The 144,179-nt window shown below is 42.9% G+C and overlaps 3 protein-coding genes across 3 annotated transcripts; all 3 read right to left on the reverse strand.

Annotated features, from left to right (window-relative positions):
- Positions 1-2,206: 2,206 nt before the first annotated feature.
- Positions 2,207-2,671, reverse strand: LOC142368136 (elongation factor 1-alpha 1-like). Its single transcript, XM_075450210.1, has 2 exons — positions 2,482-2,671; positions 2,207-2,396 (listed from the first exon to the last, which is right to left on the reverse strand). The coding sequence occupies exons 1-2, from the start codon at positions 2,638-2,640 to the stop codon at positions 2,259-2,261; spliced, it is 297 nt and encodes a 98-aa protein (XP_075306325.1). The 5' UTR covers positions 2,641-2,671; the 3' UTR covers positions 2,207-2,258.
- Positions 2,672-12,203: 9,532 nt separating this feature from the next.
- On the reverse strand, positions 12,204-81,955 carry atp9b (ATPase phospholipid transporting 9B). Its single transcript, XM_075450489.1, has 29 exons — positions 81,850-81,955; positions 67,271-67,444; positions 62,095-62,245; positions 59,574-59,687; positions 57,885-57,993; positions 57,606-57,664; positions 55,810-55,861; positions 53,849-53,943; positions 53,054-53,134; positions 51,104-51,179; positions 46,390-46,466; positions 40,527-40,687; positions 40,284-40,426; positions 38,390-38,502; positions 34,438-34,689; positions 28,239-28,400; positions 26,044-26,136; positions 23,230-23,313; positions 22,721-22,891; positions 22,523-22,621; positions 20,919-21,008; positions 20,536-20,680; positions 20,110-20,174; positions 18,980-19,135; positions 18,796-18,860; positions 17,228-17,336; positions 16,669-16,726; positions 14,493-14,696; positions 12,204-13,557 (listed from the first exon to the last, which is right to left on the reverse strand). Exons 1-29 carry the CDS (start codon positions 81,927-81,929, stop codon positions 13,421-13,423), a joined length of 3,375 nt encoding a protein of 1,124 aa, XP_075306604.1. The 5' UTR covers positions 81,930-81,955; the 3' UTR covers positions 12,204-13,420.
- Positions 81,956-84,731: 2,776 nt separating this feature from the next.
- sall3b (spalt-like transcription factor 3b) lies at positions 84,732-104,462 on the reverse strand. Its single transcript, XM_075449513.1, has 4 exons — positions 103,523-104,462; positions 94,695-97,448; positions 92,022-92,335; positions 84,732-85,526 (listed from the first exon to the last, which is right to left on the reverse strand). Exons 1-4 carry the CDS (start codon positions 103,605-103,607, stop codon positions 85,131-85,133), a joined length of 3,549 nt encoding a protein of 1,182 aa, XP_075305628.1. The 5' UTR covers positions 103,608-104,462; the 3' UTR covers positions 84,732-85,130.
- Between the last annotated feature and the right edge of the window lie 39,717 nt (positions 104,463-144,179).

The following is a 144,179-nucleotide window of genomic DNA, read 5'->3' on the forward strand; positions in this document are numbered from 1 at the left end:
TTCCTGCTCTGTGGGGAGAAATTGATAACACATTACTTTCTGAATGGTGCCCTTTGATTACACAGCAGCACATCTTTTCTGTGAGAAATCTGTTAAAGTTCCCATAAGATCTGATGCTAAACTGCTTCTATGTACGGATGCCCGGAGCGGACGTGGTACGTACAAACTTTTTTTTATGGTTTTCTCGAGATAACGAGTTATTTTACCGATGGTTTTCGAGGCCACTTTTTCTCCCCAGTCCGCCCCAATACAATATCAAGATTCAAGAAAGTTTTATTTGTCACATACACTATCATACACAGTACAATGTGCAGTGAAATTCTTCCTTGTCCTGCTACCAATAAAAAGAGAATTACAATTATATATGAAATATGTATATAAATGAATAAAAAATATAAAATAAGAATAAAAGATAATGTATAAGGTATCTGAAATATACAGTATTAACAGTATTAACAGATAGAAGTGGAGTCCAGTTTAACGTTTAGTGTTCAGCAGACAGATGGCCTGGGGAAAGAAGCTTTTCCTCATCCTCTCAGGGCTGGTTCTCAGGCTGCAGAACCGACGGCCTGAAGGCAGCAGGGAGAGGAGTGAGGGTCCGGGGTGGTGGGGCTGCCTGAGGATCTCGACCTGCATCGTTTAACATAAATGTGTTGCAGGTCGGGTTGTTCCGACTTTCCTACCGGCCAAGAGGTCCTGTTTTTTGCAGCTGCCCATCCCACTTTTTTTTATTATTTATTTAAAAAAAATAATAATTATTTAGTCATTTATTATTATTATTATTAGTTAGTAGTAGTATTTTTTATTAGAATTGGTATTATTATTGTTGTTGTTAATATACAATCATTGTAAATATTAATAATTTTTTTGAGCTACTTGACTAATTTGAATTTCCCCCATTGGGGGATGAATAAAGTATTTTTCTATTCTATTTCTATTTCCAAGATGCTCTTAATGGTGCAGGTGTAAAAGTTCCTGAGCACCCTGAGGGGGAGCCTGAAGTCTGAGGTGGAACAGATGCTGTCTGGCCTTTTTAAAAGGTCCTGTTAACGTGCAGTGACCAGGACAGCTCCTGTGTGATGGTCACACCAAGGTATTTGAAGCTGTGCACCCCCTCCACCTCAGAGTGAACGGATGTCTCACTGCTGCTTCCTTCTGTCGTCCACAATCAGCTCCTTAGTTCTGCTGGCGTTTTTCTCCCGGCACCAGCTCTCCAGGTGGATGACCTCCATCCTGTAGGCCTCCTCCTTATTATGGGAGATAAACCCCACGATGGATGAGGGGGGATGAGTTATGGGATCCCAGGTGTACCACCTGTTGTCTGCCGGTTAGGAAGCTGTGGACCCACCTACACAGAGAGGAGTTCAGTCCATCACTACATCACCCAAGTAGGCTGCCGAAAACATGATTCATAAGTCTGTGAAAGGTAGCTGCTGCCCCCTGGAGACCAAACGGCATCACTTTAAACTGGTACATACCAAATGGTGCCTTAAAAGCAGCCAACTCTGGGCCCCTGGTGCCAGTAGCCCTGAGACAGATCCAAGGTAGTGATGTACTTTGCTCTTCCCACCTTCTCCAGCAGGTCATCAATTCTGGGTATTAGAACATGGATCAAACTGAGACACATTTATCCTGTAGCTTCTAGAATCTTGCAACTCTTCTGGCACACTGGGGCATCTTCTGCTGGATCCGGTCTGTAAAGCCTGGAGGCTCTTTGAACAACTCTTTGTCCAGAAAAGGGACAATATCTCCCTGCTGGGAAGGTCCAGCTGAAGAGGGGGCCATGAAAACATCTCCATTTCCAATAAAACATCAATCTTTTCTTACCTCACTGTACACAATCTGTCATAGAGCAGATATTATGCTACATGTACGGAAGCCCAGAGCGGACGTGCTACGTATAAACTTCTTTTTGATGGTTTTCTCGATATAACGTGATAATTATGTCGTTATCTAGAGACAACGATCAGAAAAAAGTTTATACGTACCACGTCTGCTCTGGGCTTCCGTAGACCTTCATTACAAAGAACAAAGAAACATAGAATTCAAAGTGGAAATTTTATTCGATTCGCTCAATTTACAACATGTAGTAAACAGCATTGCATTTCCAGTTTCCCAGAAACACTATCAAATTGACATTAAAAAAGAAATAAAAAAAAAATATATATATATTTTTTAAAAATAAATAAAAATAATAAAACCTGCGTCAATGCGCGCCAAAATATTTATCGGCGTTAAATAATTAGCCCTAATATTTTTCATTTCTCGAAGAAAGTAATTGCCTTCCTAAGGCAACGGACGATGAACTTCTTTCCTCCAGAGGTGGGCGCAGGCAGGGTGCGCTCCGCTTTCTTTCCACTCTTGGAGATTCCAGCCTTGAACTCACCAACACCCGCCTGGACAGGGAGAATTTCATTTGACACTTATTTCCAACAACCAAAAATATTGTGATAAAATACCACAAAAGCTATAAAATTTTACCTGAGAGGTGCCAGTGTTCATGTTCTCCATGGAGTCCCTGTGTGCAGGAGAATCACTGGTGGTGGTCGTGTAGTAGTTGTTGTTGTAGATGTAGTTGTTGGTCACATACTTGAACAGACTGAAGTCCAAGGTGACGCCACGCTCACACTCAGCCTTCATTCTGTCCAGCAGCCTGGTGCAGGTGGAGGTGGAGGTGGTGGTGGAGGTGGAGGAGCCCTGAGCCATCTGTAGAAATAGATCAATATATTAGTGGTTTTGAATATTTTGAAGCCTGAGGTTTTCACTGTACAGAACCTGTGTGATTATCAAATTAACACTTATTAAATGAAAAAAAAAAGAAAAAAGCTACTTAGTAGCTACACATCAGTGGCTTGTGCATCCAAGCATTTCTCATCCATGCACTGTGTGGGTTGTGAGGTCAGCGAACTAGTAGAGCAGTTCTTGTCTTGTCTGGTAATCTCCATTTTTGTGCAACATTTCATGATTCAAGGTAAACACAAGAAACTTGTGCTAAAGAAAAAAATAATAAAAAAATGGACCAGACTCAGTGAATAATTCCCCATAATCCCTATAATATAGATCAGTGAGCATTGCTGACCAACATGTCATTGGGGTCATCAGGTGGAAACCTCCTTTCATCATTGTTTCATCTAGTTGGGCCCACGACACCTCCAGGCGGCTAGAGAGTGATCACTGGCGTCCCAGAGTCACCCCCCTAATGCCAGCCATCACTGCTCCTCACACCACCACAACCATCTTTTCTTCCACAACCACAAGCTGCCCCAGCCTCTCACCAACTGCACACCAGTCACAGAGCGGGGTGGGGATTCAAACCCTGGTTCGGGTAGGGGGTAATGAAAATATAGAGGGTGCCAGAGGTGGAGGCAGGACAAGACACACTACCAGATTCAGCAGACAAACTCACCTAAACAGTCCTATAATCACTAAAAATGCCAGCAAAAACAAAGTCATACAACTCACTCAAAGCCAACTCACCCAAAATGGCCGCCTGGTTTCAATAGGCTCACATGGGCTACATCCTCCACTTAAATATCTTGAACTTCTTTACTTCTTCCAAGAGTCTGTTTACCCTAAGTGCTGCCCCTGCTGGGCCCTCAGCTACTATTACGTCTTCTAATCCAAATCCACTTACTGGACTTTACTGCCTCAGCTGACATTTCCTTCACTATTTTCCTCACACTCTGTCCACTTACACCCTGCTCCCTCAGCGATGAGACAACAGACTTTGCAACAAATCCCCTACATCCTATTTCCACTGGACAGATCCTGACCTTCCATCCTCGTTGCTCTGCTTCTGCCCCCAACTCCACATACCAAAGCTTTTTCCTTTCATATGCTTCTGCTACTAATTCCTCCCAAGGAACAGTCAGCTCTATGAAATAGATTCTCATTCTACGCCTAGACCACAAGACTATATCAGGCCTTAGATTTGTAGAGGCTATCTCCTGGGGAACAACAAGCTTATTTCCTAAATCTACCTGCATCTCCCAATCACAAGCATCCTCCAAGCTGCCGTGCCTCCTTATCATCTTCTCCTTGGGACCTGCTCTACTCCACACAGGTTTGCCAGGGCCAAGCCCCAAGCCTCCCCGGCCTATTTGCACATTACCCACAATCTCTGTATGTCTAACAGTTGCTTCCGCCTCCTGAGCTGTCATTCTTGGTTTCCACTTCCTCCCCTTGGTTGGGTTTGGAACCACCTTACTAACTACCACATCTTTACTCCCAGCTAACAGGAGCTCTGTCCTAACCTTAGTACATTTAAACTCCTCTACTAGACTAGATACTGGGAGCTGGAGTATGCCGTTCCCATACAGTGCCACAGTACTTAAGCATCTAGGAAGACCTAGCCACTTCCTAATATAAAAAATAACTATCTTTCCATTTTTTCAACAACAGATAATGGAATCTCATACAGAGACAGTGGCCACATCAACCTAGGAAACAATCCAAACTGCAGAAACTACAGCATCAACTTTCCTGGAAGCTCTGATTTATCTATTCTATCCAGTCCCTCAGCAACATCTTTCCCAAACTGCCCTGCCTGCTCTCCATCATTCATGTCTGCCTGATACCACCTGCCTAAACTCTTTACTGCCTTTTCCCTAATTATTGGAATGTTTTCTTCATCTATTACAAACTTTCTAGCACTTAATTTCCCTCTACTTATTGAGATACTTCTAGACTTAGTAGGTTTGATTTTCATTCCAGCCAACTTTAGATTTTTATTAAGTCTTTCAAGTATTCTCTTCATACATGGCACTGTTGTAGTCACTAACATCATATCATCCATGTAGGCTCTAATTGGTGTAAGACGCATGCCATCCTGACGTCTCTCTCCACCTACAACCCACTTGGAAGCTCTAATAATTATCTCCATTGTAAATGCTAATTTACTTTGCACGCCTGACTACCTCCTCAACCTCCTTCCACCTAGGTGGTCTAATATCCATCTCATGAGCTATCTCTCCTAATGGTGGCATGTCAGGTGGAAGGCCTACTACTCTACGCTGCTCAAGATTTGAAAATGTATTTCTTAGATACTCATCCACCTCTGACTTTGTTGCTTTAAGCTGCCCTCCCTTTTCCTGGTTAAACAATCCTTTAACAAACTTGAACAGGTCCCTGTAAAATGCAGTCCGTACATATTCTTTCTTCTTTCTCCTTTTCCTAAGACATTCAGCCCTTCTGAGTATTGCTAGCCTGCCTCTCAATTCTTCCTGCAAAACATTAATTCCCTCTCTCTCTTCTTCTGTAGCTCTTTTCGACTGCTTTCTTAAATTCCTTCTTTCCTTAACCAATTTCTCCATCTCTTTTTGCCGTCTAGACTTAACTAAATGTACTCTTTCAACCCTCTTTCTATCTTGCACCCCAAATCTTTCTACACCATAGGAATAAATTATATCTCCCATCTTCTCTAGCCTATCTCTTGCATTTCCTCCTATCCTACCTAATATTATTGACAAATCTTTATTGACTGCCTCCCATTCTTTGTTACTACTTGCCCTAGGCCAATTAACTCTAGCTTTCTGCTCCATATTTCTCTCTTTAACTGGCCTATTCACCTCAGTATCAGCTGCATCCCTTCTTAGAACCTCCTCCTCCCCCTCCGTAGCTGTGTTATTGATATCCTTCGGACTGTGGTTTTCTACCTGCCGCTGGACTTCATCCGACTTACTCGATTGACTTTTTAAAAAGTACTGATCGATACGGCCACACTGCCCTTCTTTTACCACACATCTCTTTCTTCCCTGATGCATTTTAAGGCCTCTAACTGATGTTACTTTCTGACAGCCACAAGGACAAACCTTGAGCTTACTTCCCTCTAGTCTACCACTTTTATTTTGTCCAACTACGCTCTCTTTCCTCTGAGAACTATTCTGGCAAGTTCTAGCCCTAGAGAATAGGTCCGTGCCCCTATCCTTCACTGAGTCGCGTATTAAACTAAAGAGAAAAAGAGTAAGCAAACTAAATTATGTTGATTTTGCCAATAAAGACATTAAGTTTTATTAAGACATTAAGTGTGTAAGTGCTGTATGTGTCTTCCAGGCATATAACATTTTTTTTTATAATCAGTAAAAACACGTTTCAACAAGCCTGGGTGTAATTGTGCACTTTAAAGACAGTTATGTCTGCACTTGTGCACCACACTTTTCAGGACTGCTAAGATATTAGCCAAAAGTTATAACCGCGGGCATTAAATTCCAGAAAATGGCTTCTACTGTATTTCATCATGTCACAAGTTAATTTAATCAGTCGGCATGAGCGCACCTGTTGTCAGAGAAACTGTTAGTTTCTGATTTTAAAAGTAAACGTTGGATTTTAACGTTCCAGAACAACGTATTTCATCTTAAGAAAAATAAATTTAAAGTAGGACTAGAAAGTCAGATATTCAAGATGTAGTCTTTTTTTTCTTGATGTTAACAACGTTAGCTTCAAGTTGCTAAGGTAAAAAAAAAAAAACTACGTAAAAGTTACAAACTTGTAAAAAACAAAAATGGGGAGTAGATAAACCAGCCGTTTTATGTTACGAAACATTAGGTACAGAGTTGCAGGCTCGAGCCTCACTTTTTAATTTGCCTAATGAATCAGAGGTGAACTTACTAGTATTTCTGGATTTCACGGCCAACGCTACGATGCCAAGCCAAATTGCAGTGTTGAAAGAAAGACGAATGGCGGCAAGCAATTTTTATACTGGTCTGTAACCCGGAAGCCGGAAATACGTCAGCACGCATCGGCGTGAACCGTCACACAAACAAATCTGGTTTCATGAGCAGAGATTGGAGTTCATGTCAGCCCTGAGCCATACAAAACATATACAAATATTGGCATTAAATATATAATAATAAATTATAAAACAATAAATAATAAAAAGTAATAAATAATAAAATAATAAATAATAAAATAAAACTTAATAAAACCTATTTTTGTTGTTCAGTCACAGTCTGTGTGGTAATTGTGAGTTTTAAACACAGACTAATGAACTTGACTTCTTTATTTGATCAAATAGAATAGAAAAATATTTTATTCATCCCCCAATGGGGGAAATTCAAATAAGTCAAGTAGCTCAAAAAATTATTAATATTTACAATGATTGTATATTAACAACAATAATAATACCAATTCTAATAAAAATACTACTACTAACTAATAATAATAATAATAATAATAATAATAATAAATGACTAAATAAATAAATTAATTAATTAATTAAAAAAAGCTTGATGGCGCTGTGCCAAACCAAAAAGTTTTCCAGCTGAGAGAGTGGTTTCAACCGGACCGCGAGCTAGTGTGGCATTAAGCTGAAGAAGCTTCGGAGAGATTACCGGCGGATCAAGGACCACAACAGCAGGAGCGGCGTGGACCGAAAACACTGGAGGTGGACCGAAATTATGGATGCTATTTACGCTTCGGCACGCACTCCACCCACCCGAGGGTCCCCTTTGTACAGTGGGAACGCAAGCTGACCCCAAAGCGACCCGACCCGTACCGATACGAAGTGACCCGAACCGTACTGACAGTGGAGATGAGGCTTTTGTCCCCGCAGAAGCTCTGGATGTGGCCCTCTCTAGACGTGGTTCGTCTGAAGGCATTTAGGAGACTTGTCTGGACGGCTGTAAAACGTGATTTACGTTCAAGTCGTTCAAGTCATACACCACATCCCTGCAGTTTGGGGGAAGCTTGGTGAGTAATCTACATTACTCACCAAGCCCGACCAGACCGGAGACCCAGCTCTAACAGGGGTGCAGTTTAGTAAAACATTGAGTTCACTTTAGACCAACTGACTTGGCTGCCCATACCTCTGTTCCAGAGCCCTCATTGCACTTGTGTAGGGAGTGCGGTCGTGAAGTTAGCGCCTGGCACATGGATGCTCCAGATCAGTGGTCCCCAAACTTTTTGTGCCCAAGGCAAACCAAAGGACAAGTAAAAATCTCAAGGCACACCTATTGTTCCAAATAGCCCTTATACACGTGTTATCACTCATATCATGTAAAATATCTGTAAAAGTGCAGAATTATTTACTAATGCCAAATAAATTGTGAAAAAGACAACTATATTACTCATGAAATATTTATTAAGGAAATACATCCATCATCCATCTATCTGTCTGTCTCTCCGGGGGTCGGGTCGCGGGGGCAGCAGCCTAAGCAGAGAAACCCAGACGTCCCTGTCCCCGGCCACTTCCTCCAGCTCTTCTGGGGGGACCCCGAGGCGTTCCCAGGCCAGCCCAGAAACATAAGCTGTTTTGGCACTGAGATCCGCTACCATCATGGGTCCAAATTGCCACTTCAGCCAGCGTCGAGCAATGTGAAAGCTTGGCGTATTAGGTGATCCGTGCCGCCTGGAGCCGAGTACCGGGGGCGTTGCCTAGTGGCAGAGCGTCACACGAAACGCATAAAATGCTGGTCGTGTACTATGACGTAGGCACAACCCATGCGTCGGAGGTAGGCCTAAATACACCTGTCTGCATCAAATATTTCAAACCAACGATGGCGGGACACCTTGAGGACTTTTTTTTTTTGCTGGCTGTTTGTTCGGTCACGCAAGTGTATATGCAGTTCATAGAGATGTTATTTTACGGGGTGTGGATGGTTACAACGTGGCCGTTTCGTTTGCATCTTCGATCTCGGCGGAGCTGACAGATGCTGTGCTGGGGACAGGAGACGGTGGAGTGGGTGCGAGCTCCATGCTGCCCTGAATGGCAATGGGGTTGGCAGAGTGGCTTCCTCCGCAGATGGCGTGGCACATGTCGAAATATGGCCAGTCCAATCGCCCTCTGCCACTCCTGCCGTTGTGGTCATTAACCGCATGGAACTTCTTTCTCATGGCTTTCAGTTTGTTGGTCACCTGCGTCTTGCTGCGTGGGAAAGCGCGCTCTCCCATCTTTCTCACCAGCCCTTCCAGCAGAGGGCCATCTTTCACCGTCCCCGACATGTGGCGGTAAATAACGTCCTCTGCTCGGAGGCTGAGGAGCTCGCGGACCTCCTTGTCTCCCCAGTTGGCCATCTTGCAAAATGTCTTGAACTTGCAGAGTAGAACTTGAAGTGAAACTTGTCCTCACCTGTCGCTGTTGTTCTGATCAGCGGTCCATTCTGTCTTTTAAACTCCTCACGTCACGCCACGCCCACATCCATCCCGCGTCAATTGCTTTCACATCAAACTCGGCAAAAAGACTAGGGTCCGACGCGGGTCGAATGGCGAATCGAGTTGACGCGGCAGCCCGGGTCGGCAGTGTGAAAGGAACAGCGGACACGCTAAATTTGCGAATTAAACGCGGGTTATTCCTCAGTGTGAAAGGGGCTACAGTCTCTCCAAAGTGTCCTGGGTCTCCCCCGGGGTCTCCCCCGGGGTCTCCATCCGGTGGGACGGGCCCGGAACACCTCACCAGGGAGGCGTCCAGGAGGCATCCTAACCGGATGCCCCAGGAGGCGTCCTAACCGGATGCCCCAGGAGGCGTCCTAACCGGATGCCCCAGGAGGCGTCCTAACCAGATGCCCCAGGATGCATCCTAACCAGATGCCCCAGGAGGCATCCTAACCAGATGCCCGAGCCACCTCATCTGACTCCTCTCGATGCGGAGGAGCAGCGGTTCTACTCCGAGCCCCTCCCGGATGACCGAGCTTCTCACCCTATCTCTAAGGGAGAGCCCAGACACCCTGCGGAGGAAACTCATTTTGGCCGCTTATATTCGCGATCTCGTTCTTTCGGTCACTACCCACAGCTCGTGACCATAGGTGAGGGTAGGAACATAGACTGACTGGTAAATCGAGAGCTTCGCCTTCTGGCTCAGCTCCTTCTTCACCACGACAGACCGGTGCAGAGCCCGCATCACTGCAGACGCCGCACCGATCCGCCTGTCAATCTCCTGCTCCATTCGTCCCTCACTCGTGAACAAGACCCCGAGATACTTGAACTCCTCCACTTGGGGAAGAATCTCATTCCCGACCCGGAGAGAGCATTCCACCCTTTTCCGGCCGAAGACCATGGTCTCAGATTTGGAGGTGCTGATTCTCATCCCAGCCGCTTATTATTAACGAAATATTTCAAAAATTTATTTGAAACTTTATCAAATCAGGCTACATTGTGACAGTTTTCAAAAGTATTTAATAAAAAAATAAATAAAAAAAAGAGAAAACAATACAACAAAAATTCTGGGGTGGCAGTCAGGTATCCCCCCTGACAAATAGGATCATTTAATTTAAATACTTTCGTATACGATACAGTCACATAAGGACTGGACACACAAAGGTGTCAACCCTTAATTGGTTAAATGACAAACAGATATTTTCTTTTCGAGCAACAGCACATTAAAGGGAAAAAACAAAAACTCAACAACAACAACATCTCTACTTTTCTGGCTTTGAAAGCTCAAGTGTCCATAAAGAGGAAATGAACAATCAAGCCCTTAAAAAAAAAAAAAACATCTTTATGTGTCCTTTCCAAGGAGGTACAGGCTCCCGTACAAATGTTCTTTTGCTCCACAGCAAGAGAGTGTAGAATTCAGACGACAGATATGGAAACACAAGATAGGTTCCTCCGTTTCGGAGTTTCAGTGGTGAGGGATTGAACAGCCTCAGCGCTGTGCCTAAAACAAGAGTTCCAATCTGGAATGCACGCTTGTGACGGTTTGTAAATACATGTGTCCGCCTCTAGCGTCAAAAGGTAAACAGCCATTTTAAACAAATGAGGTACTGGCGTCAACTTGAACACGGACCACTCAGGTGAGTACACAGCCATGTTTGGGGCGTGTTCGTAAGTATGGAGAGACAAAAACTGTGCAACACAGCTCCAGAAATGAGCGGGTTGTCACAACATTAAAAGCAGCAACACGCTCATTTAAACCAGACGGGTCACAAAATTGAAAATGAGGCAAAAGGAAACTCAGCAATGGAAAAAAAAATGGAAACCGTCTTTAGCCGCATTCGGACAGAGCAGTTCTAAGAACGGTCCTCCTCGAATTCCGTTCTAATAGCTGTCCTTCCTCAGGGGAACTGTTTCAGTTTGCATTCCCACATGAGTCGGGACCTTGATTGGGACTGATACGGCGCAGCCGTCTGCGACAGCGACGTGTTACTTTAGCGCCACATTCAACAACAAAACAGAACAAAACAAAACCCGGTAAAAGTAAGGAGAGAAGAAAACATCACCAAGAAGCTGATATGGAGAGCGGGGAGGCCACCGTGTTCATGGTCTGCATGATGGTTCACGTGTCAGAATATTAATGAAAAGGTGACTTATCACCTTCTATTGGAATGTGGACAAAAGAACTGATGTCCTGTCTCGCTTTGGAGAGAATAACATATTGTAAAAAAGAAAAAGAATTTTGCTCACTTATGGAGACCTTGTATGGATTTCTGGAAACTCACAACCTTGAATTGTGATTAACTGCACAAGTTCTGCAATTTGTTCACTGCTGTGACCCTATTGGAATGTAATTTTGTTTTATTAATTATTATTTATCTACATTAGTATCATTTTGTTTGTTTTATTCTATGTTTATCTGTTTATTTATTTTGATTCTATTTTATTTATTTATTTTTTTTATTATTATTAATGCTAGATGGGGATATAATGTTCATGTTTAAATGTCAATGTTTAAATCAATGAAAAATCAGAATAAAAATATGTTTAAAAAAAAAAAAATGAAAAGGTGACTTACGTGACACGACTCCGGACAACGGAGGAGGCGTGTGATGACACATCTGCAGACAGCTGCGTGACCCGGGGGGGGGGAACTCTGCAGGATGAGGACAACCAGGCCGGATGCTGAGTGATGCTTCACGTCTCTTTGCCTCGCAGCAACAGATTTTGGTTTCTCACATATGAAATATAAACCACATACGGTTTTGCTGTAACATAAATGTGTTTAAACTTGATTTCACGAAGCCAGAACATGCAGAAGTCTTGGTGTTTTGGTGGAAGGAATCAGCTTCATTCAGCCGGAGATTTGTGAAGCTTTGACAAAGTTAGAGTTTCTGGAAACGTTTGGGGGGAAAACTGCAAAAGAAAGTCAAGGAAAACGTAAGAATTTGCACATTAACCCAAACTTCTCCGGTTCAGGGTGGCGACAGAGCAGAATAAATGTAGAAACCATCCTTTGCTTTGAGCCTCCACCTGCTATTCTGTGTCTCCACCTAGTGGACATCGTAGATTTCACATTTAATTCAACCTTAAACACAAAATGGGAACTTTTCATCAGTTTCTTTTTTTATTGAGCATCAACAGTTCTATAAATAACAGTTCCTGTTCGAAACTTCAGTGTAAGACGTTAAAGCAACAACAACAACAGGACAGAAAACACAGGAATCAACTTTTTAAGAATGGGGAAAAAAAAAAAAAAAAAAAAAAAAAAAAATCACAAATTTAAACCAATTTGCATTAGTGTCACCAGCTCTCCCCTAAAAAAAAATAAAAAAATAAACTACATCCACTTTGTCCTTTTTGGTCTTTAAACAGAGAATATTACAGAATAAAACTCATTTTAGGACCATCAGGCTAAAAATCCCAGCTAAACTACATCCTCATCTGTACATTTCAGGGTTCAGTTCAACCCTCCGTTATCGTTTCCCAACACTTACTGTAATGAAGTGAATGATAAAACTCATTCCTCCTTAAAAAGAGCTCCAGGGCAGCCAGAGTCGCACTCTGCCAGCAGCGTCTCAGCCCCTGAAATGTGACTTTTTAAGTAGTTTTTCCATCAGAAACATGTTTTTCAAACGAAAGCAGCAGGATTCAAGTCCAGCAGACGTGATGTTTAGGCACAAAGCTGCTGACAGACATGCAGAATTAGTCTTACTCAAGGCCAAAGATGAAAACATTTAACACTTCCAAGCAGTCCTGATTTATGTATTTTGTATTGAAACGTTAGGGACATTTAACAGCATCTTCCTGTGAATGTCATGGTAGATGTTTTTGGTTAAACACGGCGAGGTGCACGTTGACAGTGGTATCAATCAGAGCTGCATGGTAAGGCTTTATTTACAGAAACCCACAGGATTAACCTCAAAGTAAGTTGTTCGGCCCATAAATACCCTTAATAAAAAGTAACACTTAAAAAACATCACGTATAAAAACCTAAACATTGAAAGTGACGCGTTCCAAACTGTATAAAATAACACTTGGAGCAGATTGGTTTGATGCTTTGAAACGAAAGAAGGCGGATTGACCCTTTACGGAGAAAACGGGGTCAATTGTTTCAGGCCTTCGACGGAGAGTCGCTTCTTCTGAGGGACGTTTTCCGTCCTCCGACAGTTTTTTCAAGTAAACCCAAGTTCCAGCGACACAAACCCAAAGAGCTTTGATTGTCCCGGCGGTTCCTCGGTCTGCACAGGTCCGCCGTCCCGTCACCGACCATCAGCGAGAGAGAAACAGAAAGAATCATAGAAGCACGGAGTCGCAAAGCCAACCACAGCCTGGCTCATGAGGACAGTTTGGAGTAGCTCGGTGGTGAAAACTTGCGCTTCAGGTATTTGATTATGTAGAGAGGAAGACAGCTGACGAGTGTGATGGCGGAAACTTTCCAGAGGAAAGGCCAAGTCGTGATGTAGGAGAAGTCTGGAAGAAAAGGAAAAAAACAGGCGTCAAAGTGGAGCCACAACTGGAGAGGATGACGGACGAGTTCAGCAGTCAGCGGCAGAATGACAGTGGCAGCATGAGAGTTAGCATGAGCGGCAGAATGAGCGGCCGAGAAATAACCAGGAAGTGGTTTCAGAGAGGGGAGTGATTGAGTCCTGATGGCCCAACCGAGGCTGAGCGACATCATTAACAACAACATGAGCGTTAGTATGAGCAACAACATGAGCGGCAACATGAGCGTTAACATGAGCGGCCAAGAGTTAACCAGGAAGTGGTTTCAGAAAGGGGAGTGACAGCCCCTGATTACTCTGATTGATTTCTGATGGCCCAATCGAGGCTACTAGACAACGGGTTTTACCCACGAATGGGTTTGTCACTTGCTCAACAGCAGACATTTATTCTAGCAAAGAAACTCAGAAAAACTCACACCAGATTCTATCCGTACAGTTCCGACTCTTTCAGTGTGCTGTAGTGTTTTTTAATTTTTTTTATTCCTGCAGTTCCTACCTAAAAGTGCGTTGCTCACTGATGCTAGCTTTAGTAGCACCGAATTCGTGGGAACAAAATTGTAAATAGCCGGTACTGTGTCAGGTTTTCAACACGTTGGGGATCTAAACGACTACTTTCTCGCCTGAAAATGTTTCAAATGTTGCTAAAGTTTACAGAGTTTAGAGCTTAAGCGAAATCAGCTTCAGGCCGGCTGATTTCGGCTCGGGCAGGAGCGAAATGCATTGTGGGTTAACGCTCTGCATACTGTCTGATTGATGAGTATGCAGTATGTAGTATGCAGTATGCATTATGTAAGTATGCAGTATGCGGTTTCGAACACAGCCCAACTTAACTTCCTTTACATTAAGCAGTTTGGATAGCCTTCAATCCACCACAGGAAGTAAAGATAAAAGCACGACGCCTACCAAAATACTCGTTGAGGAAGGCGAGCGAGGCGAGGTAGCATCCCAGGCTGAAGAACTCCGCCACCACCATGAGCCAATGCCACGTCCGGACGGTCAGCGCCACCATCAGCAGCTCCGTCAGGATGAGTGCCGTGAAGGAGATGGCCACCACGTGCACGAACTCCGACTCAAAGAGCACCAGCGCACCGTACATCAGGATGCCTCCTGATGGCGACAAAAAGGAGACAAAATGACATGATAGAACCACATCCAATTCCAATTTTATTCAATAGTGGTTTCACAGAATAAGCGTCTTTCTTTTTCAGTGGGACATAAATCTGGCTGTCATCCGCATATCAGTGGAAGTAGATACCACGCTTTCTTAGTATGGAACCAAGTGGTAGCAGGTAAAGAGATAAGAGAAGAGGGCCTAAAACTGAGCCCTGGGGGACCCCACATGAGAGATGAGCAGAGGAGGACACAGAGTCACCAATGCTGACACAGAACCTGAACCACTCCAGTGCTACACCACTGATGCCCACCCACTGTTTCAAACGGGAAACTAAAAGTTCATGTAGCAGTTAAATCTAAAAGCACCAGAATGGCACAGTCACCACAGTCAGTAGCTAAAATAATATCATTGAAAACTCTTAAAATAGCCGATTCTGTGCTGTGCAAGGTTTTAAAATTTGGAAGACCTCAAGAATTATAATTGGTTGCAAACTGGGGCAAATTAAATTAAGCTGATGAGAACAACAGCATTAAATATCTTTGGTTCATTCTGTCACTAATGTCATGGGTCTACCCTATCGGTCCATGCACACAGATTCATATCCCAGCACATCCAACACGATTTCATGATTTCTTCATTCTTACAGAACAACTTTTCTGCTCCGCAGGATCTTTCTCAACACATCAGTCACAGAATAGATTTTAAAAGCCTGCTGATGGTTTACAATCTGTGATCTGTTCAGAGAATATAAAGCCAGCAGAGCTCTGAGATCCAAGGACTCAGGTCAGCTGGTCCAGTCCAGAGTCCAGACTAAACATGGAGAAGCAGCATTTAGCTGTTATGCTGCAAACAAGTGGAACAAACTGCCAGTGGAGATCAAACTTTCACCAAATGGAGACATTTTTAAATCCAGGTTAAAAACATTTCTTTTCTCATGTGTCTATGCATGAAATCTGCACGATATCTCTGAACTTATCTGGACTGTTGCTTGTTTTTAATCATTTAAATTATTTTATTTGTTTCTCTTTATATTATTTTATGTATTTTTAATGCTTCTTCCTTCTCCCTGCTGCAATGCTTTTATTTTATGTGAAGCACTTTGAATTGTTTGTACATGAAATGTGCTACAAATAAATTTGATTTGATTTGACATTGTTGCTGCTTCTTTTCACACAGGGAGCCTAACTCAGAGGCATCATTCAAAGCGTTTTATCTCCACTCATCCACGCAGTTACAGTCGTGCACCAAAGCAGGCAGAAATAATTCCCATTAAGTACTTTTTAAAGTATAACCTGGCCCTGCTGCTCAGGCTAGTTCAGCCTGGTAGGCACACTGATTAAGGAGGATGTGTCTGGAGATAAGGACCAATTCAGTCACTATTTATGAGGTTTAAAAGACGGACAAAGTCTTCTAGTATCCTCCGTATCCAGACTCACTCATCTTTGGGCGCCTACTGTATCTTGATAGCCTTCTGTTTTATCATAACACCACATAAATTGAGCTTAATAGCCTATAACCGATCACATAATTGCTTCTTCATACAGTCTTCATCCAGAGAAATTCCAGCGACTCAAAGTCTGTAATAAATAAAGCCTAAATTTTTCCTCCCATATCGTCTTAATGTTTCTTCTTCTTCTTCTTCTTCTTCTTCTTTCCCCCGCAGACCTCCTTCTGGCTTTTAATTAAAAAGCCGGGGCTGTCAGGAAGTCACGCTTGAGCAGAAACATGGATCTTTCTCACACGCTGCATGGCTTAGCGATTACAGAAATATCGATTTACTGGACAGACAAAAGGCTGCATGTAAAAGTGGAAACCCAAGATACTGAGAAACGGGACTGTCTGAGAATTTAAGGGGCCCCGGGAACGTGGCGTTACACAGAGCACAAATGATGAAATGAAGGTTCGAGAGCGGCTTTGACAGTTGACCATCTCAGACGGGTTCAGAGGAAAAATCGGCCGCCGTACCTTGATAGATGCTGATCAAAACCCAAATCAGGAAAGTCTTGAAAGACAGCGAGCGGCCCTGAAAAGGAGAAACATCATCCGTGAGTGCAACATACTGTAAAAACAGCATGAAGGCCTTAGCTTCACTGGAAAAAAATGCCCCTCCAAAAATAAGTAAAAAAAACAACAAATAAAAGACGTTTCTGCTTGAAATAAGCAAAAAAATCTGCCAATGGAACTAGTGAAAATCAGCTTGTCAAAATTTCTTGAAATAAGATGTGATATTTGGGACTTTTGTGATAAGAGTGATCTTGAAATTAGCTTAAAAACCTCTTCAAATATATATAAAAAAGCTTGTTTCATGTGAAATATGACTCAAAACAATTTGTTTTCAAGACTTTTTCATTTAACAAGATATTCCAGATGGATTGTCTTCAAACAAGTCCCTATATCTGGCTGAAATAGAACTTGTTAGGCAGTTGTGTCTTATATTAAGTGTAATGAGATATTTTAACTAGAAATAAGATAAATATACTTGGTAAGACTTTGATTTTTTCCAGTGTTAAAAGGAGCACCGAACCTTGGTGAGGTCTTTATAAAGCTCCGGGTAGAGCAGGGCCATCTCTGGCTTCACATCTTGGTCCAGAACTAAAGAAAACACAGGAAACATGGTGTAGATGGTGGCGTACCTGCAAACAGAGGAACCAGTTAATGAAGCCAGTGATGCTCTGATGCCGCTGAGCTGATTTTATTTGGTTAAAATCCACCTAAACAACCACAGAATGTGCTTTTGGAAAGCAGGAACCTTTTCGGTTCTCATCACAGGAACCTTTAAAGGAAGTTTTCTTCCTTTGGTGGGTCTACAGCTGCTTGAACTTTACTCTTCAGAGCCGTCTTCCCTTCCACAATTAGCATTAGCATAATTTCTGTGGCATAACTGTTACAATCATCTGTGCACAGATGAATTAGAGTTAGATGAATTATTAAAAAATAACAGAAAAATATGATAACAGCAGTTATTTGTATGAAGAAAACAGAAAAGGAGAAAATATCTGTCAGTGTGCCATTAGAGAGGAAAGGCCATCAAATCTCCCTAAAGTAAACAGCACTTAAAGGGATAGTTCGCCTCTTTTGACATGAAGCTGTATGACATCCCATATCAGCAACATCATTTATGAACATTTTCTTACCCCCTGCTGCGTCCTGTGAGCAGAGTTCCAGCCTCGTTTTGGTGTTGATGAAGGTAGTCCGGCTAGTTGGCTGGGGTTTAAAAAATAAAGCGTTTTGCTTCTCAAAACAATATGCGTTCAACAGAGTAATACATTTGCATCACAAAATCGTTCTCCAGGAAAAAGTCTGACCTCATAATCGCTTGGTCCTATTTTCTCTCCCTTCGTATCACTGCCTGCTGCCGCCTGCCGACAGCCGCGCCTGTGACGATGTTTGCTGCTCGGTCTGCACAGTCTACACAGCAGGCAATGATACGAATTTAATTTATTATCTTATAAATTATTTATTGTTTATTTATTATTATTTATTCTAATTTAATAAATAATATTAAATTATTATTTAATAAAATAATAATTATCATGATGATATTTTATTAAAATAAATATTTTTAAATAATTTTGATATATTAAAATAATATAATACTTTATAAAATATAAAAAATATATAATATTTTATAAAATATATTTTAAAATATTATATTTTAATATATTGAAATAATATAATATTTCATAAAAATATCATAAAAATATAGTATTTTTATAAAATATATTTTATACATGGCGCAAGCCGGAAAGAAAATAGGGCCAAGCGATTGTGAGGTCTGACTTTTTCCTGGAGAACCATTTTGTGACGCAAATGTATTACTCTTTTGAACGCATATTGTTTTGAGAAGCAAAACGCTTTATTTTTTAAACCCCAGCCAACTAGCCGGACTACCTTCATCAACACCAAAACGAGGCTGGAACTCGGCTCACAGGACGCAGCAGGGGGTAAGAAAATGTTCATAAATGATGTTGCTGATATGGGATGTCATACAGCTTCATGTCAAAAGAGGCAAACTGTCCCTTTAATGAACATTCAGATTGGGTCTAAAGGTAACAACAACATTACTCTGATAAAAACCAGCGGTTTACGTACCCGACCATGAGGAAACCCTGGTACAGGGGGACCGAGGCGAAGTAGAACACGGAGGAGAAAACAGCCTGAAAGTTCAGGAACACAGTCCGAGTTTTATTCTGTATTCTGCAACAACACAACTTTAAAAAGGTAAAAGATGTGTAACAAACAAGACTCACAGCGGGACGCTGTGTACGCTGTGTACCTGCATGGTGGAGATGATCATGCCTCTGTGCATGACGAACTGGCCGAGCGCCGCAGAGCGCTTGTAGCTGTTCCGCCCGTGAACCATGAGCAGGCGGCCGATGTGCTTAAACTGAGTGATGGAGAAGTCTGCAGCCAGCGACGCCTGCTTCCCCTCCTGTTGGACAGGACGCAGCGAGGACGCCACATCAGAAAACAGCATCAGTGCAGATACGGTGATCTGACCGCGGTGGTCACAGCTCTCTGGGAACTGGACGTGTGTTCGCTTTACAGCTCAAACAAACGGCTTCTGAACAGGTTTAGGTTAAAATCCAGTTTATTAAAGTTTATTTATAGATAGAGGGATAGAAAGAAAGAAAGACAAAAAGAAAGATAGATATATATATAGAAGGAGGGATAGATAGATAGATAGAAAGACAAAAAAAAGATAGATAGATATATAGAGGGATAGATAGATAGAAAGACAAAAAGGGATATATAGAAAGAAAGAAAAAAAGAAAGCTAGATAGATAGATAGATGAATATAGGGATAGAAAGATAGACAGATAGATAGATAGATAGATAGATAGATAGATAGATAGATAGACAGATAGACAGATAGATAGATAGATGGAAAGAAAGACAAAAAGGATATATAGAAAGAAAGACAAAAAGAAAGCTAGATAGATAGATGAATATAGGGATAGACAGACAGACAGACAGACAGACAGACAGACAGACAGACAGACAGACAGATAGATAGATAGATAGATAGATAGATAGATAGATAGATAGATAGATAGATAGATAGATAGATAGATAGATAGATAGATAGATAGATAGACAGACAGACAGACAGACAGACAGACAGATAGATAGATAGATAGATAGATAGATAGATACTTTATTGATCCCCAAGGAAATTCAAGTATCCAGTAGCAGACATAATAAAGCAATAAAAATGTTTATACAACACTTTAGAAACAGTTTAAAAATCTAAAAAACAATTTAAAAATGTAAAAAACAATCTAAAAAACAGTTTGAAAATATAAAGTGACCCGTGAAATTCAGAAGTGCCATCCCTGAGAGCTGTTGTTGGCCTGAGGAACTAAAGAGTTTTTGACTCAGACATCATTTATCGAGGGTTTTTACCTTTCCTTCGATCCCGATTCCACAGTCTGCTGCCTGGATCATGCTGACGTCATTTCCCCCGTCACCTGTAACCACACAGAGACGCGTTAAAGCGACCACGTCGTGTGCATCCCAGGGAGGTTTTACCACCATCTTGTGGACGCATGCAGGAAGTGATCCTCCAGTTAAATGAATAAACATCCAAAGTGACACAGAATACATTTATTCTGCATCAAATAACCGCAGTCAAACATGCGAGATGTCTGAAAGCAAACTGCTTATTTAATCAGTTTGTCAGAGGTGCCGTTTTACACGTGCTCTCATGTTTCCTCCCTGAATGCACGCAGACACCCCTCCCGCTGACAGGTTTTCCCAGGCTGTCGGTGGACGGCGGCCAGCGGCCCTCCAGGCCTGTGAGCCTGCCGCTCGCCGTCTGTCGACACTCACCGATGGCGCAGGTTCTGTTGGCCGTGTGCTGCTGCAGGAGCGTGACGATCTGGGCCTTCTGCGTTGGCGAGCAGCGACAGCAGACCACCGCCGGGCACTGACACGCCAGCTCCACAAACTCGTGCTCGTAGTACCTCAAACACACCTGATTCACCACAAAGAAGCAGAAGTTACCGGACGCGTTTCACACCAAAAAACAGCCATTTTCCTGCTTCGCAAGTTTCTGCCAAACAGTTCCAGTTTTTGTTGTGATTTCATCCCAACTCTCAAGCCCCCGTGAGAACATTTGCTTTGGCAGAGGAGCACTTTCTGCTCTTTTTCTCCGGTCTGCTGCATCCTCAGCATCATCTGCTGTGAAAGAAGATGTCCTTGTGTTGGAGTACCTCTAAGGAGTCTCCGGAGATGACCAGAGCGCAGTCATGCTTCCTTCTGAAGGCGTTGAGCTCCAGATGGGCCTCTCCTCGGTTTGAGACCTGCTCGAGAGCCACAAAACACAATTAGCCACGAGAACGCTCAGTCTGCATGTTATCTTCCCTTAAAGGGATAGTTCGCCTCTTTTGACATGAAGCTGTATGAAATCCCATATCAGTAACATTATTTATGAACATGTTCTTACCCCCTGCTGCGTCCTGTGAGCCGAGTTCCAGCCTCGTTTTGGCGTTGCTGAAGGTAGTCCGGCTAGTTGGCTGGGGTTTAAAAAATAAAGCATTCGACAAATATCTTTTAAAAATATTATTAGCAGCCAGCAAGAAAGCTGTAACCCGGAAATGGCTGCAGGCTTCACCCCCAACAGAGACAGACTGGATAGATGTTATGACAAATATTCTAAATATGGAAAGGATGACCTTTTCGCTAAGTCTACGGAGCGATAAGTAATCGCAATACTGGGAAAAATGGATTGTGTTTGTGGCCACGAGAGATGCTCACTGAGCCATTACTGTATGAACCGACTTGTATCATCAGCTAAATGTCTGTATGAATGTGTAGGTGACCAACTGTTTGTTCTATGTTTTTCTGTATATTGTATGATGTTTCTTTCTATAAAAATAAAGTTTAAAAAAAACCCCAATATGCGTTCAACAGAGTAATACATTTGCATCACAAAATCGTTCTCCAGGAAAAAGTCAGACCTCACAATCGCTTGGCCCTATTTTCTCTCCCTGCGTATCACTGCCTGCTGTGTAAACTGTGCAGACCGAAGCGCAGACCGAGCACTCCCCTGCTTCCGAGCAGCAAACACCGTAACAGGCGCGGCTGTCGGCAGGCGGCAGCAGGCAGTGATACGAAGGGAGAGAAAATAGTGCATTGTGGCCATTTCTGTTTGTAAATCATAAGTTCTATCAATTTAGTTTTCTTTGGGCAGTTAGAATATACTTTAGTTAGTTTGGAATCAAAATCTTTAATTAATATTTATATTTGAAGTTGTTTAGATTATTTTGGTAACTTTCAGACCCTCCCATTAATCAGAGAGATTAAGAACACACCGGGGGGGCGTGTTGGAGGAGCTTTTTGTTGGTCAGATGTCCGCTGTGAAGACGGGAGGTTTTGGTAAAATGAGTTTTTGATCAATTTTTAGTTATTGTTTTGTTCATATTTTTCAAAAAAAAATCAAACCACCTGTTGCCCCCCACGGCATTTCTTAGAAAATGTAGTTTGGAAACTTAGAAGGCCGCGACACAGCGCCAAGAGATTGTGAGGTCTGACTTTTTCCTGGAGAACGATTTTGTGATGCAAATGTATTACTCTGTTGAACGCATATTGTTTTGAGAAGCAAAACGCTTTATCTTTTAAACCCCAGCCAACTAGCCGGACTACCTTCATCAACACCAAAACGAGGCTGGAACTCTGCTCACAGGGCGCAGCAGGGGGTAAGAAAATGTTCAGAAATTATATTGCTGATATGGGATGTCATACAGCTTCATGTCAAAAGAGGCGAACTGTCCCTTTAAGTGTGTGCATTATGCTAACAGCGGCTCAGCCAGCGCACCGGTTTGAAGACGTGGATGTCCTGGTTCCTGGAGACCAAGTGGGAGCTTTTCGCGATGCATGTGGCCGTCTCAAGCTTGTCGCCAGTCAACATCCAGATCTAAGAGGGAAAACAGGATAAAAAAAACAGATAATTACAAGTTAATTAAAAAAAAAAGATGAGCTGAGCCCATCGGGCTGGTGAAAGGTTCTCAGCCACCTTAATGCCAGCGTTCCTCAGAAGCTCCAGCGTGGGCCTGACGTCGGCTTGGAGCTGGTCCTCCACACCGGTCAGACACAGAAGCTCCATCTCCCTCTCAAGACTCTCCATCACTGCTGCCACCTTCAACGCCCGGTCGTGGATACTCAGCTTGGCCTGGTTGTAGCGATTCTGCACAAAGACGGAGGAGAAAGGGCGAGATGATGATGTAAAAACAAAGGCCTAGCAAGGTCACCCCAAGGTCAGAAACCCAAGAGCTACATCTCAGACTCTGCAGGCCTCAGTTAGCATGTTAAAGGTTAAAGGTCACCCCAAGGTCAGAAACCCAAGAGCTACATCTCAGACTCCGCAGGCCTCAGTTAGCATGTTAAAGGTTAAAGGTCACCCCAAGGTCAGAAACCCATATTTATTCGCTGGAACAGAAAGCTGTAAAACATTTTGGATATTTCTTTTATTGATCCTGAGGGACCAGAGAGAAAATAAAAAGAGCACAAACAGTCCATCCATACCTCAAAGTCCTGATACTGCTCCTCAGACAGAGACTTCTTGGCCACCACCAAAGTCCTCAGGCCTTCTCTGGCCATGTTCCCACACTGATGGAGAGCAGAGGAAACAGGCTCAGGTAACACACACACATTTATAAAGCCTTATTTCTTAAGTACCAGAGACCTTGGGCCTTCTCTGGCCATGTTCCCACACTCAGTGGGGTCACATGGCACTGAAAGGATTGGATAATTGGCTAAATTACAATCAGACTGAGTTGAGCAAGGGTAATTCTCCTTGGATATATGGCGGTGAATGAATGGGATCAGAGGCACAAAGCGTGTCATACCCCGGTATGATAGGTGGCGCTGTACCCATTCCAACTGTTGCTAATAGAGCCACTTCCTGTTGACCTCTTCACCACCAACAACAACAACAAACTCAGGCATTGGAGAAAGATGGAGAACGCAGAGCAAGATGAAGCTACGCCCCTCTACATTTGGTCTGTGATGAGCTGCTTGTTGCACGAACGCGATGCCCAACGGAGCATTCTCCATCGCGTTGTTTCATTCTTTCTGACGGCGACAACAACAGGAATATCGTCTCCTTTGACTTCCGGGTCACGACCCCGGGAAAAAAATCTGGAGCATGCGCAGAACGCAAAGTCTAATTCACCACGTGCTTCAGCGTCTACAAGCAGGTTTAGAGTGACTTTCAACCCAGTTATCTCGGGGTCTTAATCCGATCCAATTCTTAGTCAGATTAAGGTGTCTACATGCACTTAATAACTCAATCTGATTGTAATTTAGCCAATAATCTGATCCTTTCAGTGCCGTGTGACCCCACTGGGTGATGGAGAGCAGAGGAAACAGGCTCAGGTAACACACTCACACTTTTAGTCTTATTTCTTGGCTAAATCTCAAGGCGTGTCTTTGAAATGAATATAAATATTGGACAAATGAAACAACAACGGAGCAGCTGCTGGATAAGTACATTGTATGCAGCGATGTCAGTAACAGCATATTGTTGCAAACACCAAAAAACCCCAAAAGAAATCAATAACAGAATAACATAGCCTCTGGTGAGGTTCAGAGGACACAGTAAAACAAAGAGTTGGACGGCGGTTTATTTTTCATATGAAACACCGATAGAGCTGATCGGTCCTGTTGATTGGTTATTGACAGGCAGAGTAAGAGCTGCCAGCTGATCCGACAGCAGGATATTACAGCCAACAGCACATCGTTAGCACCATTGTTCAGGATTATGACATACTGTAATTACTTCAACTTTATCTAGGTCACTAATTAAATCAAAAACTGCCTCCGGTGCCAAATGATTCAATAATGCCAATATGATTATGAACATATGCACGAGAGGCTTTCAGCCAATGAGAGGCTTGCAGATGACCTGCTCGCCTAGTGATGAAATGTCCTCGTACTCATTCAGCTTTGAGCAGCCGTGTCATATTTATCTGTTGTTTCAGCCAACTGTCCCACACGTTTCCTGTAAAAATGGCTCGTTTTGATGTCTGGTGGGACGGTGCTCTTCAAAATATCGTCTCACACTTAAACAACTCAAGGTACTATTCAGAGTTCATCTTTCCAAAACTCTACTGTCACAATTCTATCCTAATATCGCCGACAACTGTGACAAATGTCAAGCTTCATCCTGCAATCTAACACACATGTTCTACTCTTCATTACTTTCTCGCTTCTGGCAGAACTATTTTCAGACCATGTCAAAAATACTTTTGAAGATCATAAAGGTTTCTCCCCGTGTCGCTATATTTGGGCTCCCGGAAGAACCGGTTTACCTCCAAGCAGCTAGATATCACAGCCTTCACTTCATTCATAGCTGAAGACGCCATCTTCTTCTTCACTGGAACTTCAACTAAAGCTCCCTCCAGCTCTCAGTGGCTCAACGATGCTATGGCTGTGTTCGAAACCGCATACTTCTACTACTTCTCTTACTACGCATACTGACTTTTTTCCCGGATGCATACTAGATCATTAAGGCTTAATGGTGTTTCATAAAGGGGGCTCTGTTAAACCTGGCAACGCAGCCCACTTAAACCACCTCACACTTGACCGCAGAGCACACTAGCTCCTTTAGCCAGCGCGAGATGCAGGCAAAATGGATGGTTTTTAATTTAAAAAAAGGCAAAAACCAGCACAAAAACCAGCACAAAAACCAAACGAAAATCAGCATGAAGACGCCAGAGAGGGGACGAGCAGACAAACGTCGGGTGTACCGCGAGATGCAGGCACATTGGATTGGTTTTTAATTAAAAAAAAAGGGCAAAAACCAGCACAAAAACCATGCTCATCTTGAATGTCTCACTATGTTTACAACAACAAACTACAAATACAACATGAAGAAAGTCGAGGACATGCACGCCAGCTTCCGCTCATCCCAGCATTAAGGTAATTATGGTCTTAATTGAAAATGTTTTGGCTGTGTTGTTTCTTTTTTTGTGGGATGTTTCATATGTAGAAATGCATATTTGCAAAAGCGGACTTTAGTATGTTGTGGTAAAAGTGGCTCTTCCCTTGATTTTCCTCGGCCAATGTGGCTCTTGTGAAAAAAATAGTGAGTATCACTGTCCTAAAGCTTTCTCTATGGTGAAAATGCAGATGATCTTTGTGGCCACAGGCATCAAACATTTCACACCAAGTTTCTACCAATTAGAAACTATTTTTTCTTCCTACAAATTTACTGAGAACAGTTCATAGAATTTATAGAAATAATAAGTAGTAACACAGAAGTGATAAATGTGACGTTTTCCTGCTGGAATGGAGTTAAACTCCCTCTTAGGGAACAACAAAGACTTGAGTTTTTACCTCCTCTTCCAGCCAGTCGTTATACTGGACGATGCTCGCCATGGCAACGTCAGCCCCCTTCATGTAGAAGGTGATTTCTCCCGTTGACTCCTCCTACAATAAAACCAAATTAAAGTTAATAAAAAACTGGGAAAATCCATTTTAAAACTCTGCATTTACAGATTTTTCAGTAGATTTTTTAGACTTTTAGTTGTTGAAATCCAATGAAGAACATTTATGTTATATTTTGACAACGTTTGCTCTCATGTTGCAAAGTATTTCCTTAAATACGAGAGTAAACTATCATGTTTGGACCCGAATATTCCACTCTTAGGATACATATTTATGGGGTAGATCATCGGTTTTCAAACGCTGGCTTCAGATGATCCTTTTTTGGACCCGTTAGCTCGTTCCAGCAGCTGTAGGGGTTTGCATGATGTCCACAGGGACCAGCTGAGCTTTCAGAAGTGACACAATGATGGCTCCATCCATCGGTTCCTCAGCTGTTATGTGTTCAAACATTTTCTTTAGCTGATGCTGATTTTATACATTCTTTTAAGTCTGATCTGCTTATTCCAATTTCTTTCTAAAACTACAATCAACAGCATGCTAAATCATTATTTATATGTTTGTTTTCATTGAATATTCAACCGTAGAAACCTTCGACTATGGGACTTTCTCTCCTAAACTGCATCAGGCTACAGATTCCTGGATATCCTTACAGTACACCCCCCTTTATGCACCAGGTCATAGGTCCTGAACAGGTTTCTCTTTTTAACTCATCTCAAAATATATAAAAGTTACACTGGAGAACAGGACATTTTTAATAGTTAAAAATAATGTTTGTTCCTCTGCATTGAAAACGGACAACATGAGAAACAAATGCAGTTCCATTTTAATCACTTAAACATTAAAGGTTGCTGCCTGTCACTGATGGGGAGGGGAGAAAGAAAAAGGGGGATAATTCATTGGATTAATTAATATTTTTCCACATTGTGTCATAGCAAGCGACTCCCCGAGGATCTTTGAGCTGATCCAAAATGCAGTGACCAGAGTACCGACTGGTTTTACTAAGAGAGACCCCATCATCTCTCCAGTTTGGCCTCTCTACACTGGCTCCCTGTTAAGTTTAGACCTTCACTTAAATTCCTTCTTATTGTTCTCCATCACCCTACAAGACGTTGCTGTAAGTCTGCTGGTTTACTGGAACCAGCTGCCCTGCTCTGTGAGGACCTTTGGCTCACCAACCAAACTGAATGAGTGTAAAAAGGTTTCTTCACTCATTACATGCAACAATGAGTCAATGCAATGTCCCTACAGACTAGAACATTTCTGAAGAAATTTTGATGGGTGCCAATCTACTGCCCGCCCTATCAACAAACCCTTCAGTTCGGTTAAAGTTGAGAGTCTCAGCCATATGGCTGAGTTATGAGGCCTCAAAAATAGGGCAGTTTTTGGCATTTTTGGCTTGTTAATTGCTTTTCAATCGATTTTCCCATTGAATTTTGGGCCTCAGAGAAGCAGAAGACATTTATGTAATTTTTAATCAAGGTCCTGTTTAAAATACAGCTTTTATGGCATTTTTAAAATGCGTTTTGGGGCTCGTTAAAGTGCTTTTCAATCGATTTTCCCATTGCATTTTGGGCCTCACAGAGGCTGTATTTTACACAGGACCCTGATTTAAATGCGACCCTGTGTTGACCCTACCAACAAACCCTTTAGTTGAGTTGAAGTTGAGAGTCTCCTGTCACATATAAACTTTGAATGAGGTCTCTGATGTCGCATGGCTGAGTTATGAGGCCTCAAAATGAAGGCATCTCATTTAGTGCTTTTCAATGCATTTTCCCCTTTGACAATTTTCCCAAAAGGGTACAAAAATACCTACGTTTTGAGGTAGAATTCATCCAGGTGTAAGACGTAGACATTGTAGATGTTAGAGAGGTTTGTTAATTGTGTCATTAATGTGAGTGGTTTCTGTGGATTTCCCTGGATTTCTAATGGAGGGACTATGCTGTTTCCAGAGCCATTTTCTCAAAAACCTTTTAAGTAATGAGATTACTTAATTACTTAAAATTAATGAGAGTAATTTTTTATGTCTGGTAGGGACACACCGATCCGATATTTGTATCAGCCGATACTTAACCTCAGATATCGGTATCGGAGCTGAAAAAAAGGCGGATCAGTGACCATTACGCACAACAACAGCGTCGTCTCACCCGGACAATGATGCCCATCCTTTTGCTCTCAGAGGTGAAAGGGAAGATCTGCAGGATGTGGAAGGAAAGGATCTGTCCCGCTGGGGTCTTCAGCTGCAGGGAGGTCAGGTCTCTGTTCACCAGGGTCAGGCCGACGCTCTCCGTCCATCGCACCAAAGCGACCTGAGAGACGCAATCAGAAACGGACGTTGAGCTCGGACACAAAGAGAAACTTTTACGAAAATAAACAATTTAAATACGTTCATGAGATCCGAGGTGATTGACGTGCAGCTGAAGGACAGCAGATAACTTCTCACTGAGCGTCAGATAAGCATTTTTCTGTCCCTCTTCTTCTCCTCAGCAGGAACTGCGGCACCCGAAATGCATTTTGGGGCTCGTTAAGTGCTTTTCAATAAATCTTCCCATTGAATTTTGGGCCTCACAGAGGCAGAAGACATTTATGTCATTTTTATCAAGGTCCTGTTTAAAATACAGCGTTTATGGCATTTTCAAAATGCATTTTGGGGCTCGTTAAAGCTGCCGTTGGCAGGTTTTCAAAATTCCGAGTCTAAAGTCAGAAAATTCGAACTGATACAACTTTCAGGTCCCTCCCCCAACCTCTACCAAGCTCCAAACCGCCCCCCAAACCCCTCCTCCTCTGTGGACGAGGTTGTGCACGTGAGTTCACACCAGTGTGCGCGCACACAAGCTGGGGGCAGACTCAGGCTTAGCATGGAAGACGTGGTTGGTGACTGTTCTGCTCAGATAATAGATAAATAATAAACCTAATGTAATTGGTTAAAAACAGCCGGGAGCGCTCGATTTTTGCAAGCACGATTACAGGCTTTAGAGGGAGCTACAGAATTCGGGATTTTTCTTAAACAGCCTATTTAATATTCTACTTCCAGAATCCCATGACAGTTCAAGCTAATATGACTAAAAAAAAGTTGCCGACGGCAGCTTTAAGTGCTTTTCAATCGATTTTCCCATTGAATTTTGGGCCTCACAGAGGCAGAAGACATTTATGTCATTTTTATCAAGGTTTTATCGAGCTTCTCACTGAGCGTCAGATAAGCATTTTTTCTGTCTCTCTTCGTCTTCTCCTCAGCAGGAACTGCGGCCCCCGAAATGCATTTTGGGACTCGTTAAGTGCTTTTCAATCGATTTTCCCATTGAATTTTGGGCCTTATGTCATTTTTATCAAGGTCCTGTTTAAAATACAGATTTTATGGCATTTTCAAAATGCATTTTGGGGCTCATTAAGTGCTTTTCAATCGATTTTCCCATTGAATTTTGGGCCTCACAGAGGCAGAAGACATTAATGTCATTTTTATCAAGGTCCCGTTTAAAATAAAGCGTTTATGGCATTTTCAAAATGCATTTTGGGGCTCGTTAAGTGCTTTTCAATCGATTTTCCCATTGAATTTTGGGCCTCACAGAGGCAGAAGACATTTATGTCATTTTTATCAAGGTCCTGTTTAAAATACAGCGTTTCAGGTCTCTGTTCACCAGGGTCAGGCCGACGCTCTCCGTCCATCGCACCAAAGCGACCTGAGAGACGCAATCAGAAACGGATCTTGAGCTCGGACACGAAGAGAAACTTTTTACGGGAATAAACAATTTAATTACGTTCATGAGATCCGAGGTGATTGACGTGCAGCTGAAGGACAGCAGAGAGCTTCTCGCTGAGCGTCAGATAAGCGTTTTTCTGTCCCTCGTCTTCTCCTCAGCAGGAACTGCGGCCCCCCGAGCGAGCGTTCAGCTGCACACGACTCAATTCTCAATGGGTTCATTTTCAATTTGCTCACTCAAAGGTTGTTATTATACTCTGACCTACAAATTGGAACTTCCTGTTAATACCCCGTCATTTTTCCCGCTCCCCCCTTTTTAGCTCCATAAAAGGACTGCCTATATTTACTCAACACACATCTGTGTCCCATTACCCCGGCGAGTGTGAGAGTGTGTGCAGCTACACACCAGGTCACACATGAATTGACAAACACAACATGTGTTCAGGGCTCTAAACTCGGCTCTTAAATCCAGTTTATCAGCCCGACAGAACCCATTTAGAGCGTGGTCAACTTTAACACAACCTACATGCGAGTCCCAGCAGAAGATCATCCAAACGGGTCCGTAACGGTTCAATTCTGAACAATTTGGGATAATTTTACACAATTAAACGTTAGAAAAGAGGAATATTCTCCACATTTAAGAGTAATTTATTCCGATTGTGCCATAAACGCACCTTTAAAGTTCGCTGTCAAACCAAGAAACAATTCAATACGTGTAATTCCTTAAGGCTTCCTCCGCTTTGGATGTAAACACACTCGTATTACAGCTCAGTATCAGGAAACAATGCGAGCTAAACCATTAACCGCTTTCAGAGATAGAATCTCACTTCCTCTTTGGCTGCTCAGAGACCGATTCCAACAAAGAAGCCTTGAAAAATCCTCAAAAAGTTGGACTCCAAGTCCTTTTTAAGGGATTTGAAAATGTTCCCCGTGTGCAAAAATTTAATAACATTTGCAAAAATTTCCAATTTCATCATTTTTTAAAATAATTTAGAGTGAAATACCTTGAAAAGGAGCACAGGTGAACACCCAGCTTTAATGGGTGACACTTTCAGACAAAGCACTCCTTTTTTTTTGTAATTCACTTTTTTATTGCTTTTCAACAGTACGACAAAAGGAACAACATATATGAACAATGACAAGAATAAAACAACATAACATGAGAAAAAAAAACAAAAAAAAAAACAAAAAAAACAACAACCCACACACAAAACATTACTCGCTAAAAAATGCTTACATAAACTAAACTAATCCAAACATAAAAATAATTACATACATCTACATACAAAGCACTCCTTTTTAAAGTGGGCCCACGGAAGCTGAGGTCGACTGTTTTAAATAAGACTAGCGTACTAGCTATTGTTACCCAGGTTGGTTGGATAAGCTGCTAGCCTGCTGGCTTCATGTTGAAAGAGCTGCAGCAGAAAGATCATCCAAACGGGTCTATAACGGTTCACTTCTGAACAATTTGGGATGATTTCACACAATTACACGTTAGAAAAGAGGAATATTCTCCACATTTAGAGTATTATATTCCGATTGTGCCATACACGCACCTTTAAAGTTCGCTGTCAAACCAAGAAAAAATTCAATACGTCATATTCAAATGGTCTATTAAGACCTATTACCACTGTATCAACCTTAATATTTCCTCTCAGATGAAAGTCTTTTAAAGATTTGTTATCATTCATTATATCAACCGTTCTGTTATTAGCTATATTTTTAAATGCCTCCTCTTAGAGGAAAGTTTATCCATGTTTGTTAGCTTTTGTTAGTTTACTCAAATTACCTGTTATAGCAAAATGCATTATGGGTAAACGCTCTGCATACTGTCTGATCGATCAGTATGTAGTATGCAAGTATGTAGTATGTTAGTGTGTAGTATGTAGTGTGTAGTGTGTAGTATGTAGTGTGTAGTGTGCAAGTATGTAGTATGTTAGTGTGTAGTATGTTAGTGTGTAGTATGAAGTATGCAAGTATGTAGTATGTTAGTGTGAAGTATGTAGTATGTAGTGTGTAGTATGCATTATGCAGTATGTAGTGTGTAGTGGGTAGTATGTAGTGTGTAGTATGCAGTATGCAATATGCAGTATGTAGTATGTAGTATGCAGTATGTAGTACGCAGTATGTAGTATGTAGTACGCAGTATGTAGTATGCGGTTTCTAACACAGCCTGAGACCGTCAGCGATGGTCCGTTCACACATGACATAGCAGCCGTGCTGGTGAGCATGCTGAGTCAAATGATCTTGGGTGACATCATGAGGTTCAGAGAACGGACAGGAAGTCTCTGTTCAGAGCACAGCTGACCAGCAGTACCAATGACCCACGTTCTGAACTCAGCAGCCTGTCTGCCTCGTCTCCGTAACCATCGGTGACCGCGGGACGGCGGCGGCGGCTGAGATCTGCTGCCGCTGTCAGTGAGACCGAGGAGAGAAATTAAAGGACAGAGAGAGAACAAAGCATGGAGTGAAAGGGAAGTGCGAGTTCCACTGACAATCACAGAATTCCACCTCTCACCGTCTCTGAGAGAAAATTAAATATTGATCTATCCCAGCAGAGTGAGACAACAGAGAGAGGAGAGCGAGGAGGGATATAAATAAATACAAACATCAGCTCAGCGAGGACAGATGGCAAAGTGGAAAGCCGAGTTTCATCTTTCACTGCCTTTTTTTTTTCCATCTTTATTCTGATCGCTGCAGTCGACTGGAGGTTCAACACAAAGATTTTACAAGGCTCCACGTGTCAGGGCTGATAAACAGACTCCTTCAGTCAGCACTAAAACCTCTTCAATAAGGGAAGGGATGCTTGTATATGCTTACACATCGTAGAATCCTCTTTGGTTACGCAGAGAAACGAGCAGAGCGAGGGAAGGAAGGAGGCCGGGGGGGCATCGAGCTGCATTCCTCCTGCAGTCGGAGTAATAAATTCTCAGGAGGCAAACAGACAATTAAACGGCTTAACCTCTAAAAGGAGCTTGTGACCTCTGACTTTCAGGCGACAAAATGACTCTTATGACCAACCTGGGTCACTGAGGCAAACATGGAGACACAGAGGAAACTGAGGGGGGGGGGCTCAGAGAGCGTCATCTACTGATTATTTTTCAGATTTACTCACGAAACATCTGGATGTTCCACGTTTGGCTCAGCAGCTGTGGAGGCATCAGATATTCAGCCTGGTGTAAAAGCACATTTTTATTCCCTGGCTTTTAACCCAGCATGAGACGTTGGCTGTGTTCGAAACCGCATACTACATCCTGAATACTTCCATACTGCATACTTATCGATCAGACAGTATGCAGAGCGTTTACCCACAATGCATTTCGCTCCTGCCCGAGCCAAAATCAGCCGGCCTGAAGCTGATTTCGCTTAAGCTCTAAACTCTGTAAACTTTAGCAACATTTGAAACATTTTCAGGCGAGAAAGTAGTAGTTTAGATCCCCAACGTGTTGAAAACCTGACAAAATACCGGCTATTTACAATTTTGTTCAGACGAATTCTGCGCTACTAAAGCTAGCAGCAGTGAGCAACGCACTTCCGGTTATTTTCACAAAATAAAATACCCGTTGCCTTTTATCATAGGGAAAGCTGTTACGATACAATTGGTGCTTTTGTTTTGAAAACAGGAAGTGAAACTACCCTCGTTGTAGCTAGCTTGAAACTGCCGTTTTGACAGGAAATGACGATCGGCGACATCACGTTACATTGCATCTTGGGTAGTTTGAGTATGAGTAGTAACCTCATGATGCATACCCAACATTTCGGCGAATCTAATTATCATTCTGTTATTATTATTTATATTATTATTATTATCATCATCATAACTCATACTGAAAAAAGTCAGTATGAGTAGTAGGTGTAGTAGGAGAAGTATGCGGTTTCGAACACAGCCTCTGTTTCTGTTATTGTTTCATTGTTTTAATATTGTTATTGTTTATTATTGATTTTACATTGTTCTTATGTTTTATGCCTTATATTTCGTGCTGTTATTCATGTACAGCAGTTTGTTTCAGCCACGGCTGTTTTGAAGGGCTTTATAAATAAAGTTGAGATCGATACCACTGATCAGGTCATTCATTTCCTGCCAATCATCTGAGTTCGGCTCGAGGGGCAACAGTCTCAGTGGGGTCCTTTCATCCTCCCTCACACCAGCCCCCTCCTCCAGCTCTTCCGGAGGAAACCAAAGGGTTCTCGAGCCAGCTGAGAGATTAAGACTCTCCAGCTACTCCTGAGTCCTCTGAGGCCTCCTTCCTGTGGGGCATGTCTGAAACGCCTCCCCTGGGACATCCTAACCAGATGCCAGAACCCCCTTAACTGGCTCCTGTCAATGCTGAGCAGCAGTGACTCTAATCTGAGCACCTCCTGGATGATCCCATCACTCCAAAAAAAGAGTGAAAAAGATGATGATAAAATGGAAGTTTCACCCTCCGTTACCCGGGATAGACTTCCGAGTGAAGATTCTGTTACCTGCTTAGATTTTGGTCTAAGATCTGCAGCCAGACTGCTCCCCATGACCTTGCATCACTCTCAGATCACCACAGCTCTTACGTCACTACACCGGCTACCAATCACCTTTGAGGTGGACTTTTTATCCCCCCATAGACCCTCAGGGTTTAAGCTCTTCGTTCACTCAGACTGCATCTCAGTTTTACCTCATCTGGACTGGAGGCCTGGTACGTTCGGTTGTCGTCGCTGAAGTCCTGGTCGGCCTCCGCAGACTCCGTCTCTCCGTTCGCGCTGGCGTGCGACTCGTAGACGGGCGTGACATTGTGGCACAAGGCGATGGCCTTCACGGCTTCGTGGATGCGACTGCTGACGCTCTTCCGGACTTTTGGCCCCGATGTTTGGGTCTTCTGTGACGGCACGGCACCAACTGCACCGTCACCGGAGGGCTGGGACATCACCTGAAACAGCAACAGTGTGAGCACTCGGTCATGATTAACACTGTATTTTCCGGAGTATAAGTTGCACTAGCTTGGCTGGTCCTGCGATTTATTTATCAAAATATACATAATGAAACATGTTTTTAAATGTTAATTCATACTGGCTGACATGAACCAAGGAGTAAACATTGCTGTCTACAGCCATGAGAGGACACTCTAGGCTTGTGACAACTTTTTTTTATATATATATATATATATATATATATATGAGAGTCCACAGGTGGGTCCTGGAACAACGTGCTGCCGGGAGAGGCTCGTCAAATAAATGCGACTTAAAGTCCGGTGTGACTTATACTCGGAAAATACGGTACTTAACACCTAATTAATGCTTAATCACCCTTTGTGATGAATAAAGTATCAACCTATCTGGTTCTATAAAAGCTGTTTTGATTATTTCGGAAGGTATTTAGAGAAATTATGACAAGCAAGATAAGTTTCTAAAAACTGACAATGTTACATCAGCTCTTCAGAGCTCAAACTATATTACGAATATATTTCTATTCTAACTAAAGGTTCTCTGCACACAGGAACTATGTAATTTAATGTTTGCTTTGATGGCTTCTTAATTTTGATGTCAATCATCAGTTTAAGTCTTAAGGCTTAAGGCTGAAAACACAAGCTTTTGTCTTATAACTGTTCATTCATCCAGTCACAGAATGCAAGATGACAACATTAATATAACATGACTAAAAGATGGACAGAAAGGTTAATCCGTCAGAGAATATTTAGCTTCGATACAAAGTAGGAATAAGAAAGAACAGCCTGTGTCAAGTCTCAGGCTTTACGCATCGTCCCCACCAGGTCAGACACGACATATTACACCGTGTCATTATGTAACGAATAAAAACTGGGACAAAACACAGCAGCAGTGTGTTGTTGTTGGTCTGAGGTTGGATTTACATCCTTTTAACACCTGATAAGAAACAGGATTTTGGAGCTGAAAGTGTGTTTGTAGACATCTAAGCCATAAAAAGCAACAAGAAGTGAGAAATGATTTATTCTTTTCATGTCGCTGTGACAGAAGAGTTTAAAAACAACAGTGCGGCTGAGATCAGCTGCTCTGCCTGCCTTGGCTGCTCAGAGACTCGTCACTTTTCATTAGCTGAGATGACACATAAGGGTGTGGGGCAGATGGTTTCAGCTCCGACCAGCTGTTTGGAGCTGGCTGACAGCGAACAATATCATTCTGTCAAGAGTATACAGCCAGATCTGAGGAAAACACACGCTTACAGTACGGGGAGTCTCCCAGGAACACTGCGATGAATGAACAATACGGGCGTTTTTCCTGGAAAACGCATCCTCAGATAAATGTAAAAACTGACTGAGAGGAGACGGGAGGGAGTAAGCAGGAAGTGAAATATGGGACAAATTTGTACTTCAAGGCATTTGCTCCGATACTGGCTGCACGTTTCATAATGCAGGTTAAAAATGACCAGCTTTATACACCAGACAACCTGTGTTCGATGTGACTTCAGGGGATCATTTTATTAAGATAATACTGCAGGAATGACTGGGTTTACCTTTCTGTTTGCACTCACAGGTGTGTGTGTGTGTGTGTGTGTGTGGAGCCCACCAAGAGCTGACCAAGAGCCCACCAAGAGCCGACAAAGAGCCGACAAAGAGCCGACCAAGAGCCGACAAAGAGCCCACCAAGAGCCCACCAAGAGCCGACAAAAGCCCACCAAGAGCCCACCAAGAGCCGACCAAGAGCCGACAAAAGCCCACCAAGAGCCCACCAAGAGCCCAACAAGAGCCGACAAAGAGCCGACCAAGAGGCGACAAAAGCCCACCAAGAGCCCACCAAGAGCCCACCAAGAGCCCACCAAGAGCCCACCAAGAGCCCACCAAGAGCCCACCAAGAGCCGACCAAGAGCCGACCAAGAGCCGACCAAGAGCCGACAAAAGCCGACCAAGAGCCGACCAAGAGCCCACCAAGAGCCCAACAAGAGCCGAACAAGAGCCGACAAAGAGCCGACCAAGAGCCGACAAAAGCCCACCAAGAGCCGACCAAGAGCCCACCAAGAGCCCACCAAGAGCCCACCAAGAGCCCACCAAGAGCCCACCAAGAGCCCACCAAGAGCCTGGCTGCAAGTTTCATAATGCAGGTTAAAAATGACCAGCTTTATACACCAGACAACCTGTGTTCGATGTGACTTCAGGGGATCATTTTATTAAGATAATACTGCAGGAATGACTGGGTTTACCTTTCTGTTTGCACTCACAGGTGTGTGTGTGTGTGTGTGTGTGTGGAGCCCACCAAGAGCTGACCAAGAGCCCACCAAGAGCCGACAAAGAGCCGACAAAGAGCCGACCAAGAGCCGACAAAGAGCCCACCAAGAGCCCACCAAGAGCCGACAAAAGCCCACCAAGAGCCCACCAAGAGCCGACCAAGAGCCGACAAAAGCCCACCAAGAGCCCACCAAGAGCCCAACAAGAGCCGACAAAGAGCCGACCAAGAGGCGACAAAAGCCCACCAAGAGCCCACCAAGAGCCCACCAAGAGCCCACCAAGAGCCGACCAAGAGCCGACCAAGAGCCGACCAAGAGCCGACAAAAGCCGACCAAGAGCCGACCAAGAGCCCACCAAGAGCCCACCAAGAGCCCAACAAGAGCCGAACAAGAGCCGACAAAGAGCCGACCAAGAGCCGACAAAAGCCCACCAAGAGCCGACCAAGAGCCCACCAAGAGCCCACCAAGAGCCCACCAAGAGCCCACCAAGAGCCCACCAAGAGCCCACCAAGAGCCTGGCTGCAAGTTTCATAATGCAGGTTAAAAATGACCAGCTTTATACACCAGACAACCTGTGTTCGATGTGACTTCAGGGGATCATTTTATTAAGATAATACTGCACGAATGACTGGGTTTACCTTTCTGTTTGCACTCACAGGTGTGTGTGTGTGTGTGTGTGTGTGGAGCCCACCAAGAGCTGACCAAGAGCCCACCAAGAGCCGACAAAGAGCCGACAAAGAGCCGACCAAGAGCCGACAAAGAGCCCACCAAGAGCCCACCAAGAGCCGACAAAAGCCCACCAAGAGCCCACCAAGAGCCGACCAAGAGCCGACAAAAGCCCACCAAGAGCCCACCAAGAGCCCAACAAGAGCCGACAAAGAGCCGACCAAGAGGCGACAAAAGCCCACCAAGAGCCCACCAAGAGCCCACCAAGAGCCCACCAAGAGCCGACCAAGAGCCGACCAAGAGCCGACCAAGAGCCGACAAAAGCCGACCAAGAGCCCACCAAGAGCCCACCAAGAGCCCACCAAGAGCCCAACAAGAGCCGAACAAGAGCCGACAAAGAGCCGACCAAGAGCCGACAAAAGCCGACCAAGAGCCCACCAAGAGCCCACCAAGAGCCCACCAAGAGCCCACCAAGAGCCCACCAAGAGCCCACCAAGAGCCCACCAAGAGCCCACCAAGAGCCTGGCTGCAAGTTTCATAATGCAGGTTAAAAATGACCAGCTTTATACACCAGACAACCTGTGTTCGATGTGACTTCAGGGGATCATTTTATTAAGATAATACTGCAGGAATGACTGGGTTTACCTTTCTGTTTGCACTCACAGGTGTGTGTGTGTGTGTGTGTGTGTGTGTGTGTGTGTGTGTGTGTGTGTGTGTGTGTGTCTGTGTGTGTGTGTGTGTGTGTGTGTGTGTGTGTGGAGGCTCACCTGTGCGTACGACTGCACGATGTGGCTCTGGATGTCGTCCATGGTGTCCGTGCCGTAGGAAACCGTTCCTAGGTGCAGCCGCTTGAATATCATTTCATTTTGTGTCAGAGTGCCTACAGTTCAGAGTATAAAAAGAGTGATATTCATCTGATGTACAGGTGGAATAACGCAGTCAGGAGACCAACACGTCGGGCCTGGAGATGCTAACAACTTACATAAAACGACCAGAGGTGGGTAGTAACGAGTTACATTGACTTGAGTACGTTTTTGAAAACATTATACTTCTAGGAGTAGTTTTAAATCTCTATACTTTTTACTTTTACTTGAGTAGATCTGTGCAGCAGAAACTGTCCTCTTACTCCGCTACATTAGGCTACAATGAGCTGGTTACTTCTCTTCTTACCTCTCTGGTATTCTACGCCTCATTCTAATGTTTTATGCTGACAGAGAGACTTCCTCCAAAGGCTCTACCACCTGACTGTTTCACCAATCAGACGTAGCCGTGCAGTCTGGTCACGTGACCGTACTCAATCTCAGCGGCGGGACGGGTTAGCTTTACAGTTTACAGTCGTAGCAAACAAACAAAGAAACAGATGAAAAATGTCAGAATCAACGGTGGGAAATGAAGACACAGACGAGGCCTCATACTGAAAGCATGTTTACCTTACAAAGAGTGAGAAACAGCAGCTACATTATGTGTCTTCTGTGTCAACCAAAACAAACGCACATTTCAGCAGAAACTCAACATCTAACTTGAGGAAACATGTAGCGGTAAGTTTCCTAAATTCATTTTTTTCCATGGATAGATGAATGTTTGTTTTTTAGGTTACATATGGACTACATAGGTTTTAAACATTTCCTAAGTCTCTTATTTTTTATTGAAGTTCTTGAATTTACCTGGATTATTTTAAATTTAAGCTATTTTGTAATTAATTAATTAAAATTTATTTTATCAATTGGATGAATTCGAATTTGCCTAAAGATGATTATTTAGTATTTTTGTCTGTCTGATTGAATGCTTGTGTTAACAAATAAATCAGACGTTACTCAACAGTTACTCAGTACTTGAGTAGTTTTTTCACCAAGCACTTTTTTACTCTTACTCAAGTAATTATTTGGATGACTACTTTTTACTTTTACTTGAGTCATATTATTCTGATGTAGCTACTCTACCCACCTCTGTAAACGACTCATTTTAAGGGCGACATGTTCCCCGGCCGCTGGTCTCAGATAATAAACAAATCGTTGCGTCTTATTTACACGCCGACAGAAAAACACAGCGTTGTGTCCTGGAAGGTCAAACCGCCTCCTCATTGTTCCTAATCTGTACATCTTGCATGTCCTCTCCCACCGAGAACACTGCATGTATACAAAAAAACTTTATAAACGAGGGCGATGGCCTCGTTTAATGGATGTGTGCCGATAGAGCCCGAAGCCGATTAGAGGGCATCTAACTTCCAGAAACATTAAAGCCACAGGGTTCACCCATTTTAAAGGATTGATTGTTTCCATGTGCTTTAACTGCCAACACGGATAAACAGGCTCTAAAGCTAATCTATTGCTGCCCGAATCATCGGAGTAAAACAAAGACACATATTAGGGGTTAGTTTATCACTGAGACACACTGAAGAATCAGTGGTAAGACTATCAGGCCCCGATAATGAACTAAACCATCATTTAGTGTGATATTAGCATGCTTTATCATTAGATATACGACTAACATTTGAATAAAAATGAAGAAAAAGGCTGCTTTAACATTAAATAAATATATATATATGGTTCTGTTAGGACACATTAGCAGCTGTTCAGCTAAAAATGGTCCAAAATAATCAGTTCACAACATGAAAAATGGCTTGAAATGCTGCTGTTTCTGAGGACTTTCTGCAGGTCTTACCGGTCTTATCTGTGAGCAGATAAACCAGCCGGCCCAGTTCCTCTGGGATGGTGCTGGTTCTCACAACAGTTCCCGGGATGTTCTCGTCTTTGGTGATCATCCAGGCATAGGCCGACTTCCCCATGTCCAGGTTTACACGCAAGCTGCACATCGGGACAAAAAATAAGCACTTTAGTTTCCTTTTTTCTTTTCAGTTTCGAGCCCAAAAGTTGCTGTTTGTTCTACACAAAACAACCGAAGCACCTGATGGGGATGATGTAGGAGAAAAGCACGACGAATCGGAAAAGGTTGCGGAACCACGGACCCACGAAGCCCTGCAGCGCCACCATGACCACAGACAGCACCACCTGGGCCAGGAACAGGGCTTTGGTGAGGCGGTTCAGCTCCAGGTCCAACAGGCCAACCTGAGGACGACAGAAACTTAATTTCTGAAAAGCGACATTTTTGTCCCCTTTTAAAACGACCTAAAAACATCATATATTAATATTTTTTTCCACTTCTTTTTTTTCAGAAATCTTTTATTCGACTTCAGTTCTGATCATAACTAACAAGTTTTCAATTATTTTCAAAAAATTAACCCTTTAGATGCCAATTTGAACTTTTTAGCCAAAATTTTAAGCCTTTAGGTGCCACTATTTTCATAATATGGAATGCAAAGTGGAATTATTGAGTAGGGATAATTATGGTCTGGGATATGTCAATGATTAGCAACAACATTGATTTTTGGGGCTTTTTAATTTTTTTGTTATGCCTGACCAAATATGATGAGTATCACCATTTCCAGTGTGAAATTAGAGGAGAAAGTACACCCCGAGTGGACAAAAATGTCCCCTATCAGGGATTAGGGTTAAGCTTTTCTCATGCAAACTGTGTGTATGGCAGAAAAAAACTTTATTAGAGGTCAACTACAAGCTGCATCATTGTCATGCTGGAGTATTGTTAATCAATGCAACAGGAGGTCAAAAGGCCTGAAAAATGGAGAAAGTTCCCATATTGAGATGGCTCCCTGGAAAACAAGACCGGAGAAGAAGAGGAGGGGAGGGGGGGGTCAGAATTGTCTTTTATTTTTCAAGTGCATCTCCCAGCCAATGGAGCATGTGGGAAAAAGATGTCAAATAAAGAAGCGCCCGTCCCCTTTCTGGCAGCGCTGGCAGCACACAGAGGCCTTTCATCTGACGCACCACGCTTACAAAAACAGCCCAACACAACATCTCTCCTCCCTCAAATAAAAGGAGCTGCTCTGAAAAGGAGGGGAGGGGGGGCGAGCACGTATAAAAAAAAAAAAGCAGCTAAATTCCTCCACTGGCTAAACTAAACCCCCCCAACCAAAGCCATTCCCCTGAGAGGACTGGGCGAGCTGGGACACCAGTGTGACTGATTTATCAGTCGCTCTTAAACTCCCAGCAGCAGCAGCAGAGCAGGGAAGGGTGGAAGGAATAGGCGGGCGGGTACATCCCCACCCCACTGCCTCTCGCTACATGCTTCATGGTTGAGCAATTGAGAAAAATAGCGGGTTTGGGTGGATTAAAATGAAGAAAAATTAAGACTGAAAAGCCAAAGGATCCCCTTCTGCTGGAACAATGGCTGGGCGAAATGTTCCAAGCCCTGCCGGGGATCAGATGAAGTCATTATTCATTCAGTGAAGGGGGGGGGGGGGGAAGGACTCAATTACCTCAACCTAAAGATGCTATCAGTGAATAAAAAGTGCATATTTTACTCCATTCATCTCGCAGCCATTAAAAGTGAAAGGAACGATTCGATCTGCCCGTGCGGCTTGTGTCTCAACATGTGTGTGAAATCCGATGAAGAACTGCAGCCCCGGGGCATGAATATTCATCCAGTTCAAAGCAGAGACGATCCGGGCTCCGGTTGATTGGTGCAACGTTAAAGGGACAGTTCGCCTCTTTTGACGTGAAGCTGTATGACATCCCATATTAGCAATATCGTTTATGAACATTTTCTTGCCCCCTGCTGCGTCCTGTGAGCAGAGTTCCAGCCTCGTTTTGGTGTTGATGAAGGTAGTCCGGCTAGTTGGCTGGGGTTTAAAAAATAAAGCGTTTTGCTTCTAAAAACAATATGCATTCAACAGAGTAATACATTTGCATCACAAAATGGTTCTCCAGGAAAAAGTCAGACCTCACAATCTCTTGGCGCTGTGTCGCGGCCTACTAAGTTTCCAAACTACATTTTCTAAGAAAGGCCGTGGGGGGCAACAGGTGGTTGGATTCTTGCACTTCCGACTTGATTGTTTAAAAAATATATGGAGTTTATTTCCAACAAAAAATATGAACAAAACAATAACTAAAAATCTCTTACAACTTAGATGAAAAACGAAAGTTAACTTAATCTGATTTTACAAGCTCAAAAAGTGGTCAAAAAATAATTTTACCAAAACCTCCCGTCTTCACAGCGGACATCTGACCAACAAAAAGCTCCTCCAACACGCCCCCCCGGTGTGTTCTTAATCTCTGTGATTAATGGGAGGGTCTGAAAGTTACCAAAATAATCTAAACAACTTCAAATATAACTAGAAAGCTGCAAGCAGCTGTGAGCGGGGCCGAAGTGTGCGTACGTTGGATGTGCGCACGTTGTGGCATGCGCTGGACTCCGTAGTCGCGCAGCTCTGCCCACCCGCACGATACCCTCTGCGTACGTACGAGCATATAATAACCCCAATGCGGAGGGGTTTTTGGAAATTTTTAGGGGGCGCCACTGAGCCATTTTAACCCGCCCGCACACGATACCCTTTACATACGTAGGAGGACGTGTGTGCCAAGTTTCATGATCTTGCAATGGTGATAAGGCTTTCAAATCACAAACGCCATCACATGATTTTCACCGCCTGGCCACGCCCACACCGTTCAGAGTTTTAAAAAGTTTCTCCATGATTAATTTCCTCCATGTCTTAAGAGTATCCTGGCCAAGTTTGAAGCTTGTAGCATGAAATCTGTAGGAGGAGTTTGATCAAATGCGAGGTGTGAAAAAAAAAAAGAAATTTCCAACCACCAGCAGGTGGCGCTATAGGTGGATGTCACTATTTTACATGTGCGCGTTCAGGCTGGGTCCAGCAATCACCGGTTGAACTTTGGGAAAGATTGGATTATGTATGTGGAAGTTATAAGCGACTTAATTTTTCGTGGCGAGTGATGGCGAGTCATCAAACTTTGAGGCGTCGCCACGGCCTTTAAGTTTTGAAAAAGTTGGCCAATGAATTTTTCCCTCCATGTCTTAAGAGTAACCTGGCCAAGTTTCAAGTCTGTAGCATTAAATCTGTAGCACAAGTTCGATCTTATGCAAGGCGTGGAATCGGTCAAAAATGGCACGAAAACTCACTTTCCATCCAAAATGGCCGCCTTCCTGTGGACGTGGCACATTGGCGGCCTGAGACTTTTTTGTGCGTCTGGGCATGATGGATGAGTGTACCGAATTTCGTCGTCCCACGCGAAACTAATCCTATTAAGGGGACCATTTTTAAGCATTGTAGGGGGCGCTACAGAGTCAATGAGCGACTCCCAAAAATATAAAGTTTAGATTCTTTCATGTCGTCGACTGGCAGGTGGCGTTCGCAAAATTTCCTGAGTTTTCGCATACCTTTTGCAAAGAATAAGAATAACGGAGAAAAATAATAAACCTTGCAGATACAATAGGGTCCTTGCAGTTTCACTGCTCGGTCCCTAAAAATGAATTACAGATTTTGATTCCAAACTAACTAAAGTATATTCTAACTGCCCAAAGAAAACTAAATTGATAGAACTTATGATTTACAAACATAAATGGCCACAACGCACTATTTTCTCTCCCTTCGTATCACGGTCTGCACGGCCTGCACAGCAGGCAGTGATAGGAAGGGAGAGAAAATAGGGCCAAGAGATTATGAGGTCTGACTTTTTCCTGGAGAACCATTATGTGATGCAAATGTGCAAATGTGAAGCACAGGTAAGCCCGTAAAAAGGCATTGTGACCATTTCTGCTCATGACACGATGCTCAGATGTCGATCCTTTTAGATAAATAAAGTAATTTCTTTCAATACTACAGGGTGAACCTACATATTACTCAGTAACAAGTACTCATGGCACTGAATTTAATGACCAGCCAGTTTCTGGCATGTTCTGCTTGTCGTTTAAATGTATTTTAAGCATCTTGCATATCTTTTCATCCTGGTAAAGTGACACATCAAATAGGTAGGGTGTGGGTAAAAATACATTGATGTCATTCAGGCCAACTAGCCGGACTACCTTCATCAACACCAAAACGAGGCTGGAACTCTGCTCACAGGACGCAGCAGGGGGTAAGAAAATGTTCAGACAAGATGTTGCTGATATGGGATGTCATACAGCTTCATGTCAAAAGATGCGAACTATCCCTTTAACGTCGGAGGAGTAGAAGAAGTAAATGAGTGAAACTGATCTTTGACAGTAACTTCACTCTCGAGCCTTTATTGAACGGCGGCCTCTCGTCAGGTGACATCGCCGGCGTCCAACACTGCGACAAAGAGCGGATCCATGTTCCGACGTCCTGTCAGATTGATCCGGCGCAGCCGGCGTCCTCGTCCATGTCACAACAGCTTATTTCAGGCCAAAATGTTCCCCTGACTTTAGCTGCACTGTATCGACTTTCTCCCCCATGTCTCCAGTCTCCATATTGGCACTTCTGACATCATCTCCTTGAAATATTGAATTCTTCTCAGCTGTCGAGCACACACAAAAAACACCGGCCCGCCGTTCGACCGGCCGCATCAGCGTTCTTAATAAAAGTCACTGATGTCAGGGCGCTGCTGCAGCCGCCTCACAGAGCGTCGCAGGTGACAACAGCCATTAAAAATATCCCCTCCTGCTGAAAAGCTGCCGTCTTCCAGGCAAAATCTTACATTTAGCATCAAATTTTCATTAATCTCCTCCATCTGGGGACAAAAACGCTCGATGGGGACTCTGCCAGATCAACTTTCTGCTGAAAATGTCATTTAAATCCTCTGTTAGTTAATCTGCTTTTTGGTTAATTAGCACCTTGTTCTGACCTTTTGCACTGACAGGCCCAACTTAAAGGAAAAACTACCTCGCCGTGGTGATAGATTGGTGATAAAAGGTGAGAGGAAAAGAAGAAAAGTCTCAGGTGTTTCACCCTCTGCAGCTTTAAGGAAACATTTAAACTTACCCTGAAAAAAGTCCTTTTTAAAATCAAGGGTTTAAACCCAAATCCAGCTTTTAACATGTGATGAAGAGTAGCTGTCACAATATAAATTACATTTTAGTTTTGGAAGAGACTGAACAGCCTTTGATTAGGTTGGGACTGCGTTGATAATTTAAAATAAATGTAGAATCCACAGTTGTATTATATGAGATTGCTGCTGCTTGTGCTTTTTTTGTTTGTTTGTTTGTGTGTTTGTTCTCTGCTTGTCTGCCTACAGGTGCTCCTGGTGGCTCTAAGGCTGGATTCCCCAAAAAAGCCGTAGATTGTCTTCAGATTTTACAGGTGTGGCAGCTGGTTGTATGATTTTTCATTGTTTTTGTCTCTTCATATTTCTGTTCTTTTTTTCCCCCTTCTTCACTCTCCCTCTCGCGCTGTCCCCCGGTCCAGTTCGGCACTATCACATGTTAAGTATTGTAAATAAAATAAATAAATAAATAAATACATAAGGAGTTGATGGGCATCAAGGGGAGCTTTACATTCATAAAGCTTCCCTTGGCATAGCAAATGTGTTTGGCTTAAACGGTATTCAGATTACAATTCTGCTGCCATAATGATGGACAGATTTAAATAAATAAATAAAAAATAAATAAATAAATAAATGTAGAAAATGGCCTTTGTGTGTCAGCGATCAGCTGCTTTCTAAAGATCTGCATCAAAAAAATCCGCCAACCTACATAGAAAAGCTTCAGTTTGGCATGTTTTTAATATCGAGGTGATCATTTTAATTTGATTCCAACTGGCAACTGTCACCACAACATTCAATAATTAGTGTTTCATGGATGGGTTGAAGTAAAATTTGAATATTTATAGTATATCAAGTGTGCTCTCCCTCCAGTTACATCATCTGTTGTGCAGAAAATAGAAGAAAAACTAAGATTTCCGCTGCATCTGTAGCTAAAAACTCGAAAATGTCTTCACCTTGTTCTTGGCGTAGGACGTGTTCAGAACGCTCCGCGTCTCCTTCCCGGTGTAGATCACCACCCCGATCACGGTTCCTGCCAAACACGGAGACAAGGAAAAGTAATGCGGCTCATTAAGCGAAGCTCGGCAGCAGCACGAGCATGAGAGGAAACACAATAAGGCCGAGCTGCTGCCGCTCGAGCCGGCAGACGAGACTTTAATGTGCTTTGACTCTCAGGCCTTCAGCCATCATTTGGAAGCTCATAAACTCTGATCAATACTTCACCTCCTTTATTTGCCAATTCATTACGGTGGCCTTATTACCGAGGATTAATGAGTCATTAATATTAAATGAGCTTAACGGGAGAGCAAAGGCTGTGATAAACACTAAACATGGACCCTGAAATCCCCAAACTATAAAAACGGCAGAAAAGTTATAAATGGGAGAAGATCAAAAGAAGGAAAGTGGAGAGAAGGCGAGTAGAAAGAGAGAGGAGAGAGCTGTGGTAAGAGGACCGCAGGACAAAGGTGATGGATCACTTCTGTTGGTTTCTGTGTGAAAAATGATGCGAGGGGCTCAGCATGCAGAGGGGCTTCTGTGTGAATATGTGAGCAGCTAATTCTGCCATCACAGCTGGAACGGGAACACACAGATATCAAGGCCGACAAAGAGCCACCAAGAGCCGACCGAGAGCCGACCAAGAGCCGACCAAGAGCCCACCAAGAGCCCACCAAGAGCCGACCAAGAGCCGACAAAGAGCCGACAAAGAGCCGACAAAGAGCCGACAAAGAGCCGACAAAGAGCCGACAAAGAGCCCACCAAGAGCCCACCAAGAGCCGACAAAGAGCCGACCGAGAGCCGACCGAGAGCCGACCGAGAGCCGACCGAGTGCCTACCGAGAGCCGACCGAGAGCCTACCGAGAGCCTACCGAGAGCCTACCGAGAGCCTACCGAGAGCCGACCGAGAGCCGACCGAGAGCCAACAAAGAGCCGACCAAGAGCCGAACAAGAGGCGACAAAGAGCCCACCAAGAGGCGAACAAGAGCCAACAAAGAGCCGACCAAGAGGCGAACAAGAGCCGACCGAGAGCCGACCAAGAGCCGAACGAGAGGCGAACAAGAGCCAACAAAGAGCCGACCAAGAGCCGAGAAAGAGCCAACCAAGAGCCGACCAAGAGGCGAACAAGAGCCGACCGAGAGGCGAACAAGAGCCGACAAAGAGGCGAACAAGAGCCGAGAAAGAGCCAACCGAGAGCCGACCAAGAGGCGAACGAGAGCCGACCGAGAGCCGACCGAGAGCCGACCGAGAGCCGACCGAGAGCCGACCGAGAGCCGACCGAGAGCCGACCGAGAACCGACCGAGAACCGACCGAGTGCCTACCGAGAGCAGACAGAGAGCCGACAAAGAGCCAACCAAGAGGCGAACAAGAGCCAACAAAGAGCCCACCAAGAGCCGACCGAGAGCCGACCGAGAGCCGACCGAGAGCCGACAAAGAGCCAACCAAGAGGCGAACAAGAGCCAACAAAGAGCCCACCAAGAGCCGACCGAGAGCCGACCGAGAGCCGACCGAGAGCCGACCGAGAGCCGACCGAGAGCCGACCGAGAGCCTACCGAGTGCCTACCGAGAGCAGACAGAGAGCCGACAAAGAGCCGACAAAGAGCCAACCAAGAGGCGAACAAGAGCCAACAAAGAGCCGACCAAGAGCCGAGAAAGAGCCAACCAAGAGCCGACCAAGAGGCGAACAAGAGCCGACCGAGAGCCGACCGAGAGCCGACCGAGAGGCGACAAAGAGCCCACCAAGAGCCCACCAAGAGGCGAACAAGAGCCGACAAAGAGGCGACAGAGAGCCGACAAAGAGCCGACCAAGAGCCGACAAAGAGCCGACCGAGAGGCGACCGAGAGGCGACCGAGAGCCGACCGAGAGCCGACCGAGAGCCGACCGAGAGCCGACCGAGAGCCGACCGAGAGCCGACCGAGAGCCGACCGAGAGCCGACCAGGAGCCGACCAAGAGCCGACGAAGAACCGACAAAGAACCGACCAAGAGCCGACCAAGAGCCCACCAAGAGCCGGCCGAGAGCCGACAAAGAGCCGACCGAGAGCCGACCGAGAGCCGACCGAGAGCCGACCAAGAGGCGACCGAGAGCCAACCAAGAGGCGAACAAGAGCCGACCAAGAGGCGAACAAGAGCCGACAAAGAGCCGACAAAGAGCCGACAAAGAGCCGACAAAGAGCCGACAAAGAGCCGACAAAGAGCCGACAAAGAGCCGACAAAGAGCCGACCAAGAGCCGACAAAGAGCCGACAAAGAGCCGACAAAGAGCCGACAGAGAGCCGACAGAGAGCCGACCGAGAGCCGACCGAGAGCCGACCGAGAGCCGACCGAGAGCAGACAGAGAGCCGACAAAGAGCCGACAAAGAGCCAACCAAGAGCCGACAAAGAGCCGAACAAGAGCCGAACAAGAGCCGACGAACAGCCGATAAAGAACCGACAAAAGAGCCGACCGAGAGCCGACAAAGAGCCGACAAAGAGCCGAACAAGTGCCGACCAAGAGGCGTCAAAGAGCCCACCAAGAGCCCACCAAGAGCCCACCAAGAGCCCACCAAGAGCCCACCAAGAGCCCACCAAGAGGCGAACAAGAGCCGACCAAGAGGCGAACAAGAGCCAACCAAGAGGCGAACAAGAGCCCACCAAGAGCCCACCAAGAGGCGTCAAAGAGCCCACCAAGAGGCGTCAAAGAGCCCACCAAGAGGCGTCAAAGAGCCCACCAAGAGCCCACCAAGAGCCCACCAAGAGCCCACCAAGAGGCGAACAAGAGCCGACCAAGAGGCGAACAAGAGCCAACCAAGAGGCGAACAAGAGCCCACCAAGAGCCCACCAAGAGGCGTCAAAGAGCCCACCAAGAGGCGTCAAAGAGCCCACCAAGAGGCGTCAAAGAGCCCACCAAGAGCCCACCAAGAGCCCACCAAGAGCCCACCAAGAGGCGAACAAGAGCCGACCAAGAGGCGAACAAGAGCCAACCAAGAGGCGAACAAGAGCCGACAAAGAGCCGACAAAGAGCCGACAAAGAGCCGACAAAGAGCCGACAAAGAGCCCAACAAGAGCCCAACAAGAGCCCAACAAGAGCCCAACAAGAGCCCGTTGAGTTGGACCGCACGAGGAGGGATGACACTCTCGAGCAGAAGTGATGTGAGCGGTTTAAACTGGGCTTCCTGTGCGAGTTTGTGTTTGTTCTTCTGGTCAAGGTCAGGCCGGAGGGGGGAGGGCTGCACCGCAGATCAATGATGTGGCCATCACAGAGCGCATCGCAAACACTCAACTGACACAACTGATTCTGCGGGGAAGTCAGAGTGAGAGGAGCTGCAGCTTTTCTTAGAGCTCATCGAGCATCACAAAGCTGCATGAGGGGAAAGTCCTTCACACCGAAGCAGAATTACTTCAATCAATACAAACAGAGACGGGCATCTGTGTCCAAGTTTGTTTTAAAGATGAAGAAAAAAACTGAAAGATCAGCTGAAGGTCCAGATGCATCTCTCAGCTCCTGTGTCAGGTCTTTGCTGGATTTTTTCCTCTTTCTTAAGGACATCACTTTCAGATCCTGTTCATCTGCTGTAGATAGTTCTTTAGGCCTGACACTTCTTCTTCTGTCCTCCACTTGTCCAGTTTCCTCAAATGTTTTAAGGACACACTGCACACCATGCTGAGATATGCCAAGTTTTCAGCTAACAGCTCTTTGGGAATCACCTTGTTGCTGCAGAAATCCTGTTTTCTGTCTGTCAGACTGTGTTATCTTTGCTGTTTTTCACACATGCAGCTAAAGAAATGGGAACAAATCTTAATTCCAGTCTAAAACCCACAAAGAGCTTCTAGATTATTCATTTCAAATGGCATAAAACAGTTTAATCATTTCATTTATATTAATTGTTCCATAGTTAGTCATTAGATTATATCTTATATTCCTTTTTTAAGCTTTAAATTTAATCTTATTTACTTTTTCTTGATATTGAATAACATATAATTCTTATTATTGTCTGTTTTTTTCCTACTTTTAGACGTGATAACGTTCATTATTTTGGGATTAGGATTTTTTTTTAAACTTAATTTCTTATATTAATTTGACTCTTTTGGTAACTGAAAGCAGTTTTAACGTAAATGTAAAAAAAAGTTGAAACTATGAAGCTGTTTTTCACAGATTCAGCTAAAGAAATGGGAACAAATGATGCGTCTCTGTGACAGGCTGCTGGGAACAAAGTGCCTAAAGATCCAGTTTAAAATGGCTTCTTTGCTGAGTTGGACACAACACTGGTTCATCCCTTGAGTTAGGAGCCTTTTTCCTGCCTGAATGATTCATAGGTCAGAGTTAAGTGGTTAAACAAAGAAAAAACATATTAATCTGAAGATGCTCAGGAGCAAGAACTGGACTGAAGATGAGGGAAGAAGCAGAAAATGTCCAAAGAAAAGAAAAATTATAGACCAGGACAGCTTTAAAGATTACAGAAAGTCAGAAAGAAATGAGGCTGATCAGGACTTTTGCACATCTGTATCTTCTAATATATCCTGTTATGAGCCTCTGCAGAGGATTCAGGGGGAAATTCAACCATTGTTGTCCCATATCTGCTTTTTATTTTCTTTTTTAAGGTTTTTAAGGTTGAATATGTTTTCATTCTGGCACAAAACATCTTATTTTGTCAGTTTAAACTAAAAACAGATCATAATCCATTGGTTTACCCACCAGATGCAACAACTGTGCTGGCCCACAGAGTGTTTTCAATGCTCAGACTCTCGTTGATCTGTGGGTCTGCATCTTCCTGCAGGAGAAAGACATTAAAATCTGAATTATTTACAATTCTGATATGTAAACTAAATCATAGCAGTTGATATCTGACATTTCTCCTGGTTGTTTTACTTTGTTTTCGAGCAAAAATGACATAAATTCTGTGAATTAATTTCTGCATTAAACCACTTCAGTTAGTTCCGCTCTTCGTCTGCGTCGGAACAAACGAGAAAAAAACAAAAACTGGGACGTAAAATACGTCCGAGATCGAGTGATAAAGCAACACTTGCAAGATTCGCCACGGCGATAGAGGCTCCTATTAGGAAGCAGCACAGAGAGGGAAACTAAATGAGATTTTAGTGATAAATAAGCCGAACAAGAGCCGACCAAGAGCCCACCAAGAGCCCACCAAGAGCCCACCAAGAGCCGACCAAGAGCCCACCAAGAGCCGACCAAGAGCCGACCAAGAGCCGACCAAGAGCCGACCAAGAGCCGACCAAGAGCCGAACAAGGGCCGACCAAGAGCAGACCAAGAGCAGACCAAGGGCCGAACAAGAGCCGACCAAGGGCCGACCAAGAGCCCACCAAGAGCCCACCAAGAGCCGACCAAGAGCCCACCAAGAGCCCACCAAGAGCCCACCAAGAGCCGACCAAGAGCCGACCAAGAGCCGACCAAGAGCCCACCAAGGGCCGAACAATTCTGATATGTAAACTAAATCATAGCAGTTGATATCTGACATTTCTCCTGCTTGTTTTACTTTGTTTTCGAGCAAAAATGACATAAATTCTGTGAATTAACTTCTGCATTAAACCACTTCAGTTAGTTCCGCTCTTCGTCTGTGTCAGAACAAACGAGAAAAAAAACAAAACTGGGACGTAAAACACGTCCGTTACATTTAATCTAAATAACTTGATTTCAGCGGAACAGAAGTGACATTAAACGGTTGCCGCGGTGTCCAACCTGAGCTTCTCATCGACTGAAACAAGTGCCCGACACAGCTGTGCAGGCCGCTGCAACACAGACTCTCTGTTATCAACACTCACAAGATTCGGCACGGCGATAGAGGCTCCTTTTAGGAAGCGGTACAGAGAGTGAAACTAAATGAGATTTTAGTGATAAATAAGCCCCGGGAGAGCCTCTCCTTTCAGCCGGCTTCCTTAAATAAAGACAAATGCTGAAAATGGCTGGAGTCAGGAGCGCAGAGTCGAAGCTCCAGTTTCAGCTCGAATGTCCTGCCTGATATGATAATTATGATACCTAAGCAGCCACATCCTGTCAATCCACTCAAACATGGGAAGAGGTGCATGAAAAATAAATGCTTGACCGGTTTGACATTGGCATCGCGGCGCGGTGTTCATAACTACGCGGCCTCGCAAACAAAGACCGCGGTAACAAAGCCGCCGTATCCGTCTCGGAGAAAAGGGAGAGAAAGAAGAGACCCTCATAAATAGGTAAGTTCATTTGCTGCAGATCTGTGGGAACCCGAGTTTTTTTTCCCATCCTGCTCAGACTAAAAAGCACACGCTCTGCAAAGGAAGGCCGCGGAGGATGAATGAGCGCAGGAAGTGCTCGCTCACTAAGCCTGGTGTGTGGCCAAGAGTGAAGACGGACCACAAAGCCCCCCTTTGTGCTGCAGCTCTGCTCTCTGTGGGGGCCGCACTAATCTGCTATTAATAAAAAAAAAGAAAGAAAAATCACTGAGCAACAAGCAGGACGAGCCGCGGAGAGCCGAGACCGCCAGAACCTGCCTGTGATGTAAGCGGCGTGCCTGCCGGAGGAGACAACGGGCCCAGATGGACACACACCAACTCATTGTGGCCACTTGTCAACACATTACGGCGACACACATCCTCCATCAGCGTGCGTTTCAGATCCGTGTTACAGGTGATCAAAGTGTCAGCGCGTACCCGCGTGAAGTTCCCCTCAAAACTGTGGATGTCCAGCTGAGGCTTCTGGGCGTAGACGTAGGCGCTGATGGAGAAGAGGTCCTGAGACGGGAACACAAGAAGAAGAAGAAGAAGAAGAAGAAGAAGAAGCTCAGTTATTCCACATCTGACCACTTACACTCACCGTAGCTTTTCTTATTGATTAAACTCTGGATATCAGCTTATTAGCAGTTTCACTGCTCAGTCCCTATTGTATCTGTAGGAGTTCTTTCTTCCTTCTTCTTATTCTTTGCAAAAGGTGCTCGAAAACTCGTGAAAGTTTGCGAGCACCACCTGCCAGTCGACGCCATGAAAGAATCTAAACTTTATATTTTTGGGAGTCTCTCACTGACTCTGTAGTGCCCCCTATGATGCTTAAAAATGGTCCCCGCATTGGGGTTAGTTTCGCGTGGGACGACGAAATCTGGTACACTCATTCATCATGCCCAGACGCACAAAAAAGTCTCATGCCGCCATGGTCCCACGTCCACAGGAAGGCGGCCATTTTGGATGGAAAGTGAGTTTTGGTGCCATTTTTGCCCAATTCCTTGCCTTGCATATGATCGAACTTTGTCCTACAGATCAGAAGAGTGACTGGTGGAAATATATCATCCTGATGAAGATCAGACGTGGTTCACCCTTTATAAAAGATATACACCGAGACGCACAAAACAAACTGAACCGCCAGAAGCTGTCACGCAAATTTAGATTTTTACTTATTTTTGTCACCCAAAAAATGACAGTTTGTTCCCACAGATTCACTGAACCCTAACGTACCCCCACTGCCGGCAGCCGCTGCGTGCAGCCGACGGCCACTTTCAGTTTCCAGTCCGTCTCTCCGTCCAGCTGATCCGTTCTGATGAAACACCCGCCTGAAGAAGGAGGAGGAAAAAAAACGCTGTTAACAAGGTCGTGATGGGTCCGTTCCATCATCGTTCCGAACTCAGAAACTGTTTGTTTGTTTTTGATGCCTTTGGGGACATTTCAATTCAACTTTATTAACAGGACAGTGCACAACAATAACAGTACATCTGTGACGTGCCAGAGTTAGCCAAAGGCTAGTTTTCATCTGTTGTCCTGGTGGCCAGTTGTACCATGGCACCCTAAAAAAATGTTAAACATGAAAAATGAAAAAAAAAAGTTTGTTTCATGTGAAATATGACTCAAAACAAGATGTTTTCAAGACTTTTTCACTTAACAAGATATTCCAGATGTATTGTATTAAAACAAGTCCCTATATCTGGCTGAAATGGTACTTGTTAGGCAGTTGTGTCTTATATTAAGTGTAATGAGATACTCAATGAGACAAATACACTTGGTAAGATTTAGATTTTTTCCAGTGTGTATTTTTAATGCTTCTTAAACTCCCTGCTGCAATGCTTTTATTTTATGTAAAGCACTTTGAATTGTTCTGTACATGAAATGTGCTGCAAATAAATTTGATTTGATAAAACCAAATCCCAGAATTATAAACGATCATTTTCATTAAAATCAGAACATCTAAACATGTTAAATAACAACCGGACGTTCGTTTTCTAGGGTTTCATTAACAGCCAGAGAAAGACGACCTCCATGTTGACGTGTTAATCGTAGCTGGTATTTCCCTCGGTCATAAATCAGCCCGCCGGCTGCCACGGAGCATTAATACAGAGCACAAAGCCTCTGTGGTTGCTCTGCACCACCACAGCTGATAAAATTTGAGCTGCGGTGACCCGTATTGATCCGAGGTAATATTACATATGAAGGGACTGATGGATGAGAGCAACTATCTGACAGAGAGGGCAGAGGGCAACTATAAACCATCCCAGGAGGGTTAAGTATGATGGAAAACATTAACACAAGGAGGATGATTCATGCTTTCCCTCTGCGGCGGTGGCAGTCGAGCTCCTCGCATAACGCTGAACTGTGGCTGTGAGGTAGAAAAAGACGCGTTTCTGTGTCTGTCAGAGACAAAAAAAAACATCAACACCTCCCTGTCAAGAATATTGACGTTTCGAAGATTGATGGAAAGGATGTCCTCACAACATTTCCTGTCATTACCCCTCAGAAAAAAAAGCCACGGACTGACGCAGCTCATCGATTAATCGGGATCTGCATCATCAATCACTCGAGCGATGGGGGTTAAATCATAGGAATCACAGGGTGGCTCCGTCAGATCAGCCAAAGGAGTGGAAGAAGTCAAACTTCAGGGTCACGAGCCACATCAAGTTCAACAGAAGGGTTTTCATGATCATTATCTGACCGTGTGGTCCCATCGTGCTCAGATGTTCCTGCAACATTCTGCTCCACTTCGATAAAAGACACACCGAGAGTTTACATCAGAGATACTCATTGCGCGGCTCCTCAAGCCCGCTTAAACCACCGTCACACTTGACCGCAGAGCACGCTAGCTCCTTTAGCCAGTTTTTAATTAAAAAAGGGCAAAAACCAGCACAAAAACCATGCTCATCTTGAATGTCTCACTATGATTATAACAACAAACTACAAAAACAACATGAAGAAAGTCGAGGACATGCACGCCAGCTTCAGCTCATCCCAGTATTAAGGTAAATGTGGTCTGAATTGAAAATGTATTGGCTGTGTTGTTTCTTTTTTGTGGGATGTTTTATATGTAGAAATGCATATTTGCAAAAGGGGACTTTAGTATGTTGTCGTAAAAGTGGCTCTTCCCTTGATTTTGCTGCCAATGTGGCTCTTGTGAAAAAAAAATAGTGAGTATCACTGGTTTACATGCTCACCATTTTTCTCTGACGTCCTCAGGAAGATCATGTCTGCAGGAATCCTTTGGTTCTACAAACACAAGACGAATAACCAGAATAAAGATGCTGCCCTTTGAATTTTAATGTGAGCGAATAATTACACAGAGATGAGTCGGTAGCACATGTGATGCTTTCACATGACGTCACATGATGGAGCGAACACTTGGGCTGTGTTCGAAACCGCATACTTCTCCTACTACTCCTACTAACTTTCTGAGTTAGTATGCGAGAAGTTCCCGGATGCATACTAGATTCTCCGAAATGTTGGGTATGCATCATGAGGTTACTACTCATACTCAAACTACCCAAGATGCAACATAACGTGACGTCACCGATCGTCATTTCCTGTCAAAACGGCAGTTTCAAGCTACCTACAACGAGGGTAGCTTCACTTCCTGTTTTCAAAACAAAAGCACCAATTGTATCGTAATGGCTTTCCCTATGATAAAAGGCAACGGGTATTTTATTTTATCCAGTATTTTACAGAGTTTAGAGCTTAAGCGAAATCAGCTTCAGGCCGGTTGATTTCAGCTCGGGCAGGAGCGAAATGCATTGTGGGTAAACGCTCTGCATACTGTCTGATCGATGAGTATGCAAGTATGTAGTATGCAGTTTTGAACACAGCCCTTAAAATTCTTTATAACAAATAAGGTACGAGAAGTTCCATTTAAATTGCTCCACAGATGTTATCCAGTCAAGACCCTTCTTGTAAAATACAAGATCAATATTGACACATACTGTTCCTTTTGTGGAAGGGTTGATGAAACAACGTCATTTATTTTGGGATTGCACCTACTCTCATGTCTGACTCCTGTTACAAACTGAACATCCAGCATGTTTTATTTTGTCTGACACAAATGAGGAAAGAAATTCTATTAATATTTGCTAAGTTTCATATTCATTGTACTAAATTTACACACCAGCGTCCAAACCTTATTGTATTTAAAGCACTCTTTTCATCCTATTTAGGGTCTTTGAAAAATTGTATAAATTCTAAAGCCAGCAAAACAAGGTTATGTGAAGAATCTAATTTAATTTAAATCCTTTATTTTAGTTATTCATTTTTCTTTCACTTATGCCGGTTTATAACACGAAACCATCATGATAATTTCTCCATCTACGGGAGATGCTTAGAATAAAACTATTTAAACCTGTTTATATTCACCAGACTTTTCCTTACACAGCCAATACTGTATGTAGGGTGCATATTATGAGTTATTATGAGTGTGCGTGTGTGAGAATGGATAAATGAGAAATAAACTGTAAAATCCCCTTGTAGAATACAGAAATTTAAAAAGCTCTTATGAAAGTTCAAATTTCCCTTTTAAAAGTGTTTAATCAGTTTGATTAAGACCGAAAGATGCTGTTAAAAAGTCTCAGAAAATCTAACCAGCCTCTTAAATCGTTAAGCAGCCTCACATCTTTATTCTAAATCACTGTTGATGTCAATGTTCTTTAAAAGGATCAAAAGTAAGGTATCTTGAAAACCAGCATGAAGCACTTAAAGAGCAGACAAATGTCCCATAAAGGATAGAAACATGCGTTTGATTCAGTCTGAATGGGTAAAAATATTCCTTGAATTAACTCAGTATTAGAGACGCTGTTATTTTAGTGCTTCAATGTTAATGTTTTCCTATTGATTGGCTTTAAGTGGGACAGCAGATAATGCAGATAACACATCCTGAACAAACTGTAGTGTATTTCTAAACCAAAAGACAGCTCATTTATAAACCCTCACATGCAAAGATTCAGCAAGAAAAGATGTAAACGTTTACCTTCTCCACGATTATCAGGTCTCCAACTTGAATGTCTGAACTTTTTACTTGAATTTTACCTGAAAAATAGATGAAAAAAGGCAGAATGAAAGAGTGTCAGCATCAACAGAGAGAAAACCTAAACTTCATCTGCCTTCACACACACACATGAACTTCAGTAACATCCCATACTTAATCCAGAGCGTTTAATATGATGTCGGCCCACCCTTTGCAGCTATAACAGCTTCAACTCTTCCACAGGTTTAGGAGTGTTTATGGGAGTTTTTGAGCCCGACTAACCTCTCACTGTGAGCTTGCTGTAGAGCTGAGAGTTCATCTCTTTGTCCCGCTGATAGCGTCGCACCTCGTCCACGGCCTCACGCACCATCGTAACGGCGAGCACGAAACCCTGAGCGACACAGCAGGAACTTATCAACTCAGATGCAGTCATGAAGCTTCTCAGAACATTACAAAGTCTTATAAAATCTTATAAAGCTGCAATGTGATAAAAAAGCACCAAGAAAATAAAAAACTAAAGACAAATCTGAAGTAATAAAAGCCGTTTCTGATTAGAAATGAAGTCTGAGTCAGTAAAGCTCAGGGAGAGCGACTTCAACAAGTCCAACAGTTGGTGTTAAAATTTTAAAATCAAAGTAACACATGAAGAGATGATTCGACTCGTGTCTGAGAACAATCACAGGCTTTAATGTATGTATTTTTTTTAGTATGATGACACTTATCTTATTCGATTTTGTTGTATTTTATTTCTTTCACTGTTCTTTTATTGTTTTTACTTATTCTTCTCTTTATTTATTACCTGCTGTAAAGCACTTTGGTATATCGTAATGATTGTTTGTAAAGGGCTGAATAAATAAAATACATTTACATTTAATGAGATGCAATAAAAACATCAGTATCTCCACTTCAGGCTTTAACATCAGCAAATATCTTTCAAATGGAAACCTGGAAGCTATGAATGAGGCGCATGAAACGGTGCTGAAACAGCTGAAAAATAACAGGAACTGGATCCAAAGCAGAAGCCCCGAGTGAGGCCCAGATTACAGGACTGTCGTCTGATATGCTGCTTTATAAAAACACTGAAACCTCAGACCGGAGGGATCAATAAATCAACAACAATGTTGAGTTTTTACAGCTTTTAGAACAAGTTTGAAGCAATAAAAACATCAAGATGAATCTGTCAAATAAAACAGATTATTAATAAATAGGGCTGGGCGAGTTAACTCGTTATTATCGCGTTAGCTTGTTAATTATTTAACGCCGATAAACATTTTATCGCACATTAACGCAGGTTTTATTTATTTATTTATTTTTTATTTTAAAATTTTCATTTTATTTCATTTTAATTAATTTTAATTAATTAAAAAAAAACGGGGGGGGGGTGGGCCTTTTGTGCATTTAATGGATAGGAGAGTTCAGAGAGACAGGAAGCAAGGGGAAGAGAGAGGGGGAACGACAAGCAGCACCCTTTTTTATTATTTATTTTATTATTGTAAAAGTCTGCTGCTCACAGGCTTTTATTTTGTAAAAGTCTGCTGCTCACAGGCTTTTATTATTGTAAAAGTCTGTTGCTCACAGGCTTTTATTTTGTAAAAGTTGTTGCTGTCTGCTGCGGAACCGGAAAAGAAAGTAATCGGCGGATCCACCAAACATGGAGAAGGAAGGCGGAGCGAGGCTTCTACATAAAAACTACAGAAAGATGCTGATGTTAAAAGTGTGTTTACACAACAAATGTTATGGCACTTTCATTCATATGGCAGCACATTTAAAATAAAACTAAATGCTAAAAGCTATACACTACTTTTGAATTAATTTTTGGATTTTGCATACAAATGCGATTAATCATGATTAAATCAGGGAAATCATGTGATTAATTAGATTAAACATTTTAATCGTTGCCCAGCCCTAAAATAAACACAGAGCAACATGTGTGACATCATCCCTGGGAGAGACAAAATGAGGCGTATTTACCAGCGGGGCCCAGTAAGTGTACAGATATCCTATTTTCAGCGACGGCACAAACTGGGAGCAGGAAACCACCAGGAAGTAGAGGTTGAGGAAGAACTTGAACTGCTGGTAGAGAACCTGGGAAGGAACAGAAGACAGAGGTTCAGTCAGGTGGGATGGGCTGCACCACATGTCCTAGGAAGGGAATAAGATGCACGAAGATGATGTTAAAGGGATAGTTCGCCTATTTTGACATACAGCTTCATGTCAAAAGAGGCGAACTATCCCTTTAAACTGAGAACATCCGTTTCAGGTGGTCTTCGGTGAGCAGATTTCACGTTTCCGGGAAACTCTGCATTGTAATCTTTCAGGAACAATAAAAAAAAAACAAAAAAAAAAAACAAAAAAAAAAAAACACGAGTTTCAGCTGGAATTCACAGCCACTTACCTGTGGCCCTCTCCTAATGAGCTATCCATCAACAGGGAGATGTTTAGATGAATGGAATTCATCTAAGGTCAAATTTTGAATAATGTTTGCAATAATTAGAAAGCAGCGTCCAGTCCTAGATTATCAGAGACAACAGGATCAATGACGACGCTCTGCAGCTAATGAAGCCCCCTGACCTTTAGGGAAAAATGCATCCTGCTAAACTCAATTTGTGTGTATTTAATAATTCAAGGTGGAGGGGAAAATTGAGTCGTTTGGTTCGCCATCGATGAGGATATCTACGTCTCTAATAGACAGTTGACATTTAATGGGCTGAGCCGAAGGCGACCCTCTTAATCATGGAACCGTTTGCTTTTTAATAAGTAACTCTGATGGATCCAATGTTCCCCGCAGTGTAAAGAGTCGGATGCATTAAATGTGCTTTACAGACGGTTAACATGTGAAGAAAGCAGACAAATAAACATGGTTTTACTTAGGGGTGCAACGGATCAAAAAACTCACGGTTCGGATCGTTCCTCGGATCAGAGTCACGGATCGGATCATTTTTCGGATCAGCAAAAAAAAATAAAATAAATAAATAAAAATAGACAAGACAAATAAACATGGTTTTACTTAAAGGAGGAGCTGATGCTGTAGGAAGTGCTGAGGAGTGAATATGGCTGCATTCAGAGCAGAGATCACAGCCGATCCAACACAGAATGAGTGCAAAGAAAACTGCTTTCCAACTCAGGCCAGAGGCTTCTGGCTCTGGGCCGGACGGTGCATTTACTTACAAATGAGCTGTAAAACCAGACGTTGGTGTTCGTATCGGTTTGAATGAACTGTTTCTCCCATAACAAAGTGTTGACGGACTGATTGTGATTTCATTTCTCTTTGAATGTTGAAGGTTGGACTTTCTGGAGCGGTCCTTAACTGGTTCAGGTCCTACTTAGAAGGCCGGAGTCATTTTGTTACGATTGGCAGCTATGAATCTGAGCGAGAGGCCATGACTTGTGGAGTCCCCCAGGGGTCAATTCTTGGACCTCTTCTGTTTAACTTGTATATGCTCCCTTTGGGTCAGATATTGCAGAACTTTAACATCAATTATCACAGTTATGCAGACGATACACAGCTTTATGTGTCTCTGTCACCATGGCGACTGCAGCCCAGTAGATGTACTGTGTCAGTGTCAGGAGAATTTTCTACAATTAAATGAAGACAAAACTGAGATCATTCTGTTTGGTAGCAAAGAGAAGAGGGTCAGCGTTGGTAAATATCTTGAGACTCGGGACCTTACAATCACTGACCAAGTTGGTAACCTCGGAGTGTTGATAGACTCAGATCTGACTTTCAGCAGCCACATCGAAGCTATCACCAAGGCAGCTTTTTACCATCTCAGAAACATCAACAGAATTAAAGGTTTCCTCTCCCAAAAAGACCAGGAGAAACTCATCCATGCATTCACCTCCAGTAGACTCCATCACTGTAATGCTCTTCTAACTGGACTTCCCAAAAAGAGCATTAAACATCTGCAGCTCATCCAGAACGCTGCTGCTGGAGTTTTAACCCGGACTAAGAGATCTGAACACATCACAGCAGCTTTAAAATCTTTACTCTGGCTTCCAGTCAGTCACAGAATAGATGTTAAAAGCCTGCTGATGGTTTACAATCTGTGATATGTTCAGAGAATATAAAGCCAGCAGAGCTCTTAGATCCAAGGACTCAGGTCAGCTGGTCCAGTCCAGAGTCCAGACTAAACATGGAGAAGCAGCATTTAGCTGTTAGGCTGCAAACAAGTGGAACAAACTGCCAGTGGAGATTAAACTTTCACCAAATGGAGACATTTTTAAATCCAGGTTAAAAACTTTTCTCATGTGTCTATGCATGAAATCTGCACGATATCTTTGAACTTATCTGGACTGTTGCTTGTTTTTAAATTCATTTAAATGATTTTATTTGTTTCTCTTTATGTTCTTTTATGCACTGGAAGCTGCAGGAGAATCTGCACCGTGGTCCTCCGCAGAGCCTCAGAACACAGCAGAGGCCGGTTCAACCACAGCTGGAACAGATGTTTAATCCTGGCTGCTCAGAAACGGCCAACAGCCGACTGCAACTTACCCCAGGCACGAAGGTGACGATGTTGTACTTCTGGTTTTTGATGGCGTTTTTCGGGTACTTCTCTTCACATTTCTCCGGGCAGCCGAGCCAAACCGTCCTGGCCTTCAGCTCCTTCTTCCTCCGACATACATGAACCAGGCAGTCGCAGCAGCTGAAAGCAGAGAAGAAGACGACGTGTGTGTGAACATCTTCAGCCGTTAGAAAACACTCCAACGGGTCGGAGGTCACAAGGTGAACAAAGCTGAAAACACAAATATTCTCTTTTTCATGCAGTCGTTCCAGAACTGATCAGAAACCTGATTCATGTGATCATTTTCATTATAAATAAAGATGAACGTATAGAGCAGGGGTGGCCAACCCGCGGCTCTTTGCCTGGTTTTACGTTCATTTCAAAATTTGTGTTTTTTTTTAATGTGCGCGCTCGCTTCGTTTGAGTTCAATACGGCAGCGGTCTCCAACCTTTTTTGCTCCATGGACCGGTTTAATGTAAATGTTCTTTATTTCTACAGCCCTTTACAGACAATCCTTACGATGCACCAAAAGTGCTTTACAGCAGGTAATAAATAAAGAAAAGAAGAAGTAAAAACTAATAAAAACAAATAAAGAACAGTGAAAGCATGAAATATAACAAAATCAAATAAGAAGTGTCATCATGGTACTGGGTATTAAAAGCCATCCTAAATAAGTAGGTTTTTAGCCTAGATCTGAAGAGGCCCAGCTCAGAAATAAGACGCAGCTGGACGGGGGGCTTATTCCAGAGCCTGGGGGCAGCTTTGGGAAAAGGCTCGCTCACCCCAGGGTTTGTATTCTGACCTGGGCACTTCCAGCAGAAACTGATCTGTTGACCTCAGAGCTCTACCAGGACTGTTAAAAGCTCAGATAAATACGATGGGGCGAGGCCGCTAAGAGCTTTAAAAACAAACGTTAAAAGTTTAAAATCAGTTCTATAAAGGACAGGAAGCCAATGGAGGGAGTTAAGAACAGGAGTGATGTGCACACGTCTGTTGGTGGTGGTTAAAAGACGGGCAGCAGCGTTCTGCACCAGCTGAAGGCGACTGAGAGAAGACTGGGAGACGCCGACATAAAGAGCATCGCAATAGTCTGACCTTGAACTTATTAGGGAATGGAGGGCTTTCTCAAGGTCATGACGACTTAAAAACATTTTAACTTTGGCCAGGAGACGCAACTGGGAAAAATATGTCAGACAATATTTTCAATATTACAGGGACGCCTGGGTTTCTCTGTTTAAGCTGCTGCCCCCGCGACCCGACCCCCGGAGAAACGGAAGATAATGGCAAGGCAAGGCAATTTTATTTATAGAGCACAATTCGTACACAAGGCAATTCAAAGTGCTTCACAGTTACATAAAATCACAACAAGGCAATAAAATCATTAAAAACAAAAAATTAAAAAAATAAAATAATAATCATAAAATAATCATTAATTAATTAATTTAAAAGTGAAGATAAAATACTTTCAGGTGTCATATGCACAGCTAAACAGAACTGTTTTCATCCTGGATTTAAACATTGTCAGAGTTGAGGCCTGTCTCACATCTTCTGGAAGACTGTTCCAGATTTTAGGAGCAACAAACTGAAACGCAGCCTCGCCTTGTTTAGTCCTGACTCTGGGCCCCAGCAGGAGACCCCTCCCTGAGGTTCTCAGAGCCCGAGTTGGTTCATATGGCTCTAACATGTCAAAGATGTACTTTGGCGCTTGACCATGAAGAGACTTGTACACCAGCAGAGCTGTTTTAAAGTCTATTCTCTGAGCGACAGGAAGCCAGTGCAGAGACCTGAGCACTGGACTAATATGGTCATATTTCCTGGTTCTAGTCAGGACTCGAGCAGCAGCGTTCTGGATGTACTGCAGCTGTCTTACAGCCCGTTTAGAGAGCCCAGTGAGCAGGCCGTTACAGTAGTCTAACCTGCTGGAGACAAACGCATGGATCAGTCTCTCTAAGTCTGGTTTAGACACTATTCCTTTGATTCTGGCAATGTTTTTTAGATGGTAAAAAGCTGCTGATGTTACTGAGTTAATGTGGCTGTTAAAGTTCAGGTCTGAGTCCAATATTACCCTGAGATTTCTAACCTGATTATTACGTTTTAGAGAGAGAGTCTCAAGGTGACTGATAACACTTTCTCTTTGTTTCTGTGGGCCACAGACAATGATTTCAGTTTTGTCTGAGTTTAGCTGGAGAAAACAGTTTTGGATTGTAACGGATGGATGGATGGAATATTTTCAGGTGTGCCGGATCAATACTACAAAATAAAATGATACGACCAACACAGATACTGTGGTATTTGGTAAATATAATAATAAACTTGAATCCACTGTGTACTTGTATGCAACTTTATTAGCAGCCTCCTGACATAACATCCTCTGTGGTCGCTATGGTAACGCTGAAACATGCCTTCAAAATGCAGCTTTCTTTTTCTTGGGGGTCACAGCCTCTTCTTCTGTCTCCTCACTGGGAAGAGCTCTCCAAACACGCCAGTTTTTTGACTCATTTTGCTCAGTTCGTGGGTTTAATATTAGCGTTGATGCGACCGAGACGAGAGCGAGTCAAGAACAGATGGATCTAACGGAGAGAATTCGGTCATTTTTCAAAATAAAACATTGTTCAGACTCGGATAATAAATAAAACAACTGCTTTGTTTTTTTATATTAGTCTCTACAATCATGACACTTACAAAATGTAACCGTAGACCATGCAGACCGAAGTGCAGACCGAGCAGTCCCCTGCTTCCGAGCAGCAAACACTGTAACAGGTGCTGGAGGCTGGAACTCGGCTCACAGGACGCAGCAGGGGGTAAGAAAATGTTCATAAATGATGTTGCTAATATGGGATGTCATACAGCTTCATGTCAAAAGAGGCGAACTATCCCTTTAAATGGGCTGAACAGAACTCTCAGTTCAGCATCTTCATTTTGCATTTATCCCTCAACTGCTTTACTCGGGACGCTCAGAGGGAACCAAGATGTGGGGAAACGACCGCCTGACCTCCAGAACCGAACAAGCAGCCATGAAGCACATTTAGTTCCACAGAAAACTTCTTAAAGTTTCCGTAATTCGGATGGACTCAGAGCGGCGTCTGCCTTTTAAAAAGTGCCTGACTTTGTGTCACCCTGCTGACGACTACAACAGGAGCTCATCTCCCATATCTGATATCAAAGGCAAACAGTGTGGGGGGGTAACGCAGCCGGATGTGAGCGTGACCTGAACTGGCACCTGGGGGACCGAGGGGAGAGGCAGTGTACACTGTCATGCTGAGCGACTTGGCTTTTCCACTTTTTAAGCAAGTTGGCAAAACACGAAACTAAACAAATCGACTCTGGTTAAACGTCTTGTTTGTATTGGCCTCCATGTTCTCTGCCTCTGTGCGCTCCCAGGCCAGATTCATAAGAGCGATTATTTGAGCAAATGAATGCTATCCAAATAATAGGCCGTTTGAACAAGTCGGGGCTTATTCACTGTGAATTATTTGCCTTTTATAATCCCACACTATGCACACAGAAAATTACTGGAAAGCATCAAACTGGTCAGCTGTGAAAAATCCGATTTGTTCATTAGTGGGGGGGAGGGGAGGGGGATCAATACGCTGCTTCAGCCGGGGAAGCAGCAGCAGCAGCAGCCGTCTGCAGACTGAGTATTCTCTGAAATTCCTGCACTGGTTACTGAGCGAGTTTCCTGCACAAACATTTGCTCAGAAATGTGTGGTTTTGTTGTCCCCATGTCGACAAACACTCGTCTTCTCCGGAGACGAGCATCTTCAGAGCGTCCTCCGTCAAACGAAGCTCCGTTTGACCTGAAAATCTTTGTGGGGCTGCTGGTGCGCAGCGAGCAGCTCAACCAAAAACACGCCCTTATCCTCTCTTTGCACTTCACGCACAGCTACCAAAGCGTTGGAAATCCAAAGCGATCATCAGAAAAGCATGCGAACTCGCGTTATACAGCACACGTGTGTTTTCACAGTGACAAAAAGCCAAGGCAGGTTTGTCTGTACAGCACAATTCAACAACAAGGTGATTCAAAGTGCTTTACAGATACATTAAAACATTAGAAATAAAAAGCATGATTTAAATTTTAAACAAAAAAGAAAGAAATAAGAACAATAGAGTTAAAATGTGATTAAGTTTTGAAACTCAAGCTTCAGATTTGGAGCTTTGTTCAAACACAGCTGAAAATAGGTGTGTCTTCAGCCTGTACTTAAACACACTGAGTGTTTCAGCTGATCTGAGGCGTTCTGGGAGTTTGTTCCAGACATGTGGAGCATAGAAGCTGAATGCGGCTTCTCCATGTCTGGTTCTGACTCTGGGAACTGATAGAAGACTGGGAGCACCGGATTATAATTATGATTATAATGAATAGAATTCCAATTGGCTTGAATTGGACTTTATTATCTTTATTATTTATTAAGTGCCTTGAGATGACATTTGTTGTATTTGGCGCTATATAAATAAAAATTAATTGAATTGAATTGAATCCAGATGAGCTGACGGGTCTGGAAGGTTCATACTGGGTCAGGAGGTCACTGATGCATTCTGGTCCTGGACCATTCAGAGCTTTATAGACTTTATAGACTATTCTTAAGGTGATAGTAGGCTGACTTTGTTATTGCCTTAATGTGTTTTTCCAAATTTAGGTCTGAGTCCATCACTACACCCAGATTTCTGGCCTGGTTGCTAGTTTCTAGGTGTATAGATTGAAGTTCTGTGGTGACCTGTAATCGTTTCTCTTTGGCTCCAAAGATGATTACCTCAGTTTTGTTTTTGTTTAGCTGGAGAAAGTTGTGGCACATCCAGTCATTAATCTCCTCAATGCATTTACCAAGAGCCTGTACAGGGCCTCGGTCTCCTGGTGACATTGTAATGTATATCTGCGTGTCATCTGCATAGCTATGGTAGTTTATTTTGTTGTTTTTTTATAATCTGTGCCAGTGGGAGCATGTAGATGTTAAACAGAAGAGGTCCCAGGATGGAACCTTGGGGACCTCCACATGTGATTCTTGTCTGCTCAGATGTAAAGTTACCTACTGACACAAAGTACTTCCTATTCTCCAAGTATGTTTTGGACCAGTTTAGTACAATTCCAGAAAGACAAAAAGGAGACAAAGCAGCCTTTATTTAAGGTGGAATGATTAGCCGGAGAGCGAGAAAGGGTGGGACGGACGTACCTGCCACAGAGCACCTTCCAGCCCCCCCACAGGAACCAGCAGAGGCCCCTCTGCCTCGGACTGACTCTGGCCCGGGGCAGCGTCTGGTAGTCGTTCTCGTCATTCTCAAAGCCTTCCTCCGACATCATCAGAGGCATCTCATCCAAGTTAGAGGGCTCATCTTCTAAAGAGAATCTGGAACGGCAGGAAAACACGAGGAAATTAACTTGGAATTCGTCCCACTTTGAGATAATGAGGAGGCGCTGCTTTAAGCCTAATTTATGCTTCAGACGCAAAGCCTCTGACGCTCGGACGCATAGCCTCTGCGAGCGTCAAAATCTTGACCACTCCCCCACGCAGAGGCTCTGCGTGCGTTCTCGTGCACCTCAAAAAAATCCTGACTACGCGACAGACGCACGCAGACCACCAACGGAAGTGCGCAGACAAAAGCGGCTGTGATCGGTCCTCGGTGTGCCTTTCCGGTTGACCAGGATCAGCGTGTCAGCGGAATATATACACTCCCCCCACCGAAGTTCTCGCGACTCGCGAGTTCTCGAATGGGCTCCCACTAGCGTTTTGGCGGGAAACTGCTATGCGTCACTAGAAATTCTAGGTCGAGGTTGCAGAACCATAACATGAAAAGTGGTTCGCGACCAGAGCAAAGCAACACGTCAAGACGATAGACGCAGAACTGTAATCTGCCCTTTAAGGTGCAGCGTCAGGTAAACGCTGTCAGAAGCATCCGAGTTAGGGAGCGACACATAAAATGTGAAACGAGGCCGGGAGCACAGCTGGAGCCGCTCATTTATAACCCATCAGCCACAACATTAAAACCACCGTCAGGTGTGAAGCGATGCTCAGTTGGATCCATTTAACCTGTTGGTTCAACTTTCCACCTGTTGGTTCAACTTTCCACCTGCTGGTTAAACTTTCCACCTGCTGGTTCAACTTTCCACCTGCTGGTTCAACTTTACTCCTGCTGATTAAACTTTCCACCTGCTGGTTAAACTTTCCACCTGTCGGTTAAACTTTCCACCTGCTGGTTAAACTTTCCACCTGCTGGTTAAACTTTCCACCTGTCGGTTAAACTTTCCACCTGCTGGTTTCGTTTGTCACGAAATGAACAGTTTCAGACACCAAAACACAGATATTTAACAGATAAACGGTTAAATGAAGCCCGGCAGATCCAGAGTACCGGTGCTCCTCAGAGAAAACACGACTAAAGTTAAGTGTCAGACATTTAGAAACCCGATTAAATCTCTTTTTTTCTTCTACAAACATACCACTAATGAGCATTTTTCTTTCCAGCCACATTGGTTCTGCTCTTGCCTGTTTTTAACAGCAGGACGTGGAGACTGGGAATATCACTTTGTTCTGATCTGAAAGGTTCCCCATGTGAAACAGGAGGTAAGCTTAGCAACCAACAGTAAAATTCTGACTCACTTTATGGATTTACAAGCTGAAAACAGCTTATTGATCAATTTAATCTTTATATTCAGTCAAATAACACACAAAGTCACTGTTCTAAGAAGGTTCTTTCCAGTCAGTCAGCACTTATAACGTCCAAAGTACTAAAAGAAACTTCCTCATTTCATAAGTTATTGATTCAGAAATGCACAAACATATGGAACAATGATAAAAATATACATTTGGATGAGCTGCATGAGAGTGCTTTAAGCCTAATTTATGCTTCAGACGCAAAGCCTCTGACGCTCGGACGCATAGCCTCTGCGAGCGTCAAAATCTTGACCACTCCCCCACGCAGAGGCTCTGCGTGCGTTCTCGTGCACCTCAAAAAAATCCTGACTACGCGACAGACGCACGCAGACCACCAACGGAAGTGAGCAGACAAAAGCGGCTGTGATCGGTCCTCGGTGTGCCTTTCCGGTTGACCAGGATCAGCGTGTCAGCGGAATATATACACTCCCCCCACCGAAGTTCTCGCGACTCGCGAGTTCTCGAATGGGCTCCCACTAGCGTTTTGGCGGGAAACTGCTATGCGTCACTAGAAATTCTAGGTCGAGGTTGCAGAACCATAACATGAAAAGTGGTTCGCGACCAGAGCAAAGCAACACGTCAAGACGATAGACGCAGAACTGTAATCTGCCCTTTAAGGTGCAGCGTCAGGTAAACGCTGTCAGAAGCATCCGAGTTAGGGAGCGACACATAAAATGTGAAACGAGGCCGGGAGCACAGCTGGAGCCGCTCATTTATAACCCATCAGCCACAACATTAAAACCACCGTCAGGTGTGAAGCGATGCTCAGTTGGATCCATTTAACCTGTTGGTTAAACTTTCCACCTGTTGGTTAAACTTTCCGCCTGTTGGTTAAACTTTCCACCTGTTGGTTAAACTTTCCACCTGCTGGTTAAACTTTCCGCCTGTTGGTTAAACTTTCCACCTGCTGGTTAAACTTTCCACCTGTTGGTTCAACTTTCCACCTGCTGGTTCAACTTTCCACCTGTTGGTTCAACTTTCCACCTGCTGGTTAAACTTTCCACCTGTTGGTTCAACTTTCCACCTGCTGGTTCAACTTTCCACCTGTTGGTTCAACTTTCCACCTGCTGATTAAACTTTCCACCTGCTGATTAAACTTTCCACCTGCTGGTTAAACTTTCCACCTGCTGATTAAACTTTCCACCTGCTGATTAAACTTTCCACCTGCTGGTTAAACTTTCCACCTGCTGATTAAACTTTCCACCTGCTGATTAAACTTTCCACCTGCTGGTTAAACTTTCCACCTGCTGGTTAAACTTTCCACCTGCTGGTTAAACTTTCCACCTGCTGATTAAACTTTCCACCTGCTGGTTAAACTTTCCACCTGCTGGTTAAACTTTCCACCTGCTGTTTAAACTTTCCACCTGCTGTTTAAACTTTCCACCTGCTGGTTAAACTTTCCACCTGCTGGTTAAACTTTCCACCTGCTGATTAAACTTTCCACCTGCTGGTTAAACTTTCCACCTGCTGGTTAAACTTTCCACCTGCTGTTTAAACTTTCCACCTGCTGGTTAAACTTTCCACCTGCTGGTTAAACTTTCCACCTGCTGGTTAAACTTTCCACCTGCTGGTTTCGTTTGTCACGAAATGAACAGTTTCAGACACCAAAACACAGATATTTAACAGATAAACGGTTAAATAAAGCCCGGCAGATCCAGAGTACCGGTGCTCCTCAGAGAAAACACGACTAAAGTTAAGTGTCAGACATTTAGAAACCCGATTAAATCTCTTTTTTTCTTCTACAAACATACCACTAATGAGCATTTTTCTTTCCAGCCACATTGGTTCTGCTCTTGCCTGTTTTTAACAGCAGGACGTGGAGACTGGGAATATCACTTTGTTCTGATCTGAAAGGTTCCCCATGTGAAACAGGAGGTAAGCTTAGCAACCAACAGTAAAATTCTGACTCACTTTATGGATTTACAAGCTGAAAACAGCTTATTGATCAATTTAATCTTTATATTCAGTCAAATAACACACAAAGTCACTGTTCTAAGAAGGTTCTTTCCAGTCAGTCAGCACTTATAACGTCCAAAGTACTAAAAGAAACTTCCTCATTTCATAAGTTATTGATTCAGAAATGCACAAACATATGGAACAATGATAAAAATATACATTTGGATGAGCTGCATGAGAGTCTAAACTTCCCAACATGAGCAGTCTGACAGGTAAAGTGGCCTGTGGCTGCAGATAAACATGTACATTTACAGATTATGAGCTTAGATGAGCGTCCACCCAGCTCACCGTGACTTCCTGTTTCAGCTGAGAGGCTCTGCAACTTTAGTTAAAGGGATAGTTCGCCTCTTTTGACATGAAGCTGTATGACATCCCATATCAGCAACATCATTTCTGAACATTTTCTTACCCCCTGCTGCGTCCTGTGAGCAGAGTTCCAGCCTCGTTTTGGTGTTGATGAAGGTAATCCGGCTAGTTGGCTGGGGTTTCAGAAATAAAGCGTTTTGCTTCTCTAAACAATATGCGTTCAAAAGAGTAATACATTTGCATCACAAAATCGTTCTCCAGGAAAAAGTCAGACCTCACAATTGCTTGGCCCTATTTTCTCTCCTTTTTCCAGGAGTTTAAAGAGTGAAACCATAAAAGCTTCCCTCTTCATCTAAAGATAACAAAAGGCTGGAGGGTAAATCATGAAGGTTTGCTCGGATTGGTCATCGTTCATGAGTCGGTGGTGCTCACCTCACTGGAACCCCTTAAGCTAAAAGACTGTAAACAGTTCGGAGACTATGTTCGGAGGCTATGAACTGCTTACAAAGGGTTGGTTTGCTGGACTGATATTACAGACATCTGCTTCGTCACTAGGGCTGAGATCAATTTTATTTATTTTTTCTTCCCATGAAGTTAACCCCAGTAGTCTCGTGCGTGATGCAACAGTGGCACGTTTACTTCCGCTTGTTATTCAAGCGCACAAGCAGGTAAAACTCCACTCAGCAGATAGTATTGTCACTGCAAAAAGGAGCTGCCCAACACCAGGGGCCCGTTGCACAAAAGTAGGATTTAGACATCCAGGAAGAGTTACTTAGCCAGGTTCAAGGAATCCAAAACATGGGCGCCCAGGCTTAGTTGGTTGCACAAAGGCCAATCCAGGATGAGCAGACACGGATTCATTAAGCCAGGTGAAAGCGATCCTGGATAAGTGCTGCACACGGCTTTCTTAAATAGACCCCACGATCGATCATAGATTCACTGATTCACCATGGCAACAAGGGCGGCGTATTTCTCCCCAGCGGAGCAATAATTATTAATGGAAGCATATGAAGAGGTGACGGAGAAAATAAAACAAAAAGGAAATACTGCCACAGTTAAAAAACAAAGGGAGCAAGCGTGGCAAACCATTGCTGACCGCCTGAATGCGTAAGTAGTGCACAAATCACACTCACCACTCCACTGAAACTATCACAATTAGGCAGTGTTCGAACTACGGGGGACTCGGGGGATCCGAGACCCCCTGAAACTGACACGAGACCCCCTTGAAAACATGATTTGGGAAATGTTGAGGGGTCTCTAAAATATTGGCAAAATGTGATTTCCCCTAATGAGTTATGATTGCAGACGCGATGCGTGTGGAGCCTGTGTGCGTAATTGGCATAAAGCTGTGCTGTCCGCCGCGTATGATTCTGTATAGCTTCTCATGTGTTTTCGAGATCCGCGCTCTGAGTCAAGCGCAAGCAAGCAACCAAAATGGACATGGCAGCAACTTTTTATTAAGAATGTGCCTGCCCACACATTGCCTGTACTGTTTTAGCAGTAAAAAAAAAAACGCAATTAAAGGACTTGCAAGCATCTTCATCTCCTTCCCTGGGCATAGAAGACTCTGTGACATCAAGGAGGAGTTCTATAGGATTGCAGGTAAGAATTTTTTTTTTTTTTAAATTACAGTTACAATTACAATGTTAACATTCAGAGTAAGATACTCATTGCATCGTATTACAGGTTTCCCCAATGTCATTGGTGCAGTGGACTGCACACACATCAAAATAAAATCCCCCTCAGGTGGCCATGAGGGGGATTTTGTGAAGACGAAAAACTTCCACAGCATCAATGTACAGGTGAACATGACTTTTGATAAAGTTGATTAATGAACACTGTACATTGCCTGTGATGTGCATTAATTGGTTTAACATCTTATCATTTCAGATGGTCTGCAATGCTGACTATTTGTTCAGTAATGTTGTGGCAAAGTGGCCCGGCTCGGTCCATGACTCCCGAGTGTTTCGGAACTCAGAGATCTATCGGCGCCCATCACAAGGTGAGCCACAGAACCTCTATTGATAACCACTTTTAACATCATGGCTGTGTTAAGAATGTCACTACTTATGAGGTTGTGATGGTAACATTTTGTATTCACAGGTGAATTCCTGGGTGTATTGCTGGGTGACAGAGGGTATGCCTGCCAGCCTTTTCTGCTCACTCCATTTGCATACAACCATGCCCATGCCAGAACAAGGGCCCGGATAGAAATGACATTTGGCCTACTGAAGGCACGCTTTCAGTGTCTGCACCACCTGAGAGTCAGCCCAGACAGGGCATGTGATATCATTGTGGCCTGTGCTGTCCTCCACAATGTGGCCTGCCTGAGAAAGGAGAGGGCCCCCAGAGTGCCAGCTCTCATAGACCGGGACAATCCTGCCATCTTCCCGGATGACGACTGTGGTCGGCTGGTCAGAGACCAATATGTGTTAAATTATTTTAATTAATATGCATGTTGCTTTAAGTTAGGCCTGCAATGGCAGAGGAATTTTTGTTAGGTTTTTGTGCTGTATAGGCAAGGCAATTTTATTTGTATAGTCCATTTTTACAAACAGTTTGTCTCAAACTGCATGCTTTGATTCTGTGCTTTTTGTCTTGTAGAGCACTGTGTGACTTCAGTTTTGAAAGGAGCTGATGGTTTACTTGCTTTGATTCATCCTTGTTCAATAAAGGAACATCATGGTACTCTCTAATGTGTATTTATATTTATATGGTGATGTACTTTATGTGTAGTCTGTGGGAAACTAAATTATCTAGTGGTTCATCTAAAATCATCAGTTATCTAAAATGATTTCAATTAATGATCACAAATGTTTCAATAATGATAGTGGGTATAGTTAAATGTTTTAACAATATGTTCTAGGCAGTGGAATAAATATTGGTTTCCATTTGTGGCGACCGCTGACTGAGATAAGGAATGAGATTAAATAGATCCTGGAACTTAGCCTGGTCTGGAGCAGGCTAGCTTCACAGAATAAATCTCCATGGTAACTTACGTCTGAACATATCCCACTTCCCTTATCCTACTTTTGTGCAACCGGATCACGGATAAGTTGATCCAGGATAGCCAACATATCCCCGCTTAATCCCTTATCCTACTTTTGTGCAACGGGCCCCAGATCAGGTCAATGAGCTCCTTTTCCTGCACAAGAATCTCACAATTACCAAGTGAGAAAAAAGTCACAATAACAGGACTTGATTTTAGATCGTTTAAGTTTACTTACTTTAAGTTTTGTTATTATTATTATTATTATTATTATTATTATTATCATAATTTTTGCACATTAAGAAACAATGCCTTAATGCAATTTGCAGTGATGGAATGTTGTAGTTCAAGCACACTTTCACTTGCAATTCCTTTATAGTTTTAAAACGGCACTTTTGAGACAGTTGCGTTCACAGCTAAAGTTTAAACAGTCCAATTCACAAGTTTGCACTTAAAACCTGTTGTTTATGGTGAAAATAATAGATAAAATAAAATACATTAGTATTTTGTAAAACAGTTGAGCCATTTTCATTATTTAAGAGCAGATTGAATTGAATCGATTTAGGAAATTGGCCACGATACCCAGCCCTATTCGTCACTGTGGAGTCATGTATGGCAGCTGCTTGGTATGAGGCACAGCGAGGGCCGGTGTAATGACGAGTCATTCAGTGTGATCATGATCTGCGTCCCAAACACGCTGCAGTTAAAGTATTAACACACACACAGCTGTTTATCTGCGTCTTTATGAAGCACATCGAGTTATTCCTCACAGTGAAGGCTGGAGAAAGTACGTCAAGCTCTGAGCTTAAGATTCATCCCGGAGTCAGGATGTTCCCTCTGAATAATTCGTCTGGGGACGACTTTCCCAGAACCTCAGAGGAAGCATGACAAAGATGCACAATCCTGGAGAGGCTGCAGACTCCAGAGTGTTCATTAACCCACACTAAGGAGATCCCACATGTTGCTGCTCTGCCTCTAACAATCCTGCAAAGATCCGCCATGCTCAGGAGGGGCCAACAGAGTCCAGAGAGCCCACATGTTGCTGAACTGCAGCAGTTCTGAAGGAAACCACGGCCCAGAGCTCCTCCACATCAGAGGGAAAAGTCTCTCAGGCAGAGAAACGTCTGATGGAGGTTGTTCCTGCTAAAGGATGCTCTGTGAGTCACTAAATTCAGCCGGTCACTCGCGGTTTCCAGCCCACAGAGATCCGTGACTCAGCACATTTCATAAGCGACTCATTCAGAAATGCAAGTGATGCACAAAGATGCCTCGCAACTGAACGCCGTCACCACAAACAAGAAGCAGATGACCAAAGCTGTGTTTTTACTCAGAGTCGTGCAGAAGAAAGTACACCCTCCTTCAGTTCTAAGATGAATGATATCTGAGATCTTCTCCATCCGTACAGTCACACAATAGCCCCTTTCACACTGAGGAAGAACCCGCGTTTAATTCGCGAATTTAGCGTGTCCGCTGTTCCTTTCACACTGACGACCCAGGCTGGCGTGTCAACTCGCCTTTCGACCCGCGTCGGACCCTAGTCTTTTTGCCGAGCCGAGTTTGGTGTGAAAGCAATTGACACGGGTCGGAAGTGGGCGTGGCGTGAGGAGACAGGATGAACAGCTGATTCAGAACAACAGCGACAGGTGAGGACAAGTTTTACTCTGTTTTACATCAAGTTCGAGACATTTTTTAAGATGGCCAACTGGGGAGACAAGGAGGTCCGCGAGCTCTTCAGCCTCCGAGCAGAGGACATTATTTACCGCCACATGTCGGGGACGGTGAAAGATGGACCTCTGCTGGAAGGGCTGGCGAGAAAGATGGGAGAGCGCGCTTTCCCACGCAGCAAGACGCAGGTGACCAACAAACTGAAAGCCATGAGGAAAAAGTTCCATGCTGTTAATGACCACAACGGCAGGAGTGGCAGAGGGCGATTTCCTCAACTTGGAGATTATAGTGCTCTTGTATTCTCCGCATATGTTCTTCGGCGGCATCCCACGTTGTGACCATCCACACCCCGTAAAATAACATCTCCATGAACTGCATATACAATTGCAAAAACAAGTGTTCAAGGTGTCCCGCCATCGTTGGTTTGTCACTCACTGCTGCTACCAGCTGCTGGATCAGGGGTTCACTTAGTTTCTCACTCACTGCTGCTACCAGCTGCTGGATCAGGGGTTCACTTAGTTTCTCACTCACTGCTGCTACCAGCTGCTGGATCAGGGGTTCACTTAGTTTCTCACTCACTGCTGCTACCAGCTGCTGGATCAGGGGTTCACTTAGTTTCTCACTCACTGCTGCTACCAGCTGCTGGATCAGGGGTTCACTTAGTTTCTCCCTCACTGCTGCTACCAGCTGCTGGATCAGGGGTTCACTTAGTTTCTAACTCACTGCTGCTACCAGCTGCTGGATCAGGGGTTCACTTAGTTTCTCCCTCACTGCTGCTACCAGCTGCTGGATCAGGGGTTCACTTAGTTTCTCACTCACTGCTGCTACCAGCTGCTGGATCAGGGGTTCACTTAGTTTCTCCCTCACTGCTGCTACCAGCTGCTGGATCAGGGGTTCACTTAGTTTCTCCCTCACTGCTGCTACCAGCTGCTGGATCAGGGGTTCACTTAGTTTCTCCCTCACTGCTGCTACCAGCTGCTGGATCAGGGGTTCACTTAGTTTCTCCCTCACTGCTGCTACCAGCTGCTGGATCAGGGGTTCACTTAGTTTCTCACTCACTGCTGCTACCAGCTGCTGGATCAGGGGTTCACTTAGTTTCTCACTCACTGCTGCTACCAGCTGCTGGATCAGGGGTTCACTTAGTTTCTCACTCACTGCTGCTACCAGCTGCTGGATCAGGGGTTCACTTAGTTTCTCACACACTGCTGCTACCAGCGGCTGGATCAGGGGTTCACTTAGTTTCTAACTCACTGCTGCTACCAGCTGCTGGATCAGGGGTTCACTTAGTTTTTAACTCACTGCTGCTACCAGCTGCTGGATCAGGGGTTCACTTAGTTTCTCCCTCACTGCTGCTAACAGCTGCTGGATCAGGGGTTCACTTAGTTTCTCACTCACTGCTGCTGCCAGCTGCTGGATCAGGGGTTCACTTAGTTTCTCACTGCTGCTACCAGCTGCTGGATCAGGGGTTCACTTAGTTTCTCCCTCACTGCTGCTACCAGCTGCTGGATCAGGGGTTCACTTAGTTTCTCACTCACTGCTGCTACCAGCTGCTGGATCAGGGGTTCACTTAGTTTCTCACTGCTGCTACCAGCTGCTGGATCAGGGGTTCACTTAGTTTCTCACTCACTGCTGCTACCAGCTGCTGGATCAGGGGTTCACTTAATTTCTCACTCACTGCTGCTACCAGCTGCTGGATCAGGGGTTCACTTAGTTTCTCACTCACTGCTGCTACCAGCTGCTGGATCAGGGGTTCACTTAGTTTCTCACTCACTGCTGCTACCAGCGGCTGGATCAGGGGTTCACTTAGTTTCTAACTCACTGCTGCTACCAGCTGCTGGATCAGGGGTTCACTTAGTTTCTAACTCACTGCTGCTACCAGCTGCTGGATCAGGGGTTCACTTAGTTTCTCCCTCACTGCTGCTACCAGCTGCTGGATCAGGGGTTCACTTAGTTTCTCACTCACTGCTGCTGCCAGCTGCTGGATCAGGGGTTCACTTAGTTTCTCACTGCTGCTACCAGCTGCTGGATCAGGGGTTCACTTAGTTTCTCCCTCACTGCTGCTACCAGCTGCTGGATCAGGGGTTCACTTAGTTTCTCACTCACTGCTGCTACCAGCTGCTGGATCAGGGGTTCACTTAGTTTCTCACTGCTGCTACCAGCTGCTGGATCAGGGGTTCACTTAGTTTCTCCCTCACTGCTGCTACCAGCTGCTGGATCAGGGGTTCACTTAGTTTCTCACACACTGCTGCTACCAGCTGCTGGATCAGGGGTTCCCTTAGTTTCTCACTCACTGCTGCTACCAGCTGCTGGATCAGGGGTTCACTTAGTTTCTCCCTCACTGCTGCTACCAGCTGCTGGATCAGGGGTTCACTTAGTTTCTCACTCACTGCTGCTACCAGCTGCTGGATCAGGGGTTCACTTGGTTTCTAACTCACTGCTGCTACCAGCTGCTGGATCAGGGGTTCACTTAGTTTCTCCCTCACTGCTGCTACCAGCTGCTGGATCAGGGGTTCACTTAGTTTCTCCCTCACTGCTGCTACCAGCTGCTGGATCAAGGGTTCACTTAGTTTCTCACTCACTGCTGCTACCAGCTGCTGGATCAGGGGTTCACTTAGTTTCTCACTCACTGCTGCTACCAGCTGCTGGATCAGGGGTTCATTTAGTTTCTCCCTCACTGCTGCTACCAGCTGCTGGATCAGGGGTTCACTTAGTTTCTCACTCACTGCTGCTACCAGCGGCTGGATCAGGGGTTCACTTAGTTTCTAACTCACTGCTGCTACCAGCTGCTGGATCAGGGGTTCACTTAGTTTCTCACTCACTGCTGCTACCAGCTGCTGGATCAGGGGTTCACTTAGTTTCTCACTGCTGCTACCAGCTGCTGGATCAGGGGTTCACTTAGTTTATCACTCACTGCTGCTACCAGCTGCTGGATCAGGGGTTCACTTAGTTTCTCACACACTGCTGCTACCAGCTGCTGGATCAGGGGTTCCCTTAGTTTCTCACTCACTGCTGCTACCAGCTGCTGGATCAGGGGTTCACTTAGTTTCTCACTCACTGCTGCTACCAGCTGCTGGATCAGGGGTTCACTTGGTTTCTAACTCACTGCTGCTACCAGCTGCTGGATCAGGGGTTCACTTAGTTTCTCCCTCACTGCTGCTACCAGCTGCTGGATCAGGGGTTCACTTAGTTTCTCCCTCACTGCTGCTACCAGCTGCTGGATCAAGGGTTCACTTAGTTTCTCACTCACTGCTGCTACCAGCTGCTGGATCAGGGGTTCACTTAGTTTCTCACTCACTGCTGCTACCAGCTGCTGGATCTGGGGTTCATTTAGTTTCTCCCTCACTGCTGCTACCAGCTGCTGGATCAGGGGTTCACTTAGTTTCTCACTCACTGCTGCTACCAGCGGCTGGATCAGGGGTTCACTTAGTTTCTAACTCACTGCTGCTACCAGCTGCTGGATCAGGGGTTCACTTAGTTTCTCACTCACTGCTGCTACCAGCTGCTGGATCAGGGGTTCACTTAGTTTCTCACTGCTGCTACCAGCTGCTGGATCAGGGGTTCACTTAGTTTATCACTCACTGCTGCTACCAGCTGCTGGATCAGGGGTTCACTTAGTTTCTCACACACTGCTGCTACCAGCTGCTGGATCAGGGGTTCCCTTAGTTTCTCACTCACTGCTGCTACCAGCTGCTGGATCAGGGGTTCACTTAGTTTCTCACTCACTGCTGCTACCAGCTGCTGGATCAGGGGTTCACTTAGTTTCTCACTCACTGCTGCTGCTACCAGCTGCTGGATCAGGGGTTCACTTAGTTTCTCACTCACTGCTGCTACCAGCTGCTGGATCAGGGGTTCACTTAGTTTCTCCCTCACTGCTGCTACCAGCTGCTGGATCAGGGGTTCACTTAGTTTCTCACTCACTGCTGCTACCAGCGGCTGGATCAGGGGTTCACTTAGTTTCTCCCTCACTGCTGCTACCAGCTGCTGGATCAGGGTTTCACTTAGTTTCTCACTCACTGCTGCTACCAGCGGCTGGATCAGGGGTTCACTTAGTTTCTCCCTCACTGCTGCTACCAGCTGCTGGATCAGGGTTTCACTTAGTTTCTCACTCACTGCTGCTACCAGCTGCTGGATCAGGGGTTCACTTAGTTTCTCCCTCACTGCTGCTACTAGCTGCTGGATCAGGGGTTCACTTAAGTTTCTCACTCACTGCTGCTACCAGCTGCTGGATCAGGGGTTCACTTAGTTTCTCACTCACTGCTGCTACCAGCTGCTGGATCAGGGGTTCACTTAGTTTCTAACTCACTGCTGCTACCAGCTGCTGGATCAGGGGTTCACTTAGTTTCTAACTCACTGCTGCTACCAGCTGCTGGATCAGGGGTTCACTTAGTTTCTAACTCACTGCTGCTACCAGCTGCTGGATCAGGGGTTCACTTAGTTTCTAACTCACTGCTGCTACCAGCTGCTGGATCAGGGGTTCACTTAGTTTCTCACTCACTGCTGCTACCAGCTGCTGGATCAGGGGTTCACTTAGTTTTATATGTCATGTGTTGTTCATCTGGAGGTTGGATGGAAATCATTTTAGGAACCAAATTATCTGTAAGCACTTTTAAATCCAGGTTAAAAACATTTCTCTTTCCCTGTGCTTATGGTTGAGTTTATATTTTTCTTTTTCCCCCTCTTTGATGGCTTTTAACTGTGTTTTAATTTTTATTCTATATTTTTTTTCTCTTTAAAGCGATACAATGTAACTTCTCAAAAAGCCCATTATGGAGCTCCCCCTACAGGCTCGGAGGTAATGTACGGTTACACTGTCGTAAATACAACACCCTTTTGCTTTCACGTTTCACGTTTGTTGACGAACCGGCGAGGAGTCAGAAGGTGCAAGCTATGTCGACCGAGAAGGTAAGAGTAATCAAATGTACCTGGGAGCATGAGAGGGGTCTATTTGTTTTTGCGGTAGGTGTGCCAGAAAGCAAGTCGAAGTACTTCCGCTCAGCTCCCGGGCCGGTCCAGCAAAGTCACATAGCGCAGTTTTTCCAACTCAGACCCCCGAAGGGCATAGGAGACAGGCCAATCGTAATATTAAAACTCATTCTAGCCGCACAATTTTTTTCAAGCTGTTATTTTAAGGTAGAAATTTTACATAGTATCACTTTAAATTGCTTTTTTTTTTATGCAGCTTTATGCTGTTCTTTTAAATGTCTTTATGTAAAGCATATTGAGTTGCCTGTGGTATGAAATGCGCTGTATAAATAAAGATGCCTTGCCTATTTCTGTAAAATACAAATGCTTAAAAAAATAGTTTTTTGTTGATAAAAATGTGTTTTCTTGTTGCCAGGAAGACGCACTACGATCCACAGAGCACCCACGTCTGATTACATAATAATCCCACTCTCCATCCTGCAGAACGTGGGCTGCTTTCTAACAGCTTTTCTGGCTCTGTGGTGTTACACCAACATGCCTACAGCAGCTGTTCTCAGTGGAAAAGTTCCATCAGTGATTCTCCTCCAGCTTCAGGACCAACGGCTCAGATTTCCCTCACACATCCCAAACCAAACTCATCATCACTGACAGCTTTCCAAAGCAGCTCAGTGTTTAGCTCTCAGTGGGACTATTTGCAAACACTACTTGGTCTACAGGTACCTGGAAGTCATGCGCCTATTCCTGTCCATTCCTCACCCTGAGGGCTTTATTAGCTCATCTCCGTCCAGTCTGAAAATATAAAAAAGCTGGTGAATATGACTACAGACTGAAGCAACTCTTTAAGGACACGTGACAGCATGTTATCAACTTGCTTAACACACAGAAACCGTCATGTGACCCGGAGTTAAAGCTTCCGCAGATAACCGTTACTAACCGTTACTAACCTAACGGCTCTAAAACGCTCCCTACGTGGTTATAAAAGCTGTTGTGTTGTAGCTGTAAGTGTGGAGAGGATTTAACACCGACTCCTTAGCTCTTCTACAGCTCTCTTCTGGAGCTGGGCATACCTGCTGTCACAGGAGGAATGCTAAGGGGGCTAACAACAAGGCTAGCAACGTTAGCAACACAAGCTAACAGCCGTGACCCTAACCCGGTTCAGGACCCCGGGACCAAAGCGGGGGCGGTTGGCTGATAACATTCCACACAAACGGCTTACTTCTTCCCCTCCGTGACCAAACAAACCGCTCCGCTAGCCGGTCCATACCTTGAAAGTCTGGCTGAGTTGTAATACGGGATTCTCTTCGAGTTCTTCCGCACTGGATTCAACGGGATGCTGTCAGCCATCTTGGCTGGGCAAGGCGCGTCATGACGTCACGTAAAAGCGCTTAAACGTTTGTGCGGCATTTAAAGTGCGACTCGGAACTTTTGGAACTTTCACATCCGTAAACGGAGACGAATGCTTTGGTCACCAGGAAGCGTTATTTTTAAGTTAAAGAGCGCGGAGGGGAGGCGGTAAAAGTCTTAACTCACCATCAAGACTTTTACTTTAAATGAAGATTACTTAGTTGTTTGCAACTAACTTCTAGAATCAAGCGGGATATTTGTATCGAAAAGGTGTAGTTGGAATGTTCCAGTTTTAACGAAGGACACAAACTAGATCCAGTTTATTATGGTCACTGTGTTGAAATTGTTAGTGATAAAATGGGCTGAATGGGCCATGAAACAAACTATTTTCCAAATACTCAACTCTCATTGTGCAGCTGGCTGTGATCCCATATTATTTGTGACTTGTTGTCAACAGTGAGTGTATTTAGCACACCTCCTGGGTAAAAGAGTGGAGAGTAAAACAAGGGAAGGAACAAATACAAGACGTTTTTGCTTTGATTTTTTTCAGTGCAGATGACAGTTTTTTTCAGGCGATGACATGATTCATTTATTTATTTAAATCACTTTTTGTGTAACTCTGCTTTGTGAATTAAGACGTAACGTTTGAATGTGAAACACGTCTGAAGTTCACTGGAAAAAATGCCCTTCCAAAAATAAGTAAAAAAACAACAAATACAAGACGTTTTTGCTTTAAGCAAATAAATCTGCCAATGGAACTAGTGAAAATCGGCTTGTCCAGATTTCTTGAAATAAGATGTGATATTTAGGACTTTTGAGTTAAAACTGATGTTGAAATTAGCTTAAAAATCTCTTCAAATAATAAAAAAAGCTTGTTTCATGTGAAATATGACTCAAAACAATTTGTTTTCAAGACTTTTTCACTTAACAAGATATTCCAGATGTATTGTCTTAAAACAAGTCCCTATATCTGGCTGAAATGGTACTTTATGGCAATTTTGTCTTATATCAAGTGTAATGAGATAGTCAATGAGACAAATATACTTGGTAAGATTTAGATTTTTTCCAGTGTAACAGTCCCCTGAAAGCTGCTGCACACATGGATGCACTCATGGATGCACTCATTTCTTTATATATTGTCAGGGAAACATTAAGTTAGTGCAGCGACTCATTGAAACATGCTAAATATAAAATAATAATAATAATAAAATCAGTGGCAGCAGGTCTGATGGAGGGATGAATCCTCCCCAGAGCCCGGAGCTCAACATTACTGAAACAGTATGGGATCATCTTGGCAGAGAACGGAACAAAAGGACATCCAAAGATGTCAGCATATCTTTCAAATGGAAACAGCCGTCCTGTAGGGATTGGAAGCTATGAATGAGGCGCATGAAATGATGCTGAAACAGCTCAAAAATAACAGGAACTGGATCCAAAGCAGAAGCCCCGAGTGAGGCCCAGATTACAGGACTGTCGTCTGATATGCTGCTTTATAAAAACACTGAAACCTCAGACCGGAGGGATCAATAAATCCCCCCAAAATGATAAGAAGCCGACTGATTGAGACAGTTCAGAACGGAACAAAAAGGCAGCCCACATCCAAAGAAGAGCTTTGGGATGTCCCTCAAGAAGCCTGGAGAACTATTCCTGAAGACTCCTTAAAGAAAGGACAGAAAGCTCGTCTGAGAGGGTTCAGGCTGTGTTGGAGGAGAAAGGAGCTCAGAGCAGATATTCACTTTAAAGCTGCTCAGAACTGAACTAACTCTGGTTCTGCCTCAGATTCTGGGTTTATGTTCATGTTGGAACATGTTTCAGTGAATCTCTGCAGCTGTTACCATGGAAACATCTGCAGATATTCACTTTAAAGCTCCTCAGAACTGAACTAACTCTGGTTCATAATAAACAGTTTACGCCCATTTATTTGTAACTTTCAATGAATTAAAGGATAACTGCGGTATTTTCAACATTAAGCCTCTTTTCTGAGTCGTCTGCAATGTTTTAGAACCCCCCTCACCGCTTTTTTGATGTTTACTGCTGTCTCCGGTATTTGCCTAATTTTGGTTCATCTCAACCTGCTTCAGAATGGCAAGTCATATGCATGTCCAAAAAGGTCCGTAAAAGCACCATAAACGTCCGTTTTCAAAATCATCAACTCACCGGAGTGGTTACTGGTGTGCACTGGTAATCCATATCAAATTTCGTTGCGAAAAGTTGCTTCTGTCGTGTTTTATTTGGCAGCTCGTTCACGCTTGCACTATTTTCTTAGCGGTGGCGGAGTAATTTCAACGAACATCCAGTACAAAATGTCAAATAAAACACGACAGAAGCAACTTTTCGCCACGAAATTTTAAATGGATTACCACTGCACACCAGTAACCACTCCGGTGAGTTGATGATTTTGAAAACGGACGTTTATTTTGCTTTTACGGACCTTTTTGGACATGCGCATGACTTGCCGTTCTGAAGCAGGTTGAGAAGAATCAAAATTAGGCAAATACCGGAGACAGCAGTAAACATCAAAAAAGCGGTGAGGGGGGTTCTAAAACATTGCAGACGACTCAGAAAAGAGGCTTAATGTTGAAAATACCGCAGTTCCCCTTTAATGAGTTAATCTGTAACTAAACGAGGGGTCCATCACACATTCCTGTATCTGCTGTGGAAAGAGTACAGAAAAACCCAGAAGAAGAAAGTTGTTCTGCAGCTGAAAGCAGCTTCTTTTCACTCGGGAGTAACGTGGAGTCATTTTTAGTGTGAAATGACATCAAGACAAACATGTGAGGTATAAAACAGAACATTCAGACGGCGTGTTCCCGTTTTTATTCAGTCCAACTGTAGTGTAAGAATGACACTCTCTCACAGTAAGATTAACATTGCAGTTGGTTTTGTGAGTGCTTTGCACCGGCTAGCAGCTAGACTCTTTGCATTATTGATGGGAACGTATGTTCCCTTCTTCAGACCAAGCATACATCTACAGTGAGCACCAGAGGAGTCCTCGGGTGCAAGTTTAACTTCCCCACGTTATAGAAAACAAACATTCACAAGTGACTACAAAATGTGAATAACGCTACTGTTCTCTGTCCACTGATAAAAAGTCCTTTTTTTTTTAAGTCTATATATATAAGAACAAACAAGACGTTTTACAAATATTTTAATGTCCAAAAACAATTTGCATAAGAATTCCTTCAACGTTCAGTCTTTTTTTCAGTTGATTCCGATTTCTTTGCCGTCATCGATCAGCATAGAGAAGTGTCTGCTGCCCCCCAGGTCCAGGGCCGTTTTGGTGAGGCCGCCCATCTGCCCCGCGGCGGCGCCCACTCTGTCCATGCCCCCCGCGGTCAGAGGGTGAAGCTGGGCGATGCCCCGGTTCTGGATCACAGAGATCTCGTTGTTCTTCATGGCGAGGCTGTTGGTGATGGCCGTGGCGTAGCGGTTCCAGAAGCCGGGGTCCACGTTCATGGCCCGGGCTGCCAGGTCCTTCTGGAACATCTCCCCAAACTTCACCGCCTCCCCGCCCAGCAGCGCCATGGGGTTCTCCACCGACAGGCGCCGGCCCCTCCTGGCCGGGGCATTATTCCACATGTGCGTTCCCATATGAACCTGAAAGGGACATTTAACACACAATAAGTGCTTCTATTCAAAGGGAAGAACAGACTTTTTTCCTCCTTTTTGAATAATTTTCACTAGGCCTGGGCGAGTTAACTCGTTATTATCGAGTTAACTTGTTAATTATTAACGCCGATAAATATTTTATCACACATTAACGCAGTTTTAAAGAAGCCCAGAGCAGACGTGGTACGTATAAACTTTTTTTTTATGGTTTTCTCGAGATAACGAGTTAATTTACCGATGGTTTTCGAGGCCACTTTTTCTCCCCTGTTTATATGTGTTTTATGTGTTCGCAGTTTGTTTGTCTTGTAGCGATAACTTTCATATCAGCCCGCGTCCTTTAAGGAGACGCCTGGCTCGACTTTACACCTCAGTGAACCTGCTGATGTAGTCGACTTCATCAGTGACCAGCTGAGGGGACCAGGCCGTCTCCATGGTTACCGAATGATGCACGAGAGGTGCCGCTTTCGTTTTCTCAAGATAACAAGATGAATAACCCGTTATCTCGAGAAAACGAAATGCTCGTCACACCAGCGGGATTTGCTTTGTGCATTTTCACAAACGCTCCACATTCCATGTTTGATTCATAGTCGACTTTATTCAGTTTTCAATGAAAGGGGGTAAAGATGGGTAAAAACCTTTGCCAGAAATACATTTAAACACATATAAACAGCGGCGGACTGGGGAGAAAAAGAGGCCTCGAAAACCATCGGTAAATTAACTCGTTATCTCGAGAAAACCATCAAAAAGAAGTTTATACGTACCACGTCCGCTATGGGCTTCCATACTTTTGTGCCTTTAATGGATAGGAAAGTTCAGAGAGACAGGAAGCAGGGGGCAGAGAGAGGGGGAACAACACGCAGCACAGGGCCGTCCGATGCCGGACTCGAACCGGGGCCAGCTGCAGCGAGGACTATAGCCTCTGTACATGGGACGCCTGCTCAACTCACCACTCCATGGACCACCCCTGTTTTATTATTTATTTTATTTTTGTAAAAGTCTGTTGCTCACAGGCTTTTATTATTGTAAAAGTCTGTTGCTCACAGGCTTTTATTTTGTAAAAGTTGTTGCTGTCTGCTGCGGAACCGGAAAAGAAAGTAATCGGCGGATCCACCAAACACGGAGAAGGGTACGGAACTTTTACTCGGCCATTTTCATTTTAAAGTTCTTCCAGACGGCGGAGTCGACAGAACCAAAGTCATCTGTAAACACTGCCAAGTTGAATTGTCTTCTCAGCGTAGTAGTTCCAGTCTAAAATATCACTTAAAGGCAAAACACACAACTGATAGCAGCAAGTCATTCAAGGAAACAGACAGTGGAGCGAGGCTTCTACATAAAAACTACACAAAGATGCTGATGTTAAAAGTGTGTTTGCACAACAAATGTTATGGCACTTTCATTCATATGGCAGCACATTTAAAATAAAACTAAATGCTAAAAGCTATACACTACTTTTGGATTCATTTTTGGATTCTGCATACAAATGTGATTAATCGTGATTAATCAGGGAAATCATGTGATTAATTAGATTAAACATTTTAATCGTTGCCCGGCCCTAATTTTTACCCATCCGACACGTTTCTGTTCGGGTTGCTTGTTAGATTATTTTGATATTTCTTTAGAATAAGATAAGATCTGTGGATACTAGACTAAGACGACCTAAAACCAGCCAATGACCTGCGAACTGTTTTTGTCATTTTTCACCCAAATATTTTCTTCTCCAACTTCTCAGACGGGATCATTTATGGCTTTTATCTGAATTCCAAAGTTAGTGGCACGAAACAACAACTCTAAAGATGTTAACTCAGGCTCTGATTAACTGTTTTACAGGCACATTTAATTGTGATTAATTATAGGAAAAGTCATCAGATTGACAGTAAAATGAAATGGCTAGCAGAGGTTTTATGGTCAGACCGAGGCAGCCTGGAGCCCATATGTAGTCGGAGCCTCCACTCTGCCGTGAAATGAGATGTGCATGTTTTAATTCTGCTCGTGTTGTTGGTTCAGTTTGTTTGTCGCCGTCGTTATTAGTCTAAAAAAGTCTTGCCCCCCCATACTGCTCAAACACAATTGTGTTTGTACTCGTTAAATATCGATTTGAATGAAGATTAATCTGGATTTGTTGTTTTAAATCAGAAATAAGAGTAAATGCATGAAAACTGTAGTTAGATTAATGTGTTTCTGTGTGTGTTATGACGTCTTTAACAGCGTTTTTTCTGGAGCTTGTTCTTTGAAACTCCTGCAACAAGACGCCACATTTCATGGAATAAACTTTGAATCAGAGTCCTGTGAAATATTCTCTTTCTTTGATCTTTCTTAAGCTCCCCGTCCAGCTGTGTCTTATTTCTGACCTGGGCCTCTTCACATCTAGGCTAAAAACCTACTTACTTAGGATTGCTTTTAATACCCAGTAGTATGATGACACTTTTATCTTATTTGATTTTGTTGTATTTTATTGCTTTCACTGTTCTTTTGTTGTTTTTATTTCTTCTTCTCTTTATTTATTACCTGCTGTAAAGCACTTTGGTACACCGTAAGGATTGTCTGTAAAGGGCTGTAGAAATAAAATATTTATATTTCCATTTGGTCAGCACACCAGCAGTAAAGCCACGATAGTCAGAGAGGTGACGTTTCTCAGCTAAAAGCTAAAAATGTCTGAACACAAAGAGGAAAAAGGCGTTTTCTAAAGGTGTCGTCCAGGTGCTCTTTGAAGGAAACAACTCCACGCTGTCCACAGAAAACCTTCCACTTCACTTCCTCAACTGTGACCCTAAATATGGGACATTTTGTCCTCAGAAACTATGAAAAACTCTCCAAAACAGAGGGCCGTCTGCACCTAGGACGTTTAAAGTTGCACGTGTAAACTGCAGATCCTCCTTTTCAGAGCTTGTTGGTCCTCAGAGAACCTATTCACAGCCACAACAGGGACGTCAGCTTTCCTACGGCTCTGTGTGAGCTACCAATCAAATGCTGAGAAGCTGTATTTCGGAATCTCTGCAGAAATCTTCGTAGGTAGAAATTAGGGCTGGGCGAGTTAACTCGTTATTATCGCGTTAAATCGTTAATTATTTAACACCGATAAATATTTGATCGCGCATTAACGCAGGCTTTTTTTTTATATAATATTTTGGGGCTTTTGTGCCTTTAAAGCTGCGGTCGGCAACTTTTTTTTAGTCATATTAGCTTGAACTGTCATGGGATTCTGGAAGTAGAATATTAAATAGGCTGTTTAGGAAAAATAACGAAATCTGTAGCTCCCTCTGAAGCCTGTAATCATGCTTGGAAAAATCGAGCGCTCCCGGCTGTTTTTAACCAATCAAGTTAAGGTGGAGGAATCCTACCTGTCAATCACAGCTTGTGCACACGCTGCTGAGCATGAGTCTGCCCCAGCTTGTGTGCGCTCACACTGGTGTGAACTCACGTGCACAACCTCGTCCACAGAGGGGGAGGGGTTTGGGGGGCGATTCGGAAGTTTGTTAGAGGTTGGGGGAGGGACCTGAAAGTTGTATCAGTTCGAATTTTCCGACTTTAGACTCGCAATTTTGAAAACCTGCCGACTGCAGCTTTAATGGATAGGAAACTTCAGAGAGACAGGAAGCAGGGGGCAGAGAGAGGGGGAACGACATGCAGCACAGGGCTGTCTGATGCGGCACTCGAACCGGGGCCAGCTGCAGCGAGGACTGTAGCCTCTGTACATGGGGTGCCTGCTCAGCCCACTACGCCACGGACCACCCCTGTTTTATTATTTATTTTGTTATTGAAAAATCTGTTGCTCACAGACTTTTATTTTGTAAAAGTCTGTTGCTCAGAGGCTTTTATTTTTGTAAAAGTCTGTTGCTCACAGGCTTTTATTTTGTAAAAGTTTGTTGCTCACAGGCTTTTATTTTGTAAAAGTCTGTTGCTCACAGGCTTTTATTTTCTAAAAGTCTGTTGCTGTCTGCTGCGGAACCGGAAAAGAAAGTAATCGGCGGATCCACCAAACATGGAGAAGGGTACGGAACTTTTACTCGACCATTTTCATTTTAAAGTTCTTCCAGACGGCGGAGTCGACAGAACCAAAGTTATCTGTAAACACTGCCAAGTTGAATTGTCTTCTCAGCGTAGTAGTTCCAGTCTAAAATATCACTTAAAGGCAAAACACACAACTGATAGCAGCAAGTCATTCAAGGAAACAGACAGTGGAGCGAGGCTTCTACATAAAAACTACAGAAAGATGCTGATGTTAAAAGTGTGTTTGCCCAACAAATGTTATGGCACTTTCATTCATATGGCAGCACATTTAAAATAAAACTAAATGCTGAAATCTATACACTACTTTTGGATTCATTTTTGGATTCTGCGTACAAATGCGATTAATCGTGATTAATCAGGGAAATCATGTGATAAATTAGATTAAAAATTTTAATCGTTGCTCAGCCCTAGTAAAAATCGTTTTCTACGGACCTGCGCACAATCCACACGGTCACGGCTTTTCTCTGTTATGGCGCCCCGATGGTGGAACGATCTCCCGACTGATGTCAGGACAGCTGAGTCGCTGCCCATCGTTGGCCGCAGGCTGCAAACCTCTTCAGGAAACACTACCCAGATCCGCCCTCTGAAGACATCATCTGTTTCGTCCCAGCTCCTTACGCACTTATTTGTTTCCTAAATTCTCTTCCCATTTATCTCAGTACCTAACTTACTGCACTTACTCTAGCACTAGTTATTCTCTGTGGGGATATATAGAAGGAATCTTGGCAGCTTTCTCACTAAAAAAAGACAATTTTTCTCCTCAGAGCTTGGAAAAGGGGCAACTGGACTTACTCTTCTCCGAGAAGTTGCCCTTATTGAAGCTCTTAGGACTACGGTGACCTGCATGACTGAGACTCTACGTCCACATATTCATCAGTGGATGATCAGGAAGCTTTGTGAGCGGCTTTCCTTTTCACCCAGTGTGGTCCATGCATCACACGTTGCACGTTCGTCTTATTCAACACAGATTAGCCGAGATGGGACCAAGTCACACATGTGCAAGTCTCAAGTAAGTCCCAAGTCTTAGCTTTCAAGTCCCAAGTAAGTCTCAAGTCTTAACTTTCAAGTCCCAAGTAAGTCCCAAGTCTTAGCTTTCAAGTCCCAAGTAAGTCTCAAGTCTTAGCTTTCAGGTCTCAAGTAAGTCCCAAGTCTTAGCTTTCAAGTCTCAAGTAAGTCCCAAGTCTTAGATTTCAAGTCCCAAGTAAGTCCCAAGTCTTAGCTTTCAAGTCCCAAGTAAGTCTCAAGTCTTAGCTTTCAGGTCTCAAGTAAGTCCCAAGTCTTAGCTTTCAAGTCCCAAGTAAGTCTCAAGTCTTAGCTTTCAAGTCTCAAGTAAGTCCCAAGTCTTAGCTTTCAAGTCCCAAGTAAGTCCCAAGTCTTAGCTTTCAAGTCCCAAGTAAGTCCCAAGTCTTAGCTTTCAAGTCCCAAGTAAGTCTCAAGTCTTAGCTTTCAAGTCTCAAGTAAGTCCCAAGTCTTAGCTTTCAAGTCCCAAGTAAGTCCCAAGTCTTAGCTTTCAAGTCCCAAGTAAGTCCCAAGTCTTAGCTTTCAAGTCCCAAGTAAGTCCCAAGTCTTAGCTTTCAAGTCTCAAGTAATTTTTTCTTGGGCAAGTCAGGTCACCTTATTATTGCAATTTTACCTGCAGAATCTGATCTTAATAAAGTGAAAACACAAAGATATAAGTAACTGTCAGTAAACATCATTGGCCAATGTGTCCAACCTGTCCACCCCGTATCATATCAAGCTAACGTTAGCTAACTACCGACTAGGCTAACAGGATAATATTAGCTAATTTGACAAGCACTTACTGGTCAGAATGGATCTTCAAATAACGAACAAAGTTGGAAGTTGTCGTCTGGCTGTCTGAGATGTTGATGCCGCATGTCTTGCACTGTGCTGTTCGTCTTTTGCCGTCAAAATGGTGATTACGAAAGCCGAAGACAACGACTCTTGGTCCCGCTGACATGTTGATGCATATCTGATATGAGTTTATTCTCTCCAATAAACACGTAAGTTATGTAGAGAGGGCATGACTGATTGACAGGGTAGGGATCCAATCATGACGCCATTCTCAGCCTGCGCTCCTACCGGGTAATCAATATTATATTTTTTATTAATTTATTAATTTTATATTCAAACTGAAAACATGAACTGAATAACTCTCAAGTCATTCAAGTCATCGTGTCTCAAGTCAAGTCAAGTGCTGAGTCTCTAACTTCCATGTCCGAGTCGAGTCTCAAGTCTTTTATTTTTTGTCAAGTCGAGTCACAAGTCATCAAAACAGCGACTCGAGTCCAAATCACAGTGACTTGAGTCCCCATGTCTGCAGATTCGACCCAGTTTTCTTCTTCTAAACACGATCCCTGAATGATTCTGTGTTTGCTCAGCCCTAACGGGTGTTAAAGGCAGGTGTTTAGGAGGTAATTCACCCCCGAACATGTGACCAGAGCCGTGACTCTGAGCCCAGCAGCACAGGCGTACCTTCAGATTGCCTTTGGTGGTGAAGGCCCTGCCGCAGATTGAGCAGACGAACGGCTTCTCCCCGGTGTGCGTGCGCTCGTGGATCTGCAGGGCACTGGCCGAGGAGAAGTTCTTCCCGCAGACGTTGCAGTTGTGCTGCTTCGGCGTCCGGCGGGGCGGCGCCGGCCCGAGCAGCGAGGTCATCCCGGGGCTGTAGGCCGCGGCGATGTGGACCCTGAACGGGGGCTGCTGCGCCTCCATGTGACCGTTCACCTCCCCCTTCATCCCACCCGATGGCGTGCTGGTCATCAGCCCGGCGAGGCTCTGACCCGCGGCTGAAAGGAAAACGCACAGTTATGAAGCCGTCTGCACCGCTCTGACCTCTGACCTCTGTTAGAACTGTTAGCCTTCCTTTGCGGAGTTAAGGCGAAATTGGTATTTTTGCTATAAAATTAATTCCTTTAGTTAAAACAAGTTCAAACTCCTTTGTCCTCCATATTTATCCATTCTAAGTAGGTTCCATGCATAAACCTCTTTAAATGACCTTGTATGAGAAAGAAACACAGGAATAGCTTTCCTTTGCCGAGTTATGGCGAAATTGGTATTTTTGCTATAAACACAAATTCCTTCAGTCAAAACAAGTTCAAACTTCTTTGTCCTTCATATTTATCCATTCTAAGTAGGTTCCATGCATAAACCTCTTTAAATGACCTTGTATGAGAAAGAAACAGGAATAGCTTTCCTTTGCCGAGTTATGGCGAAATTGGTATTTTTGCTATAAAATTAATTCCTTTAGTTAAAACAAGTTCAAACTCCTTTGTCCTCCATATTTATCCATTCTAAGTAGGTTCCATGCATAAACCTCTTTAAATGACCTTGTAGGAGAAAGAAACACAGGAATAGCTTTCCTTTGCCGAGTTATGGCGAAATTGGTATTTTTGCTATAAACACAAATTCCTTCAGTCAAAACAAGTTCAAACTTCTTTGTCCTTCATATTTATCCATTCTAAGTAGGTTCCATGCATAAACCTCTTTAAATGACCTTGTTTGAGAAAAAAACACAGGAATAGCCTTCCTTTGCGGAGTTAAGGCGAAATTTGGATTTTTGCTATAAACACAAACCCCTTCAGTCAAAACAAGTTCAAACTCCTTTGTCCTTCATATTTATCCATTCTAAGTAGGTTCCAACCATAAACCTCTTTAAATGACCTTGTTTGAGAAAAAAACACAGGAATAGCCTTCCTTTGCGGAGTTAAGGCGAAATTGGTATTTTTGCTTATAAACACAAATTCCTTCAGTTAAAACAAGTTCAAACTCCTTTGTCCTTCATATTTATCCATTCTAAGTAGGTTCCATCCATAAATCTCTTTAAATGACCTTGTATGAGAAAGAAACACAGGAAAAGCCTTCCTTTGCGGAGTTGGGCGAAATTGGTATTTTTGCTTATAAACACAAATTCCTTCAGTTAACCCATAAGAACCCACCGTGACACAGGTGTCACACGGCCTTTAAATGTTCTGGAAAATTCCATGAAAAACTTTATCCTTGATTTCAACTCATGAATTGCCAGAGTGACCCATACTTAACATCCTGGTGGGTCATGTGACGGGTCATGTGACAGGTCATATGATTTAGTCTTCCCATAATAACATTTCCAAGATGTCTGTGTGCCAGGTTACCACTACGGGCAGAGCTAGCTAAATTTAAATAATTTGTTTTTGGTTGCTAAAGGAAAGATTCAAACCATTTAAACCATTTAACACCCATTGACACATCTATGGCTGTGTTCGAAACCGCATACTTCTCCTACTACTCCTACTACTCATACTAACTTTAACTTCTTTAAGTTCCCGGATGTATACTAGATGCATACTAGATTCGCCGAAATGTTGAGTAGGTTACTACTCATACTCAAACCACCCAAGATGCAACATAACGTGACGTCGCCGATCGTCATTTCCTGTCAAAAACGGCAGTTTCAAGCTAGCTACAACGAGGGTAGGTTCCCTTCCTGTTTTCAAAACAAAAGCACCAATTGTATCGCAATGGCTTTCCCTATGATAATAGGCAACGATGAAAATAACCAGAAGTGCGTTGCTCAATGCGGCTAGCTTTAGTAGCGCCGAATTCGTGGGAACAAAATTGTAAATAGCCGGTATTTTGTCAGATTTTCAACACGTTGGGGATCTAAACGACTACTTTCTCGTCTGAAAATGTTTCAAATGTTGCTAAAGTTTACAGAGTTTAGAGCTTAAGCGAAATCAGCTTCAGGCCGGCTCGGGCATGAGCTAAATGCATTGTGGGTAAACGCTCTGCATACTGTCTGATCGATGAGTATGCAGTGTGGAAGTATGTGGTTTCGAACACAGCCTCAGTCTTCCCATAATAACATTTCCAAGATGTCTGTGTGCCAGGTTACCACTACGGGCAGAGCTAGCTAAATTTAAATGGCTTGTTTTTGGTTGCTAAAGAAAAGATTCAAACCATTTAAACCATTTAACACCCATTGACGCATCTTTGACACGAGGGAGTGTTATTTTGAGCAAAATGTCAGAAATGTGTTCTATATAGTCTGTTTAGTCTGTTTTATGTCCCCCTTAATTTTCATTTAAGTACAAATGGGTCCAGGTTCTTATGGGTTAAAACAAGTGAAAGTCCTTCATATTTATCCATTCTAATTCACTGTAGCTTCACCTCTGTCTCTGCTCAGCTGGAACGACACGCTGTACGGAGCCTCCTCTTTCACGCACATCTGGCTGGGATGGACCCCCCTCGGATCGGCCGGCGCAGACGCCGGAGACTCGGCCCGCTCTCTCTTCACAGGCTCCTCCGGAGGCTCCCGGGGGTCCAGCTGGTTGTCGCCCGCCGCCGGCGATCTGATGATTGTGGCTTCTGAGACGCTTTGAAAGGGAGACGCCGATCCCGAAGGTGAACTGGAGGATTCGGACACGCGGTGGCTCCTTTCGCTGCAGCTCTCCGGCTTCCCGTCGCCGTTGGCGCCCATCTGGCCGCCGTCTTTGCACATGTTCGTTAGCGACTGGATGGCGAAGCAGTGGCTGAGGTTCACGGTGGAGTCGATCATCCTCATTTGGTTCTCCAGAGCCGCTATGCTGGACGCGCCGCCCGAGGACTTAGAGGGCGAATAACAGTCAGAGTAGAAAGGTTTGTATCCGTGAAGGTCCTCGTCCATGTTCTCCACCTCCTCCTCGTCCTCCTCCTCCTCGTCCTCGTTGTTGTCGTCCTCCACGGAGACGTCGTCGGCGAGCTCGTTGCTGCTGACGCCGTCCACGTTGTTCTCGCCGTCCGCCTCGTCGGAAACCCGCCCGACCACGTGCATGCGGATGTGCTGCTGGAGAACGACGGCGTTGGTGAACTTCTTCTGGCAGATGGGGCAGGAGTGCTGCACGTGCACGGGTGGGCTCTCCCTGTGCACGCCCACGTGCGTCTTCAGGTTCCCTTTGGTGGTGAACGCCCGGCCGCACACCTTGCACCTGAAGGGCCTCTCGCCCGTGTGGATGCGGTGGTGCATCCTCAGCGCGCTCTGGCAGCTGAGGACGCGGCGGCAGAGCGCGCACTGGTTGGGGTCGCTCGTCTTCCTGTCGATGTTCTCCACCAGCCGTTGGAGCTTCGAGGTCTCAGACGTTTGCATAGAGTCCACATCTGTTGATCTCAAGAGGGGCGGCGAGCTGGGGAGAGGAGACGCTGAGGGGTTGGGCTCCGGCGTGGCGGCCGCAGACCGGGTGGAGGCGACCGGGTTGGCCCTCAGAGTCAGGGGGCAGCTTTGGGGCAGGTGCACCCCCTCTGATTTCAGTGTTTTGGAGGCTTCCGTCTCACGGTTCGACTCTGAAACGGGAGAGAAACGAGCCTCGCCGCCTCTGTGGTTGGGCGACACAGACACACATTCACCAGGAGCCGCCTGATAAGGAGATTTAACAGACGATGTCACACTTACGGGGTCTTTCGAGCCTCCGACACTGGAGGGAAGCGGGAGACCCAAGCTGGCCGGAAGGGTCGCAACGATGGGTTTGCTGTCCAGCCACGAGGAGATGGGCTTCTCTGGGGGGACGGACATCCCGTAGGGAATCCCGGAGCTCGTCGGCACGTTGTCCAGGTATTCCGGCACGGGGAAGGGGTTCATCTGAACGTGAGGGTACTTGTCTTTGTGCCTCTGGAAGTGCACCTTCAGGTTGCCCTTGGTGGAGAAGCGGTTGCCGCAGATGTTGCACTTGAAGGGCCGCTCTCCGGTGTGCGAGCGCAGGTGGATCTGCAGCGCGCTGTCGCTGCCAAACACTTTGGCGCAGAACCTGCACTTATGCTTGAAGAAGGGTTCTTCCGGGCCGGGCTTGGCTTCGAACAGCGACACGTTGGGCGGTTTCCCCTTCCCGTGCTTCATCAGGGCCGCCAGGGGGTCGAGCGCATTGGCCGTGGCTGCTATGCTGGCCAGGGGGTTGGGGAAGATGACCCTGCTCGGGGGGCTCTGAGGTAGAAAAGGCAGGCTGGAGGAGGAGCTGAGGAGGCTGCCCGGCGCCAGGGGCAGCGGGCTGGAGGAACTCAGAGTCGGAGCCGTGTACGGAGGCAGCGGTGGGGCGCCGTTCTCCGAGGACGCCGACGTGCAGCTTCCATCTCTGAACGTGGACTGCCCACATATGGTTTGTGAGGGCAGACTTTGTGTTTCCAGCATGGACGCCAGAGAGACGGCGGCCTGTCCGTTGACGGCGGAGGGCATCGTTCCCGACAGGGGCAGGACGGGCGGAGGGGCGACGCCCGGGGAGGGGAAGGGGTCGGGGGCCAGGCTCAGAGGCTGAGACGCCGGGTTCAGCGCCGCCTGCGTCGGCTGGCGGTTCATGACGGCCACCTGACTGCAGATGTGCTCGATCAGCTGCAGCTGCTGGACCTGCTGCTGCTGCAGGGCCAGCAGGTGCTCCAGGATCACCGGGATGGCCGCCGCCGCTGCCGCCTTCCCCCCCGCACCGCCGCCGATCCCCTGTGAGAACTGGGCCACCGCCACCCGGGTGCTGTGGAGGATCTCCAGCGTCACGTTGGTGCTCGGCACGCCGGCGGCTGAATCTGGAGGCTGAGGGCTGGAGGTCGTTCTGTCCTGGGGACAAAGCTCCAGCTCCATGGCCTCATCCCACTCCCGCCCGTCCTCCAAATGATCCAGACTGTCGTGGATCAGCGTCTCTCCCAGCTCGAAGCTGGCGTCCGTGGACGAGTCGCTGGACGCCACACTGGGAGCTGGCGAGGGCCCAAACGGAGACTCCTCGGGCGTGGGCGTGCCCTGGCTGTCCTTCACGATCAGCACCACCGGGTCCTCGGTGCAGACCCTCTGATGCTCGCTCAGCTCGCTCCACGTGCAGAACTGAGCGCAGCATTTCTCACAGATGTGCGTTTCCTCTCCGGCGTGGCAGCCTCCACCGGCCTCCTCCCACTCAGGGCCTCCCACAGCATCTGAGGAGGACACAAATAAGAGAAACTGATCATTTACTGTCCTGATGTTTACCAGGGAAACACACACACACACATGCAGCAGGGGAGCCGTCCTTTCAAACTCATGTTTGATCTTTGATCCAATAAGTGTCCAAAAAGAACAAAAACGTTGAGCTGATAAAGAAACTATCTCATTTATATAGAAGTTCAGCCGTTCAAAAGTCTTTATCTACACTGGAAAAAATGACCCTCCAAAAATAAGTAAAAAATCAACAAATAAAAGACGTTTTTGCTTGAAATAAGCAAAAAAAATCTGCCAATGGAACTAGTGAAAATCGGCTTGTCAAGATTTCTTGAAATAAGATGTGATATTTGGGACTTTTGAGATAAAAGTGATCTTGAAATTAGCTTAAAAACCTCTTCAAATGAAAAAAAAAGCTTGTTTCATGTGAAATATGACTCAAAACAAGATGTTTTCAAGACTTTTTCATTTAACAAGATATTCCAGATGTATTGTCTTCAAACATGTCCCTATATCTGGCTGAAACAGTGCCGTAACCAGCATTGAGGACACACAGGTCATGACCTCGGTATTTTCCCCGGTGTTTTTTTTTTTTTTTTTTTTATATTCAGAGAAATGTCAAATTAATATATGATGAAAATCGTTCTGACTTTGATTGGTGGAAAGATCAGCATGCATTCTCATTTGTTTTTCTGAAAATAAAGTCCACATAATCCCTTTATTATCACGTTATATTTTAAAACTGAGCGGAAATGCGCCACCCGACATTGGAAACATGTTTATCATATTACGCAGCTTCGACGTGAAAGTCAGCTAGGAAATGGAAGCAAGGTGAAGAAATCTACTAAACAAACTAAACTCAGAGAGGAGGTGAGTTCATTTTGCCAATCACCAGTGAGAATGAGTGACAGTTCATAATGTTCATAGGCTAGATCATTGTCCTCAGCATTTCAAGCAACAGTCACAAAGCCCCTTGGTTAGGATTTCGTTTTCCAGTCGGCACAAACACACTGCACACAAATCTCTCTCTCAATTCGATCTTCCAAAAAAAAAAAGTAGCGACCTGTAATGAAATTATTGGGAATCATGACACGGCTTGGGCTGTTAGGCTAACTTTTTTTTAAATCAGGGCTTGACAGTTTTGTGCCAACTGTGGCAAGTGGTCATTCAGCCTCACTAGCTACAGTTTTGTTCAGTGCTATATGGCTTCCTACATGTAAATAAAGCAGACTAATAGAAACTGGGTCAGAAACTTATATTTTTCTTTTACTTAAAACAATTGACTGATGCACACGGGTCAAAATAACAGAATGAAATACCCCGTGTACTCATATGACACAATCTTGAGGTTAGTGGTGCTGCTCATGGTGCATTATGAAGCCAAGTTTTACCAGCATTTAGCTAGTTGTCAGGCCCAGCATGATACCTCTGTCTTCTCTGTGTTGAGTGAATGGATTGAATTGAGACTAAACATCTAAAATACAGCCAACATCTTGTGGTCTGTTTGGCACATTCTACGATGTTAATTTAGTGGGTGGATTCAACCAGTTACTTAGGTAAAATGATTGCATTTTCCCTAATGAACCATTTGGATTTTATTGCAAATGGTGTCTAAAATTTTGCACATCGGTTAGACCAATAACCCAACTCATTCATTTGATCTTTTAGTGGGTCATGCACATGCATGGTGATGATGGTGACAATAGTAATAGTAGTAATAATAATAATGTAATATTAATAACAATAATATTAATGGTGATGCTGATCATGAGGACATTTTAAAACAGATGACACAGGAGAGGATGAGAATCAGGGAGTTGAAGAGAGAGAGTCAGTAGAGGAAGAAAGGGGAAGAACTGAATCTCACTCACTCACTCACTCACTCTCTCTCTCTCTCTCTCTCTCTCTCTCTCTCTCTCTCTCTCACTCTCTCTCACTCACTCTCACTCACTCACTCACTCACTCACTCACTCACTCACTCAAATACTCTACTTTTGTGATCACATTGTTATAATAAACTTGTTCACCTACATATCCACCTCCTTGATGGGCTTGTGATTTACCTCTGTTTATTCACGTTTCCAAACTGTATTTTAAAAAGTCACCATATTAGGATGTTTTTTTTTGTCAAATAAGATTTATCGCAATATTTGACCTCGGTATTTGAAAAATCCTGGTTACGGCCCTGGGCTGAAATGGTACTTGTTAGGCAGTTGTGTCTTATATTAAGTGTAATGAGATATTTTGACTAGAAATGAGACAAATATATTTGGTAAGACTTTGATTTTTTTCCAGTGTACCTTCATTTCTTTATATATTTCCTGGTAAACATTAATTAGGTGCAGTGATTTACTGCAACATGGTCAAACATAAGGAAAAAACAAGAGTTTGTTCAATTCTAAGAAGCTTTAATTCTCCAACAAGCCAGGCTGGAGGTCCAGATGCATCTCTCAGCTCCTGTGTCAGGTCTTTGCTGGATTTTTTCCTCTTTCTTAAGGACATCACTTTCAGATCCTGTTCATCTGCTGTAGATAGTTCTTTAGGCCTGACACTTCTTCTTTTGTCCTCCACTTGTCCAGTTTCCTCAAATGTTTTAAGGACACACTGCACACCATGCTGAGATATGCCAAGTTTTCAGCTAACAGCTCTTTGGGAATCACCTTGTTGCTGCAGAAATCCTGTTTTCTGTCTGTCAGACTGTGTTATCTTTGCTGTTTTTCACACATGCAGCTAAAGAAATGGGAACAAATCTTAATTCCAGTCTAAAACCCACAAAGAGCTTCTAGATTATTCATTTCTGGTGGCATAAAACAGTTTAATCATGTAATTTATATTAATTGTTCCATAATTAGTCATTAGATTATATCTTATATTCCTTTTTTAAGCTTTAAATTGGATCTTATTTACTTTTTCTTGATGTTGAATAACATATAATACTTATTATTGTCTGTTTTTTTTCCTACTTTCCTACTTTTAGACGTGATAACGTTCATTTTTTTGGATTAGGATTATTTTAAACTGAATTTCTTATATTAATTTGACTCTTTTGGTAACTGAAAGCAGTTTTAACTTAAATGTACAAAAAAGTTGAAACTATGAAGCTGTTTTTCACGGATGCGGCTAAAGAAATGGGAACAAATGATGCGTCTCTGTGACAGGCTACTGGGAACAAAGTGCCTAAAGATCCAGTTTAAAATGGCTTCTTTGCTAAGTTGTCTGTTCTGTGTGGACACAACACCGGTTCATCCCTTGAGTTAGGAGCCTTTTTCCTGCCTGAATAGCTCAGAGTTAAATGGCTTAACAAAGAAAAAAACACATTAATCTGAAGATGGAGTGTCTGATATTGAGGGAAGAAGCAGAAAATGTCCAAAGAAAAACTCTGAAAGAGCTTCAGAAAGCTGCAGAACTGCTGATCAGGACACTTTAAAGGTTACAGGAAAGTCTGAGAGAAATCAGGACTGTAAATACAAATAATATTCACTTTTATTTGTCCTTTTTAATATTCAGGATTGCTTTGTGAAACCTGTAATATTTCCAGCCACAGCTGGAGGACTCATAATAAAATACCTTTTTAAATTATTACAAAAAGGTTTTTAACTCGCCGCTCTTAATTATCCTCACCCACCCCCCAAAAGAAAGAAATCGATAAAGTTCAGTGAAGTTATCTGACGTTTCAATTGTGCATTCGGACAGATAATGAAACTGTATTGATTTTCTGTGCATTTATATAATTCAGTTTGTGGCTCGTCTTCCACTTTTCGCACGTCGAGGGGGAAATATGAAGTGAATCAAGCTGAAAGTGAAACATTTTCACCTGTGACTGAAAAAGTCAAATTTAAAAACCCAAACAGGTCATAAAGGCTTCATTATTTATCTTTTAGCCGTGATTCTACATCAGAAACGCCCACAAACCTCCATCTATAATGTCCCGGCTGGAATAATCTGCGTGTTGTTGCTTTATTTGTATCAGTTATCATAATGATATCTGAAGGAAATCATCTCAATGGAAGCCGGAGTGTCCTGAAGTGGATCAGCTGGATCCCTCTTTTCTCTTTTCATATATCTTTACTTCCTTTTGTTGCTTTTAGAAGCTGATTTCTCACTCTTTACAGTCCCTGCTGCATCTGTTCAGGTCTTGGCCCATTAGGAAACAGACAGTAAAGCCAGATGGAAAGATCAGCTGTTAGATTACTCCGGTTTTTAGAGTCCTAATTTTATTTTCAGGTTCTAAACTGGATTTATTTTTCAGTATCTCTGCACAGATTTGTTATTTCGCCACAGAATCATAAATGATAAAAATGATTCCATGTGTGCAGCAGCTTAAACACAGGATTGGTGTTAGAATTAACCTCCAGGTGAGCACAAACAAACACATTTCACCTCCTAAAGGAGCTCAACTCAGACACAAAGTAGATCCTCATGAAAGCAGACAGCGCAGCGAGGAAGCGCTTCTATCTGTCACATCTGAGATAATCAAACTTTTTTTCACCGCAGAGGGTAACCGGAGCCCAGCTCTAACATCTATTTGAGAGTCAGACTCGTCAGAGGTAAATAATCGGAGGTCTCGGCCGGCTAAGTGGGTGGTCTGGAGATCACCAGGGCGATTCGGCAAACACCGGAGTGAAAACACTTCCACCGTTTCAGCGTCCACACGGCGAAAGATTTACTTCCAGAGAAAACAAAGAGAAGATCAGATCTGATTTAAACCCTTTAAACGTGAGTCCAGATAAAACAGGGATTTATTTAAACGTTCGCAGCACAGCGTCGGGAACAGAAAACAGATTTACGGCTGGTTTCTTGTGTGGTTTGGCCACGAAAGAGCAGAGAAAAGCCCGAAAGCCCAACAGGCCGGGCTCAGCGTCGGAGCTCCTTCCTCTCCGAGCGACCTCCGGGCTCCACCGGGGTCAGATGTGCTAATTGTATTTTGATCCAGACACGGACCACTTGGCCCTCGCAGGGTGAGGCTGACAAAGGTTAAGTCAGCGGGCTCAATCAAAGCCCCCCGCCCGGCTGCAGGGCCCCCGTCGGTGGGCCTCAAACACACACTGACACCTTTTTAACAGAAACAACAAACTGTCCCTCCAGAAAAACACGGAGCAGAAACCTTCAGGGTTCGGGGGCAGAATCAGAAGAAAGTTAAGCCGATTAGTTCCCTTCAGGCCTTCTGCAGGCGAGAATAAAAACAGCGACGGTGGCGATGAGACGAGCAAAGTTCACTTTATTCTAATGAGAATAAAGATGCCGAATTAATTGGGAAAACTCACAGATTCATGAATAATCAGGACACAAATATGTCTGCGTCCCAGACAAAATTCAGAGGAAGATTTTCACTTCTAATTCGATTAATTTCACATGAACATTAATCTGAAGCAGGAGCTCAATCTCACTGGGAAACATTCCTTATTTAAAACTTCTGATAACATCTTCAGGAAAAGAAAAGTCACTAAATATAAAGACATTTCGGTTAAAAACAAAGTTGAAATGTCTGATCATCGTTGGTTTTATCCCCCCAGAAGCCCCTGGACACACCACACACACAAAACATATATATATATATATACACACACATACACATATATATATATATATAAGGCCGCATTTTCAGCTCATTTGATTTCGTTTTGACTCAATTTCAGTTAAAAAACATCTGGCAGGAAGTTTGAACCCCCGTAAAAAAAATACTTGAATTTAAATTAACCTTAAGTCTGCAGAAATAAAACACCACGCAGTGCTTTTTTCTTTACTTTCTATTTCAGTTAATTCTGCTGGAGCACGAGCTCACCTCGGGCCCCTTCCGCATGACACGAGATTAAATATGATTTTAATAATAATCTTTGATTTTCTTAAAATGTTTAATTATTCAATCCGCAGTTAATGATTCCGGCTTCAATTACTCATAAATAATAATAACTAATTAATTTGGAAGACTTGGAAACTGAAATGTGGAAATTAAATACAAACAATAAACTTGCATTTGATTAGTCTGAATTAAAGGAATTAAAGGACGTTTTTTTCTCTGAGCGGCAGCGGAATAAAAGTCAGGAAAAGCGGGGTAAAGCCCCCCGGACCCTACCCTTGCCGCCGCGGAGGGCTGCGCTCCGGCTCGCCTCCTCCCCCGGCCTGAGCTGCTGCGGCTTGGCTTGCTTGCGGCGGGACATGTTGATCCGCCTTCCGCCGACTCATCTACGAGCTGCGAATGGGAGCCTGCAGGGAGAGCGGGGTCGGTGAAATACGCGGTCGGTGGCTGCTGCTGACGGCCGCGCGCAGATTGCGCATGTCAGTGTAATTATGATGGAGGGGGTATAATGCTTTTTACGACTCGAGCTGCACCTCCGACGGGTGATTGGCTGCAGTCCAGACAGCTCGCATTAGATATTGAAATGAGGGATGGCGTTTAATAACGATTAGTTCACTTCCTGTCCGGCGCGCGGCGGCTTTTACGCACAACTCCCGAGCACATGAACTCCGCTGGCTGTCTCGTGCGTGTTGGATCAGTCTCGGTTTGAACTCTGTTGTCGGTGTCCACCACGGCTCCGTGATTTAATCCCCTCTCCGGGCTCCTGGATGAGCTCGTGTGAGAACTCCACGCGGTTCCGACTCCTCGGGCTGCGGCCGCTCGGATGTCCGGTCCCAGGCTCTCTCTCTCGCGCACATCAGGCAGCAGCTTCCACCTTAAAACGGTCTGGATGCGGAGTCTCCTGAAGCTAGACTGAGCCCGGAGTCTGTGAGAGGAGGTGATTTCCTCTCAGAGGAGGTTCCTCCGGGATAAATACGCGCGTAAAATCAAACTTTGTGCGTAAAAGAGGCTCGCGGAGGTCGGACGCAGGTCCGGTCTCACGCTGGCGGCGGTCGGAAGTGAGACTCCCTGGTTTGTCCGCGGCACCGGCGCCCTCCCCGCTGCCTCCGCCTCCGGTCCATCATTAGAAGCCTTTTAGCCGGCCTGATAGGCTACTGCCAGGATCCCGCAGGAGGTGTTGGAGCCTTTGCTTCATTTGTCACGACCTCCCACAATTTGGTGCCACAACACACTGAGAAATATCTCAGTGTCGGAGAAGAAATCTCCCCTTTCGTTACGAGCAGGGACGCGTGAAGGGCAAACCCACCTGAGTTCACTTTCGATCCCAAAACCAGGCTCACCAGATCTTAGTTTTTAAAGTTTTTACGCGTGTTTTGTTGCGGCGCCGCCACCAACAAACACAAATAAAAACGGCAAAAGAAGCCCGATGTTTGAGTTTGAAGCGCGCAGTAAAACTTGTTGTGTCTCGTTTGATGCCTCACTTCAGAGCTGAGAAGAGAAAGAAGGATCCTTCACCAAAGCTGTAATCCCCTTTCACCCCGCATTGTCCCCAAACTTGTAATTATGTGGTATTAAAAGATGCAGCTGGGGGAGGACAGAATCAGCTGGTGATAATTGCAAGTACTACACAACAGCCTGCTATTGATCGGCACGTCTACTATTCCCCTGCTGTGGGGAGATAAGGAGGCCCCGCTCCTGCTGGAATATCATTTCTCCCCAACTATCAGCTTTCTACAGACTTATGATGAATAGCCAGAACAGCAAAGAGCGCTTATCTGGAAACTTGACCCTCCTTGATTCGATATTGATTGGTTGAAACCAGCTTGGCCCGTGGAAAATCTAACTGGTCCGTGATCTGTCCCCGATTCTGACTCTGAAGCACCTTTTAATTGTAAAAAACTGTCTCCATCTGTTTGAGGAAGAAAAGCATCACGTGACAAGAAACAAAAATTAATCTAAATGAGGCCGATTTGTAGTAATCAGGATCAATAAGGAGGTGCAGAAAGCTGAGGAACATATAAGGTTGCACTAAATACTGGCAGATGACAGAAGAAGACACAGATGGTTTGTCCATGACTGTCTGATCAAATCTACTGGGAATTTAGAGGCTTTTAAAATCAGATTAGATTGAAATGTTCAGTTTTTATTTTCCAGGAAATCTCACTAAGATCAAAACTTTGATTTTTATTAAAAAAAATACCTGAAAACATCATATAACATCATATATAACATGAGTATAACTTACCGGGGGGTATTGTTCTACAACAATCTAATAAATATCTACAAACCACGTAGAAAAGTTGGGAGGTTGCAACCAAAACTTAAATTTAAAGTAATTTATTTAAGCAACTGAACCTTTTTTTTAATCCAAATCTATTATTTCAGCCTCCTCACTGACCAACTTTATTGTATTTATTAAAAAGAAAATCCAGAATCTGCTGCAGCAGCACTCAGTAAAAGTTGTTCTGGAGTCACAGAAAGACAGAAAAACTACAGAAACATCTCATTTATTCAACTCATCCTGAGTTAAAGTTGTTTTCATTTTTATCAACAAAGTGACTCTCAGTTCAAATCAAACTGCTGTCTGCTCATTTTGCTTTTAACTACAAACCTCATGTCAAGAAAAGTTGGGAAATTATCGACAAAGCAACAAAACCTTTGATGATTTCAGCATCTTCACTGAACAGTTTCATCGTAAATCCAGAACCTGCTGCAGCAGCACTCAGTGAAAGTTGTTCTGGAGTCACAGAAAGACAGAAAGTTTACAGAATCTACAGGAACAGCGTTCTGGAAGCTTCTCCAACCAGCAGGTTACCTGCTGACAGGTGAGGGTGTCAGGATTGGGTATAACAGCAACATCCACCAAAGGTTCAGCCTCTCCAACAAGGATGGGTCATGGCCACGGGCGTAAAATTGCGTATGGACGCCATGGACGTCTCCATACCAATATTTGGATACGTTTAAAATGTCCATACCAATTTTGAATGGGAAATTGCACAGCGTTCGGGAAACCAAGGGTTAATTTCCCCCTTCCGCAGTTCCTTCTCTCAAAGATGGCGTGTCATTGGTGGGGACAGCCTTGCTATCTGTGATTGGCTCACCTTCTGTAGCGCTATGCCTGGCTTGTTGTTGCTAGGTTGGTTGCTAAGCGGTGATAGCGGGAAAACAGCTGACGAGGTGACCGGTCTTTTGTTCACTGGCTCAGAGTCATCATGTCTGACTCGGGGAGGAAAAGAAAACCACCAGGACAGATTGGATAGCATTAACATAAAACAAATATGCCAGCAGTTTGGATGCGTCAATGACCGGCGGCGCCATGCATTTGGCTCATTCATACAAGATTTGGCCAGTTAATAGGCTCAAAGCTACAAACTTAATAGTTTTTCAGGAAAAAGTGAGCCGTGGAAAAGTGTTTTTCATGTGAAAGTTTATGTCTTTATTTTTAATTAATGTTTGCTGGACCTTAATCTTTTGACTGGTGTTTTATTTTTGTGGGAACTGTGCAGAGCTAATAAATGCTTGTTGGTAATGCTAAGTAGTCATCCGCCTGCATTTTTCAAAAATAGTACATTTCCACTTTTATTGTTCACATGTTTCACACTTATCTTTGCAGTGTGCACTTTCAAAACTTCATCAGTTAATATTTTAGACAAAATGCACCAAACTCATCAACTTACAGATCCTGAAATTTCAAAAACACATGTAATAATAAAACATCTTACTGTGGCAATGTCTGCCTGGGCCTGTGATAATGTTGAAGCCACCAGAAACTTGAGTGACTTGCATAAAAAAATCAATTCTCAATCTTGCCATTATGGTTTTCATTAAAAAAATCAGAGGGCTCTGAATCAGATGGGATTTGCCATTATTCACCCCAGAATTGGTTAAAATGCAGAAAATTGCATCGAAGAAATACAAAATTTTCTGGGGTAGGACCCCCAGACCCCCCACACAACTGAGATGTCCCTCAACCTTAGGTGGTGGTGGACTGGCAAATTATGTCCCCACCAATGTCAACATCATTATTACGCCCTTGGTCGTGGCTCACCGCTTTGGGCCAAACTCCATCAGAGAATCATCAATAAGTTCAGTAAATGTTTCTCAGGAAGAGACCAGGAAAAGACCAGGAAAAGTTCAGGAAAAGTTCAGGAAAAGTTCAGGAAAAGTTCAGGAAAAGACCAGGAAAGAAAATCAGGAAAAGATCAGGAAAAGATGAAATGTTTCTCAGAGTCAGACTGTAAAGAACTTTCTCTTTCTCTCAGCATCTACAGAGCAGAATATTGAGGACAGATTCAGGGAGTCTGGGGAAACCTCAGCGTGGAAAGGCCGAGGACAGAAAGCACTGCTGGATGAGCTGGGAGCCCTCAGGCAGCCCTGCAGGAGAAACCGTCATCATGCCACCATGATCCATACAGCCACCATGATCCAAGCAGCCTCCATGATCCATACAGCCACCATGATCCATACAGCCACCATGATCCATACAGCCACCATGATCCATGCAGCCTCCATGATCCATACAGCCTCCATGATCCATACAGCCACCATGATCCATACAGCCACCATGATCCATGCAGCCTCCATGATCCATACAGCCACCATGATCCATACAGCCACCATGATCCATGCAGCCACCATGATCCATACAGCCACCATGATCCATGCAGCCTCCATGATCCATACAGCCACCATGATCCATACAGCCACCATGATCCATACAGCCACCATGATCCATACAGCCACCATGATCCATACAGCCACCATGATCCATACAGCCACCATGATCCATACAGCCTCCATGATCCATACAGCCACCATGATCCATACAGCCACAACGATCCATACAGCCACCATGATCCATACAGCCACCATGATCCATACAGCCACAACGATCCATACAGCCACCATGATCCATGCAGCCACCATGATCCATACAGCCACCATGATCCATACAGCCACAACGATCCATACAGCCACCATGATCCATGCAGCCACCATGATCCATACAGCCTCCATGATCCATACAGCCACAACGATCCATACAGCCACCATGATCCATACAGCCACCATGATCCATACAGCCACCATGATCCATGCAGCCACCATGATCCATGCAGCCACCATGATCCATACAGCCACCATGATCCATACGGCCACCATGATCCTTGCAGCCACCATGATCCATGCAGCCACCATGATCCATACAGCCACCATGATCCATACAGCCACCATGATCCATGCAGCCTCCATGATCCATACAGCCACCATGATCCATACAGCCACCATGATCCATACAGCCACCATGATCCATACAGCCACCATGATCCAAGCAGCCTCCATGATCCATACAGCCACCATGATCCATACAGCCACCATGATCCATACAGCCACCATGATCCATACAGCCACCATGATCCATACAGCCTCCATGATCCATACAGCCACCATGATCCATACAGCCACAACGATCCATACAGCCACCATGATCCATACAGCCACCATGATCCATACAGCCACAACGATCCATACAGCCACCATGATCCATGCAGCCACCATGATCCATACAGCCACCATGATCCATACAGCCACAACGATCCATACAGCCACCATGATCCATGCAGCCACCATGATCCATACAGCCTCCATGATCCATACAGCCACAACGATCCATACAGCCACCATGATCCTTACAGCCACCATGATCCATACAGCCACCATGATCCATACAGCCACCATGATCCATGCAGCCACCATGATCCATGCAGCCACCATGATCCATACAGCCACCATGATCCATACGGCCACCATGATCCTTACAGCCACCATGATCCATACAGCCACAACGATCCATACAGCCACCATGATCCTTGCAGCCACCATGATCCATGCAGCCACCATGATCCATACAGCCACCATGATCCATACGGCCACCATGATCCTTACAGCCACCATGATCCATACAGCCACAACGATCCATACAGCCACCATGATCCATACAGCCACCATGATCCATACAGCCACAACGATCCATACAGCCACCATGATCCATGTGGCCACCATGATCCTTACAGCCACCATGATCCATACAGCCACAATGATCCATACAGCCACCATGATCCTTACAGCCACCATGATCCATGCAGCCACCATGATCCATACAGCCACCATGATCCATACAGCCACAACGATCCATACAGCCACCATGATCCATGCGGCCACCATGATCCATACAGCCACCATGATCCATACGGCCACCATGATCCATGCAGCCACCATGATCCATACAGCCACCATGATCCTTACAGCCACCATGATCCATACGGCCACCATGATCCATACAGCCACCATGATCCTTACAGCCACCATGATCCATGCAGCCACCATGATCCATACAGCCATCATGATCCATACAGCCACCATGATCCATACAGCCACCATGATCCATACAGCCATCATGATCCATACAGCCACCATGATCCATACAGCTATCATGATCCATACAGCCACCATGATCCATACAGCCATCATGATCCATACGGCCACCATGATCCATACAGCCATCATGATCCATACAGCCATGATCCATACGGCCACCATGATCCATACAGCCACATGGGCTCAGGAGGAGCTGGGAGAACCATTTCCACTCAACACGGTCCAGGGCCGCATCCAGAAATTTGAGCTGAAGCTGCACCACACCAGGAGGAAGCCATATATCAGCTCTGTGCAGGAACACGGCCCAGTTCTCTGGAGACCAGCTCAGCTCAGATGGACAGAAAGACAGTGGACACGTGTTCTGTGGGCAGATGAGTCCACATTTAAGCTGCTTCTGGGGTTTTCTTAAAGTTCTGGAGTTTTCTTTGAGTTTTCTTTGAGTTTCTGGAACACGGCCCAGTTCTGTGGAGACCAGCTCAGCTCAGATGGACATTGATGTTTTCATTAGGGCTGGGCAACGATTGAAATGTTTAATCTAATTAATCACATGATTTCCCTGATTAATCACGATTAATCGCATTTGTACGCAGAATCCAAAAAATGAATCCAAAAGTAGCGTATAGCTTTTAGCATTTAGCTTTATTTTAAATGTGCTGCCATATGAATGAAAGTGCCATTACATTTGTTGTGCAAACACACTTTTAACATCAGCATCTTTCTGTAGTTTTTATGTAGAAGCCTCGCTCCACTGTCTGTTTCCTTGAATGACTTGCTGCTATCAGTTGTGTGTTTTGCCTTTAAGTGATATTTTAGACTGGAACTACTACGCTGAGAAGACAATTCAACTTGGCAGTGTTTACAGATGACTTTGGTTCTGTCGACTCCGCCGTCTGGAAGAACTTTAAAATGAAAATGGCCGAGTAAAAGTTCCGTACCCTTCTCCATGTTTGGTGGATCCGCCGATTACTTTCTTTTCCGGTTCCGCACCAGACAGCAACAGACTTTTCAAAAATAAAAGCCTGTGAGCAACACACTTTTACAATAATAAAATAAATAATAAAACAGGGGTGGTCCGTGGCTTAGTGGGTTGAGCAGGCGCCCCATGTACAAGAGGCTATAGTCCTCGCTGCAGCTCGCCCCGGTTTGAGTCCCGCATCGGACGGCCCTGTGCTGCATGTTGTTCCCTCTCTCTCTGCTTCCTGTCTCTTTGAAGTTTCCTATCCATTAAAGGCACACCCCCCCCACCCCCCCCATTTGTTTGTGGATAATGTGCACTAAAAAAAAAGAAATGCGTTAATGCGTGATAAAATATTTATCAGTGTTAAATAATTAGCCTTAGCCTGGAAGAACTTTAAAATGAAAATGGCCGAGTAAAAGTTCCGTACTCTTTCTTTTCCGGTTCCGCAGCAGACAGCAACAGACTTTTACAAAATAAAAGCCTGTGAGCAACAAACTTTTACAATAATAAAAGCCTGAAAAATATTTTTTTTAAACAAACAATTTTAATTTAAATCTTTTTAAATAAAAAAATAAACCTGCGTTAATGCGTGATAAAATATTTATCGCGTTAAATAATTAACGAGTTAACTCGCCCAGCCCTAGTTTTCATATCCAGGAAGAAAAGCCAACGAAAGAGGCGGTTCATCAGGGGAATGAATCACTTCCTTTGGTGAAGCTTCTGGCCTTAAAACACATTTTACTCACAGAAAAATCTGTTTAACACTGAAAGGAAAGAAACCCAAAACCCAAAGTAATCAACCTGTGGATTAAATTAAAAGAGCTTTGCTAAAATGATTCCTATTTCAGGCACTTTTTAGAAGATTTTCACCTCATTAAAAGCCTGAGTTTGACAGAAAGTTCACCTGGAATCCTGAATGAAAGAGCTTTAATTCACTTTGTGTGTCCTTTTTGTGGAAGAGGCTGTCACTGAGGATGATACACCGTCCGCATGAATATGAAAATTGATTCTTAAGATCTCAGAAGATTGCCTGCAGCCACTCTCCGTCCATATGATGATTATAGTAGGCAGCGAATGGAGGAGCCGATGCAGCGAAGGCACATCAGGCAGTGCCAGCTGAGAAATGTGAGAGCCGCAGTGCGGAGCGAGAGGCCTCAGACGGAGATATGACGAGCTAATGGCCCCCCGACCTGCTGCCCGGAGAAGACTCGGAGCCAGAAAGAAGTGCCAAACTCTGCAGAGATAAATCAGACCGAGAGACACGACAAGACTTTGAGCGGATCTGCTCATTGTGAGGTTTGTACTGAGGTTATTTCACCCTTCAGAGGTGAGTTGAGCTCTTTATCAGGTCACTATAAAGCATTCAAAGGTTATAAAACCAGAGATGTATAGTAACGAAGTAGAACTACTTCACTACTCTACTTAAAGACATGGTTGGTAATCCTGTTCAGAAACACATTTTGTAATACTGGGTGAAATGGTCCATCCAGGGCTTAATTTGAGGGGGAGCAAGCCGGAGCGCGCTCCGGAACCTCGGATGTTGGCTCCGCCAGCTATTTATAGCCGTCATCCGCGATCCGCCACCTCTCTTGACAAACAATATTTATTTTTAAAAAAATAATCAAATAATTAAACAAATAAATTAAAGTTTGTTTAGTGTCAATGTCTGGTTTTGATATCCGTCTTGTTGGTGATTTCTGTCATGAAATGAGATACTGAAAATATCTATATTACGGAAAAGGAGGGTGCACACTCCTGTCTATTGGACAGTTAGCCAGAGAGCTTGTAAAGCGGCGCCGGATTTGATGTGACTATCGTTATTAGGCCTACACTACATGCCCAGATTATTTTCGGTGTGGCGCACAGGGTTGCTCCAAAGCGCCCCCCGCACGCTTTTTTTTCGCACCGGAGCCACTCATCCTCTGGGCTCCGGGACCTCCCACTTTACAAATTAAGCACTGGGTCCATCTATCCTGAGAGAAATCTATACAAGATGTATTTAGAAAAAGGGACGAAAATAATCAGACCTCTGTGGCAGCTGCAGGACTGAGAAAAAGCTGACCAATCCGAGATCAGCGTGGAGCGCCTACAAAAACCAATCAGATGCCTCTGCTTTCTGCCTACGCCCCCCTTTGTCGGCTCCCTGCTCCGTGTGCGCACGCGGTTCTACCGGCTTTGGATGAAGCACTGACGGAATGGGGAGGGGGGGGTGGAGCTTAGAGGAGGGGCCACTTTCGAATCTTGCTAGCTCTCTTGCTAGCTCTCTAGGATTACCTACCATAGCTTTAAGTACTAAAATGCTGTATCTGTACTCTACTGGAGTATTATTTTTTTCTGCTACTTCCACTTTTACTTCAGTACATATTTTCAATGAGTTTAGTACTTTTACTCCGATACATTTTTTATGTGCTGCATCGTTACTCGTTATTATAAACGCACACACACACATAAAAACGTACACTCATTCATGCACAAACACACCCACACGCATACAAACACGCAAACATACATATAAAAAAACACACATAGAGAGACACACAAGCATGCACATAGTTTAAGAAGGGGAAAAGTTGTAGAGGAAAAAAAAAGCACAAGCAGGAAAGAGTACTTGTACTTCTACTCAAGTCTGAATCGCTAGTACTTTATACATGTATGTATAAAACAGCACAGTTTCACTGTTGAGCTCTTCAGACCTCAGCTTCTCAGGAAACGATGTGACGTTGTGCAAATCTTTGGCACAAACATCGTGGAACGCCACCATGTGCAGTGTAACGAGCTAGTATATACGGACGTGTTGGGGGGCAATATTTGCTCTTCAACGATGTAAATATTGTCAGAGTCGGCGTCTATTTTCGCTGTCAGTGAGGTGCGAAACACAACAAAACAGTATTTCACACCACTGAACGACATTTTTATCAAAAACAAAACAGAAAACACAACTTTTCTCTGAAGTTGGGCTGAAGTTATTCCATTTGTGCCAAAGATATGTGAACACGTTATGTGAATATGTTATATGCTTCTTCTGTTCTGTTACCGTCGACCTGATGTGATGCGTCCATGATACACTGGAGAAAATGCCCCTCCAAAAATAAGTAAAAAAACAACAAATACAAATACAAATGCTTGAAATAAGCAAAAAAATCTGCCAATGGAACTAGTGAAAATCAAATCGGTTTGTCAAGATTTCTTGAAATAAAATGTGATATTTAGGACTTTTGAGTTAAAACTGATCTTGAAATTAGCTTAAAAACCTCTTCAAATGAAAAAAAAAAGCTTGTTTCACATGATATGTGACTCAAAACAAGACGTTTTCAAGACTTTTTCATTTAACAAGATATTCCAGATGTATTGTATTAAAACAAGTCCCTATATCTGGCTGAAATGGTACTTGTTAGGCAGTTGTGTCTTATATTAAGTGTAATGAGATACTCAATGAGACAAATATACTTGGTAAGATTTAGATTTTTTCCAGTGTAGTTGACCCTGCTGTCAATACCTCAGATATGCTGTCATGTGTTGTTTTTGTTGTGTGCTTCCTCTTCTACTGACTGTACAGGTGCCTCAAGCTTTATGTCTGAAATCATCACTAATATTATTATCATGCTAAAAAAGTATAATTTATTTTTAGAACTTCCTGTTTCCAGATCCATCAGCTAAAAATGGAAATTAAATTCCCAAACGGCATTGATGGAAATTAAAAAAGGAGAAAAATAACGTTAAATAACTCTTTAACTCTTTAAGTTGTAATATAATGTTTTTTAAACTAATGGTCATTAGCTATTCAATTTTACTGAATTATTTGAAAATACAATGAAAACTCTCTGCTTTCATGAAACCCATCCATGCTAAAAATTACAGATAAATTTAATTCATCCACAGCAGATAACGCTGGTGATGTATGTAGTTCAAATCCATCAAGAAACTGCAATATAAGCCACCAGTTTTTTGGCTAATCAGGCCAAGACATTAGAAGGACGGCAGATAATCGACTGGACAGCCTCGTCATTGATGCCACTAGCTGCCTTATGCTAACGACAGGTTTAATTAATAGCTAGGGTTGCTAGCCTCATCATGGTTGTCGCCTTTAGCGGTGTGCTAATGACCAGCTTAGACATGCTAATGACTGATATATAGCAAGTATCTATGACAACAGGCTACAAGTCTAGTAATTAAGTTTCCAGCTGAGGCGTGTCAAAGACCAGCTATCTCACTGAGTTATTAGTTTCGTCATGCTAGTCGCTAGCAGTGGCATGTTAGCTGAGACATGCTTATGATCAGCTGTCCTAGTGGGTTGCTAGTGTAGGCAAGCCATGGCACGCTAATGATTTGCCCAGCTAGTGGCTAATCAAAGTGTGTGTGGGGGAGTGGTTTGTGCCTATGGAACTGGAAAGCTACACATCTGGAAAGTCCAGATGTATCACCACCTGAAAACATCTAAAATACAACAAAGAAGACCCAGGAATTCCTGTTCCAGATGTTTACAGATGTCGTTAAAAAAAAAGAGGGGATGCTAAACAGCGGGAAACATGGAGCTGTCCTTAAATTTAAGATGAGCTGATGTTTTTAATGAAATAGTAAAATGATTCACTTTCTATGTTGTGTTGTGAAATAAATATTTGTTTAAGATATCTATAAATAACTGCTTTCTGATTCAATTCACATTTTACACAACATCCCAACTTTTTCTTTTTAAATCGAGGCCGTAAAATATTTTTGTGTTGTATATTTTATTTATTTTTCTCAAAGGTTGTTGTTTTCTTACTTAAGTTGTTGTGTTTTGGTCCTAATATCAAATTAAATTAAATTCTATCATCTAATTTTGATTTTTAACCAAATTTAATTAGTAAATTAGTCAATTTAAGCAGGAAACTCTGCTTTTCCCTTTGGAAATCTGGATGAGGTGACACTTTAAAGTGTATTTTTCAAGCATAATCAAACAAATCAGATGGCTGGAATTTCAAAATTCCATTATTTGAAGTATCTAAGAAAATTGTGTTTAAGTCACCAGGGTTTGATTTATTTTTCGATGAAACCAAAAGGATCAGGACAATGTTTTTAGTTTAAAATATATCTCCTCTGGGGGGGGCTTCGTGGTGGCAGTCTGTTTAGCCCTCAAACACAATCCCTTTGCTATAAAATATATCTAAAAGAATCGCACTAACTCAGGCTCTGGTTCCATATAATCACACAAAAGGATTTTTCTAGAAAATGATCATAAATCACCGGCCGGATCGATACAGCTGGCCCAGTCTGCAGTAGCCTGATAACACAATCAATACAGGGTATTTGGATTTTAATTAATACACGACGGCGCCTCAGCCCTAAAACAGTGAAATATGACCTCAGCCCCCTTTAAAACACGCCCTGCGGAGTGTCACATACAACCCTGATATCTGCTACAATTCACAAAGTGTTGATGGGATCCGTTACCTTGGCAGCTGAAGCGATGGAGAGGAAGAGGAAAAGTATATGTACAAGAAACATACTGGACAGGAGCAGCTGAGGTCCTGTTTGATAACATACTGATACTGCATGATTGTTTAGGAAAGAATTTCACACGTTAATATCAGACATGGATTTGTTACAGAATGTGAACCTATAAAAATCAAATTCAGAGCTATTTGGAAGTGACTGGATAAACTTACTGTATCTTGAGGCCAGTTGAATGAAAAAACATGATTTAGGATTTTATTTTTAGTCTGAATTAAGGCTACTTTACGCTGAATTAACATTTTCTGTGTTCATGCAGTGATGTGAGGAAAACACAGCATGTGGCCGCTTGCCACCGCTGTTTTTCATGTCAGTTTGGTGCATAAAAGCCCCATTCAAAACCTAACCATGCATTTTGTAAGAGCTAAACCTAAACGTGCATTTTGTAACAACTAAACCTAACCATGCATTTTGTAACAACTAAACCTAACCATGCATTTTGTAAGAGCTAAACCTAACCATGCATTTTGTAACAGCTAAACCTAACCATGCATTTTGTAACAACTAAACCTAACCATGCATTTTGTAACAGCTAAACCTAACCATGCATTTTGTAACAACTAAACCTAACCATGCATTTTGTAACAACTAAACCTAACCATGCATTTTGTAACAACTAAACCTAACCATGCGTTTTGTAACAGCTAAACCTAACCATGCATTTTGTAAGAGCTAAACCTAACCATGAATTTTGTAACAACTAAACCTAACCATGCATTTTGTAACAACTAAACCTAACCATGCATTTTGTAACAGCTAAACCTAACCATGAATTTTGTAACAGCTAAACCTAAACATGCATTTCGTAAAAGCTAAACCTAACCATGAATTTTGTAACAGCTAAACCTAAACATGCATTTCGTAAAAGCTAAACCAAACCATGCATTTTGTAACAGCTAAACCTAAACATGCATTTTGTAACAACTAAACCTAACCATGCATTTTGTAACAACTAAACCTAACCATGCATTTTGTAACAGCTAATCCTAACCATGCATTTTGTCACAGCTAATCCTAACCATGCATTTTGTCACAGCTAAACCTAACCATGCATTTTGTAACAACTTAACCTAACCATGCATTTTTTAACAGCTAAACCTAACCATGCGTTTTGTAACAGCTAAACCTAACCATGCATTTTGTAACAACTAAACCTAACCATGCATTTTGTAAAAGCTAAACCTAACCATGCATTTAGTAACAGCTAAACCTAACCATGCGTTTTGTAACAGCTAAACCTAACCATGCATTTTGTAACAACTAAACCTAACCATGCATTTTGTAAAAGCTAAACCTAACCATGCATTTTGTAACAACTAAACCTAACCATGCATTTTTTAACAGCTAAACCTAACCATGCGTTTTGTAACAGCTAAACCTAACCATGCATTTAGTAACAGCTAAACCTAACCGTGCGTTTTGTAACAGCTAAACCTAACCATGCATTTAGTAACAGCTAAACCTAACCATGCGTTTTGTAACAGCTAAACCTAACCATGCATTTTGTAACAACTAAACCTAACCATGCATTTTGTAAAAGCTAAACCTAACCATGCATTTAGTAACAGCTAAACCTAAACATGCATTTTGTAAGAGCTAAACCTAACCATGCATTTTGTAACAGCTAAACCTAACCATGCATTTTGTAACAGCTAAACCTAAACATGCATTTTGTAACAACTAAACCTAACCATGCATTTTGTAACAGCTAAACCTAACCATGCATTTTGTAACAACTAAACCTAAACATGCATTTTGTAACAGCTAAACCTAACCATGCATTTTGTAACAGCTAAACCTAACCATGCATTTTGTAACAGCTAAACCTAACCATGCATTTAGTAACAGCTTAACCTAACCATGCGTTTTGTAACAACTAAACCTAACCATGCATTTTGTAACAACTAAACCTAAACATGCATTTTGTAACAGCTAAACCTAACCATGCATTTTGTAACAGCTAAACCTAACCATGCATTTAGTAACAGCTTAACCTAACCATGCGTTTTGTAACAACTAAACCTAACCATGCATTTTGTAACAACTAAACCTAACCATGCATTTGTAACAACTAAACCTAACCATGCATTTAGTAACAGCTAAACCTAATCATGCATTTGTAACAACTAAACCTAACCATGCATTTAGTAACAGCTAAACCTAACCATGCATTTAGTAACAGCTAAACCTAATCATGCATTTAGTAACAGCTAAACCTAAACATGCATTTTGTAACAGCTAAACCTAACCATGCATTTTGTAAAAGCTAAACCTAACCATGCATTTAGTAACAACTAAACCTAACCATGCATTTTGTAACAGCTAAACCTAACCATGCATTTTGTAACAGCTAAACCTAAACATGCATTTTGTAAGAGCTAAACCTAACCATGCATTTTGTAACAGCTAAACCTAACCATGCATTTTGTAACAACTAAACCTAACCATGCGTTTTGTAACAGCTAAACCTAACCATGCATTTTGTAACAGCTAAACCTAACCATGCATTTTGTAACAACTAAACCTAACCATGCATTTTGTAACAGCTAAACCTAACCATGAATTTTGTAACAACTAAACCTAACCATGCATTTAGTAACAGCTAAACCTAACCATGCATTTTGTCAGAGCTAAACCTAACCATGCATTTAGTAACAGCTAAACCTAACCCCAGGAAAAAATCTGGAGCATGCGCAGAACGCAAAGTCTAATTCACCACGGCTTCAGCGTCTACAAGAAGTTTTAATGTGACTTTCAACCCAGTTATCTCGGTTATCCAATCGCGAGCAACTCGATACAACCCAATTTCTTGTCAGATTAAGGTGTCTACATGCACTTAATAACTCTTATTGTAGTTTAGCCAATTATCTGATCCTTTCACGGCCATGTAACCCCACTGAGTGTGTCCTCAGCCAACTTACAAACATACAGAAATAACCCTTCACAAACGTCCTGTTGAAGAATTGTTGGTTGAACCTCTCTGGAAGTTCATTGACTCGGTTTCACACCGATATAAGCAGCTGATTAGCGACCTGGGGGCAGGGATGATTGAGCACTTGCTAAGACTGCTCCCAGAAAACAGACTCAAAAACAGAAAAACACAAGACGCACTGTGCTCAAACTAACTCAATAAGACTTTAGAGAACGGTGTCAAACTGTTAAAAAAAGAGCATAACATGACACCTTTAATTTCAACGTCATGGCGACGCTAAAGTCGCCATGACGTTGAAAGCTAAATCCAGTCCTCACGTCCCTCTGCAGAAACCAGCAAAAGTCAAAGCTAATATGGAAGCTGTGACCCAGACGGGCTCTCCTGCAATATCCCAAACCTTCACTCAGAAGTTATTGGAGCTGAATGGAAGCAAGATTCTTCATCCCAAAACACAAAAGCAAACGGAGAACGAAACCAAAAAGAAATCAGACGTGAACAAAGAGGGATTGAACAGGGAGCAGAGTGATAGACAGCAGCAAGACAGGACTGTTAGGTTATGTAGACTGAGGGCTGAGCGGCCGGGAAATTTCTGATCGCTTTAATTCACTACACTCAACTCGGTCGGCCTGTCTCCCCCTCTCTGCTTTTATCTAACACTGTGTTTCTGTATTGATTTTTTTTCTTTATCTTCCAGGCCGGATAAGAGGACAGAGAGCCACGGGAGCGAGAGTGAATGGAGAACTTTCCTGAAGATTGCTGCTATTCTCCGGCTTATTGCCTCCTGTCCTTCATGGTTTCACATGACGTCCCGGGTGTCAGGATCGCCTTCGAGCTGGAAATGAGAAAGGTGACGATACAAGAGGACTATGGTCATAAAGGGGGAAATTGGCTCTGATAGAAGAAAAAAAAGTTAAATAAATCTGTCGGAGAGGAGAGATACAGAGTTTGTGTAAGTATTTAGGCAATAATTGAGGACATTTCTCTGAGAAATCTTTAGTTTTTTGCAGTTTGATGACCCTCAGAAGGTGTTGAGTTAATCTCCATTTCGAGCAGCATGGGGGGGAAACAGGAGCACGGATTAAAACACCTCCTCAGCTGCCGTTTCTGACACTTAAAAGCTTCATAATTACGTGTTTGGGGCTTCGCTGACATGCAGGCCGACGTGACTACCACCTGACGACAGAAAAAAACTACAGTTTTAAAGGAGAAAGAAGAAATTATTCCTTCTCACAAAACAGGCACGCCAATTACTACAATGACTGCAATAAAACAGTAGTTAATTACAACCTTTAAGAGCAAAAAAAACATCTAAGAGTGTCCTTAACCACAGCAGACTGGCTCAGGACAGAAATGTTCAGCAGAATGAGTCATTTACTGGAAGCGCTGTGGCTTAAAGAGTCAAACTTTGAGTCAGGTATCTGAAACAAAGAGGAGGCCGTCTTCTTCAATGTCCCAGCAGGACGCTTCTGTCTCATCCCAGAGACAATTAGACAGCTAAGACGTTGGGAATAACAATAGATCGTTCCAGATTAAAGCCCCTTTCTGTGCAAAGGAGAAAAATTAGTGAGAAAAGGAGGATCTTTTTCAAGGAGACGAACATGAAAAATGTTAAATAGATGAGTTTTGTGTGAGAGTCCAGAAGAGGACGATGTCCAAAATGTCTAACTGGACTCATCAGAGCTGCCACAGACGACTGAGCTCAGGCAGAGAAATCTGAGAGCTCAGTCTATTCTCACCTTAAACTTTTGTTAAACTCACTTCATGCCCCCCGCTGAGTTCAGACAGTCTCACTTTGTGTTCTCATCGGGTCACAAATTAGCATTTTGTTTCTTCCTTCAACCCCCTAAATGGCCCCTAAATCTGATGATTGTTTATCATGCAGGATGGATTTGGTTCGTTGATTATATCTGGAAAATAAATTTAAAGTGATTTATGGTGAGATTAAAGCTCCCATTTCAGTGCAGATCATATCGAAAAAGACCTTCTTATTCACCCATTTATTCATTCATTCATTCATTCATTCATCCATCCCTCCATTCATCCACCCATTCATCCATCCATTCATTCATCCATCCATCCATTCACCCATCCATTCCTCCATCCATCCATCCCTCAATCTATCCATCCATTCATCCATCCATATATCCCTCCATCCATCCCTCCATCCATTCATCCATCTATTCCTCCCTCCATCCCTCCCTCCCTCCATTCATCCATCCATCCATCCATCCCTCCATTCATCCCTCCATCCATCCATCCATTCATCCATCTATTCCTCCCTCCATCCCTCCCTCCTTCCATTCATCCACCCATCCATCCATCCCTCCATTCATCCCTCCATCCATCCATCCATTCATCCATCTATTCCTCCCTCCATCCCTCCCTCCCTCCCTCCATCCATCCATCCATCCATCCATCCATCCATCCATCCATCATCCCTCCCTCCATCCATCCATCCCTCCATCCATCCCTCCATCCATCCCTCCCTCCCTCCCTCCATCCATCCCTCCATTCATCCATCCATCCATCCATCTTTTCATCCCTCCATTCATGCATCCCTCCCTCCCTCCATCCATCCCTCCCTCCATCCATCCATCCATCCATCCATCCATCCATCCATCCATCCATCCATCCATCCATTCATCCACCCATCCATCCATCCATCCATTCATCCACCCATCCATCCATCCATCCATCCATCCATCCATCCATCCATCCATCCATCCATCCATCTTTTCATCCCTCCATTCATGCATCCCTCCCTCCCTCCATCCCTCAATCCATCCCTCCCTCCATCCATCCCTCCATCCATCCATCCATCCATCCCTCCATTCATCCCTCTATTCCTCCATCCATCCATCCATCCATCTCCTCTATTTCATCTTGGATGAATGCAACAGTTCCTTCTTCTTCCCAGTTTCGGTTCTTTCTCTTCTTCACAGTTTATGAAGTGGCCATTTTGAAGCACCCGAACCCTAAAGATTCTGTAGTTCTGTAGTTTAATATCATCAGTTAATCTCCCGGTAAATTGAGTTTATTCTCGAAATAAAGAAAAACAGGCTTCTTTGTTATCTTTCTCCTTCATGTTGCCTTAATACCCAACCCTCTTTCTCTTTTAGCTTCAGTTCATTTAAGAAAGTCAGATACTTGATATATATCGATTGTTACTGTAACCTCATTGTTTACAGGAAGGAATTCTGAATCTTCACATGATTTCACACTAATCTGTGGACAGTTTTTTGCCGTTTAATCGTCTGTATTTTTTCTTTCCTGATGAAAACATCCCAGGACCGACACAAACACACACCGAGGTAGTGAGAGGAGTCCTGCCGGCATCTTTGACATGCAAAAGCAACATATGTGAGGATTTTCCAGCCTCCTCCTCCTCCAGCATGCCTCTCAGCAGGAGCCACGGAGGACAGAATAATGATGAGGAAATTCATCCCAAAGCAGAGGCCAAGAAACGCTGGTAGGCTCAGCTTTGTTGTGTGGCCACATCAGCTGTCTTAAACAGGAGAGAAGCAACAAAAAGACGACAATAAAAGAAGTAAAAGAAGTATTAAACTGTGCAGAATCTTAGAACAAAGAGGTTGAGCTCACTCGTTTCCATGAGAAGTTGCAGATTCTTGTGAAGTTAAACAAAGATCCTGCAAACAAATAAAGGTGTCGTCTCCCCGCCAGTCAAACAGTAAAGCGAAGACAGAAACTAAGAAGGAACCCAGGCTGATTTTTATGTGAATGTTGACTGAGAATGGTCTCCATCTGTGTAAACCAACCCAAACAGTAACTTCCTGTGAGTCACAGTCTGCAGCCTGGAGCGAATCACTGATATTTATCATGCACCATGGCACACATTCCCAGGGTTACAGTGTTTTAAAACGGGCCGCGTTTTAACGTCGGCTGGGGCTGATTTCCACAGCTGCAGGTAAGACCCGTTCTTTCTGAAGATTAACGAACATTTCAGAGTCGATTGGCGAATATTTAACCCTGTTTTACAACAAAAACTGAGGTCGTTTCATCCCATTTATGATGATCCCAGCTTCAGAAATTCTCCTTTTCTTTAGCTGAACCTGCTGCTAACAGACTGATGGAAGAAGGAATATTTTACATACTGCACATTTCAAATATTCAGCAACAATCTCAGTCGGTTTCTGGTGGAAATTCAGTCGTCGTTTTAAACTTTGTTATTCTTCATTAACTGATAGCGTAAAAGCTCAAACACACAAAATGTTGCCTCTTTAACTGCATCCAGCAGGCGGCTCTGAAGACGAGACACATTTCCTCTGATATTAATTATATTCACCAGGGCTGGGCAATGATCAGTTGTGTGTTTTGCCTTTAAGTGATATTTTACACTGGAACAACTACGGTGAGAAGACAATTCAACTTGGCAGTGTTTACAGATGACTTTGGTTCTGTCGACTCCGCCGCCTGGAAGAACTTTAAAATGAAAATGGCAGAGTAAAAGTTCCGTACCCTTCTCCATGTTTGGTGGATCCGCCGATTACTTTCTTTTCCGGTTTTACAAAATAAAAGCCTGTGAGCAACAGACTGCATTAATGCGCAATAAAATATTTATCGACGTTAAATAATTAACGAGTTAACTCGATAATAACGAGTTAACTCGCCCAGCCCTAATATTTATTGACAGTAACTTTCAGCAAACTGCTTGACAGAAACAAATTAAATAAATAGATGGCGTGATAACGCTACAGCTATGCATAGATGTGCACGTTAACATTCACCTACTCATGCACACGCTTAAATAAATAAATATTTAAAGCTAGAATATGCTCCTTTAGAAAATCAAGTGGAAGCACATTTTAAAAAAAAAGATTTAAAACATAAAAGTGCGTCTGAACTTTGGCAGATTGTTCCAGAGGGATGAAGCTGGATCCACCGGAGGACTTCAGGCTCGTTTGGGGTTCAGCATTTATCGATGTTTTCGGTGAAAGTGATATCAGGATCTTTTTGTTAGTTTTAAAACACCAGCGCAGATAATAATTTGATAATGTTTGGACAAGAATCAGATGTTTGAGTGTGTTTGTAACTGATAGAAGTTAAGGTTATTACCAATTATCAGAGGTGGGTAGTAACGAGTTAAAAAAAATTATACTTCTAGGAGTAGTTTTAAATCTCTATACTTTTTGCTTTTACTTGAGTAGATTTGTGCAGCAGAAACTGTCCTCTTACTCCGCTACATTAGGCTACAATGAGCTAGTTACTTTTCTTTTTTCCTCTTTGGTATTCTATGGCTCATTATTTTTATCCCCCCGCGTACGCCTCATTTTAATTTTTAATCTGACAGAGAGAAAGACTTCCGCCTAAGGCTCTACCACCTGACTGTGACCATACTCAATCTCAGCGGCGGGACGGGTTAGCTTTACAGTTTACAGTCGTAGCAAACAAACAAAGAAACAGATGAAAAATGTCAGAATCAACGGTGGGAAATGAAGACGCAGACGAGGCCTCATACTGAAAGCATGTTTACCTTACAAAGAGTGCCAAACAGCAGCTACATTATGTGTCTTCTGTGTCAACCAAAACAAACGCACATTTCAGCAGAAACTCAACATCTAACTTGAGGAAACATGTAGCGGTAAGTTTCCTAAACTCTTTTTTTTTTTTTCCATGGATAGATGAATGTTTGTATTTTAGGTTACATATGGGTTACATATATTTTAAACATTTCCTAAGTCTCTTTTATTTTTTATTGAAGTTCTTGAATTTACCTGGATTATTTTAATTTAAGCTATTTTGTAATTAATTAATTCATTTTAATTTATTTTATCAATTGGATGAACTCTAATTTACCTAAAGATGATTATTTAGTATTTTTGTCTGTCTGATTGAATGCTTGTGTTAACAAATAAATCAGACATTACTCAACAGTTACTCAGTAGTTGAGTAGTTTTTTCACCAAGCACTTTTTTACTCTTACTCAAATAATTATTTGGATGACTACTTTTTACTTTTACTTGAGTCATAGTATTCTGAAGTAACTACTTTTACTTGAGTACAATTTTTGGCTGCTCTACCCACCTCTGGTTATTACCAATAATGCCATCAAGACTCCTAAAGCCTGAGATTCTGCAACGATGAGGTGTAATAACGTTCTGTGTCGGAGGCTATAACGGTGACTTCAGATTCAGTTTTGTTAAGTTAAAGGAAACTCACCCTTAAACAGTCTTTATGAGCATTGATCAGTGATTGAAAATGCATTTAAAGCCGAGTCTTATCCGTGTAAAAGTGGAAGCTTATATGGTGTCTGTGCATTTTATCCCACTGGGGAAGCATTTATATGAAGAAAAGGAGTGGGCTAAGGACCAAGCCCTGAGGTGCTCCACAGGATCTGCAGTCACCATGTACAGCTAATAATCCTGTTGTGGAGGATAAAACCGGTCTGACGAAGAAGTGCTAACACACAACATAAGACGGTGAATAAGAAATGAGCGATCTGTGTGTTTATGAGGGTTAAAACCGAAGAGTCAGCTACGGTAAGCTGAGCGCCATCTTTAGTACGCCCCACGATAAAGCCCGAGTGGAACTTTTTAAAGAGACAGTTTCCCATCCTGAATGAAATCAAATACTCTGCATCTGTTTTTAAAGAGCCTTTGACATGAATGAAAGTTTGGAAACCGGGCAGAATTATCTAAGACGGAGGGATGCGGTGACGCATTTAAACTATAAACAACGCATCCTTTAAACGGATCGCAGCAGCAGCCACGTTGTGACTCAGCATGAGGTCGTGTTTTACTTCAGGTTTGCACTGATGGAGCTTTTTGATGTTGTTTTGCTGCACTTCAGCACATTTCCTCACACCACGCAGTGTGTCAGCTCTGCTTCTTACTTCTTAATGATGCAATAAAAGGTTGAACAAGTCGCGGATAATTGCAAAGTCATGCTCCACGTGGTTAATTTGATTAACCTCCAGCGACAGGTCAGATGTTGGGAATATGTTTTTCAGCCACATGATGGTGGGTTATTTATGACCCCCTGCTGAGACATAATCAATAGGCTGACAGACGGAAAGACAAGCGGACAGAATCTGCCGTCAGGGTGGTGTTTGGATTAAATCTGCTCAACGTCAAGACACAGGCGAGTGTTTACGGAAAAAAGAAACCCCAGAAGAGTTTCAGTTTCTACCTGCCTCACACTCTTCTTCTCCTTCGGCCAAAACATGCCACAAAATGGCAGCATGTGCGTCAAACGGCCCACTGAAAGAGAAAGGCGAGCGCGGGAGACGGGGAGGGGGCGCAGGGAGGGACAAAAACAAGTGCAAAAAGAATCCAATCTGCTTTCCAGCAGTTTTACGGCACATGGTGGGCCGAGCTTCAGCAGCTCTCTGCCATCCTCACCGGCTGCTGTGCTTTTACAACACCACCCGCTTTCAGCTCCTCGTGCCTGTAAATAACACAGATCTGCATTTCCTGAAGTCTAGACACGTTACAGAACCGCTCCCTTTGTCATCTGCGGAAATATAAAAAGAGCTGAAATGATAAAGATTCATCAAAGTTCCTTTAATTAATCAACTTTCAGAGGCAACAAAAATAAATAGAATTGGACAAAGAACTTCATGTGGAAATGCTATAAAAAAAAAATTTTTTAAATTTCTTTTAAAAATCAGCTCTTGAACCTTTAAGATTCTTCAAAAAATTCTAGTAAAGACGGAATAAATCTATCCTGAAAACGAGACAAAATGTAAAAACAGAAAATCTATAAAATCCCATTATTCTCTGAAATTAAATAAATACAAATAAACTTAAACCTTAATCAAAAATAAAACATTAATTCCAAGAAATATCCCAAAAATCGTGTAGAAAAATATAAGTATTTCAAAAAATTATTATAGAAAATACTCGTAAAACCCAAAAGAAATCCTTTAAAAAAGGAAATCACTTAAATTATTTTATAGGACCATAAAAAGTAAAGAAATCTCCAAATTGTCCGTCAAACATATCTTAAAACAACCTAAATTCATGACCAGAAGTCCTTTAAAAGTTTTTTTTTTTTCAAAATATTTTTATTGAAATTTTCCAATTGTACAAACAACCAACAAAGATACAATAAAGAAATTAAACAGAAAACATAAACATCTTATCACCCTTCCCCCACCCCGAACACCTAGAGCTCACTCTGTCAGATCAGACAAACAAAGAAAAGAAATTTAAGTTTACATGTTGTTATTTTTGACAAAATATAAAAGTTTTGAAAATACTTTTTCCTTTAAAAAAAAAGTAAACTTAAAATCTTAAAAGAGAAAAAAAGGTAAAAAATCTCAATAGCTGAAGAAGATAAATAAAAATACTTAAAAAATTCCCATAAAACATGTTTAAAATGTGTGTAAAAACGACAGCTTCCTTTAAAACCTCCTCAAACAAAGTTTCCAACTAACTATTAAATTATCCAGATATTCAGCCCTTTAAAAAAAAAAATCTGTAAATAACAACAAGAGAAGAGAAGAAATCTGTGAACTGTTGGAGATCGACTCGGAGAACCAAAGAAGAAGAAGAAGAGTCTGTGTAACACCGAGCTGGGATCATTTCGCCTGCCTCCACATCAACATTTCCCACATCCAGCGTCAGCTCCAACCTGCTCCGACTCTGCACATAATCCACATTTCATCCTCCTTTAAGAGCCAGCGGTGCTTTTTCCCGGCCGTTTCTGAAGTGCAGCCCGTGTAATTTGTCCTCGACGCCAGGCTCTGTTCTGCTGTGCAGCCAAACGAGAACAAATGAAAGAACCTTGGGAGAGATGATCATTGATTTAATCACATCATCGACTGCAGTCACTTCAGGGCCCAAGTAGCTAATCCATAAGCAGCCAAACAGATTCACACCAGCGCCTGCAATCACGGCTAAATGGGGATCAGGGGGTGTCACGCCGGATATCAGCTCCTATCACACTCAGATGTGTTATGAAGTGTCTCAGTATTGATCAGGGATAACAACTACAAGTCCATCGACCTCATAAGACATAACTGTATCGACAAGAGAATTACAGGGATAATTGTTCCTTTGTCATCGGACACGACTGCCTGTGTGCTGCAGGTCTCTCCTTTAGAGGGGGATTCTTTCCCAGAGAGCACCTTTAACTGATTATTTCTGTGCAGATTAATGGTGTCATGATTACAGTGAAGGATACAGGCGGAGATTCTTTACTTATTGCTGCTCAGAGTCCACGAGGAGCACTGGAACCTCATCACTGGCACCTTCGGCATAAGAAACAGCTGATAGTGACGGACAGAAAGAAGCTCTGATTCCATCTGAGAGGGTCCGAGGTGGGCAGAGCAGCCAGAAAGTGTACTCAAGTAAAAGTATTGTTACTACAGAATAATATGACTCAAGTAAAAGTACTGTTACTACAGAATAATATGACTCAAGTAAAAGTACTGTTACTTCAGAATAATATGACTCAAGTAAAAGTAAAAAGTAGTCATCCAAATAAATACTTGCGTAAGAGTAAAAAAGTGCTTGGTGAAAAAACTACTCGAGCACTGAGTAACTGTTGAGTAACGTCTGATTTATTTGTTAACACAAGCATTCAATCAGACAGACAAAAATACTAAATAATCATCTTTAGGCCAATTAGAGTTCATCCAGTTGATAAAATAAATTAAAATTAATTAATTAATTACTTAATAGCTTAAATTAAAATAATCCAGGTTAATTCAAGTACTTCAATAAAAAATAAGAGAGACTTAGGAAATGTTTAAAACATATGTAACCCATATGTAACCTAAAAAACAAACATTCACCTATCCATGGGGGGAAAAAACGAGTTTAGGAAACTTACCGCTACATGTTTCCTCAAGTTAGATGTTGAGTTTCTGCTGAAATGTGCGTTTGTTTTGGTTGTTTGTTTACTACGTCTGTAAACTGTAAAGCTAACCCGTACCGCCGCTGAGATTGAGTATGGTCACGTGACCAGACTGCACGGCTACGTCTGATTGGTGGAACACAGTCAGGTGGTAGAGCCTTTGGCGGAAGTCTCTCTGTCTGTCAGATTAAAAATTAAAATGAAGTGTAGAATACCAAAGAGGTAAGAAGAGAAGTAACCAGCTCATTGTAGCCTAATGTAGTGGAGTAAGAGGACAGTTTCTGCTGCACAAATCTACTCAAGTAAAAGTAAAAAGTATAGAGATTTAAAACTACTCCTAGAAGTATCATTATTTCAAAAACTTACTCAAGTAAATGTAACTCGTTACTACTCACCTCTGGTAAGGATGTGTTTAAACTAACTACAGCACATTTCATACATAACTTTAACTGACATTAGATGATTTAAGTCCACAGGATCCACAATTAGCTGAAATTTACACATATTTATTTATCTATAAACCTCGATGCCTTCCACAGATCCAAAGTAACTCAAAGTCTGCGATCACGCCATCGCTCCCCGTCCGTTATCAGCCATCTTCGGCTTCAGCCTTTACTTTCTGGCCTGGAGACGAGAGGAGATTCTTCATGATCTGAAGCTGGAAAAGCTCAGATTCTCACGAGTTCTTCCAGGATACACGGGGAACTGGTGGATTCCCTCAGTTTACCCTGAAGGATCCACGAGGGTTCTCCCCCTGCCTGGTGGACACAGCTGTTCCCTCATCATTTGTGCTGTTATTCTTATCATCGTCTAATTAAAAAGGTTCTGTTCATCTGTTTGTGGAAATAGAACCTTTTTCTGTTTTAAAATTGTGCAAAAATCCACATCCAGAACATCTGGATGCATGGTCAATGTAGTGGGAGCACCTCTACAGATGTTTTCCCTAAATATTAAGAGACTTGCAGGTTTGCCAAAACGATTATTTCCCATTCTTCACCAACTAGATGTGCATTATATCTAGTTATATATCATTATTATTATATCATTATATCTACTTATATATATATATATATATATATATATATATATATATATATATATATATATATATAAGATACGCAAACGGCTCAATCTGGATTGTTGAATCTCCTGGAGATGACGCGTGTGGATACGAGCAGCGATATTCCAGATAAATAAGGGTATGAGTGGAGAATTTAATGCATAATTAATGTCAGAATTACGGATATTTGCATCTCAGTGTTGTTTAATATTGAAAAAAAACGTGTAAAATGTTCATTTAAAGTGAAATGTTGTTTGCAGAGAAGGGGTCAAAGGTCACAAAATGATAATAAAGGAAAGTTCTACACCAGCTTGTGTTCAGTTTACGCGTTTAATAGTTATTTGATTTAAAGAATGTGAGAAACTGGGAGAACGTGGTTGCAGGAACGAGTCGTGGGAGCCTGAACACGACATCCAAAAATCGTTTGAATCAAAGCACGAAAGCTCAACACGATCAAATCTGACCAAATCATCGCGTCTGAAATGCAGAAAGGGCCTCGAGTCGTCCTGCAGCCGAGTTTCTTTCAATGTTCTTTAAACGCCTCCGAGAAAAAGTGCAAAGAGACGAATATTATTGCCCTCATCTGATGACAAAACGCTCAACATCTCATTAGTTTCTCAGGAGAAAAATGGCAGCGAGAGACAGAAAAGAACATTCAGGGAGGGGGGGAATAAAAAAAAAAGAAGGCTGCTTCCTTTTTATCTGATATCTGGGCAGAAAAGACTTCCTCCTCCCGGGTGAAAATACAGCCCTGGGAAAAGCTTCGGTTATTATTGGACGTCCACTCCAAAAGTATTTCCAAGCAGTCCGATGTTGGGCTCTAATAGAAATCTGTGAATGCTTCTCGGGGGCGCGGGACAAAGCTACGGCAGGGCTGTACATCTGTGAGTTTAGAAACAAAGCTTTGTTTGTGAGCCTCAGTCACTTGTGCTCATGAAAGCAGACACTTACTTGAAAAACTTTCTTTTTCTTTGAGGGGGAGGGGGGGGAGAGAACACTCTAAACCTACATCCTGGTATAAATTTGCAGAACGTAATACAGGCCTGATTGTGTGCGGAGCCGACGCAGGATGCATACAAATAGAATCCCCTCTGAAATGTCCTCTTCCTCGCATGGCTCAGTGGCTAATGTACAATAAATCAACAAAAGGGGGCTTTAACAGCAGCAACCGGCAGCTCCGGGACACTGTTATGTTATCTTTTTACAGTATTTAATTGGAAGGTTTCCCTGAAACATTACACCCTGCTTTCAAATGACTGTGGCCAAATCTAAGAGGAGATTGATAAGAATTCGCCCCCCTCCCCTTCTCTTAAAGTCTTTTTTTTTTTTGCCTTTTAGGAGAGTTTTTTTTGCCGAAGGGAGACTAAAGTTACAAGTGTGTGGCATTTGGTGGAGGGAGAATGAAATCGGAGGCTCGGAGGGACGGATAAGGACAGGCTGGGAAAAGGGAAGTTGGCAGTGGTAGCGGGTCAGCAGCGCGCCTCAGAGCCTTACCCACTGCACCAGGTGTCCACTTAATTCAAATGATACTATTATTCATAGACAGAGGAAGAGTATTGAAACGACCCCCCCCACCCACCTCCAAATCATTTGCAACTGAATACAGATATAATCCTGGAAATATAAGTCTCCATTAAGGCTATCCCATTTAGCAAACAAGGCTTCCATTGTGTAGCATGTTGTGTGTATAAATCACAGTCTGAGACGAGGAGGAGGGAGACGGGGGAGAAAACACTCGGTCCAAGACGAGATTTGAGAATGTCACCTCGTCACACATGACAACCGGGAGCGAGTTTAACTTTGAGATTTTTATGGTATTTTACTGGGGCTCAGAAGTCTTTACGCTGATTTTAAAATGACTCGTTTCTACGACGACGAGTCGCCTCGGAGCAGAAACTCATATCATTTGGCTCCTCTCTTTAAGTTGAACAACAACTCTGAACTATAACTTCTGCTTATTTTGCTCGACAAAGCTGGAGCAGAAAATGCTGATATCTGTAAACCCAGCATGAGACTCTGTTTCTATTATTGTTTTAATATTGTTATTGTTTATTATTGTTTTTACATTGTTTTTATTGTTTTAATATTGTTATTGTTTATTATCATTTTTTACATTGTTTTAATATTGTTATTGTTTATTATCGTTTTTACATTGTTTTAATATTGTTATTGTTTATTATTGTTTTTACATTGTTTTTATTGTTTTAATATTGTTATGGTTTATTATCGTTTTTACATTTTTAAATATTGTTATTGTTTTTACATTGTTTTTATTGTTTTATTATTGTTATTGTTTATTATCGTTTTTACATTGTTTTTATGTTTTATACCTTATATTTCGTGTTTGTACTCACTTTGTTTCAGCCACGGCTGTTTTAAAGGGCTTTATAAATAAAGTTGAGTTTAGTTGTAAAAGTAAGAGCCTGTTTATCCAGAATGGCTTGGATGTGGTGTGTATGGAAGGCCGAACCCGCCAAAACCATAAAATTAACGAGCGAAAAAATAAATACAGATTTATTTCCTTTGTCCAGTTGAGATACACGATCACTCAGTGGGGTCACATGGCACTGAAAGGATCAAATTATTGGCTAAATTACAGTAAGATTGGGTTATTAAGTGCATGTAGACACCTTAATCTGACTAATATTGGATCGGATCGGATTAAGACCTCTTCTCTTTAAGTTGAACACCAACTCTGAACTATAACTTCTACTTATTTTGCTCCACAAAGTTGGACACGAAAGGAGCAGAAAATGCTGATATCTGTAAACTTTAACTAAGAGCCTGTTTATTCAGAATGGCTTGGATGTAGTGAGTATGGAAGGCCGAAACCGCCAAAACCATAAAATTAACGAGTGAAAAAAATAAATACAGATTTATTTCCTTTGTCCAATAGAGATACACGATCACTCAGTGGGGTCACATGGCACTGAAAGGATCGGATTATTGGCTAAATTACAATAAAACTGAGTTATTAAGTGCATGTAGATAGACACCTTAATCTGACAAGAAATTGGATCGGATTAAGACCTCTTCTCTTTAAGTTGAACAACAACTCTGAACTATAAAACAGTCAGAAGCACATAGTTTTAAGGTTTACAAACTTTTATATTACAAAATGTGTTCCTGAAACTTGGTTTATTGTAATTTTCTTTCAAAGATTTTGTTATTTTGTCTGTTTTGTTAAGTTTATTCCGGTGAGCTGTTTTCTGAAACATATTTTAATTTAAATATTGTTACATTGTGCTTTATTTTGTGAAATATTTAGTTTTCTGAAACATATTTTAGTTGAAATATTGTTACATTTTGCTTTATTTTGTGAAATATTTAGTTTTCTGAAACATATTTTAGTTTAAATATTGTTACATTTTGCTTTATTTTGTGAAAAATTTAGTTTTCTGAAACACATTTTCTCTTTCCTTGTTCCCTAAAATGGTCTTGTGTTTTCTGTTTTCATTTCTTTTTCTTGTGTTTTGTAGCTCAGGGCCTCAGTATGGTTGGATCCACACATTGTTTTACGTCTGCTTTAATCATTTTTCTGGCATCGTGTCTTTTTATTTTGATAAACTTCACTGTACACTGACCCTCTACGTGTTAAATTATCGACCGTTTGGGTGACAGATGTGAAGGCAGACAATAAATAACACAATAACTCACAGCCCTGACGCAAGCTGATGTTCAGCTGCCTAAAATCAGTTACTGATATGGACTGAAACTTGTTTTTAGGAGCAAACCCCTCCTGCTTGTGCGTGTTGCTCAGTGCACTGCAGACAGCAGGAGTTCATCCTCAGTCGCAGAATCCATCTAATCCTTGAGAGAAGTGTGTGATGGACCAGTGCAATCATGCCAAACAATGGCCTCTCGCACAAGGTCCGTAAGGTTAGAGGAGCAGCTTCTTTATAAAAGCAGACAATGTCAAGCTCCCGAGGACTTTTCTTCTCTGATTTCAGAGACCGCAGAAGAAGAGGTTCACTGTGTGTCAATTACAGTTCAATCTCCCACTCGCTTGTGTAAATATCGAATGGAGAGACTTTGTATTAAAAGACACCTTTACGAGGATAACCCGGTGATCCTGCTTTTTCTGCATGTAGCAGTTTCACTTTCACTCCTCCTCCTGTAAGACTTCATCGCCTCTGATATCAAAGAGATGAAATGTAACTTTCTTTATTCTTCTTTTTATCTAAAGATCTTTGTTTTTGCTGAAGACCCAGAAGCTGATCCTTATTTTTACTATTTAAAATCTCCTTTGGGTCACTTAAAGCCTTGCAAAGTGAGTTTAACAACCAAATAAATAATTTTGAAAAGCAGAGTATCGTGAAGGTTTGTCAGCAATGTGAGGAACAAAAATCCCTTTGCAGTGACAACCAACAATAAACTGTTTCAGAGGCTGTTTTTTTACACCTGCGTCTTCTTCTACTGACTCAAAAATACTGAGCTTGTTTTTTGTGTGTGTGTTCAGGTAAAAATCCTACACACCATTACTTTGAAAGATGGATTGTAGGGGAAGTTTTAAAATCCACTCAAATGTAGGAAAACCTTAAACATTACAAACATGTTTTAATTTAAAAAAAAATACGTTAGATGTAAAGAACAATGCATCAAACCATTAAATATAATTTGCGTTGACAGCTAGCAGCTAACTCTACTATCAGCTAAATAAGCTAATGTGATGTTTGTTATGTTGAAACGAAAAGGATCGATTAGTGAGCAAATCTGTGCTAAAATGAGTCACAACACCAAATAATGGGAAAAGTGATGATTGGAAACATTTTGGATTTCACATCAAAGATGGTAAAGTATCAAAAAAAGATGAGACTGTTTGTCGAGGTTTAAAAAAGCCTGTGTTAGCCTGTGAACCTGTGAACCTATTAGCCTGTTAGCCTGTTAGCCTATTAGCCTGTTAACCTGTTAAGGACAGATTATAGTTCTGCGTCTATCGTCTTGGCGTGTTGCTTTGCTCTGGTCGCGAACCACTTTTCATGTTATGGTTCTGCAACCTCGGTCTGGAATTTCTAGGGATGCACAGCAGTGCAACTCGCGAGAATTTCGGTGGGCGGTGACGAGAACTTCGGCGGCGCCGGCGGAAGTGTTTATTTAAAAAAAAATAAATAAATGTATACAAGATATGGATTTGGAGTTGCTCGACATCGAAGAAGAACAGCTTCTTTTATTGGAGTTGGCGAAAATGCAAAGGAGGAAGCCACACAGACAACCGGAAAGGCACACCGAGGACCAATCACAGCCGCTTTTGTCTGCGCACTTCTGTTGGTGGTCTGTGTGCGTCTGTCGCGTAGTCAGGATTTTTTTGAGGTGCACGAGAACGCGCGCAGAGCCTCTGCGTGGGGGAGTGGTCAAGATTTTGACACTTGCAGAGGCTATGCGTCCGAGCGTCAGAGGCTTTGCGTCTGAAGCATAAATCAGCCTTTAGCCTGCCACCCAAATGAGTTGTGCTCCTCTGTACAGTCAGTCATAGCAGGTCCCTTGTTAGCAACCATCATCGACAAGATAGCAAGTTTTATGAATATAAACTTTTGGAATATTAAAATGGTTATTTCTGATTTGTTTGGACTAAAAGTTTGAAGAGACTTAAGGCGCTAGCATGGTTGCCGCGTCTGTCACGGCGGTGTCGCACCGTGACGTCAAAATGACGTTTCAGGCCTGGCGCTTCCCTTGAAAAGACGGCGCAGCGCGTTGTCGTGCACCAGGCGATTTTTGTAACTTGGCGGCGCCGAGCACAACGAACCGGATGGACCGATGTGAGACCAGGCTCAGTGAGGAGGTGCGTTTGTACAGACAGCTGTACGAAACTGCAGTGAAACAGCACGGGGACCACATAAACTCCCCAAACTGATGCACAGAGATTGGCAGAACTTTGGGGAAAGAGGGAGAGTTCTGTAAGAATGTGTGGAAGAAGCTACGGGACAGATACGTGAAGGCAAAGAAGAGGGCAGAGACTCTGTTGATGCCGGGGGCTTAACGTAGCAGCGCCACCTATGTGACGGAGAAAATTGCAATTACTGGCGCAACGACTTGCGCCACTATACATGGCGGGCACGAAATCGTGACGTCATCAACACCGCTCGCGCTGGCAGACGCGGCAACCATGCTAGAGCCTTTACACCTCTAATGGGTCGTCTCTTCCTCTGTTGACCTGAACACATGAGGAGTACCTCTGGGTTCTATTCTGGTGACCCGTTTTATTTTCTTTGTATGTGCCCTTTAAGCTGTGATTATGATCATACAGACACTTGTAGAGGCAGATATGCTCTTTATGTTCATTAAAGCCGACCCTTGCACACCTTTAGTGATTTCATTTATTGCACGTGACGTGCGATAAGATTTAAGCCGTGTCCTTACCTTGAACATCTTTAAAGACGCTGAAATGGATGTAGACTAAATGTTTTTTAAGCATTTTTTTATAGGTGCATTTTTAGTAAAAATGGACCAACTGAAGACACATTTACAAAGTTTTTCTTTATTAGTAAATCAACCACTTCAGCTCAGTTTTCTGCCAGCCTTTCATGCCTTTTTTTTTTACCTGACTCTGTTTCAGATTAACGTGAAAATGCTTGTTATACGTCTTCAATATCCTCATAGTATCTACACAAATCCCCATAAATTCCTTATTCAGTTTAATCTTTTCATTATCACCTCTCCAGACCCCTCTGTCTCCATCCCTCTGTCTCAAAACTGAAGTTCCCATGACCCGTCACAATACAGTGATGATGTATTCAAGCAGTGATGTATGAAATGCAGGCAAATAAAAACCTTTGTCCTCCCACACTGGCTAATTATTTGACAGATTGGAGCCCTGTTGTGTGTGGATACTGTGAAGAACCCCTCGCCGCCCATCCCCCACCCAATAAAGAGGCCACTTGCAGAAAAAAAAATTCCTCCATAGCCTCCCTTTTCTATTCTTTGTTAGAAGATTACATTTTTTCACCACATTTTGGAATGACAAAATGGTGGAGAACTGTGGGTTTTCTGGAGGGGGACCCTGTGTGCTCCGGCAGTGACGGGGGGGGGGCAGGACAGCAGTCAGTGGCAGCTTAAAAAGATTTTCTCAAGCAGAAATATTTAATCTTCTCAGGGAAAATAAAGCAGAGGACAAAAAGAAGCTAATCATCCTCAGGTCTCCCCCTCTCTGCCTATAGTTATCTGTAAAAAAAACAAAAAACTGGAGAGACAAAGATTATATAAGATTGATAGAATAAATCTGCATTTATAATTATGACGGGTTTCCCACATTCGTGTGCCGTTTCTGCATCTATGAGACAGCTTTTCTGTCACTTTCACTATGACATAGATTCCCTGCAGAGGCAAAACTTTTAGCTAAAACTGACGGAAAAAAGGAAAATGTTTCAGTCTGTAAATACGAAAGTTTGATCAAAACAGTTCATCTGGACTTATCGAACGCTTTAAAAGCTCTTTATTTTAGTCAGTTTTGTGCAATAAATGCTGTCTGTGCAGACTCCAGTGAATGGTTCATAACTGTTGTGGCTCAGCGTGAAGCTTTTAGAAAGATATAAAAGCTTTCAGGATTCAGAAATAACTGAATAACTCCATTCAGGTCACCTTGACTGTATTAATGGTTAAAGATCAATGGGACGGGTGTAGTTATAACCAGAGGTGGGTAGTAACGAGTTACATTTACTTGAGTAAGTTTTTGGAAACATTATACTTCTAGGAGTAGTCTTAAATCTCTATACTTTTTACTTTTACTTGAGTAGATCTGTGCAGCAGAAACTGTCCTCTTACTCCACTACATTAGGCTACAATGAGCTGGTTACTTCTCTTCTTACCTCTTTGGTATTCTACACCTCATTTTAATGTTTTATTCTGACAGAGAGAGAGATTTCCGCCAAAGGCTCTACCACCTGACTGTGTTCCACCAATCAGACGTAGCCGTGCAGTCTGGTCACGTGACCATACTCAATCTCAGCGGCAGGACGGGTTAGCTTTAGCATTAGCAGTCGTAGCAAACAAACAAAGAAACAGATGAAAAATGTCAGAATCAACGGTGGGAAATGAAGACGCAGACGAGGCCTCATACTGAAAGCATGTTTACCTTACAAAGAGTGAGAAACAGCAGCTACATTATGTGTCTTCTGTGTCAACCAAAACAAACATACATTTTAGCAGAAACTCAACATCTAACTTGAGGAAACATGTAGCGGTAAGTTTCCTAAACTCGTTTTTTTCCCCATGGATAGGTGAATGTTTGGTTTTTAGGTTACATATGGGTTACATATGTTTTAAACATTTCCTAAGTCTCTTTTATTTTTTATTGAAGTTCTTGAATTTACCTGGATTATTTTAAATTTAAGCTATTTTGTAATTAATTAATTAATTTTAATTTATTTTATCAGTTGGATGAACTCTAATTTACCTAAAGATGATTATTTAGTATTTTTGTCTGTCTGATTGAATGCTTGTGTTAACAAATAAATCAGACGTTACTCAACTACTACTTTTTTCACCAAGCAGTTTTTTACTCTTACTCAAGTAATTATTTGGATGACTACTTTTTACTTTTACTTGAGTCATATTATTCTGAAGTAACAGTACTTTTACTTGAGTACAATTTTTGGCTACTCTACCCACCTCTGGTTATAACTCAGTCTCAGTTTCATGATGAAAACCGTACAGTTAGCTACAACGTTCCTGCCTCAGAGACACAGCAGATGTTACGTTACGTGATGATTTGACTTGGAAGGTGCTTGTGAGGAGAAATCAGGGGATGTTGGCTGCTTTTATTCCACAGACTCCTCTGCTAGAGGCAAGACTTTTTATTAGGGCTGGGCGAGTTAACTAGTTATTATCGAGTTAACTCGTTGATTATTTAACGCCGACAAATATTTTATCATGCATTAGCGCAGGTTTTATTATTTATTTCATTATTGTAAAAGTCTGTTGCTCACAGGCTTTTATTTTGTAAAAGTCTGTTGCTGTCTGCTGTGGAACCGGAAAAGAAAGTAATCGGCGGATCCACCAAACATGGAGAAGGGTACGGAACTTTTACTCGGCCATTTTCATTTTAAAGTTCTTCCAGACGGCGGAGTCGACAGAACCAAAGTCATCTGTAAACTCTGCCAAGTTGAATTGTCTTCTCACCGTAGTAGTTCCGTCTAAAATATCACTTAAAGGCAAAACACACAACTGATAGCAGCAAGTCATTCAAGGAAACAGACAGTGGAGCGAGGCTTCTACATAAAAACTACAGAAAGATGCTGATGTTAAAAGTGTGTTTGCACAACAAATGTTATGGCACTTTCATTCATATGGCAGCACATTTAAAATAAAACTAAATGCTAAAAGATATACACTACTTTTGGATTCATTTTTGGATTCTGCGTACAAAAGCGATTAATCAGGGAAATCATGTGATTACTTAGATTAAACATTTTAATCGTTGCCCAGCCCTACTTTTTATATCTGTGGACGAATTAATACGACGCGTCACCAAAAAGTGTGTAAGAAATTGGCTTGAGAGGATTTATCTGAAGTAAAGCGGTTAGTCTGCAGGTTTGAAAGAAATTTTCACCTAAATTCAGCAAGTTCGGGGTTTCATTAAGGCTAAATGTGTTGGTCATTTAGTTCATAAACACAGATTTGTTCTTGGTCTTACGGGCTCTGATCAGCCCAACAAACTTTATCTGGATTATAGATTTAAGTGAAGATGAAATCACCTTAAATTGAGTTAAAATTCACTGTAAATAGTCACAGAAAGAACCTCAATCAAGGATTTTTGCAGAAACATTTATTAGTTTGTTTTCTTTATAATAAAACCTTGTGGGTATCTGTGCACGTTCGTGGCTACCGAGGGTTTAAATTGGCTGAAGAATATCAAGAATCTTTATTGTCACTATGCAGGCATAATGAAATTTAGTTCAAGAGCTCTCTAAAAAGATATCTAAATAATATACAAGAGAATAAAAATAGTAAAAGTTAAAGTAAAAATATATATAAACATATTAAACATCTTCCAGAATGAATCATTTGTGTTTATTTTGATTATTTAGACAGATGTTGTTATAGTGAAAACATCTGTTTAAATATTATATATTTAAAATCAAAACAGTGAAATTAAATTAATTACTAATTAATAAAATTAAACGCTGGAATTAAAGCAGCTACTGATGAAATCAGTTAAAATGACTCAAATGAAACAATAATTAAAAGAAATGTAAAAAAGATGATAAATGAAAATAGAATAAAGTTTTAAAATGTTATAAAACACATCCCGAGCCTCCCTACATGATAACACTGACCCGACTGGATCATTACGAGTCGATTCTTTGTTGTTTTGGTTCGTTCACAAAGAAAGATCTGACATTTAGGACCAAAGATGAACTTTTGTTCTCATTTCTAACAGAATCCGAGCGACCTCAGATCACACCCACATCGTTGCTCATTCTTTTGTTTCGTCTTCTCGTGTCTCAGATGCTGGTTGAGCCAGCGTCGTACATCACGGCCTCTCTGTGACGAATATCACAGGCTCCGGTTTTGGACAGTGCAGCTACCAGAGTTTATCCTCTCGGCATCTGGCTGCGAGGAACAGGAGACCGGAGCAAAGCATCTGTGGGGTCCCGTCCTCCCCCCCGCACGGCTGGAGGAACACTTGGCTTGGGCCCAGTGGCGAGGTGGCTGGAGTATTAACTGCTCAACTTCCCCCAAAGTAGAAGGTTAAAGCCCTTTCACAGCATCCTCCCTCCCAGCCTCAGCAGCACAGAGCATATGCTCTTTAAAAACATACGGTCAGCAACAAAACCTCGGCTCATTCCACAATGAAAACGCTCGCTTTGAACCAAGAGTGGTGGATGTAAAGATGCTTTAAAAAGCCGATTAGAGGTTCCAGTGCCAGGCCGCAGTTATTTATCAGGCACATATTGTCCCAATTAGCACGATTACGGCTGCTTGACCTTCTTGCACCACCCTCGTTTGTATCATGTCAACGTGAAAACACTGCTGCTCACTCCCTGGTCAAATTACCCCCACGCTATTTAAATCTGTGATCCAGCAAAGAGGGAGCCTCCTGTTAATGATCTTTATCCCACCGCAAAACAAAACCGTCCGATCATCTGCAGCAGACATAAAGAAGAAAAAGTCTTAGTTTGCCCAACGCGGATAAAATAGCTCGCTAATAATGAGCTATTTCCCAAAGACTGTGGTAATATGAACAGATTAAGTATTTATATTTGTGTCTTTTACCAGCTCAGCTAAAAAAAAAAAAACAAGATTCTAACTTGTTTTAGATGTTTCTTTTCATAAAATCTCATTTAAACGCCTAAAACTAACCGATATCCCGTAAAAACAAAGACGAGTTTGGACCTAAAGCAACTGCAGAAAGTTGTGGATCAGACGGGAGATTAATTCAAGTCCAAGTGAGGACAGAAAAGTAGGGCTGGGCAACGATTAAAATGTTTAATCTAATTAATCACATGATTTCCCTGATTAATCGCATTTGTACGCAAAATCCAATAATGAATCCAAAAGTATTGTATAGATTTTAGCATTTAGTTTTATTTTAAATGTGCTGCCATATGAATGAAAGTACCATAACATTTGTTGTGCAAACACACTTTTAACATCAGCATCTTTCTGTAGTTTTTATGTAGAAGCCTCGCTCCACTGTCTGTTTCCTTAAATGACTTGCTGCTATCAGTTGTGTGTTTTGCCTTTAAGCGATATTTTAGACTGGAACTACTACGGTGAGAAGACAATTCAACTTGGCAGAGTTTACAGATGACTTTGGTTCTGTCGACTCCGCCGTCTAGAAGAACTTTAAAATGAAAATGGCCGAGTAAAAGTTCTGTACCCTTCTCCATGTTTGGTGGATCCGCCGATTACTTTCTTTTCCTGTTCCGCAGCAGACAGCAACAGGCTTTTACAAAATAAAAGCCTGTGAGCAACAGACTTTTACAAAATAAAATAAATAATAAAACAGGGGTGGTCAGTGGTGTAGTGGGTTGAGCAGGCGCCCCATGTACAAGAGGCTATAGTCCTCGCTGCAGCTGGCGAGTCCCGCATCAGACGGCCATGTGCTGCATGTTGTTCCCCCTCTCTCTGCCCCCTGCTTCCTGTCTCTCTGAACTCCATTTCCATTTCCATTTCCATTAAAGGCACAAAAGCCCCAAAAAATTATTTAAAAAAAACTGTGTTAATGCGTGATAAAATATTTATCGGCGTTAAATAATTAGCGTGTTAACGCGATAATAACAAGTTAACTCGCCCAGCCCTGGTAAAAATGTACAGAGGCGTTCATTAAAAATGCATAAAGAGCTTTATTCCAGGTCGATATAACAGATTATTTACTATGATATATATGAATCAGGTCAATCAAAAGGTAACGAGTATCTGCTAACTGATATATCTGATTTAAACTCTGAACAACCTCGGTCTGCTGACCTCTAACCATCCGGGTGCATTTTGGAGCTTTAACTGAAACTGTACATTAATAAATAGATAAATAAATAAATAAATATCCCACAAAGTGAAAAACAGATTATGAGCTCGTTTGAGTTGTTTTTTGTCTGTTTGAAAGAAGACTTCATGCACTCAACTTTACAAAGCTTGATTGACCTGTTAATGATTAAAATTACTCACCAGATGTTTCCGGTCTGAGCCGATAAACTCAGGGACTGACCAGCGTCTCACCAGATGTGATAAAACATCCCAGATGTTCCATTTCCCTCCTGTGGGTCTCCACCACAGCAGTTGTTTTTTCCTCCTGGATGTCTGTTTCCTGTCAGGACAGCTACTTCTTCTTCTGAATTACAGCTGCTACCACCGCCTGCTGACACCACACAGCTGAGTTCATTCACTTCAAACAGATGTTTACAGGATCTATTCATTGTCTAATGATTCACTAATATAATGTGTCCCACTTCTGAGTTATGAGGAAACTACTTTCAGGAACTTTTTATTTGTTCCTGCAGGAACTGTGAAAATGATGTGAACTTTATTGAAAGCAGAAAGTCTACACAATAAACAAATACGACAGAATTAATACAAAATCCACTCAAAGTAAAAGGTAGATGCGAAACTGATGCGAGAAATGATAAAAAAAACTGATTTAAAGTGACAAAATGGGCTCAGAACTGATAGCAGATGTGCAACAATACACCCACATTTGTGATAAATGTAATTAAAACTATGATATCTTTTAATTAATTCAGTTTCAGCTGCATTGCATCGATGGCTGTTAAACACTGTGGATCATTAAATGTTCCTTTTGTGCACGTCAGTATAATTATGGTCACTGATTGACTAATATTGTTGCATTAATTTTTTTAGTAATTAAAGCGATACAATGTAACTTCTCAAAAATCCCATTATGGAGCTCCCCCTACAGGCTTGGAGGTAATGTACGGTTACACTGTCGTAAATACAACACCCTTTCGCTTTCACGTTTCACGTTTGTTGACGAACCGGTGAGGAGTCAGAAGGTGCAAGCTATGTCGACCGAGAAGGTAAGAGTAATCAAATGTACCTGGGAGCGTGAGAGGGGTCTATTTGTTTTTGCGGTAGGTGTGCCAGAAAGCAAGTCGAAGTACTTCCGCTCAGCTCCCGGGCCGGTCCAGCAAAGTTACATAGCGCAGTTTTTCCAACTCAGACCCCCGAAGGGCATAGGAGACAGGCCAATCGTAACATTAAAACTCATTCTAGCCGCACAATTTTTTTCAAGCTGTTATTTTAAGGTAGAAATGTTACATAGTATTGCTTTAAAGTCTAATAATGCTGTAAAATGCACAAACTAACACGAGTTGAGAGAAAGTGAAACCTTTTATTTTTTTTAATTTATTTTAGTATTATTATTGTTTTAAATTATATAGCTGTTTTATTGTTTTATTTTTTTTAATTTATTTTAGTATTATTATTGCTTCCTATAGCTGTTTTATTCTTTTAATAAAAAAAAATGTATTTTAGTATCATTGTTTTAAATTATATAGCTGTTTTATGTATTTTAATTCATTCTTTTAATATTTTTTTGTTTTTATTTTTCTGTACAGCAGTTTGGTCAACTGAGGTTGTTGTAAAGTGCTTTATAAATAGGATTCGATTGGATAAGAAGGGTTATGAGAAAAAGTAGTTTTGGGTCAAGTTAAAGCAGTTCGATGTGTATTTACAGCAAATCTAGAATAAAAAGTAGAAACAAACTGCAGTTTATAGAAACAAAAGTCTGATAAAAATGTTATGACAAATCTGATCATTCAGAGCTCAGCTGAGTGATCCAGAC

This window comes from Odontesthes bonariensis, chromosome 18, assembly GCF_027942865.1.
Source record: "Odontesthes bonariensis isolate fOdoBon6 chromosome 18, fOdoBon6.hap1, whole genome shotgun sequence".
NCBI lineage: Eukaryota > Metazoa > Chordata > Actinopteri > Atheriniformes > Atherinopsidae > Odontesthes > Odontesthes bonariensis.

Bases quoted from the DNA above. Each gene is read 5' to 3' on its own strand.
- LOC142368136 (XM_075450210.1), bottom strand. From the start codon at position 2,640: ATGAAGGCTGAGTGTGAGCGTGGCGTCACCTTGGACTTCAGTCTGTTC. The intron at 2,397-2,481 runs GTAAAATTTTAT...CTCCCTGTCCAG, and splicing joins TGAACACTGGCACCTCTCAG to GCGGGTGTTGGTGAGTTCAA.
- atp9b (XM_075450489.1), bottom strand. From the start codon at position 81,929: ATGGCTGACAGCATCCCGTTGAATCCAGTGCGGAAGAACTCGAAGAGA. The intron at 46,467-51,103 runs GTGGGTAAACCA...CGTGTTTGGCAG, and splicing joins CAGCACAGTTGTTGCATCTG to GAACCGTGATCGGGGTGGTG. The intron at 23,314-26,043 runs GTAAAAACTCAA...GCTCTCCATCAG, and splicing joins ACGACTGGCTGGAAGAGGAG to TGTGGGAACATGGCCAGAGA.
- sall3b (XM_075449513.1), bottom strand. From the start codon at position 103,607: ATGTCCCGCCGCAAGCAAGCCAAGCCGCAGCAGCTCAGGCCGGGGGAG. The intron at 97,449-103,522 runs GTAGGGTCCGGG...TGTCCTCCTCAG, and splicing joins AGCCCTCCGCGGCGGCAAGG to ATGCTGTGGGAGGCCCTGAG. The intron at 92,336-94,694 runs GTGAAGCTACAG...TTTTCCTTTCAG, and splicing joins CCAGCTGAGCAGAGACAGAG to CCGCGGGTCAGAGCCTCGCC.